Source organism: Jaculus jaculus, chromosome 9, assembly GCF_020740685.1.
Source record: "Jaculus jaculus isolate mJacJac1 chromosome 9, mJacJac1.mat.Y.cur, whole genome shotgun sequence".
Lineage (NCBI taxonomy): Eukaryota > Metazoa > Chordata > Mammalia > Rodentia > Dipodidae > Jaculus > Jaculus jaculus.
In genome coordinates this window covers 95,471,421-95,615,599 of record NC_059110.1, presented here as the reverse complement: position 1 = coordinate 95,615,599, position 144,179 = coordinate 95,471,421, and the positions used below count along the sequence as shown (strand labels likewise).

Sequence of the window (144,179 nt, the reverse complement as noted above, 5' to 3'; positions counted from 1 at the left end):
GACTGGAGAGATGGATCAGTGGTTCAGGCACTTGCCTGTGAAGCTTAAGGACCCAGGTTCAATTCCCCAGATACACATCTCCAGGTGGCACATGCATCTGGAATTTGTTTGCAGTGGCTTGAGGCTCTGGCGTGCCCATTCTCTATTTGCTACCCTGTCTCTCATGTATGTGTGTGTATATACATACAAACACATAAATAAACAAATACATTAAAAATATATATATATGAAACAAATGGGGATGATGGCACACGCTTTTAATCCCAGAACTCGGGAGGCAAGGGAGGAGGATGGCTGTGAGTTCAAGGCCACCCTATGACTCCATAGTGAATTCTAGGTCATCCCAGGCTAGAGGGAGACCCTACCTCAGGGAAAAAAAATAAGAAAGAGAGAAAGGAGGAAAGAAAGGAGAAAGAAAACATTGGAAAGAGAGAGAAAGAACAGGGCTGAGGCCAAGGTGAGGTGAACGAGGGTCCTACTGTGCACAACCTAAGGAGTCAGGTGCTCACTCTTAGAAGCCTGCAAGTGACGGTGTAGAGAAAACATAACTTGCTCCTGGATTGTCCACACCCGGAAATTTATGGCAAATTTAATCAAATGAAATTCTATTTTGCCAGGCATGGTGGTACACACCTTTAATCCCATCACTAGGGATTAAACTAGGAAGATCTCTGTGAGTTCCAGGACAGCCTGGGCTACATCAAGACCCTACCTTGAATAACAAAAACAAAACAAAATTTTATCTTACATCAGATTTAAAATGTATTGTGCTTAGGTTTGGTGCTTTTTCCCTTTGGAAAAGAAAGACAGGGAGAGAAAGGAGAAAGAGAGAGACTACCAGGTGGCTTACTTTCACACGTGACATTCACAGTGATTTTCCCACCTTCCATCCAGTTTCCCAAAGCAACGGAAATTCACAAGTCATTCTAGGTTGTGGGGAAACACCTGGGAGAAACAAATTGATCATGTGAAGGTGAGGGCATATGCATTAATATTAAGAAGTTTTAGGGCTGGAGAGATGGCTTAGAGGTTAAGCGCTTGCCTGTGAAGCCTAAGGACCCTGGTTCGAGGCTCGGTTCCCCAGGTCCCATGTTAGCCAGATGCACAAGGGGGCAAACACATCTGGAGTTCGTTTGCAGAGGCTGGAAGCCCTGGCGCTCCCATTATCTCTCTCTCCCTCTGTCTTTCTCTCTGTGTCTGTCGCTCTCAAATAAATAAATAAATAATTTTAAAAAAAGAAGTTTTATAGCTCCTCCCCCCATCAACACACACAAAGGACACGTTACATGCAGAACGCTCCAGAGGTTTATGGAATCTGGCAGCTGAGGGGAACCACAGGAAATAAAATCCACTTCATGGAAATAAGAACAGACATGACAGGGTCACAAAAGGTCACAGTGAGAGGCACCGGGCATGGTGGTGCACGCCTTTAATCCCAGCACTCGGGAGGCAGAGGTAGGAGGATCGCCATGAGTTCAAGGCCACCCTGAGACCACATAGTAAATTCCAGGTCAGCCTGCTCTAAAGCAAGGCTCTACCATGAAAAACCAAAGAAAATTAAAAAAGAATAGAAAAACAAAAACAACAAAAAACATATTTATTTAAGAGAGAGAGGCAGATATATATAGAGAGAATGGGCATGACAGGGCCTCTAGCCACTGAAAGTGAACTCCAGAGGCATGTACCACCTTGTACCCCTGGCTTTACTTGGGTATTAGGAAATCGAACATGGGTACTTTGGCTTTGTTGGCAAGTGTCTTAACTGCTAAGCCATCTCTCCAGCCCTCCTGATTTTAGTTCTGCAACTCCAGTCTGCCTCTGTTATTACATGGTGTTCTTGTGAGGTCACGTCTTGTGTTGGGATACCGCCTGTAATGACAACAGTCACCGAACTAGGACATACCATAGTCTAGGTTTTATTGTGTTTGTGTCTAACGTAAGCTGCATTCTGAAATGCTGATAGAAAGGACTTCAACATGTATGTAGGGGACTGTTGGGAGATTAGTCCTCTGAATTCTTGTCTAAGGTAGGCTGCATTCTGAGATTCTGAGAGAGAGGATTTCTGCATGTATGTAGGGGACTAGAGGTAATGATACTGTGACCTCCAAATTTTCTGATAAGAACACAGACAGAGTGTAGCAAAATGCTTAGTTCCTCTTAAGTCTAAGTTTTCTTCTGCCCTCTGCTGGGTGCCACAGACTTGCAGTGCTAGAAAATAGGAGCTTGGAGGCCAGGCATGGGGGCTCGTGCCTGTAATCACAGCTTTCAGGAGTCTGAGGCAGGAAAATCACCATGAGTTTGAATCTGGGCTATACAGTGAGTTCTAGGTCAGCCTGGGACACAGACTGAGACCTTGTCTCATGTAATAATAATATAATAATGATAATAGGGCTGGAGAGATGGCTTAGCAGTTAAAGCTTTTGCCTGTAAAGCCTACGGACCCACGTTCAATTCCCCAGGACACACATAAGCCAGATGCACAAGATGCTACATGCATTGAGAGTTCATTTGTAGTGGCTAGAGGCCCTGGCACACCCATTCCTCTCTCTCTCTCATTCTCACTCTCGCTCTCTCTCTTACTCTTGCTCTCCCTTCCTCTCTCTTCCTAATAAATAAATAAGGGCTGGAGAGATGGCTTAGCAGTTAGCAGTTAAGCGCTTGCCTGTGAAGCCTAAGAGCCCTGGTTTGAGGCTCGATTCCCCAGAACCCACATTAGCCAGATGCACAAGGGGGCGCACGTGTCTGGAGTTCGTTTGCAGTGGCTGGAGGCCCTGGCGCACCCATTCTCTCTCTCCCTCTCACTCTCTCTCTCTGCCTCTTTCTCTTTCTGTCACTATCAAATAAATAAATAAAAATACACAAAATAGTTAAAAAATGATGATAATAAAAGAGGAAGAAATAGAAACAAACTAAAGCTAGATGTCATAGTGTGCTGCTACAATCCCAGTACCTGGGAAGTGGAGATGTGGGTCAGGAATTCAAAGCCATCTTCAACTACATAACAAGCTTGAAGCCAGCCTTAGCTACATGAGCCCGTATCTCAAAACAGACAAAAATAAAATAAAATGGGAGCTGGAGGGGGGAAGTGGTTCAGCTGCTCCTATGCTGTCCTACACTGTCTAAGTCACACCTAATAAATTCACTTACTTGTCATAGTGGACTTGTTTGTTCTATTGGAATAGTTCCCAATTCGAAGTGGATTTTTTAAAAAATATTTTACTTATTTATTTGCACTCAGAGAAAGAGAGAGCTGCAAACAAACTCCAAATGTATGCGATACCTTGTGCATCTGGCTCTTCATGGGCACTGGGGAATCGAACCTGGGTTGTTAGGCTTGGCAGGTAAGCACTTTAACAGCTGTGCCATCTCATCAGCCCAACATTTTTTTGTTGTTGTTGTTTTTACTTTTCCCAAAGAAATTCATGCAACAGGGCATACAATTCAATCTTTATTTTTTTTAAGTTCTCAATAGTAACAATTTAATACTGAATATTTAGAAATGTACACATAAACACCATGATAATATAAAATGCATACAATTTTAAACTACTCTTTTATGAACCCTTAACATGGGTAGCTGACAGCTACTGACACATGAAATTTTTGACAAAACTAGCAAATATTTTTGGATTTTTCTGAAATACCATTTACCCATGCAATTAGAAGGCCTTAAAAAAATAAATATATGGATTTCTGAAGTCTAAGTTGACATACAAATCTATATATTCTTAATATTTATCACTAAAGCATCTTTAAAGAAGCATTTTACAACATGAAGTTGAAAACTCAGATAGAAAGGCATGAGGATTTTTTTATATTTTAATTTTTATTTATTTATTTGCAAGCAGAGAGTGAGAGAGATAGGGAGGAGACAGACAGAGAGAGAATGGGCACACTGGGGCCTGCAGCCACTGCAAACTAACTTCAGACACATGCGCCCCCTTGTGCATCTGGCTTACATAGGTACTGGGGAATTGAACCTGGGTCCTTTGGCTTTGCAGGCAAATGCCTTAACCACTAAGCCATCTCTCCAGTGCAGGCATGAGGATTTATTAGAATTGTTTAACTCACATACTCAATATTTACATAACAGTAAACACAAGATTGTTAAAATAACATATTTAATTATTTTATTCTTTGAAGTCATCAACTTCAGAAAGTAGCTGAGAACTGACCATGTAGGTACATGCCAATAGTTCAGTTACTCAGGAGGCTGACACAGGAGGATCGCTTGAGCCCATGAGTTCAAGACCAACCCAGGGAACCTAGAAAGAACCAGCCCCAGAGGGAAAGAGGGAACAAAACCAAAGTAAAACAACAACAACAACAACAAACCCTGCCCACTGGAACAATCAGAAAATCCCGAATTGTAAGTGCTAATAATGAACAACCACCTGGGAGCAAGTCAAGAACCTCATTTTACCTCCTGAGAAGTAGTGAAGTGCACTGTAACATTGCTCTGCAGGGATTGTCAAAGTAAGGATGTACTGGGGTTAATTTTTTTTGGCGGGGGGATGTTTCAAGGTAGAATTTTGCTGTAGCCCAGAATGACCTGAAATTCAGTATGTAATTTTAGGGTAGCCTCAAACGCACAGCAATCCTCCTACCTCTGCCTTCCAAGTGCTTGGATTAAAGGTATGCGCCACCATGCCTGGCTGCTGAAAAATATACATATATTTTTTAAAGATTTATTTATTTATTGTTTATTTATTTATTTGAGAGAGATAGAGTCAAAAGGAGACAGAAGGAGAGAGAGAGAGAATGGACATGTCAGGGCATCCAGCCACTGCAAATGAACTCCAGACACATGTACCATCTTGTGCATCTGGCTTACATGGATTCTGGGGAATCGGACATAGGTCCTTTGGCTTTGCAGGCAAATTCCTTAGCCACTAAGCCATCTCTCCAGCCCCCTTAAAGATCTATATTTTATCCCAGCACTCGGGAGGCAGGTAGGAGGATCGCCATAAAATTTTGAGGCCACCCTGAGACTACATAGTGAATTCCAAGTCAGTCTGAGCCTCAGTGAGGCCCTACCTCAAAAAACCAAAAAAAAAAAAAAAAAGATCTATTTTTATTTATGTCTTTATTAGAGACAGAGATGGCGGGGGGAGGGGTGACAATGGGCACACCAGGGCCTCCAGCCACTGCAGACGAACTCCAAACACATGCGCCACCATGTGCATCTGTCTTGTGTGGGACTTGGAGAATCGAACCTAGGTCCTTAGGCTTTTGCAGGCAAGCTCCTTAACCACTAAGCCATTTCTCCAGCCCTTAAAAAAAAAAAATTTATTTGTTATTTATTTACAAGCAGAAAGAGAGAGAGAAAGAGAGAGGCAGAGAGAGAATGGGCACACCAGAGCCTCTGCTGTTGCAAATGAGTTCCGGACTCATGTGCCACTTTGTGCAGCTAACTTTTCGTGGCTGATGGGAAATCAAACCCAGGCTGTCAGACTTTGTAAGCAAGTGTCTTTGACCTAGCCCTTGAGTACCGCTCTCTCTTTCTTCTTTTTACTTTTTTTTTTTTTGTAGTTGTTTGTTTGTTTTTGAGGTAGGGTCTCACTCTAGCCCAGGCTGACCTGGAACTGTTTCTGTAGTCCCAGGTTGGCCTCGAAGTCACAGCGATCCTTCCACCTCTGCCTCCCAAATTCTGAGGTTAAAAGCATTTGCTACCAGGGCTGGAGAGATGGCTTAGCGGTTAAGCGCTTGCCTGTGAAGCCTAAGGACCCCGGTTCGAGGCTCGGTTCCCCAGGTCCCACGTTAGCCAGATGCACAAGGGGGCGCACGCGTCTGGAGTTTGTTTGCAGAGGCTGGAAGCCCTGGCGCGCCCATTCTCTCTCTCTCCCTCTATCTGTCTTTCTCTCTGTGTCTGCCACTCTCAAATAAATAAAATTATTTAAAAAAAAAAAAAAAAAGCATTTGCTACCAGGTCCAGCTTCAGTGCCACTCTCAGTGGGACATTTGTTTTCATTTGTCTTGAGTAAGTATTAGTATGATGGTTGGATTCAGGTGTCCCCCATAAGCTTAGGGGTTCTGAATGCTGAGTTCCCAGCTGATGGAGATTTGGGAACAAATGCCTCCTGGAGGCAGTGTGTTGTTGGGGACGGGCTTATGGGAATTATAGCCAGCTTCCTCTTGCCAGTGTTTGGCACACTCTCCTGTTGCTATTGTCCACCTTATGTTGGCCAGGGGGTGATATCCAACCTCTGATCATGCCATTGTTTTCCCCTGCCATTATGGAGACTCCCCTCAAATCTGTAATCCAAAATAAACCTTCCCCCTCCCCCCCACAAGCTGTTCTTGGTGGGGTGATTTCTGCCAGCAATGCGAACCTGACTGCCACAATTAGCAATGGGATGGCTGGGTTAGATGGCAAATGGAAGTTTAACTTTGGAAGAAACAGCCATTAGTAGCAACTGTGAGTTCTAGTTGTTCCATTTCCTGGCCAACATTTGGTATTAACTTGCTTTTAAAAATTCTCAAAACAAGAAAAAAAATATTTATTTGAGAGAGAAAGAGGCAGAGAGAGAGAGAATGGGCATGCCAAACAAACTCCAGATGTATGTGCCACCTTGTGCATCTGGCCTTACATGGGTACTGGGACTGAACCTGGGTCCTTTGGCTTTGCTGACAACACCTTGACCACTAAACCATTTCTTCAGCCCTTAACGTGCTTTTCATTCGTTCTTTCTTTCTTTCTTTTCTTTGTTGTTGTTGTTTGTTTTTTTGTTCTTTTAAGGTGGGGTCTCACTCTGGTCCAGGCTGACCTGGAATTAACTATGTAGTCTCAGGGTGGCCTTGAACTCACCGCAATCCTCCTACCTCTGCCTCCTGAGTGCTGGAATTAAAGGTGTGCGCCACCACGCCTGGCTCTTAACATGCTTTTATATTAGAGCTCCTGAATGGCTAATGATGTGGATAGAATCTCTACTTATTGACCATTCACATACCTTTTTTTTTTTTTTTCGAGGTAGGGTCTCACTCTAGCCCAGGCTGACCTGGCATTCACTATGTAGTCTCAGGGTGACCTCAACCTCATGGTGATCCTCCTACTTTTGCCTCCCAAGTGCTAGGATTAAAGGTGTGTGCCACCACACTCAGTTTAAGAATTTAATTTTGAGGGCTGGAGAGATGGCTTAGCGGTTAAGTGCTTGCCTGTGAAGCCTAAGAACCCCGGTTCAAGGCTCGGTTCCCCAGGTCCCACGTTAGCCAGATGCACAAGGGGGCGCACGCGTCTGGAGTTCGTTTGCAGAGGCTGGAAGCCCTGGCGCGCCCATTCTCTCTCTCCCTCTACCTGTCTTTCTCCCTGTGTCTGTTGCTCTCAAATAAATAAATAAAAAATGAACAAAAAAAAAATAAAATAAAAGAAAGAATTTAATTTTGAAAAGTCCTAATTATCTGGAGCTAGGAAAATCCCTTGTGGTTAACGGCGCTTGCTTACAACAGCTGACCTGAGTCCAATTCCCTAGCCACCCACATAAAGCCAGAGACAAAATAGTGGTGCAAGTGTCTGGCATTCAGTTGCAGTGAGGAAGCCCTGGCACACCCATACACACACACACATACAATACATGCATAAATAAATAATATAAATATGTTTTCTTAAGTCCTAAGCAGAGGCTGGAGAGATTGCTGAGCCATTAAGGCATTTGCCTGTGTAGTCTCAAGGCTCATGTTAAACTCTTCAGGTCCCATGTAAGCCAGGTACACAAGGTGACACAAGAGTGCAGGGGTGCACATGCGCACAAGATGGCACATATGTCTAGAGTTCCATTACAGTCAGTGACTGGAGGCCATGACACACCTTTAATCGCAGCACTCGGGAGGCAGAGGTAAGAGAATCGCCCGAGTTCGAGGCCACCCTTAGACTACATAGTGAATTCCAGGTCAGCCTGGGCTAGAGCAAGACCCTACACCAAAAAACTAACTAACTAGCTAATAATAATAATAATAGTAATAAAAAATTCCTAAATGGGGTATGGTGGGGCACGCCCTTAATCCCGGTACTCAGGAGGCTGAGGAAGTAGGATCCCTGTGAGTTGGAGGTCAGTCTGTGAGGACAGCCAAGGCTAGAGTGAGACCCAAAATAAATAGATAAATATTTAAAAATGTTTGAGCAGGGTGTGGTGGGGCACACCTTTAATCCCATACTCCAGAAGTCAGAGGTAGGAGGATCACTAAGAGTTGGTAGCCAGCCGGAGACTACAGAGTGAATTCCAGGTCAGCCTGGGCTAGAACAAGATCCTACCTTGAAAAAACAAACAAAAAATTGTTTTTGAAAGTCCTTTTTATTTTTTTTTGTTTGTTCATTTTTTTTTATATTTTTTGTGTTTTTGAGGTAGGGTCTCACTCTAGCTCTGGCTGACCTGGAATTCACTCTGTAGTCTCAGGGTGGCCTTGAACTCATGGCCATCCTCCTATCTCTGCCTCCTGAGTGCTGGGATTAAAGGCGTGCTCTACCACACCCAGCTCTGTTCATTTATTTTATTTATTTATTTTTTGGTTTTTTGAAGTAGGGTCTCACTCTAGTCCAGGCTGACCTGGAATTCACTATGTATTCTCAGGGTGGCAATCCTCCTACCTTTGCCTCCCAAGTGCTGGGATTAAAGGCGTGCGCCACCACGCCTGGCCAAGATGTTCATTTGTTTTTTGAAGTAGGGCCTCATTCTAGCTCTGTAACTCACTCTAGTCTCAGGCTGGCCTCAAATTCACATTGATCCTCTTACCTCTGCCTCTCAAGTGCTGGGATTAAAGGCGTGTGCTACCACACCAAGTTTGTTTATCTATTTTATTTGTTTAGCTTTGCTTTCTTTCTTTCTCTCTCCCTCTTTCTTCTTTTTAAATTTTCTTGTGTGTGAGTATGTATGGCATGCCATGGTCTCTTGCCACTGTAAACCAATTCCAAAGGTAGGTATGCCCCACTTTGCATCTGACTTGATGTGGGTGGTAAGGAATTAAACCTAAGCAATCGGGCTTTGCAAACAAGCACCTTTAACCACTGAATCATCTCCCCAGCCTGGTTTGTTTTTAAAATATTATTTTTATTTTTCTATTTGGGAAGAGAGAGAGAAGACAGAGAGAGTGTATGGGTGCACGAAGACCTCTTGCCACTGGAAACAAACTCCAGATGCATGCCCACTTTGTACATCTGCCTTTACGTGGGTGCTAGGGAATGAACCCAGGTCAACAGGCTTTGCAAGCAAGCTCTTTTAACCACTGAGCCATCTCCTTAACCTTTAAAAAAAAAAAGAAATGTGAACTTTAACAGTTCTTTTTTTTTCTTTATGATTATTTATTTATTTATTTATTTGAGAGTGACAGAGAAAGAGAGGGAGAGAGAGAGACAGATAGAGAGAGAATGGGTGCGCCAGGGCCTCCAGCCTCTGCAAACGAACTCCAGACGTGTGCGCCTGCTTGTGCATCTGGCTAACGTGGGTCATGGGGAATCGAGCCTTGAAAAGGGGGCCTTAGGGTTCACAGGAAAGCGCTTAACCGTTGAGCCATCTCTCCAGCCCCATCTTTTTGATTTTTTGATGTAGGATCTCGCTCTAGCCCAGGCAGACCTGGAATTCACTATGTAGTCTCAGGGTAGCCTTGAATATGGCCATCCTCCTACCTCTGCGTCCTGAGTGCTGGAATTAAAGGCGTGCAACACCACGCCCAGATTTTTCTGTTTGTTTTTTAATGTGAGAATGAGACAGTAAGAGCAAAAGCAAGAGCAAGAGGAAGGCAGTGAAAGAGAGAATTGGCATGCCAGGGCCACTGGGCTCGTCCTCCAGCCACAGACACTCCCTTGTGCGCATGTGTGACTTTACGTACTTGTGTCACTGCGTATCTGGCTTATGTGGGACCCGGAGCGTCAAACATGAGTCCTCAGGCTTCACAGGCAAGCATTAACAGCTCAGTCATTCCTCCAGCCCGAGATTTGTTTTGAGACAGGGTCTCATTCTACCTCACGCTGACCTGGGGCTCTCTATGTAGTCCAAACTGTCCTGAAACTTGGGGTACTTCTGCTTGCACCTTTCAAGCGCTTAGGTTACAGGTGTGCACCGCCATGCCTGGCTCTTTTTGCCTTGTTCTGGTGCTTGGCATTGGACCCAGGATCCTGCACATGCTGAGCAGGTGCTCTACAATTAAGTGTCATTCTCCAGTCTTATGTTTTCTTTTCCTTATTTTATTTTATTTAGTATTGTTGTTGTTATTATTATTATTATTATTGGTTTTCTGAGGTACAGTCTCACTGTAGCTCAGGCTGACCTGGAATTCACTATGTAGTCTCAGGGTGGCCTCGAACTCATGGCCATCCTCCTATCTCTGCCTCCTGAGTGCTGGGATTAAAGGCGTGCGCCACCACACCTGTCTTTTGTGTGTGTGTGTGTGTGTGTGTGTGTGTGTGTGTGTGTGTGTTTTGAGATAGGGTCTAGCTCTAGCTCTGCCCCTGGGAGAGCTGAGATTAAAGACATGCACCACCACACCCGGTCCTGTATTTTCTTTTTAATAATTGTGGCAGCATATTGAGCAATGAGCAGGTGGGAGAGAAAAATTCCAGTCAGTGTGAGGATGCAAACAAAAGAAGCACCTCACCTGGAGAATACAGAGCACAGCTCTAAGGACTGTGGGACCAGATGTAGTGGCTACCACTGAGACATCTATAGCAGCAGCAAGTGGTGACAAAACTATGGGATATATAGCTTTGCTTGCAGAGATGCTAATTATATCAACAGTCTTCCGTCCTGGAGTGCCAATAATACACAAACTCAGCAAGGTGTGGTGGTGCACACCTTTAATCCCAACAGTCAGGATGCTGAGCTAGGAGGATCACTGTGTGTTTGAGGCCAGGCTGAGACTAATTCCAAGTCAGCTTGGGCTAGAGCAAGACCCTGCCTCAGAAAAACAAACAAGTGGGCTGGAGAGATGGCTTAGCGGTTAAGCGCTTGCCTGTGAAGCCTAAGGACCCCGGTTCGAGGCTCGGTTCCCCAGGTCCCACGTTAGCCAGATGCACAAGGGGGCGCACGCGTCTGGAGTTCGTTTGCAGAGGCTGGAAGCCCTGGCGCGCCCATTCTCTCTCTCTCCCTCTATCTGTCTTTCTGTGTCTGTCGCTCTCAAATAAATAAATAAATAATTAAAAAAAAAAACAACAAAAAACAAGTATACAAAGACTAAAGATGAAATACAAATTCAAGGGCCCGGGAGATAGATCAGCAGTTAAAGGTGCTTACTGTAGCTCAGGCTGAGCTGGAATTCACTGTGTAGTCTCAGGGTGGCCTTAAACTCATGACAATCCTCCTACCTCTGCCTCCCTAGTGTTGGGATTAATGGTGTGCCCCAAAACACCTGGCTAATTCAGGTGTGTGTGTGTGTGTGTGTGTGTGTGTGTGTGTGTTTTGAGATAGTGTCTTGCTCTATCCCAGGCTGACCTGGAATTTACTCTGTAGTCTCAGACTCACAACTATCCTCCTACCTCTGTCTCCTGAGTGCTGGGATTAAAGGCGTGCATCACCATGCTTGGCTCCCAATTCAACAGTTTGTTTTGACTTTTCGAGGTAGGGTTTCACTCTAGTCCAAGCTGACCTGGAATTCACTATGTAGTCTCAGGGTGGCCTGGAACCTCCCACCTCTGCTTCCCTAGTGCTGGGATTAAAGGCGTGTGCCACCATGCCTGGCCCAATTCAATAGTTTTAAATGTATGGGATGAATGCTAGAGGAAGGAAAAAAGATGCAGTGGACCATTTGTTACTGTTTTGGGCTGCCCAAAGGCCTCCTTTGGGGGATATCTCTCACTCTGTATCTTCTGAGTAGAAAGATGTTTGAGCTCATAAAGATGCAATACTGAAGGCTGGAGAGATGGCTTAGCAGTTAAGTGCTTGCCTGTGAAACTTAAGAACCCCTGTTTGAGGCTCGATCCCCCAGGACCCACGTAAACCAGATGCACAAGGGGGTGCACGCGTCTGGAGTTCTATCTGTCTTTCTCTCTGTGTCTGTCGCTCTCAAATAAATAAATAAAAAATTAAAAAAATAATAAATAATAAAACTTAAAAAGAAGTTTCAATACTGAGGCATCAGACCTGGAAGGTGAACAGAGGCCCCAGCAATGCTGGCCCAAGAAACAGGGATCACCAGAGCTACTTTTTTTTTCTTGAGAGAGAGGACGGGGGTGGGGGGGGGAGAGAAAGAGGCATATATAGAGAAAGAGAGAATAGGTGTACCAGAGCCTCCAGCCACTGCAAACAAACTCCAGACACATGTGCCCTCTTGTGCATCTGGCTTACGTAGGTCCTGGGGAATAGAACCAGGGTCCTTTGGCTTTGCAGACAAACGCCTTAACTGCTCAGCCTTTTTTTTTTTTTTTTTTTGAGGTAGGGTTTCACTCTAGCCCAGGCTGACCTCGAATTCATTATGTCATTTCAGGCTGGCCTTGAACTCAGTGATCCTCCTATGTCTGCTTCCCAAGTGTGAGTGCTGGGATCAAAGGCATGCGCCGCCATGCTCAGCTACAGCTGAGACATTCACGGTCGTCGCTGTGGCAGGAGGCTGTCGTGACGGGCCCCTTTGTGAGTGCATTCGGTCCATCACTTCATCTTCTCATCGTTTATGCAACCTCCAAATTCCAGAGTAGGAACATTCGCTCGTTCTTGTGCTCCGGCTGCCCGGGGAGGAGGTGGAGAGGGAGACCTTGCCCCTTTGCTTTCTGTGCTGTGCGGTGAATTCTCACTATGAAATAGACTGGAAAATGAGTAGCTCAAACCAAACAAAACAGCCCACTAGTGAGAGTTTTGGGAATAACTATTGCCCGCTTCCTTATGATTATTTTTTTCTTTCAGAGACACAAAAGTAGGGCCTGGGGATGCAGCCTAGTGACGGAATGCTTGTCTAACATGCACAAGACGCAGGTTCTCAGAGCTTCGTGGACTGAAGCACTCTGCGGAGAGCAGGAGGAGCCAACGTAGGCGTGGTAGGAGCCAGGTAGAGCTACTGTCTTCCAAGAAAGAAATCATGAGCTCTTTCCAGCTACATGCCTCACCTGAAAAAGAATTGGGAAGGGAGAATTGGGGGATTTAAATGCTGCTTTGAGAGAAGAGGAGGGAGATTTATTTGAGGAGTGTTAATTTCTCTTAAAACATCAGACGCAACAACTATACCATTGGCTGCAGAGATTGCTCAGTAGTTAAGGCGCTTGCTGGCAAAGTGTAACAACCCAGGTTTGATTGCCCAGTACCCATGGAAAGCCAGATTCACAAAGTGGTGTACTCATCTGGAGTTTGTTTTCAGTGGCTACAGCCCTGTGCTCACTCTCTCTCTCCCTGCAAATAAATGTATTTTTTTAAAAGCCATAGTATTAAATGTCCAGTATTAAGACTTTAAAACAAACAGTCCAGGAGTGAGATCCTGCCTCAAATGAACAAACAACAACAGTAACAAAAACAAACAAACAAACCTGGGGCTGGGGAGATGGCTTAGCAGTTAAAGGCATCCAGCCACGAAAAGCTAGATGGGCATTTGTTTGCAGTGACAAATTTCTTCTACCACACAGGAGCCATAAATTCAAGGTCAACCTGGACTACAGAGTGAATTCCAGATCAGCCTGGGCTAGAGTGAGGTCCTACCTCTGAAACAAAACAAGGGCTGCAGGGATGGCTTAGCAGTTAAGGCGTTTGCCTGCGAAGCCTAAGGACCTAGGTACGATTCCCCAGGACCCACATTAGCCAGTTGCACAAGGTGGTGCATGTGTCTGGAGTTCATTGCAGTGGCTGGAGACCCTGGTGCACCCATTCGCTCTCTCGCTCATGCACTCTCTCTTTCTCTCTGTCAAATAAATAAAAATATTTAAACAAACAAATAAACAACAACAACAAAAAAAAAACAAGTCAAACAAAAAGATCCAGGGCTGGAGAACTTGCTCAGTAGGTAAGGTGCTTGTCAGCAAAACCTAATGACATGGGTTCAATTATCCACATAAGGCCAGGTGCACAAAGTGGCACATGCATCTGAAGTTTGTTTGCACTTGCTGGAAATCCTGGGGTGTCCATTCTCTCTTTCTCCCTCTCTCTGTCTCTCTTATTGAAAACAAATAAATGATTGTTTCTCAGCCTTTTGGCTAAGATCAAGTGAAAATAAATAAATGAAATATATTTTTTTTAAAAAAAGGTACAGGGCTGGAGGGATGCCTTAATGGTTAAGGCGTTTGCCTGAAAAGCTAAAGGATCCAGGTTTGATTCCCCAGGACCCACATTAACCAGATGCACAAGGGGGCGCACACATCTGGAGTTTGTTTGCAGTGGCTGGAGGCCCTGGCATGCCCGTTCTCTCTGTCGGTCACTCTATATCTGACTCTTTCAATAAATAAAATAAGCTTAACAATTTGACTCAGTCTCCTGCTGCTGTTTTCCATCTGCTATGGCCAGAGGCGTTGCCTAACCTCTGCTCACGCCACACTTTCCCCTGGCATCATGAAGCTTCGCCTTGACACTGTGTCTTCTCAACCTGTGCCATGGGACTTTTACTCAAGTTAAAGGAACGTCTGAATGAAGAAGTTTTTCAGTTTTGCAGCTATTATCAGTTCCAAGACGGCTGTATTATTTTGTACCAGTATGTAAACTATTCCACCCTTGAGAATCTTCTCCAACACTGAATTCATTACTCATGACATAACAGTGTTGATTATTTACAGCCTTTTGACAATAGTAGAGAAGCTCCACAAAGCTGAAATAGTTCATGGAGACTTGAGTCCAAAGAGTCTGATCCTAAGAAACAGAATCCATGATCCCTGTGATTGTAAAGAGAACAGTCAGGCTTTGAAAATAGTGGACTCTTCCTAAGTTGAGCTTAGGGCACAGCCAGGCGTCTTTACCACCAGTGGCTTTCAGACTGTACAGATCATGGAAGGACAAAAGACCCCGGCGAACTGTTCTCCCTACCAGGTCGACCTGTTTGTACAGCAGATTTAGCACATTTACTATTGTTCAAGGAACACCTACAGGTCTTCTGGGATGGGTTCCTCTGGAAACTGAGCCAAAACACTGCTGAGCTAAAAGATGGTGAATTGTGGAGTAAGTTCTTTGTCCGGATTCTGAATGCCAGTGATGAGTCCACAGTGTCTGTTCTGAGGGGACTTGCAGCAGAAATGAATGGGGTTTTTGATACCCCATTCCAAGGCCACCTAAACAAAGCCTCATGGAAGGTAGGGAAGGTAATTAGTCCTGGGGCTTTGCTCTTTCAGATAGGCAGTCAAGTTCCTCACAGGTTCCTATCCAAAACTGATGGCCGTACTGCGCAACACTGCATCGAACAGAGTGTAATTTAGGACACTTATGACACACTACTAAGACTCCTCCTTGCCAGTTGAGGCCTAGTTTTCAGAGTACCGTGCCTATTGTCAGCCTCATTTGTTTTATTCTGAATGGGTTCTGTGGAAATGGATACTTTGTTATCATTTATCTTTTCCTTTCTACTCTCCCCTGTATTTTGCCCTTTTATATTCTGTAATATGTACTTTTATGTTCAGCATGCATTTTATAATAATAAAATAGTATTTGAAAAAAAAATTTTTAAAACTTAAAAAAATGGTGCAGAACTGAAGAGATGGCTTAGCGGTTAAGGCACTTGCCTGTGAAGCCTAAGGACCCAGGTTTGATTCTACAGTACCCACATAGGCCAAATGCATAAGGTGGCACATGTGTCTGGAGTTCATTTACAGTGGCTGAAGGCCCTAGAGCACCCATTCTCTCTCTCTCTCTCTATCTGCTTCTTCCTCTCTCCCTCACTCCCCCTCTATCTCTAGTAAATAAAAAGTTTTATTTATTTATTTATTTATTTTGGTTTTTCGAGGTAGGGTCTCACTCTAACTCAGGTTGACCTGGAATTCACTATGGAGTCTCAGGGTGGCCTTGAAATGGTGATCCTCCTATCTCTGCCTCCTGAGTGCTGGGATTAAAGTCATGTACCACCACGCCCAGCTAAAAAATTTTTTGCACCATTTAAAATAAATATTTTATTTTTTGTTGGGTGTGGTGGTGCACTCCTTTAATCTCAGCACTCAGGAGGTAGTGGTAGGAGGATCACCATGAGTTAGAGGCCACCCTGAGACTCCATAGTAAATTCCAGGTCAGCCTAGGCTAGAGTGAGACCCTACCTCAAAAACCATATGTATATATGTGTGTGTGTGCGTGTGTGTGTGTGTGTGTATATATATATATGTATATATGTGTGTGTGTGTGTGTAATTGAAAATATTTTTAATGGTGCAGCATTATGTAGGTTGTATCTGATAAAATAAAAGTGAAAAATGTGACAGAATAAATGAGCCATGACTTCCCATTTTGTGTACAATGTAGCTGATGAATAAAGTGAATGTTCTCCTTCACCTCCTGCAAAGCTTCAAGGCCAGTGTAGTGTCAAAGAGGCATTCATAAAGCCTGGGAAGCCAGACCACCCGTCCTATTTGCCCCAGGTCAGGGTCTGGGAGGCCAGCCCAGAGTGTGTGGGAGGTCTCTGCTGTGGCCTTCTTCCCCTCCCTGGAACACCATAGGAGTCACTGTGTTCCCAGAAGAACTGACACAACCTGGGCAGTGGAAGACAGAATCTGAAAAATATGCCCATTGACTTCAAGATACTAGAAAACATCGAAAACAGAAAGCAAGCCGGGCATGGTGGTTCATAAATCCTAGCACTCAGGAGGCAGAGGTAGGGGGGTCACCATGAGTTCAAGGTCACCCGGAGAATACATAGTGAATTCCAGCTCAGCCTGGGCTACAGCAAGAGCCTATCTTAAAAAACAAAACAAAAACAAACAAACAAACAAAAAAACCAGAAAGCAGTACACATAAAAATTAAATGTGTTTTTAAGGTCCCAAACTACCATAAATGAACACAAATTCCAGTGACAATCCAGGGAAAATATATTAGATCATTTAAAAAACATGATTTTTAATATATAGTGAAAGAAAACAACTATGAGGTAGGGGAGAAAAACATAAATAAGAAGCTCACAAAAACAATAGTTAATGTAAAAATTCTTTCAGCTCCATCAATAAGTTAAAATGTGAATGAATGCACTTGTGAGGCCAGCAATGTAGAAAACCAATCCTACCCAATCAATGTCTAGAGTATAGAAATTAGGCCCTAAGTGAGGTCAGAGGAAGAGATTGAGTAAAGGAAGAATTGGTGGAGGGTTAATCAAAATCAAAGAAGGTATGAATAAGTCATATGGAAACTTAGCGTCTTGGACAATGGTGCATCCAGAAGCCATAGATTGTTACTAGAAAATTTTCATGGCATACCTTCCCATGGGATTATAGGTTTGTACCACCACATCTGGCTCCCATTCATTTTGTAAACATGTTTTTTTTGAAGTAGGGTATCAATCGAGGCAGCTAATTCTGTAATTTTAAAACTAATTTTGGGCTGGAGGGATGGCTTAGCAGTTAAGGCACTTGCATGTGAAGCCTAAGGACCTAGGTTCAATTCCCCACCATAGCCAGATGCACATGGTGACACATGTGTTTGGAGTTCCTTTGCAGTGGCTAGAGGCCGTGGCACATGCATTCTCTTTCTCTCTAAAAAATAAATAAAAACAATTTTTTTAAATTTTTTATTTATTTGTTTGAGAGAGACAGACACAGAGAGAAGGACAGATAGAGGGAGAGAGAGAGAATGGGCGCGCCAGGGCTTCCAGCCTCTGCTAACGAACTCCAGATGTGTGTGCCCCCTTGTGCATCTGGCTAACGTGGGACCTGGGGAACCGAGCCTCGAACCGGGGTCCTTAGGCTTCACAGGCAAGTGCTTAACCGCTAAGCCATCTCTCCAGCCCTAAAAACAAATTTTTAAAGCTAATTTTTGGGGCCAGATAGATGGCTTAGCGGTTAAGGCATTTGCCTGCAAAGCCAAAGGATCCTGGCTTGACTCTCCAGGACCCACATACGCCAGATGCACAAGGGGGCACATGCACCTGGAGTTAATTTGCAATGGGTTGGAGGTCCTGGCACACCCCTTCTCTCCTCTCTCTCTCTCTCTCTCAAATAAATAAATAAATTTTTTTTTTAAAAAAAACTAATTTTTGGCTGGAGAAATGGCTTAGCAGTTAAGGCACTTGTCTATGAAGCCTAGGGATCCAGGTTTCATTCCCCAGAACCCACACAATGCCGGTGCACAAAGTAGCACATGCATCTAGAGTTTGTTTGCAGTGGCCAGAGGCTCTGGAATACCCATTCTCTCTCTCTCTTCTCTCTCTCTTTCTCCTTCTCTCTCAAATAAATAAATAAATACTGCGTGTTGCCAGGTGTAGTGGCACATTCCTTAATCCCAGCACTTGAGAGGCAGAAGTAGGAGGCCAGCTTGAACTCACTATGTAGCCAGGAATGACCTTGAACTCCTGATTTTTCCTATCACTGCCTCCTGAGGTAGAGGAACTACAGATGTATACCACCACACATGGCACAAACTTAACTCTTCTTGGTTGTTTGTTTTGTCTGCTTTTTCAAATATTTTATTTATTCATTAATTTTAGACACAAAGAGAGAATATAGGTGTGCCAGGGCCTCTAGGAGTCACTGAAAATGAACTCCAGACACATGCACCACCCTGTGCATGTGGCTTTACACAGGTACTAGGAAATCAAACCTGGGTCCTTTGGTTTTGCAGGCAAACGCCTTAACCACTAGGCCATCTCTCCAGTCCGTTGGTTGTTGTTTTGAGATAGGGTCTTCTTAATGTTAACCTGTCTGGCCTATATTTCTCAGTGTTTACTGGGTTGGCTTTGAATTTGCTTTAATTTTCCTGTCTCTGACCCTCAAGTACTGGGATTGAAGGCATACACCACCATGCCCATCTTAAATTCTTTTTTTTTTTTTTTAATTTTAGAGAGAGAGAGAATTGGTGCACCAGGGCCTCAGCCACTGAAATTGAACTCCAGACGCTTGTGCCACCTAGTGGGCATGTGTGACCTTGCACTTGCCTCACCTTTGTGCATCTGACTTACATAAGATCTGGAGAGCAAACAAGGGTCCTTACGCTTTGCAAGCAAGTGCCTTAACCACTAGGCCATCCCTCAAGCCCCAGCTTAAATTATTATTTTTTGTTTGGTTTTGTTTTTATTTTTTGAGGTAGGGTCTCACTGTAGCTCAGGCTGACCTAGAATTCAGTATGTGGTCTCAAGGTAGCCTTGAACTCACAGCGATTCTCCTACCTCCGCCTCTCAAGCTCTGGGATTAAAGGAGTGCACCACCATGCCTGACTCCAACTTAAGTTCTTAACTATAGAGAGAAATAGGGCTGGAGAGATGGTTTAGCAGTTAAGTGCTTGCCTGTGAAGCCTAAGGACCCCGGTTCGAGGCTTGATTCCCCAGGACCCACATTAGCTAGATGCACAGGGGGCACACGTGTTTGGAGTTCGTTTGCAGTGGTTGGAGGCCCTGGCACACCCATTCTCTCTCTCTCTCTCTCTCTCTCTCTCTGCCTCTTTCTCTGTCTGTCGCTCTCAAATAAATAAATAAATAATAACAAAAAAATATTTAAAAAAATAAAGAGAGAAATAGTCCAATGTTCCAATGGTACAAAGATAAGATATAATGACTAGGCTAGGAAAGATGCATTCAATGGATAGGCAACAAATTTAACCTTGAGCTGCTTGGCAGAATATATACCAAGTAATTCACAGTACAAAGGCGTTCTCAATACGGATGTGTCAAGAGCACGTGTTACATGATTAGGCAATGTTGTAGTTATTTTCCTGTTGCTGGGACAAAACACCCAAGCAAAAGCAGGTGAAGGGAGGAAAGGTTTTATTTTGGCTAATAGTCATGAGGGGAAGCCACCTCACACTCTTGGCACCATGCCTTTCCTGCCATGAGACTGTCCTTCAAACCTTAAGCCAAAGTAACCCCTTCCCTCCTGCAGCTGCCTTTGTCAGGGATTTGTGAAAGCAATGAGGAAAGTAACCACTGAACACACCAGCTCTGGAAAATGGAAACCAGTTCTCTTCCTCCACCAAAAGTACCCACAAGGACTGCTGTGGCTCCCTGTGCCTCTCAGAAGACACTCCCCCCCCCCCCCCCCGAGTGTCTCCTGCATTGACAACTGTGGAGGTACTTCAAAGGGGCTTTGTCACTTTGGGAAAGACTTCAAATTTAGCCACTGTTATCAAAAGCCAGAATTACCAGGTCCAACAGGGTTTGTAGAGTACAGGTGCCGGCCACTTTGCTTAGCTTAAATAACAAAACAAACAAACAAAAAAAAAAACAAAAAAAAAAACACCTGGGCTGGAGAGATGACTTAGTGGTTGAGGCACTTGCCTGCAAAACCTAAGAACGCATGTTGGAATCTCCAGGTCCCATGTGGCCAGATGCACAGTGACGCAAGCATGCAATGTCACATGCGCACACATCTGGAGTTCATTCACAGAGGCTGAAAGGCCCTGGCACACTCATTCTTTCTCTCTCTGCCTCTTTCTCTCTCTCTATCTCTCTTTCTCAAAAATAAAATACGGGGCTAGAAAGATGGCTTAGCGGTTAAGGCATTTGCCTGCAAAGCCAAAGGACCTCTGTTCGATTCCCCAGGACCCATGTTAGCCAGATGCACAGGGTGGTACATGTGATGTGTCTGGAGTTTATTTGCACTGGCTGGAGGCCCTGGCACTCCCATTCTCTCTCTTTCTTTCTCTCTCTTTGTTTCTGCCTCTTTCCCTCTTTCATTCTCTCAAATAAATAAATAAATACTCTATCGCTCTCTCTAATTAATTAATTAAAAAATAAAATAATCCCCCCCAAAAGCCCACCATGCCTGGTTGCTTATTTTATTTATTTATTTATTTATTTATTTACTTGAGAGAGAGAGAGAGAGTTCAAGGCTGTCCTGAGACTACATAGTGAACTCCAGGTCAGCCTGAGCTAGAATGAGACCCTACCTCAAAATATAAAAATAAAAATAATAATAAAAGCCTGGTGTGGTGGTACACATCTTTAATCCCAGCACTTGGGAGGCAGAGGTAGGAGGATCTCATGAGTTAGAGTCCACCCTGAAACTACATAGTGAATTCCAAGTCAGCCTGGACTAGACAGAAACCCTACCTTAATAAAACAAAAACAAAAACAACAAAATAAATGAATGAAGCTGAGCCTTGTGGTGCAGGCTTGTAATTGCAGCTACTTGAGGGACTGAGGTAGAAAGTTGCAGTTTAAGACCTGCCTAGACTACAGAGTAAGTTCCAGGCCAGCCTGACCAACTTAATAAACTCCTGTCTGGGAGCTGGAAAGATAGCTCAACAGTTAAGGTGTTTGCCTGCAAACTCTAATGACCTGGGTTTGATTCCCAAGTACCCACATAAAACAGGATATACAAAGTGGCACTTGAACTGGGAGTTTATTTTCAGTGGCTGGAGGCCTTGGTGCACCCATTCTCGCTCTCTCTCTTCTTGCAAATAAATATATCTTAAAAAATAAAAATAGGGCTGGAGAGATGGCTTAGCGGTTAAGCACTTGCCTGTGAAGCCTAAGGACCTCGGTTCGAGGCTCAATTCCCCAGGTCCCACATTAGCCAGATGCACAAGGGGGCGCACGCGTCTGGAGTTCGTTTGTAGTGGCTGGAAGCCCTGGCACGCCCATTCTCCCTCTTTCTCTGTCTGTAGCTCTCAAATAAATAAATTAAATAAACAAAAATAAAAATAGAGGGGCTGGAGAGATGGCTTAGAGGTTAAAGTGTTTGCCTGCAAAGCCAAACGACCCTGGTTTAATTCCCCAGGACCCACATAAGTCAGATGCACAAGGGGGGGGTGCATGCATCTGGAGTTCGTTTGCAGCAGCTGGAGGCCCTGGTGCACCCATCCTCTCCCTCTTTCTCCCTCTTTTTTGTTTCTTTTTTCTCTCTATCTCCCTTTCTCTCTCTCAAATAAATAAATAAAATATATTTTAAAAAATAAAAATAAAAATATAGCTAGGCATGGTGACGCACACCTTTAATCCCAGCACTCAGGAGGCAGAGGTAGGAGGATCACCATGAGTTCAAGGCCACCCTGAGAGTACATAGTGAATTCCAGGTCAGCCTGAACTAGAGTGAGACCCTACTTTGAAAAATCAAAAATGAGTAAATAAATAAAATCCTGTCTCAATATCAAAAAAGGGCTTGGAATGTACCTTGGGGGTAGACCATTTGCCCATTTTATACTGTTAAGATCCTTCTAAGGAGAAGCAAAAACAAAAACAAAACACCAGCCCCTGGGTAATTTGAGAAAAACTAAAATAAACTGTTCTTCTAACAAAGGAAGAAAACTGAAGAGTTAATACTGAGGAATGAATGGAATGAGGGCAGTTTCAGAGAAGAATGAAGGGGTTGTCCTACTCACTTCATTGTACTCTGTGTGTGTTTCCCAGAACACATCAAGCATTAAATTAAAACTAATTTCACCTGCTGCTTTTTACTTCTTGGCTACTAGAAAATGTCAAACTCCATAGCTCATATTGGAATTGATTGAATTCCTATGCCAGCAAATATTTGCATAACCTTTTTACTTAATCCTATGCTAGCTATTTTACCAAGTAGAAAAAAAAATGACTTAAAAAAAAATGATTGCCGGGTATGGTGGCACACGCCTTTGATCTCAGTACTTGGGAGGCTGAGGTAGGAGGATTGCCAAGAGTTCAAGGGCTGCCTGGAGGTGCAGTGTGAGATCCAGGTCAGCCTCGGCTGGAGTGAGACCCTGCCTCAAAAACAAAAATAAAAACAAAATTATTTTGGAGGCTGGAGAAATGGCTCAGCAGTTAAAAGTGTTTGTTTACAAAGCCTGATGGCCCAGGTTTCATTTCCCGGTACCCACACAGAGCCGGGGGCACCAGGCGGTGAGCCCATCTGGAGTTCCATTGGCAGTGAGTGGCAGGATGCCCCAGTGTACACCCATTCTCTCTCTTTCCCTGCAAATAAATAACAGATGAAATCAAAACATTTTATTGATTTGTACATGTGTATGGGTGTGCCAGGACCTCTTGCTGTTGCAAATAAATGCCTGGCCAGTTTTATGTGAGTGGCTGGGGAATTGAATTTGGCCTGGCCGGCTTTACAAGCATTGCCTTTAACTACTGAGCCATCTCTCCAGCCTGCTTTCTGTGTAGACGGAGACTCACTGCGTAGCTCAGGCTAGACAGGAACTTGCTGTTCTCCTGCTTCAGCCTCCTGTGTGTTGAGATTACAGCCATGTACAGTGGCAAGCAGAAAAATTAGCTTTTTAAAAATATTTTATTTTTATCTATTTATTTATTTGACAGAGAAAGAAGTAGAGAGAGAGAGAGAGAGAGAGAGAGAATGGGCATGCCAAGGCCTCTAGCCACTGCAAATGAACTCCAGATACGTGTGCCCCTTTTGCATCTGGCCAACGTGGGTCCTGGGGAATTGAACCTAGGTCCTTTGGCCTTGCAGGCAACCACCTTAACTGCTAAGCCATTCCTCCAGCCCAAAAATTAGCTTTTAATATATATGCAAGGCTAATAATTAGCCATCTTATTTAGTCATTTTGGTTTAATTTTGTGTGTGTATACATGTGTGCCTACATGGAGACTAGAGGTCAATGTTTCTTTTTTTTCTTTTCTTTGGTTTTTCTTTTTTTTTTTTTTTTGTTCATTTTTTATTTATTTATTTGAGAGTGACAGACACAGGGAGAAAGACAGATAGAGGGAGAGAGAGAGAATGGGCGCGCCAGGGCTTCCAGACTCTGCAAATGAACTCCAGACGCGTGCGTCCCCCTGTGCATCTGGATAACGTGGGACCTGGGGAACCGAGCCTTGAACCGGGGTCCTTAGGCTTCACAGGCAAGCGCTTAACCGCTAAGCCATCTCTCCAGCCCTTCTTTGGTTTTTCGAGGAAGGGTCTCACTCTAGTTCAGGCTGACCTGGAATTCACTATGTACTCTCAGGGTGGCCTTGAACTCATGGCGATCCTCCTACTTCTGCCTCCTGAGTGCTGAGATTAAAGGCATGTGCCACCACACTCGGCTCTTTCATTTCTACCTTCCTTTCCTTCTTTGTTAAATATTTTATTTATTTGAGAGAGTTAGAGAGAGAAAGAGGCAGAGGGAGAGAGAGAGAGAGAGAATGGGCATGCCAGGGTCTCTAGCAACTACAAATGAACTCTAGGTGCATGCTCCACCTTGTGCATCTGGCTTTATGTAGGTAGTAGGAAATCAAACCCAGGTCCTTAGGCTTTGCAGGAAAGCTCCTTAATTGCTGAGCCATTTCTCCAGCCCGTTACCTTGTTTTTCAAAAGAGGATCTCAAAACCCAGAATTCATTCATGTGGCTGGACTAGTTAGTCAGTAAGTCCCAAGGGTCCGCTTTTCTCCACCCCAACAACAGGATTCACACACACTACGATGCCTGGCATTTTATGTAGGTGCTGGGGAGCCAAGCACAGATCCTTATACTTTCATCACAAGCAGTTACCCATTAGGTCATCTCCCCATGCTGGGTTATTTAAATTTTTTTTTCGAGGTACTATCTTACTCTAGCCCAGGCTGACCTGGAATTCACTACATAGTCTCAGGCTGGCCTCAAACTTACAATGGTCCTCCTACCTTCCAAGTGCTGGGACTAAAGTGAAACTCCTGTTTCATATTGGTGTGATTGGCCTGGAAACTCAGAGGGTATCTTCTCTACCACTTTATTTCTCATGTGAACTGGGCACTTTCCTGTTTTCCTGTTCTGCCTGCTTTCTTTCATTTATTTATTGACAGAGAAAGAAAGAGAGAGAGAGAGAGAGAGAGAGAGGGCTCACCAAGGCCTCCAGACACTGTAAATGAACTCCAGACATGCGTATCCCCTTGTGCATCTGGCTAACGTGGGTCCTGGGGAATCGAGCCTGGGTCCTTTGGCTTTGCAGTCAAACACCTTAACTGCTAAGCCATCCTTCCAGCCCTCTGCCTGCTTTCTAAATGCTAACTCCCAATGCTAGTAGAAAAAAATGATCATGGGCTGGAGAGATGGTTTAGTGGTTAAGATACTTGCTGGCAAAGCCAAAGGGCCCAAGTTTGATTCCCCAGTAACCACATAAAGCCAGATATAGAGGGTGGTGCATGCATCTGGAGTTCATTTGCATGGTTGGAGGCCCTGGCACGCCCATACTCTCTCTTTTTCTCTCTCTGTCTCTCTTTTGTATTTTTAAATATATTTATTTATTTATTTGACAGAGAGAGAGAGAGAGAGAGAGAGAGAATGGGCATGCCAGGGACTCCAGCCACTGCAAATGAACTCGACACATGTGCCATCTTGTGCGTATTAGGAGCTCGAGTCTCCCTGTGCATTTGATTTACAGGGGATATGGAGAGTCGGACATGAGTCTTTAGGCTTTGCAGGCAAACACCTTAACCACTAAGCCATCTCTCCAGCCCTCCCTTGCACCCCCCCCCCCAATAAAAAATAAGCAAATAGTTCTTTGAGGCAGAGGTAGGAGGATCACTGTGAGTTTGAGGCCAGCCTGAGACTACATAGTGAATTCAAGGTCAGTCCTACCTCAAAACAAACAAACATGGGCTGGAGAGATGGCTTAGCCGTTAAGTGCTTGCCTGTGAAGCCTAAGGACCCCAATTCAAAGCCCAATTCTCCAGGACCCACATAAGCCAGATGCACAAGGGCATGCACATGTCTTGAGTTCGTTTTCAGTGTCTGGAGGGCCTAGCATGCCCATTCTCTATGTATCTGTCTTTCTCTCTCTCTCTCTCTCTCCGCTTTTCTCAGATAAATAAACTAAACAAAAATTTAAAAAAAAAAAGTGCTGGGTGTGGTGGCACACACCTTTAATTCCAGCACTTGGGAGGCAAAGGTAGGAGGATTGCTGTGAGTTCGAGCCCAGCCTGAGACTATACAGTTAATTCCAGGTCAGCCTGGATTAGAGTGAGACCCTACCTCGAAAAACCAAAAAACAAACAAAATGATAAGAGTCTCTACATTTACCAGGTGTGATGGTGCATGCCTTTAATGTTCTGGGGAGGTAGAGATAGGAGAATCACTGCTAGCTTTAGGTCAGTCTGCAAATACAGAGTGAATTCCACATCTGTCTGGGGTAGAGTAAGACTCTATCTTGGGGAAAATTAAGAAAACAAACAAACAACAACAACAAACCTCTACATTTTAGGGTACCTAAACAGAAAAAGACATTATTTTTGGTTGTTTTTTTTGTTTTTTGGTTTTTCTGAGGTAAGGTTTCACTTTAGCCCAGTCTGACCTGGAATTCACTATGGAGTCTCAGGGTGGCCTCGAACTCACAGCGATCCTCCTACTGCTCCTCCCAAGTGCTGGGATTAAAGGCATGCACCACCACACCTGGCATCTTTTTCTTTTCTTTCTTTTCTTTTTTCGAGATAGGGTCTTGCTCTATCCCAGGCTGATCTAGAATTCAATATGTAGTCTCAGGCTGGCCTTGAACTCATAGCGATCCTCATACCTCTGCCTCACAAGTGCTGGGATTTAAAGGCATACACCACCACACCTGGCAACAACAATATTTTAGCATATGTGTGTGTAGTACATGGTCCTTTGGCATTGGCATATGCATGTGTGTGTGTGCATGTTGAGAGGGCAGAGGAGACCAGATGCCCTCCTCTATTACTTATATGCATATTTCCTCGGCACAGAGTTTCTCTGAGCTCAGACCTGCAGTCTGGTTATTTTAAATTTTTTTGTGGGAATTTCAAAGGGGAAAGTGTGGGGGTGGGGAGGGAGGGAATTACCATGGGATCTTTTTTAATAATAATGGAAAATGTTAATAAAAATTTAAAAATTAAAAAAAAATTTTGTGGGCTAAATTTTAAAAATATTTTGTGTATTTTTATTTATTTATTTGAGAGTGAGAGAAAGAGGCAGTTAGAGAGAGAATGAAGTGCCAGGGTCTCCAGCCACTGCAAATGAACTCCAGACACGTGTGCCCCCTTATGCACCTGGCTAACGTGGGTCCTGGGGAACTGAGCCTCGAACGGGGGTCCTTAGGCTTCACAGGCAAGTGCTTAACCACTAAGCCATCTCTCCAGCCCGATGACCTGCAGTTTTTCAGAGCCTCAGAGTCTGCTTTCCGCACAGGGCTGGGTTGTAGCACATGCAGCTACACCCAGCTAAATGAACCCTTAATTGAGCACCTGTTCTGGGCTGGGTACTGCTCTACTCACTGGAGACAACAGTAAGGAAAAGATTAAAACTCCCTGCTATTGTGGAACTTAACAGTTGAGCAGGAGGTCAGGAAATAACAGAAAACACAGCAGGGCTGGGGAGGTAGCTCACTCGGTAGAGTACTTGCCTACATTTCCCAAGCCCTGAGTTCAATCGCTAGCGCAGCATCAAACTGTGCAAGGTCTCTCCCCCACACCTGTAATCGAGCGCTCAGGAGGTGGAGGCATGAGAACTGGAAGATCAGTGCCACCCTCGACTATGTATTGAGTTGGAGGCCAGCCTGGGCTACATGAAACCCTGTCCAAAAAAATATATCTAGTAGTTGGGGATATAGCTTAGTGATTAAAACAAAAAAAGTTGCCTAACAAAAAAAATTTTTTTTGGCTTGGTGTGGTGGCACCCACCTTTAACCCCAGGACTTGGTAGGCAGATATAGGAGGATCACCTTGCGTGGGTTTGAGGCCACCATGAGACTACATAGTGAATACCAGGTCAGCCTGGGCTAGAGCAAGACCCTACCTCAAAAAACAAAAAAGGACTTGCCTAATATACATGAGACTCCAGGTTCAATCACCACTACCATAAAATTAATAGCAACAATAATTACTAGTTTATGTGAAATGTTAGATGGTGTGACATGCTATGGGGAAAAGTCACACAGAGAAGATTCAGAGGACTGAGAAGGGAAGAGAAGTGTTTACTGTCTTAAGGGATAAGGATCATAATTCTACAGTATTAAACCTGGTTTTCTCTACAGGGCCAATTTACTGAGGCTGAGGGTCAATTAATTTTAGGCAACCACAACAAACAAGAAGACAGAGCAGGGAAGAATTAAGATAAATAAATAAAAACTAAAGGGCTGGAAAAATAGCTCAGCAGGAAAGACTGCTTAAGCCTGAGAGCCTGAGACCATCTGAGATGAAACCTCAGCACCCACGTGACAAAACCCAAACTGTCTAAACTGGGTGCGGTGGTGCACGCCTTTAGTCCCAGCCCTGGAGAGGCAGAGGTGGGAGGATCCCTGTGAGTTTGAGGCCACCCTGAGACCACATAAGGAATTCCAGGTCAGCCTGGGCTAGAGTAAAACCCTACCTCAAGGAAAAAAAAAAAATCAGGGCTGGAGGGATTGCTTAGCAGTTAGGCCTGTGAAGCCTAAGGACCCAGGTTTGATTCACCAAGACCCATGTCTGGAGTTTATTTGCAGTGGCTAAATGCCCTGGTGCTCATTCTCTCTCTCTCTGCTTATCTCTTTCTCTCTCATATATATGTGTTTAAATATTTATCATATCATATCATATCATATCAAAAATATCATATCATATTTAAATACATTTTAAAACAAAGCAAAAAAGTTTGAGGGTGGCTACACATGACTGTAACCTCAGTCCTGAGGGGAGCTGAGACAGGAGGATTACTGGGGTCAGCCAGTCTGACTGGAAACAGCAGCTCCAGGTTCAGGAAGAGACTCTGTCTCAAAGAAACAAAAACATACAAGTGCACACACTACGCACAACACACATACCACACCACACATACTACACGCACACCAAAGAAAGTCACTAACTTGTATACTTCAAATGGCCTGGCATGGTGTTGTGGTCCTTAGCAGTCAGGAGGCTGAGGTAGGAGGAATGCTGTGAGTTCAAGGCCAGCCTGGGGCTATGAGATAGAGTAAGACTTTTTTTTTTTTTTTTTTTTTTTTTTTGGTGGCAGGGTCTGACTCTAACTCAGGCTGACCTACCTAGAACTCACAGTGATCCTCCTACCTCAGCCTCCCAAATGCTGAGATTAAAGATGTGAGCCACCATGCCCAGATAAAAATATATTTTGGGGGCCAGATATAGTGTCTGTGAGTTCAAGGCCACCCTGAGACTACATAGTGAATTCCAGGTCAGCCTGGACTAGAGTGAAACCCTACCTCAAAAAAAAAAAAAAAAAAAAAATATATATATATATATATATATATATATATATATATATATATATATATATATATATGTCATTTGGTTAATCAAGCTGGCAGACATTGTACTTTCTTTTGTTTTCTTTTTTTTTTTTTTTAGTTTTTTGGGAAGGTTCTCATTCTAGCCCAGCACAGGCTGATCTGGACTTCACTGTGTAGTTTCAGGTTGGCCTCGAACTCACAGATCCTTCTACCTCTGCCTCCCTAGTGCTGGGATTTAAGGTGTGTGCCACCACACTTGGCTGACATTTGTAGTTTTTGTTTGCCAGGCATCTTGGACCCCATCTACTATTATTTCTTTTCTACTGGATGTTATCTTAGTAAATAATTATACTGTCTTTTGACAATATGACATATGACCAAAAATAACCAATCAGACTCTTGAACTGAAATCTTTAGTGATGGGATTCAAGGGCCAAGAATTACCTGGAAGACTGCAGAGATGGTTCAGCAGTTAAGGTGCTTGCTTGCAAAGTATAACAGACTGGGTTCAATTCCCCAGTACTCACGTAAATCCAGATACACTAAGTGGCACATGCTTCTGGAGTTCATTTACAGTGGCAAGAGGCCCTGGCATGTCTCTCTCTCTCTCTCTCTCTCTCTCTCTCCTCCTCCTCCTCCTCCGCTTGCAAATAAGTAAATAGAAATCATTTTTTTAATTAGGTATAAAATCCAGGCATGGTGCTGCATGCCTTTAATTCCAGCATTCGGAAGGCACAGGTAGGAGGATCGCTATGAATTTGGGACCAGCCTTAGACTACATAGTGAATTCTGGGTTAGCCTGGGCCAGAGTGAGACCCTACCTAGAAGCCTTAGCTGGAGCAGCATCATTTTGTTAGAGATTAACATGTGCAAGATGGTCAATGTCTTGTTTATGTTTAGCCCTTGGCCATTGCCCATGACCATCAGTGTGGCTTGTAGCCACTGCAAGGGAACTCCAGACACATGTGCCCCCTTGTGCATCTGGCTTGTGTGGGTCCTGGGGAATTGAACCAGGATCCTTTGGTTTGGCAGGCAAGTGCCTTAACGGCTGAGCCATCTCTCCAGCCTAGTTTGTCTTTTTATTTGTTTTCAAGGTAGGGTTTCATTCTAGTCCAGACTGATCTGGAATTCACTCTGCAGTCTCAAGGTGGCAATCCTCCTCCCTCTGCCTCCAGAGTGTTGGAATTAGAGGCATGCGCCACCAGCCCCACAAAGCATCCTCCTCTTGTTTTTACTTTATGTTGGGATCAAAGCAATGCTCTCTCACACACTAGGCATGTGTCCTACTACTGGGCAGCAGCAGTAGCAGCAATCCAGTTACAGAACAACTGTCTTCCTCCAAGTAAAGCAAAGGGAATGGATTGAGAAACCAGAAAGAAAGCCCAGGGTGCCAGGGCAAGCCTGCTTAAGGTTCTGGCTGGTATCCCAAGAAGAGACAGAAAGAGGGAAAAGGAAGGTTATGCCTTTGGAGTTAGAACTCACAAAAAATCCTGGTTACCTACCTCTGCCTCCCAAGTGCTGGGGTTAAAGGCATGTGCCACCACGGCTAGCTTATTTGTTTTTTAAATATTTTATTTATTAGCAAGATCAAGAGAGAGGCAAATAGAAAGAGAATGGGCGCACCAGGGCCTTCAGCTGCTGCAAATGAACTCCAGACACATGTACCACCTTGTGTAACTGGCTTAGGTGGGTCCTGGGAAATCAAACCTGGGTCCTTTGTTTTATAGGCAAGTGCCTTAATCTCTAAGCCATTTCTCCAGCCCCATTGTTCTACTTCAGAACCATGGGGGCGGGGCTCTGTGCTGTTATCTAAAGGCATACTAAGGCGCTATCTGGCAGCTGTTCTAACCATGTTTCTGGACTCTTCCTATGAATGAGGACCCTGTATGTGTAGATTCCTTTCAAGACTTAATTTTTTTTTTTTATTTATTTACTGAAGAGAGAAAGGGAGGAGGCAGACGGAGAGTGAGTATGGCAGCTGTGGGGCCTCCTGCCACTGCAAATGAACTAATGCAGGCACCACTTTGTGCGCCTGGCTTTCCATGGCAGGCTTTTCAGGCAAGCACCCTTAGTTGCTGAGCCATCTCCCATTCTGTGTTTTCTGCTCTGGGTTTTCTCTGCTTTTCCTTTCTCCTTTTCAGAAAAACTGGATGGTTTAAGAAACGGGAAAGCAGGCTGGAGAGATGGCCTAGTGGTTAAGCGCTTGCCTGTGAAGCCTAAGGACCCTGGTTCGAGGCTCAGTTCCCCAGTACTTACATAAGCCAGATGCACAAGGTGGTGCATACACCTGGAGTTTGTTTCTTACAGTGGCTACAGGCCCTGGCATGTGCATTCTCTCTCTTTATCTGCTTCTTCCTCCCTCTATCATAAATAAATTTTTAAAAAATTACAAAAAAACTAGCTGCTGCCTCTATGGGAGGGAACAAGGACCACCTGCAGATAACATCAGTTTATGTATATATATATATATATATATATATGTGTGTGTGTGTATATATATATATATATATATATATATATATATATATATATATATACACACACATATATATATGTATATATAATGTTTGAGAGAGAGAGAAAGAGAGAGAGCATGGGCAAGCCAGGGCCTCCAGCCACTGCAAAGGAACTCCAGATGCATGCGCCTCCTTGTGCATTTGGCCCACCTGGGTTATGGAGATTCAAACCAGGATCTTTGGCTTTGCAGGCAAATGCCTTTACTGCTAAGCTATCTCTCCAGCCCTAATATTTCTTTCTTTAAAAAAAAAATATTTATTTATTTGAGAGAGAAAGAATGGGCATGCCAGGGCCTCCAGCCACTGCAAACGAATTCCAGTTGCATGCATTCCCTTGTGCATCTGGCTTTTGTGGGTTCTGGAGAGCTGAACCGGGATCTTTTGGCTTTGCAGGCAAATACCTTAACCACTAAGCCATATCTCCAGTCCCAGTTTATATATCTAAAAGAAAATTTTTTTTTGAGGTAGAGTCTCACTCTGGCCCGGCTGACCTGGAATTCACTATGTAGTCTCAGAGTGGTCTTGAAGTCACAACAATCCTCCTACCTCTGCCTCCCAAGTGCTGAGATTAAAGGTGTGCGCTGCCATTTCCAGCCCTATTTTTAAAATTGTTACTTATTTATTTACAAGCAGAGATAGAGAGAAGAGGGACAGAGAAGGAGAATGGGGAGAAAGAGAGAGAGAGAGAATGGGCATGCCAGGGCCTCTAGCCACTGCCAATGAACTCCAGATGGATGCTCCACTTTGTACATCTGGCTTTACATGGGCACTGGGGAATTGAACCTGGGTCCTTAGGCCATCTAAGCTGTTGAGAAACTGGAACCCTTCTACACTGCTTATGAGAATGTAAAATGGTGCTGATGCTGTAGAAAGTAATTTGACAGTTCCTCAAAAAGTTAAACATAGATTACCATACCATTCTACATCTGGGTATATTCCCCAAAACATTGAAAGGGATACAAACAGATAATTGTACATTTATGCTCATAACAGTGGTATTTACATTTGGCAAATGGTAGAAGCAGGGCTGGGTTGATGGCTGAGCAGTTAAAGGTGTTTGCTTGCAACAGCCTGCCAGCCCAGGTTTGGCCCAGGTTCAAATCACCTATACCCACATAAAGCCAGATGTACAAAGTGGTGCATGCATCTGGAGTGCTTTTGCAGTGGCAAGAGGCCATGGTGCACACATTGTCTTCTCTCCTTTCAGGTAAACAAATAAAATATGTAAAAAAAAAGAAAACTATTGAAAAATAAAAATAAGTCACGCGTGGTGGTGCATGTCTTTGATTCTAGCATTCAGAATGCTGAGGTGGGAGAATCACTGTGAGTTTGAGACCAGCCTAGAACTACATAGTGAATTCCAGGTCAGCTTGCGTCAGAGTGAGACTCTATTTCAAAAAATAAACAATATAAGCCGGGCGTGGTGGCGCACGCCTTTAATCCCAGCACTCGGGAGGCAGAGGTGGGAGGATTGCCGTAAGTTCAAGGCCACCCTGAGACTCCATAGTGAATTCCAGGCCAGCCTGGGCTACAGTGAGACCCTGCCTCGAAAAACCAAAAAAAAAAAAAAATAATAATAATAAAAATAATAATAAAAAATAAACAATATAAATAAATAACTAAAAGAAGCCGGCATGGTGATGTAAGCATTTAGTCCCAGCACTGTGAGTTCGAGGCCAGCCTGAGATTACATAGTGAATCCCAGGTCAGCCTGAGCTAAAGCAAGATCCTGCCTTGAAAAGCCAAAAAAAAAAAAAAAAAAAAAAAATAGGGCTGGAGAGATGAGATGCCTAATGGTTAAGGTGCTTGTCTACAAAGCCTAAGGGCTCATTTTTGACTCTCTGGGTCCCATGTAAGCAAACACACAAGGTCGCACATGCACACAAAATGGTGCTTGCATCTGGAGTTCAGTTACAGCAGCTGGAGGTCCTGATACACCAATTCTCTCTCTCTCTTTCTCTCTCTATAATAAAAAATAAATAAATACAGCCAGGCATGGTGACACGCACCTTTAATCCCCGCACTTGGGAGGCAGAGGTAGGAGGATTGCTGTGAGTTCAAGACCAATTTGAGATTATATAGTGAAATCCATGTCAGCCTGGGCTAGAGTGAGACCCTACCTTGAAAAAAACAATAAATAGGGCTAGAGAGATGGCTTAGCTGTTAAGCACTTGCCTGTGAGGCCTAAGGACCCTGGTTCGAGGCTTGATTCCCCAGGACCCACGTTAGCCAGATGCACAAGGGGGTGCATGCGTCTGGAGTTCATTTGCAGTGGCTGGAGGCCCTGGTGCACCCATTCCCTCTCTCTATCTACCTCTTTCTCTCTGTCTGTCACTCTCAAATAAATAAATAAAAATGAACAAAAAAAATTTTTTAAGAAAAAACAATAAATAAATACAAAGAAAACCTACACACACACACACACACACACACACACACACACACACACACACACGGGTAGCACACACCTTTAATCTCAGCACTTGGGAGCTCGAGGTAGGAGGATCGCATTGAGTTTGAAACCAGCCTGGGCTACAGTGAGACCCTACATCAAAAAAAAAAAAATGCTGGAGATGGCTTAGCAGTTAAGGCATATGCCTGCAAAGCCAAAGATCCCAATTAAATTCTCCAGGACCCACGTAAGCCAGATGCACAAGGGGGCGCATGCAGCTAGAGTTCATTTGCAGTGGCTGGAGGTCCTGGTACACCCATTCTCTCCCTCTCTCTCTCTCTCTCTCTCTCTCTCTCTCTCTCTCTCTCACACACACACACACACACACACACAACCTCTTTCTCAAATAAACAAATAAAATATTTTTTAAAACTATTAAAAAGAGAGAGAGAGACTGAAGCAGTCTCACATCACACAAATCAAGGAAAGCCAGCCTGACTACATAGCAAGACACTGAGAAAGAAGAGGGCGAGGAAAACAATGAGGAACAAGAAGAGGAGGAGGAGGAAGAAGAGGAAGGGCTGGGAAGGTCATTCAGTTGCCATGCAAACAGTGAGGAGCTGAGTTAGGACCTCTGGCACACAAGTACATGCCAGGTGGTTGTGGCTGCCTGCCTGTAATCCCAGTGCTGAAGAGGCAGAAAGTAGGGAGTTTCTAAGGCAAGCTGGCTAGCTAGGCTAGCTTAATCAGTGAGCCCTGGGATCAAGTAAGAGATCATGCTTCAGTACACAAAGTGTAGAATAATCAAGACGTCTGGGGTTAACCTCTGGCCTCTACATGGATGCATAGACACATGTGTACCCACATGCATGTGATCTTGCACACATACATGAATGCCCACCACACACATGAACAATAAAGGAAGGAAGAAGGAAGAAAGGAAAATTGGTTCAAGAGCTGAGCCTGGGGCTGGGGAGATGGCTCAGTGGTTAAGCTACTTGCCTGCAAAGCCTAACGACCAGTGTTCAATTCCCCAGTATCCATGTAAAGCCAGATACACAAAGTGGCACATGCATTTGGAGTTTGTGGCATCTAGAGGCCCTGGCACACCCATTCTCTCTCTCTTTCTCTGTCTGTCTCTGCTTGCATGCATATATAAACTGCACCTCTAATCCCAATCACTGAGGAGGCTGAGACAAGTGGATTGCAAGTTGAAGACCTGCCTGGGTAATTTAGCATGGCATACGCACAAGAACAAAGGAAAGGAAAGGAAGAGAAAGAAAATGCAAGTAAACCGGGCATGGTGGCGCACGCCTTTAAGCCCAGCATCCAGAAGGCAGAGGTAGCAGGATCAGCATGAGTTTGAGGCCACCCTGAGACTACATAGTGAATTCCAGGTCAGCCTGGGCTACAGTGAAACCCTATCTTAAAAAACTAAAACAAAAGGAAAAAGAAAAAGAAAATGCAAGTAGACAAGCAAAAAAGAAAGTAAGGAAAGAATGTGGGAAAGAGGGCTGGAGAGAAGAATAAGGATCCAGGTTCAACTCCCCAGGACCCACATAAGCCAGATGCACAAACGGCACATGCATCTGGAGTTCATTTGCAGCAGCTAGAGACCCTGGCGTGCCCATTGTCTCTCTCTCTCTCTCATCTCTCTCTAATAAATAAGTAAATAAACCTTACTGTCTTAAAAAAATGACAGAAAGAAAAATCAAGCAAGGAAGGAAGAAAGGAATAGCAATAAAGGGAGGAAAGAAAGAATGAAAAAGCTAGTAAGCAAGCAAAAATAGAGTAAGGAAAGCCCAGGTATGGTGACACATGCCTTTAATTCCAGCACTTGGGAGGCAGAGGTAGGAGGATTGCTATGAGTTCAAGGCCTCCCTGAGATTACAGAGTGAATTCCAGGTCAGCCCAGGGTAGGTGAGACCCTACCTCAAAAAAAAAAAAAAAAAAAAAAGAAAGAAAGAAAAAAGAAAAAGAAAAAGGAAGGAAAGAATGAAAGAAAAAGCAAGCAAGGAAACAATAAATGAAGGAGGAAGAGAGTATTTTCTGCAGCTATAGGTAGTGAGGGATGAGAATGAGTCTTGATTTCCGAATATGTGCAATTTCCCCAAGTTGCCAGGATTTATTGACAAAAACTTGCTCTGATATGATCTTTAGTGATTTTGAATCCGATGAGCAACTTTATGATTTGGTTTTTATGACATGATGATGTGTGGTGCCATAGCTATGCCTTGAAAACCTTACTTTTGGGATCCATGTAACTATCCATCTGTGGATGACGGGTATTGAGTGTATGGATTTAGCTTGGAGGGTTCTGGAAAAAAAAAAAAAACTTCAGATTTAGGACAAAAAAGTCACTGTGTACATTATTATTATTATTATTTGGTTTTTCAAGGTAGGGTCTCACTCTAGCCCAAGCTGACTTGGAATTCACTCTGTATTTTCAGGGTAGCCTTGAACTCAGTGATCCCCCTACCTCTGCCTCCCAAGTGCTGAGATTGTGTACATTTTTTTTGGTTGTTGTTTTTGAGGTAGGGTCTCACTCTAGTCCAGACTGACCTAGAATTCACTGTGTAGTCTCAGGGTGGCCTCGAATTTACGGTGATCCTCCTGCCTCTGCCTCTGCCTCTGCCTCTGCCTCTGCCTCTGCCTCCTGAGTGCTGGGATTACTGTACCACCATGCCCAGTTTATGTACATTTTAGTACTTTGTGTCTAGGAAGTTCTTTCTTATAAATAGTATAGCAGGCAGAGAATGGTGAACCAACCTGTAATCTCAGTAATTGGGAGGCTATGGCAGGAGGATTGCAATTTCAAGGCCAGCCTTGGTTACAAAGCAAGACCCTATCTCAAAAAAAAAAAAAAAAAAAAAGTATAACAAAGCAATTGTGAGAACATTGTCCAGCAGAGATTATGAATTCTATCCTTTTCTTCTCTTTCTCCTTTGCTGTTCTGGGGATTGAATCCAGGGCCTCTTACATTCTAGGCAAGCATCACTCCACTCCTGAGCTCAGCCCCCTTTTAGGTTTATTATTTTTGGAGTGTTTGTGATATGCATGTATACATATTTGTATGTGTGTGGGTACATGTGTGTGTATGGGCACTCATGTGTGTGTTTGTGTGTGTTGACATCCAGTGTCCACCTTACATTTTTTTGTTGCTGTTGCTGGTTCTCCGGCCTCCACCTCCGAGGTCTAGTATTACAGGTTTATCCAGTGCTGGCGATAGAACTCAGGGCTTTGTGGGACTGGAGAGATGACACAGCACTTACGGCGCTTGCCTGCAAAGCCTAAGGACCTGAGCTTGATACCCCAGTAGTCACGTTACACAAGATGTACAAGGTGGCACATGCATCGGGAGTTCATTTGTAGTGGGGAAGAGACCACCACATTCAGCAACAATCTTTTTTTTAATATATTTTATTTATTTATTTGAGAGAGGGAAAGAGGAAGAGAGAGAGAATGGGTGCACCAGGGCCTCCAGCCACTGCACATGATCTCCAGATGCATGCATCCCCTTGTGCATCTGGCTTACGTGGGACCTGGCGAACCCAACTGAGATCCTTTGGCTTTGCAGGCAAACACCTTACCCACTAAGCCATCTCTCCAGCCTCAAGCAACAATCTTTTTATACTGTAGTCTATAGCATTTATTTATTTATGAGAGAGAAAGAGGCAGATAGGGAGAATGTGTGTGCCAAAGCCTCTAGCCACTGCAAAGGAACTCCAGGCAAGTGCCTTAACCATCAAGCCTTCTCTTCAGCCCTGCAAATGAACTGCAGATGCATGTGCCACCTTGTGCACCCAGCTTTATATGAGTACTGGGGGATAGAACCTGGGTCCTTAGGCTTTGCAGGCAAGTGTCTTAACCACTTAGCTGTCTCTCCAGCCCCAATTTGTTTTCTTTTTTTTTTTTTTTTTATTTTATTTGTCCATTTTGAGTGAGAAAGTGAGAGAGAGATATTGGCACACCAGGCCATCCAGCTACTACAAATGAACTCTAAACATATGCACCCCTTTGTGCATCATCTGGCTTATGTGGATACTGGAGAACCAAACCTAGGTTCTTAGGCTTCACAGGCAAGCACCTTAACCACTGAGCAATATTTCCAGCCCCCCAATTTTTGGTTTTTTTTTTTTTTGTTTGTTTGTTTTCAAAATTTTTATTTATTTATTTGAGAGCGACAGACACAGAGAGAAAGACAGATAGAGGGAGAGAGAGAGAGAATGGGCGCGCCAGGGCTTCCAGCCTCTGCAAACAAACTCCAGACTCGTGAGCCCCCTTGTGCATCTGGCTAACGTGGGACCTGGGGAACCGAGCCTCAAACCAGGGTCCTTAGGCTTCACAGGCAAGCGCTTAACCGCTAAGCCATCTCTCCAGCCCCTTGTTTTGTTTTTTTGATGTAGGATCATGCTCTAGGCCAGGCTGACCTGGAATTTACTATGTAGTCTCAGGATGGCTTTGAATTCATGGCGATCCTCCTACCTCTGCCTCCCAAGGGCTGGGATTAAAGGCGTGCACCACCAGCCCAACTTTCACATTTTTTCCCAATTTTTTTTTTGTTTGTTGGTTTTTTGTTTTTGTTTTTTGAGGTAGGGTCTCATTCTAGCCCAGGCTGACCTGGAATTCACTATGTAGTCTCAGGGTAGCCTCGAACTCATGGTGATCCTCCTACGGCTGTCTCCGAGTGCTGGGATTAAAGGTGTGTGCCACCATGCCTGGCCAATTTTTTTTTACTTTTTTTTTTTTTTTAAATTATTTATTTATTTATTTATTTGAGAGCAACAGACACAGAGAGAAAGACAGAGGGAGGGAGAGAGAGAGAGAATGGGTGCGCCAGGGCTTCCAGCCTCTGCAAACGAACTCCAGACGCGTGCACCCCCTTGTGCATCTGGCTAACGTGGGACCTGGGGAAGCGAGCCTCGAACCGGGGTCCTTAGGCTTCACAGGCAAGCACTTAACCGCTAAGCCATCTCTCCAGCCCCCAATTTTTTTTAATCCAGGCTGAGAGATGGCTCATAAGGCACTTGCTTGCAAAGCCTAGTGGCCTGTGTACTATTCCTTAGTATTGACGCTAAGCCAGATGCCCAAAGTGGTGCACATGTCTCGTTTGTTTGCAGAATCAACCGGCCCTGTATGCCCATTCTCTTTCTCTCTCTTGTAAATAAAATAAAATAATTTATTTAATTATTTATTATTATTAATGTTTTTCAAGGTAGGGTCTCACTCTAGCCCAAGCTGACCTGGAATTCACTATGTTGTCCCAGGGTGGCCTTGAACTCACAGCGATCCTCACAGCCTCCCGGGTGCTGGGACTAAAGGCGTGCACCATCACACCTGGCAAGACAATGTATTTATTAGTGTGGTGGAGGGTGCACACGTGCCACAATGTGTGTATGGAGCTCAGAGGACCTTGAGGTTCTCATGCTCCATAGTCTTTGAGACGGGGTCTCTTGCTGCTGCAAACAAATCCCCATCTAGCTGGCCCCTGGGCTTCGGATTCTCCCAGATTCACTTCCTTAGTCATAGGCATGTTAGGATCACCCATGCCTGTGCCAACTTGTGCCCTGCTTCACATGGGTGCTGGGGAATTGAACCAAGGCCATCAGGCTTTGCAAGCAAGTTCCTTCAACTGCTGAGCCATCTTTCCAATCCCAGAAATTATCATTTACAATCTGTCACAGGCTAGAGAGATGGCTTAGTGGTTAAGCGCTTGCCTATGAAGCCTAAGGACCCTGGTTCGAGGCTCAATTCCCCAGGACCCATGTTAGCCAGATGCACAAGGGGCGCACACATCTGGAGTTCATTTGTATGGGCTGGAGGCCCTGGTGAGCCCATTCTCTCTCTACCTTTTTTTTCTATCTGTCGCTCTCAAATAAATAAACAAAAATAAACAAAAAATTAAAAAAAAAACTGTCACGGTCTGTATAGAGATGGCTTAGTGGGTAAGGCACATGCCTGCAAAGCCTAAGGAACCAGGTTCGATTCTCCCCAAGTAAGCCAGATGCACATGGTGATGCATGGGTGTAGAGTTAGTTTGCAGTGGCTAGAAGTCCTGGTGTGCCCATTCTCTCTCTCTCTCTTTAATAAAACTGTCACAATATGTACATGACTGCCTGGAGTGCTGGTGCATGCCTTTAGTCCCAGCACTCAGGAAGCAGAGGTAGGAGGATCACCATAAATTCAAAGCCATAGTGAATTCCAGGTCAGCCAGGTCTAGAGCAAGACACTACCTGGAAAAAAACAAAACAAGGGCTGGAGAGATGGCTTAGCAGTTAAGCACTTGCCTGTGGAGCCTAAGGACCCCAGTTCAAGGCTCAATTCCCCAGGACGCATGTTAGCCAGATGCACAAGGGGGCGCACGCGTCTGGAGTTTGTTTGCAATGGCTGGAAGCCCTGGTGCGCCCATTCTCTCTTCTATCTGCCTCTTTCTCTCTCTCTCTCTGTCACTCTCAAATAAATCAATAAAAATGAACAAAAAAAATATTTAAAAAACAAAACAAAACAATATATACATATATACATGACAGCCTGTAAGGATTATCAGCAATCATTCTGTGGCCAGATCCAAGCCTTTCAAGTCTTAGCATAGTGCAAAGCCTTCTAATATGAAGCTGCTAGATGTCAAGGCTTAAAGGGAATTTGGTGAGCTATAAAGGTCAACTTCATAACACAAAGGTCCTCTGCCCACCAAAATATAAAGGCCCACTAAAAACCAAAGTAATAGCTTAGCAGACGTCTGCTGTATTCTAGCTTCTGCAGCTGGGAGCACATGATTCTAGATTATCTTCTGGCTGTCTTTGAAGGTTACAGCTGTTGCCATCTTTTTTCTTCCCTCTAACCTTTAAAATAAAGGTCAAGAATATTACTATCACAACTAAGCCCCTTTGTGATCTAGTGTCAACTGCTAAGAAGCTCAGATTCTACGATGCAGTAATATGAAAAGCAGCATAGTATAATTGTTTTTATTAATTTTTTATTGATAATTTTTTTCAAGGTAGAGTCTTGCTCTAGCTCAGGCTGGCCTGGAACTCACTATGGGGTCTCAGGGAGGTCTCAAACTCACGGCGATCCTCCTACCTCTGCCTCTCGAGTGCTGGGATTGAAGGTGTGTGCCACCATGCCCAGCTTAGTTCCTCTTGTACATTGATGTCTTTTTTTTCCCCCTCCTCTACTACCCATGATGGAATGTTGACGGGCTAACATTGTGCAAGTCCTGTGCAGGTAACGACAGTCACTGTAAGATCATGAATGCTATGGCCACCTCATGTCTGGAAGTCAGCATTCCAAAGCGCTCTTCCCCATCCTAAGGCTCATACATGCTTTCCTCTCCCTCTTGGGCATTGTTCCCTGAGCCTTGAAGGGAGTGACAGAGATGGCTTGCTTAGCACTCACACAGTCACTTATTTTCAGCACTTTGACAAACTTTGAGTCTCCCCAGTAGTGACTGCCAATGTAAGAAGAAGCTTTTCTGACTAAAAGTGAGAGCAGCACTTTATCTATAGGCATAAATAATTTTTTTTTGTTTGTTTTTCAAGGTAGGATCTCACTGTATAGCCCAGGCTGACCTGGAATTCACTATGTAGTCTCAGGGTGGCCTCGAACTCACAGCGATCTTCCTACCTCAGCCTCCTGAGTACTGGGATTAAAGGTGTGCGCCACCACACCTGGCTCCTTTGGGTTTTCTATTGGCCAGTTCTTTTTTTTTTTTTTTTTTTTCTAAATATATATATTTGGTTTTTAGAGGTAGGGTCTCACTCGAGCCCAGGCTGACCTGGAATTCACTAAGGAGTCTCAGGGTGGCCTCGAACTCACAGCGATCCTCCTACCTCTGCTTCCCAGTGCTGGGTTTAAAGGCGTGCACCACCATGCCCAGCTACTTCTAAATATTTTTATTTTTATTTTATTTATTTGACAGAAGGAGGGAAAGAGAGAGAGAGAGAGGATGGGTGCACCAGGGCCTCCAGCCACTGTAAACAAACTCCACATGTATATGTTACCTTGTGCATCTGGCTTACGTGGGCCCTAGGGAATTGAGCCTGGGTCCTTTGGCTTTGCAGGCAAACACCTTAACTACTAAGCCATCCCTCCATTGGTCAGTTCTTTTTCTTCTTCCTTCCTTCTTTCTGTCCTTCCAGTGTGTGTTCATGTGTGTGTTCAGTGTGGGTATTCACATGTGTATCAGCACACATGCACATGTGTTAATGCATATGGAGGCCAGATACCCTCAAGTGTTATTTTCAGGAAAGTCATCCACTTTCTTCTTCTTATTATTATTTATTCAAAATATCTTTAATACTGGGCATGGTGGTGCAGGCCTTTCAACCCAGCACTCAGGAAGCAGAGGTAGGAGGATCACTGTGAGTTCAAGGCCAGCCTGAGACTACATAGTGAATTCCAGGTCAGCCTGGGCTAGAGTGAGACCCTACCTCAAAATACAAAAAAAAAAAAGAAGAAGAAGAAAGAAAATATCTTTAATTTTTTTGAACTTTGAATACACAACTATACAACTTTCTATGACAAGCGAATTGCAAATGGGGGCCTGGGGTGCTGAGAATGCTGAGCTCCAAGTCACGCAGCATCCTGGGAACCTGCAGCAGGTTGCTGTCTGCTGCCAGCCTCCTCAGCCAGAGCTTATGTGTCCTACAAAAGAGGAAAGGCAGGGCTGGAGAGATGGCTTAGCGGTTAAGCACTTACCTGTGAAGCCTAAGGACCCCAGTTCGAGGCTCGGTTCCCCAGGTCCCACGTTAGCCAGATGCACAAGGGGGCGCACGCGTCTGGAGTTCATTTGCAGAGGCTGGAAGCCCTGGCGCGCCCATTCTCTCTCTCCCTCTATCTGTCTTTCTCTCTGTGTCTGTCGCTCTTAAAAAAAATATTTAAAAAAAAAAAAGAGGAAAGGCAGATGGAGATGGTCTTCCTGGGTAGCATGAGGAGTAGTAGAGGGGACACCCCAGGGCCAGTGTCCAGAGTGGGATGGGAAGACAGCTATGTGAACTAGGCCATGGGTGGTCACCTGGTCACGTCTCTGTTCTCTGGTCAGTGATGCTAACCTCAGCATCTCTGACCCAAACCTCTTGGAAGCCCCTGGGGCAAGCCTGACATGTTTGTGGATGAAGAACCAGTTTGGCCGCCATCCTCCCAGCCTGGTGCCCACGCTTTAAACACATGTGCCACTTTATGCATCTTTCTTTGCGTGGGTACTGGGAAATTGAATCCAGGTGGGCAGGCTTTGCAAGCACGTGCCTGTAACTGCGCAGCTATCTCTCCAGCTTTGTTGTTTGCCTTTTGAGACATGATCTCATTCATCATAGAGCCCATGGTAGCCTTGAACTTCTGGTAATCCCCCTGCCTCGGTCTGGTCCCCCGAGTGCTGAGATTATAGTGTTTGACATTATTGGCCAAATGACCATGAAGGGTTCTAATTTTTTTTGTTTTGTTTTGTTTTTGTTTTTCGAGGTAGGGTCTCACTCTGGTCCAGGCTGACCTGGAATTTACTATGTAGTCTCAGGGTGGCCTTGAACTCATGGCGATCCTCCTACCTGTGCCTCCCGAGTGCTGGGATTAAAGGCATGCGCCACCACACCCGGCAGGTTCTAGTTTTGAGAACAGAAGGTTGGCAGAAGCATGCGTGGGACCCTCTTTGGGTGCTATGCTGGTCAGGACTGGTCTGGGCATGCGGTGGAGATGTAGGCACTCACTGGTGGCATCACACCTGGCCCGGCTATTGCACCAGCCAATAAGTGATGTAGCAGCCGGCTGTCTTGCTGGTTCTGATGATCTTCACCACCTGCCCTTGCTTGATTCCAAAGTAGCATGCCACAGAGTCCCCAGCCTGGATCCTGGGCAGTCATCCACTCTTTTGGTGACAGAGTCTAGTCTAGACTGGTTACTAGCCCATGAGCTCTAGACAGCCTCTTGTTTTTTTTGCCTACCAACCTCAGGGATTATCGGGCATGTACCACCACATCTATCATTTTATATGGGTACTAGGGATTGAATTTAGGTCCTCAAGCAAACATGGCAAACCCTTTACTGATTGAGATATCCTCCCAGTCCTGTCATGTTTCTTTTTGTTTAGAGATTTCAAGGACATCTCAATATTTTAATAACTTTTGTCTCAAAGCAGTAAAGAGATCAAGAAGCCTTTTTTTTTTTTTTTTTTTTGGTTGTTCCCAAGTGCTGGGAGGAGGCTCTTTTTTGTACTGAGGGGATCTGGGGATCAAACCCAGGGCCTCTTGTATACTATGCACATGCTTTCCCACTGAGCCACATGCTGACCCCATTTTAAAATCTCTAACCTTGCCCATCAGCATCTAAGATCTGACAGAATTAAATGTTCATCTGATACACATCCTTTATTTACAGGATCTGTGTGCTGTCCCTGACTCAGCCAAAATATCTCAGAACTTCTGCACTGTTTCGTGAATCCCTGGTGATATAGGTGCTAGACAAAATTATAGGTGCCCTAGCCAGATGTGGTGGCACACGCCTTTAATCACAGCACTGGGGAGGCGGAAGTAGGTGGATTCAAGGCCACCCTGAGACTACATAGTGAATTTTTGGCAGCCTGGGCGAGACCCTACCTCAAAAAAACAAAAAGAAAAAACAAAATTATAGGTGCCCAATTAAATGTGAATTGCAGATAAACATCAAACACCATTTTAGTATAAGTATATCCCATGCAGTATTTGCAGATAATGGGTAGTTATGCACTTTTGTAAAGAAGGGTTCTAAACGTTTATTTGAACTTAAAAAAAAAAAAAAGTCAGTGGGGCTGAGGAAATGGCTCAGCAGTTAAAGGCACTTGCTTACAAAGTCTGACATCCCGATTCCACAGTACCTGTGAAGAGCCAGATGAACAAAGTGGCCCATGCGTCTGGAATTTGTTTGCAGTGGCAAGAGGCCCTGGCGTGCCTATGCTTTCTCCCTTTCTACACCCCCTTCCTCCACTTGTAAAGAAATAATACATTTTTTTCAGTTATGTTAATTTTCTCTTTTTTTAATTTTTATTAACAACTTCCATGATTATAAAGAATACTCCATGGTAATACCCTCCCTCCCCCCCACTTTCCCCTTTGAAACTCCATTTGCCATCATAACCCCTCCCCATCTCAATCAGTCTCTCTTTTAATTTTGATGTCATGATCTTTACCTCCTCTTATGATGGTCTTGTGTAGGTAGTGTCAGGCACTGTGAGGTCATGGATATCCAGGCCATTTTGTGTCTGGAGGGAGCACGTTGTATGTGTATGGAGTCCTATCCTTCCTTTGACTCTTACATTCTTTCTGCCACCTCTTCCGCATTAGACCCTGAGCCTTGGAAGGTGTGATAGAGATATTGCAGTACTGAGCACTGTGGTCATTTCTTTCGATCACCATGATACCTTCTGAGTCATTTCAAGGTCACTGTCATCTGAAAAGAGAAGATTCTCTACCAAAAGTGAGAGTAGCATTAATATAAGAGTATGAATATTAACAGAAGTGCTTACTGGGCAGTTTGATAAGCATAGTATATACATTGAGCCAGACAACAGAAGACATTACACTCCTAGGGTTCATGACTATACCTGTTTTAAGTTTCCAGTATCAGGGATGTATTTCCCTCCCATGGAGCTGGCCTCTAGACCAATTAGAGGGCAGTTGGTTTCCACCATGACAGATGTGCCACTATTGCACCTGTTGGCTCATTTGGCCTGGCTGGCCAAATCTAAGGCTTGCAGTGTCCACTGTTGAGTATCTTCACTGGTGATTTCTCTTTCTCCCATTGAACTGCATGCAGAATGGCTTCTTCCAGCTTTCTGTCAGCTGATCTATACGGCAGAGGTTATCAGCTCAGTTCCAGCAGGATTTCTCAGTGGCCTTGCAGCCCAAGTATGTGGAGTCTTCAGCAATAGGGTTTTTTGTTAAATTTTTTGTTGTTGTTCTTTTTTTATTTATTTAGTTGAGCAAGACAGAGAGAGAGAGAGAGAGAGAGAGAGAGAGAGAGAGAGAAGGGTGTGCCAGGGCCTCCAGCCACTGCAAACAAACTTCAGATGCATGCGCACTCTTGTGCATCTGGCTAATGTGGGTCCTGGGGAATCGAGCCTTGAACTGGGGTCCTTAGGCTTCACAGGCAAGCGCTTAACTGCTAAGCCATCTCTCCAGCCCAGCAACAGGGTTTTACCATCTATTCCTGGTGGGAAACCAAGGGCCTCGGCAATGGCCTATAATGTTTTTGGGGCATCAGGGACCTCCCTGGCCAACAACTCACTGGAAGATATCCCATCCCTGGCACTGAAAATTTTCTAGCAACTATCTACGGCTCCTGAGTATTCCATTGTCCAAAAATGTAGCATTCCATATGGTTTATTTATATCCTCTTATATTTTGATTAGCCCTCCCTCCACCTTTCCTTTACTCAAATCTCTTCCCCTGACCTCATTTTGGGCCTTTTCACCCCCATTAATCTATTCTTCTACTTACATATATACAATATCATCCTATTAAGTACCCCCCTCCCTTCCTTTCTCTTCCCTTTATATCTCTTTTCTAGCTTACTGGCCTCTGCTACTTTTTTCCTTCTCACACAGAAGCCCAATCACCTGTAGCTAGGATCCACATATGAAAGAGAACATGTGGCACTTGGCTTTCTGGGCCTGGATTACCTCACTTAGTATAATCCTTTCTAGGTCCATCCATTTTCCTGCAAATTTCATAACTCCATTTTTCTTTACTGCTGAGTAGAACTCCATTGTATAAATGTGCCATATCTTCATTATCCACTCATCAGTTGAGGGACATCGAGGCTGGTTCCATTTCCCAGCTATTGTGAATTGAGCAGAAATAAACATGGATGAGCACATATTTCTAAGGAAATGAGATGATTCCTTAGGATATATATCTAGGAGTGCTATAGCTAGGTCATATGTTAGATCTATTTTTAGCTGTCTTAGGAATCTCCACACTGATTTCCAATGGCTAGACCAGATTGCATTCCCACTAACAATGTATGTAGAAGGGTTCCTCTTTTTTCACATCCTCACCAGCATTTATAGTCATTGGTTTTCATGATGGTAGCCAATGTGACATGAGTGAGATGGAATCTTATTGTAGTTTTAATCTGCTGATGACTAGGGATGTAGAAATATTTTTAGATGCTTATATGCCATCTGTATTTCTTCTTTTGAATAATACATTTTTTAAAAAGTCAGTGTCTAAACCGGGCGTGGCGGCACACACCTTTAATCCCAGCATTTGGGAGGCAGAGGTAGGAGAATCCCTGTCAGTTCGAGGCCACCCTGAGACTACATAGTGAGTTCCAGGTCAGCCTGGGCTACAGTGAGACCCTACCTCAGAAAAACAAAAAGGAAAAAAAAAGTCAGTGTCTAAAAACTAATACAGGATTTGATAGCAAGCACCTTTAACCACTGAACCATCTTCCCAGCCCTAGGATTGGCTGAAGGAATTATATTCTTCTCTGACTCTAATGGAATGGGTAAAACTATAGCCTGGGACTTGCTTAGGTTTGAAAACAATTTGGCAGAGCCAGGTGGCACACAACTTTAATTCCAGTTCTCATGAGGTTGAAGCAAGAATTGTTAGTTCCAGGTTAAGCAAGAGCACATGCTGCATTCTACAAAAAACAAAAACAAAAACCACATTCATTACTTATCTGAAATTAATACATAATTAGAGGCTATGCTTGGGGGTAAGTGCTGATAACTTCAGCACTGGAGAGGCAGAGGCAAGATCAGTATAAGTTCAAGTTTTAGGCTAGGATGGTCTATTATAGGTACTTCTAGGTGATGGTTTAGGCATTTGCATTTATTTTTTAAAGATTTTATTTTTACTTATTTATTTATTAGAGACAGGGTACAGGAAGAGAGAGAATGGGTGTGCCAGGGCTTCCAGCCACTGTAAACAAACTCTAGATGCATGCGCCATCTTGTGCATCTGGCTTACATGGAAACTTGAAGAAGCAAACCTGGGTCTTTAGCTTCGCAGGCAAGTGCCTTAACAACTAAGCCATTTCTCCAGCCATGCATTTATTTTGTTTTTATTTTTGTTTATATCGTCAAGATACGGTCTCAGTCTAGCTTAGGCTGATGAGGATAGCCCAGACTGACCTGGATTCACCAGTTTCAGGGTGACCTCAAACTCAGAGAAATCCTGTCACCTTTGCCTCCAGACTGCTGGGATTAAAGGCATGTGCCACCTAGCCCAGACTGATCTGGAACTCACCTGTGCTTCCAGGTTAGCCTCAAACTCACAATGATCACCCTGCCTCTGCCTTGTATTTTTAAAAAAAATCTTAATTTATTTGTGAGCAGGGAGAGAGATAAAGAAAGAAAGAAAGGACACACCAGGAACACTAGCCACTGCAAATGAACCCCAGAAGCATGTGCCACTTTGTGCATCTGGCTCATGTGGATACTGGGGAGTTGAACCTGGGTTTTATGCTTCGCAGGAAAGTTCCTTAACCACTAAGCCATCTCTCCAGGTCCCTGTCATATATATATTCATTTTTTAAAACTTCTATTTTATTTATTTATTTGAGAGAGACAGAGAGACAAGAGCAGCAGATAAAGAGAGAATGGACACACCAGAGCCTTCAGCCACTGCAAATGAACTCTAGAAGCATGCGCCACCTTGTGCATCTAGCCTATGTGGGTCCTGGGGAATTAAATCTGGGTGCTTTGGCTTTCCAGGCAAGCGCCTTAACCACTAAGCCTTCTCTCCAGTCCCTGCCTTATATTTTTTACTTGCTATATCTGTTAACTGTATCTTGAGGCCAACCACACCTTTTCTAAATTCATGGACTATATAATAAGAAATCACATATATTGCCAGGTGTGTTGGCACACACCTTTAATCTCAGCACTCAGGAGGCAGAGGTAGGAGAATTGCAGTGAGTGTGAGGCCATCCTGAGACTACATAGTGAATTCCAGGTCAGCCTGAGCTAGAGTGAAACCCTACCTTAAAAAACCAAAAACCAAACCAAACCAAACAAACAAAAAAACAAAAAAAAATCACATTTACTGAAGAATGAGTTATGTGGTGGTTAATTATAATAGTTAACCAGACTAGATTTAATCTTTAAGAATTAGAAAAAATATATTTAATTGTGCAAGCAAGTATACATGTGTGTGTGTCTGGGTACACCAGGATCTCTTGCTGATCCAGCTCTATGGAGAGTAGCTAGGGAATTGAATAAATGCCACAGGCTTTCCAAGCAAGCACCTTTAACCACTGAGCCATCTCCCCAGCTCCTAAATTTAATATTATTTTTTTCCTCTAGTCTAATATTTTTTTTCTTGCTGTAGTCCAGCCTGACTTGGAATTCACTATGTAGTCTCAGGGTGGCCTCAAACTCACGGAGATCCTCCTACCTCCCCAGTGCTGGGATTAAAGGCATCTGCCACCTTACCTGGCAAATGTGTCTTTTTTTTTTTTTTTGAGGTAGGGTCTCACTCTAGCCTAGGCTAACCTGAAATTCACTATGTAGTCTCAGGGTGGCCTCAAACTCACAGTGATTTTCCTACCTCTGTCTCCCAAGTCCTGGGATTGGCATGCCCAGCCATACCTGGCAATGTGTCTTCAAAAAAAAAAAAATTATTGAGAGAGAAAAAGGGAGGGGGGGGAGAGAGAGAGAGAATGGGCACACTAGGGCCTCTAGGCACTGCAAACAAACTCCAGACACATGTGCCACTTTGTGCATCTGGGTGTACATAGATACTGGGAATCGAACCTGGGTCCTTTGGCTTTACTGGCAAGCACCTTAACCACTAAGCCAGCTCTCCAGCCCTGAATGTGTCTTTGAGCGCATTTTCAGAAAGATTTAACTGAGGAGGGAAGACCCATCCTGAATGTGGGCAACACCATCCCATGGCCTGAAGCCTGGGGCGAAATAAAGGAGAATGCAAGCTGAGCACCAGTGTTCATATTTCTCTTCTTCCTGACTAGAGTCAATGTGACCCGACGCTCCCATTAGAGGTGACAGAATTCTAGAAGAATTTGGGGAAAAAGTCTGAAGATAAACAAAAATACTGTGAGTGGTTACGTAAAGAAGGCTAAAAGGTGACTGTGATAAGACAGAAATGAAGAGTTCAGTTTTCTCCCTGGGTTATAATCTTGGCTGCAAGGAGAGATAGCTGAATAATTGGGAAATTTTGTTTGGTTCTTTTTCTTCCTCAGACTGAACATGTGCTATTTATGTAATTTAGTTTTCCAAGTCTCATTTCAAGAACTTAATGCAGCATCCTTCTGTTCTAGGAATTTAACAAGGAAGTAACTATCTCAATAATCAGTGACACTGCCGATTTCTTAGTCACTCTTAACAATGCATATCCTCAAAACAACAATAATGCCGTTATTTAGAACTAAAGGAATTGGAAGAAATTCTTCCGACACACCCTTCATCTTGGTATTTCAGCATAAAATGCTTAAATAATTCAGTGAAAAAGAAATGTAAGAGCCGGGTGTGGTGGCTTACGCCTTTAATCCAAGCACTGGGGAGGCAGAGGTAGAAGGATCACCGTGAGTTCAAGTCCAACCTGAGCCTTGAGTCTAAAGTGAATTCCAGGTCAGCCTGGCCAAAGTGTGACCCTACCTTGGAAAAAAAAAAAAGTGCTGGATTGTTTTTATCTCATTGCTGTGACAAAAAGCAATTTAAGCCGGGCGTGGTGGTGCACGCCTTTAATCCCAGCCCTCGGAAGGCAGAGGTAGGAGGATTGCCATGAGTTCAAGGCCAGGTCAGCCTATGGAGTCTCAGGGTGGCCTAGAACTCATGGTGATCCTCCTACTTCTGCCTCCCGAGGGCTAGGATTAAAGCCATTTAAGAAAGAAAGGGGTTATTTTGGCTCACAGTTAAGTCCATCATGGTAAAAAGGGCACAGCAGCGGGAGTGTGAGGCAGCAGGCCAGTCACATTGCAACTGCAGTTGGGAAGATGAGAAAAATGAAGGCTGGCACTGAGCTTGCTTTCTCTTAGGGTGGCCTCAAACTCACTGATCCTCCTACCTCTGCCTTCATAGTGCTGGGATTAAAGGTGTGCTCCATGATGCCTGGTCTTACTTTCTCCTTTTATTTAGTCCCGGACTGAGTTTATGGGATGGCACTACTCACATTCAGGGTAGGCCTTTCCTTCTCATATGTGTGTCAGATTAAAAAAAAATTACTTCCTGGGGGAAGGGTATTACCATGGGATATTTTTCATAATCATGGAAGTTGTTAATAAAAATTTGGAAAAAATTTAAGAGGGTATGAATAAGCCCTATGGAAAGCTTTATTTATTTATTTATTTATTTAAAAAAGCTACTTATTTGCAAGGAGAGAGAATGGGCAACACAGGGCCTCTAGCCGCTACAACAAACTTCAGCTGCATGGGCCATCTTTTGCCTCTGGCTTTATGTGGGCACTGGGGAATCAAACCTGCGTCCTTAGGCTTTGCAGGCAAGTGCCTTAACTGTTAAGCCATCTTTCCAGCCCCAGATAAAAATATTCATCACTGTAGCAGAGCTCTTTCAATTTATTTTATATATTTTTTGGTTTTTCGAGGGTCTCGCTGTAGTTCAGGCTGACCTGAAATTCACTAGGTAGTCTCAGGGTGGCCTTGAACTCTCGGCACTAACCTTTTTTTTTTTTTTGCAAATCTATTTTTATTTATTCACTTTCGTTTTTCAAAGTAGGGTCTCGCTCTAGCCCGCGCTGCCCTGGAATTCACTATGGAGTCTCAGGGTGGCCTCGAACTCAACGGTGATCCTCCTATCTCTACCTCCGGAGGGCTGGGATTAAAGGCGTGCACCACCACGCCCGGCTCGTTTTCTAAACTTTTAACCTGAAAGCTCAAGAGGGTCCGTGTTCTCCCCCACAAAAAAAAAAAAAACAAAAAAAACTCCGGACGCAGGACTCAAACGAAGGGAAGGACGCGCCGAGTGACCGACTCGACGTCAGCGTCCGAGCCGGCCCCGCACCCAGCGCCGGCTCCGGGAGGGACGGTCCGCCAGCCGCCCGCTGCCGCATTCCTGTCCCTCCCGCGCGCCGGCGCGCGCTGACGTCATGACGCCGCCCGCGTAGTCCCGCCCCTGCAGAGCTCGGCGCTGGGCCGGAACCCGGGGTTCTTCTCAGACCCGGAATGTGAGGCTGGGCTTCGGCCCTGTGCGCTGATCGTCGGTCCCGCCGCGTAGCCCCGGGCCTGCGTCCGTTGTCTCCGCCCCTCGCCCGACGCCCCGGGGCAGGCAGGCAGGCCGGGCGGCCGGGGCCTTTTCTGCCGTGTGTCCGCGTGGCCGCCGCCGCCGCCGCCGCCGCCCCTCCGAATCCTCCGGGGCCCGCTGAGGGGTTCGCTACGGAGGGAGGCGGGGGCCTTCGGGAGGAGGAGGAGGAGGAGGAGGAGGAGGAGGAGGCGGGAAGGAAGATGGCGGCGGTGGAGCTCGAGTGGATCCCGGAGACTCTCTACAACACCGCCATCTCCGCCGTCGTGGACAACTACATCCGCTCCCGCCGAGACATCCGTTCCTTGCCGGAGAATATCCAGTTCGATGTTTACTACAAGGTACGGTGGCCGGTGGGCCCGCTCGATGCGCTGCCGCCCCAGACCCCCGGGGCCGCACCCCCTTCCTTCCACATCCGCGGACCCCCGCACACCGCCGCGGGCTCGCCTCCGAGCTGCCCCCACCTCCCCGTGCCCGGTCCGCTTTCCCGCACTTAGTCTCCCCGGATCCTCCGCTTCTGCCTCCGGAGCCCTGCGGGCCTGCCGTCTCTTCCTCCTGAGTGCTGTCCCCCTGTGCTGTCCCCTGAGCCCACCCACTAGGCCTTTTGCCTGCTGACACCCCATTCTTCCTCTATCTTTGGGATATTTCTCCACCTTCCCTTCTTCTGAGCGTCAGCATCAGCTGGACTTTTCTCATGTGCTCCTCCCCGCGCCCCTCCCTACTTGGTCATCTCGCTGCCTGCCTTCCCTCGAGTGCTTCCCCCCCCCCCTTTTTGTCCTGTTTGGAGAATTTCGTTTCTCCTTTCTCTTCTCATTCCGAATTAGGGATCATTGGGAATATTCTGTGTGCTTCATTTTGCATAGGATTTAAGGTGTTTTTTGTTTTTTGGGGGGTTTTTTGGTGGTGGTAGTGTTATACACTTTATGTTGCATTAAGGATTTTGTCAATGTGAGTATGTTGGTGGACTTTTATTTTTTCAAGAAGCGGTAAAATTTCCTGAAAGAAATAGAAATTTTAATTTTGTCCCTGTATGTGAAAATTGCGATCTCGCAGCATTCCTAAATCTCTCCCCATCAAAAAATCTGAACAAAAAGTCTCCAAGTCACTCTCCAAGGAGTTTCAAGGGTAAGTGTCCTTGGACGTGGACAATTTTTGCAGTGTTCTGAGAGGGAGGAGAACTTTATGGACTTGGAGCCTCCCTTTTCCTCTCCCCCACATTTGAATGTGAACACTGGATTTATTATTCAGTCCTCCGTGCCTTGCGCCTTGAGTCAGCGTGGGCAACTCCAGTCTCCAGTAGTCACCCTTGCAAAATGTGACCACAGTAGTGGAGGATTTTTTTTTTTAAACTTAGATCATAAATACTTCTTTATTAGTAAGTTGACTGGAATAGCGTAATTTGATATTGAACAGATGCATATGGTCTTACATATGTATAGTGCTGTGTGACACTTGTTTTATTGGGAAGATTGCCTGCTTTCTCTAGCCTGAGAATATTTTTTCAGAATTAGCAACTGATATGCTGCATTCTATCTATTTATACATTCTGTGGCTTTGTACCAATTCTAAGAAATACACTAATTGTCCTCCTAAATATATGGAGAAGATCCATTTCGACTGTGCGTATTACTGCTTTTGGATTTAGAGAAAAAACTGCCTCCATTCCAAATTCCTTTGATTTACTTTTGAATATAACTAAGGAAATTTTGTGCACTTAAGATAGATACATCCTCTCCAAGGACAAATTATATTTGCCTTTCTCAACATGGAAAACTGCAGCAGAATCTATTTCTGGTCCATTTCATTAAGTCATGTGTGAACTTTTACACCATTTAGAGCAGATCACTGGGAATTTGACCAATAAAAGTACCTTTACTATTTTAATTTCTTCACAATACTGGAGCATCTTCTAGTAACCTCTACTCTAATTGAAGCTTTCTTTCAAGGGTATTAATAGTGAGTATGGACAGATGGTGCTTTTGACACATTTTTGGTCATTTACTATTTAATAGTCATATTCTTTTTTTAAAGATCTTATTTTAATTTATTTATTTATTAGAGATGGGGGAGGGGGAGAATGGGAATGGGCATGCCATGGCCTGTAGCCACTGCAAATGAATTCCAGATGCATGTACCACCGTGTGCATCTGGCTTACACAGGACCTAAAGAATCAAACCTGGGTCCTTAGGTTTCATAGGCATGCGCCTTCACTGCTCAGCCATCTCTCCAGCCCAGTAGGCATATTCTTACTGTGAACCTGGCCCTATGCTAAGGTAAAGGAAGGTACTAGGTTTGTGCCTGGAACTGTGTGAAGTGCTGTCACGTTTGTTGTTTAAGTCTCATAATTAAACTGGAGTACAGTATAACCTTGTTTCTTTTTTCTTTTTGTGCTGATCCTGGGAGTTGAACACAGGGCCTTGCACATGCACAAGTGCTTAATCACTGAACCACATCCCTTGACTTCTCTATTCTATTGTAAACTTTTTTATTGACAACTTCCATAATTATAACCAATATGCCAGGATCACCACCTTTCCTTTTAAAACCTCCTCCCAAATCTCCCCTCCATTCAATCCCTTCTTCTCAACTAGTCTCTCTTCTTTTCTTTTGGTTTTCCAAGGTAGGGTCTCACTTTAGCTCAGGCTAACCTGGAATTCACTATATAATCTCAGGGTGGCCTTGAACTCACACCGGCCTTCCTACCTCTGCCTCCCTAGTGCTGGGATTAAAGGCATGTACCACCACGCCTGGCCATCTCTCTTCTATTTTTTTTTTTTTTAATTTTTTATTTATTTGAGAGCGACAGACACAGAGAGAAAGACAGATAGAGGGAGAGAGAGAGAATGGGCGCGTCAGGGCTTCCAGCCTCTGCAAACGAACTCCAGACGCGTGCGCCCCCTTGTGCATCTGGCTAACGTGGGACCTGAGGAACCGAGCCTCGAACCGGGGTCCTTAGGCTTCACAGGCAAGCGCTTAACCGCTAAGCCATCTCTCCAGCCCTCTCTTCTATTTTTATGTCATCATTTGTTTACCCTCCTATTATGCAGGTCTTGGGTAGGTGACATTGGCCATATCAGCCATATTGAGGTCATCACTATCTAGGCCACTTTGTGTCTGGAATACAGTATTTTAAGCATTCCTCTCCTTCCTTTGGTTTTTACATTCTTAATTTTTTTTTTTTTAGGATTTTATTTTATTTTATTTATTTATTTTTGAGGTAGGTTCTCACTCTAGCTCAGGCTGACCTGGAATTCATGATATAGTCTCAGGTGGCCTCGAACTCAAGGCCATCCTACTTCCTACCTCTTCCTCCCAAGTGCTGGGATTAAAGACGTAAAGGTGTCACCAAGCCTGGCTCTTTTTTTTTTTTAATATATTTATTTATTTGAAAGACATAGGAAGGAAGAAGCAGATAGAGAGAGAGTGGGTGTGCCAGAGCCTCCAGCCACTGCAAACAAACTCCAGATGCATGCACCACCTTGTGCATTTGGCTTATAATTGGGTACTGGGGAATTGAACTTGTGTCCTTAGGCTTTGCAGGCAAGTGCCTTAATCATTAAGCCATCTCTCTAGCATGGCTCTTAACATTCTTCCCACCACTTCTTTTGCAGTGGTCCCTGAGCCTTGAAGGATCTGATAGATGTGATAGTGGCCCTGGGGAATCAAACCTGGGTACTTTGGCTTTGCAGGCAAGCACCTTCAGCATTAAGCCATCTCTCCAACCCAGCTTAATGCTTTTAAATATAGCATATATCCATTGTATAAAATAATAGGCTTCATTATGACATTTCCATCTGTTTTGTTTTGAGATAGAATTTCACTAAAGTTGCCTAGGCTGCCCTTGAACTCACTCTGTAGCCCAAGCAGGTCTTAAACTTTTGATCCTCCTGCCTCAGCCTCACCAGTAGTTAGGATTAGGTGTGTGCCATTGTGCCCAGTTTAATACCCTTTCTTTCTTTATTACTTTGTTTTGTTTTTTGGGGGAAGGGTTGCACTCTAGTCCAGGCTGACCTGGAATTCACTATGTAGTTTCAGGGTGACCTCAAACTCACAGTGATCCTCAAGTGCTGGGATTAAAGACATAAACCACCAAGCACAGCAATGCTTTTCTTTCTTTCTTTCTTTTTTAATTTTTATTTTTTTATTAACATTTTCCATGATTATAAAAAAAATCCCATGGTAATTCCCTCCCTCCCCCCTGACACTTTTCCCTTTGAAATTCCATTCTCCATCATATTACCTCCCCATCTCAATCATTCTTTTTTGTTTTTTTTTAAAGCTGGCCATGGTAGTGTACACCTTTAATCCCAGCACTCAGGGGGCAGCAGTAGGAAGATCGCCGTGAGTTCGAGGCCATCCTGAGACTACATAGTGAATTCCAGGTCAGCCTGGGCTAGAGGAAGACCCTACCTCAAAAAAAAAAAAAAAAAAGTTTAATTTAAATCTATTTGCAAGCAGACAGAGAATGTGAATGGGTGTGTCAGGGCCTCCTGCTGCTGCAAAGGAACACCAGACACTGGTGCCATTTTGTGTATCTTGCTTTATTTAGGTACTGGAGAGTTGAGCCCTGGGCTGCCAGGCGTTACAGACAATTACCTTTAACCACTGAGCCATGTATTCAGCCTCCAGCTTAATACTTTAAAAAAATATATTTTAATTTTATTTATTTGACAGAAAGAGGAGGGTAGAGAGTGGGCATGCCAGGGCTTCCAGCCCCTGCAAATGAGCTCCAGACGCTTGCGCCCCCTTGTGCATCTAGCTAATGTGAGTCCTGGAGAATAGAACCTGGGTAGGCTTTGCAGGCAAGCACCTTAACTGCTAAGCCATCCTTCCTGCCCTTAATACTTTAAAAAATTATTTATTTATTTAAGAGAGAGAGAGAATAGGTGCTCCAGGGCCTCCGGCCACTGTAAACAAACTTGAGATGCATGTGCCACTTTATGCATCTGGCTTATGTGGGCCCTGGGGAATCAAACCTGGGTACTTTGGCTTTGCAGGCAAGCGCCTTCAGCATTAAGCCATCTCTCCAACCCAGCTTAATGCTTTTAAATATAGTATATATCCATTGTATAAAATAATAGGCTTCATTATGACATTTCCATACAGATCTATCATATGCTTTTCCAGGTATGTGTGATCCTCCTACCTCGCCCTCCCGAGTGCTGGGATTAAAGGCATGTGCCACCATGCCTGGCACATTGTGTATTTATATCTAGATTCTGCATGAGAAAACACATAGGGTATTTGTCAAATAAGATACTACTTTTTTTACATGTATGTTTGTGTGTGCATGTGCCAGGGCTCCCTTTTTTTTTGGTTTTTCGAGGTAGGGTCTCACTCTAGCCCAGGCTGACCTGGAATTCACTATGGAGTCTCAGGATGGCCTTGAACTCTCAGTGATTCTCCTTCCTCTGCCTCCCAGTGCTGGGATTAAAGGTGTGCGCCACCATGCCCGGCTTCCAGAAGATACTTCTAAATTGTTCTTTAATATTTGATTTATTCATTTATTTTGAGAGAGAGAGAAGCAGATAGATATAGAAAGGGAATGGTCATACCAGGGTCTGTAGCCACTGCAAATCAACTCCAGACACATGGGTCACCTTGTACATCTGTCCTACATGGGTACTGGGGAAGTGAACCTGGGTCCATCTCTCCAGCCCATGAAGTACTTTTTAATCATTTTTAAGTCCACATACAAATAATGTTACTCATCCCTTGCCTAATTTGAAATTTTAGGGAGTGTGCTGATTCCAGTTTTTTTCACTTTAGAGCCAAGGATAAACTCATAATCAGATCTCTGCACAGTCCTAATTCTATCCATAGGCACAATTGTAAACAAAGTTTATGTGGTATCAAAATGGTCCTGTGTTTCATAATTGGTGGTACTCCAGTGTCATGTTAATATCCTGTTTCATGATTTAGATAAGTTAATAAGTAGGAAGGGTGAAAGAAAGTATGAAGTAATCTTTTTTCTCTCTCATTTTTAAATAATTGATTTTTATCTTACTTGAGAGAGAGACACAGAGAGAGAAAATGGGTGCAATAATGCCTTCAGCCACTGTAAATAAACATCAGACACATGAGCCACCTTGTGCATCTGGCTTATGTTGGTTCTGGGGAATTGGATCTGGGTCCCTTGGCTTTGTAGGCAAATGCCTTAACCACTAAGCCATCTCTCCAGCCCCCCCTTTTAATATTTTTATTTTTCTGCAAGCAGACAAAGAGACAGAATGGGCACATCAGAGCCTCTAGTCACTGCAACAGAATTCCAGATGTATGCGCCACTTTGTGCTTCTGGTTCTATGTATGTACTGGGAAATCGAATGTGGGTCGTTAGGTCTTGCAGGCAAGCACCTTAACCACTGAGCCATCTCTCCACCCCCATCCCCTTTTTTATTTGGTTTTTTGAAGTAGAGTCTTTCTGTAGTGCAGGCTGACCTGGAATTCACTATGTAGTCTCAGGGTGGCCTCGAACTCATGGCGATCCTCCTACCTCTGCCTCCCGAGTGCTGGGATTAAAGGCGTGCGCCACCACGCCCAGCGCAATTCATATTTTTTATTATCCAATTTAACTTGTGCTAAATGTACAAAGAAAAAATGAGAAAGGAATAATAAATCATAAAAGGGTAAAGCTGATATTAAGTACCCAATTTATAGACTTGTACATTTTTAGTTTCTGCCTTTTTGCTGATTAAAATTCTTTAGTTGTCCACATGAACAAATACTTCAACTCTAATTTTTTGTTCCAAAATACATTAACAATCTTTTTACATATACTTTTTTCTCTTTAAAGAATGAAAGTCATTAGAATACATGAGGACGAATGGAAGAAATCAAAAAGTGAGAGGTTGAGGGTTGAGGATGTGGTTCAGTTGGTAGAGTGCATGCCTAGTATGCATGAAGCCTTTGGTTGGATCCCCAGCACCACATAAACCAGGTTTAGTGCATGTCTGTAATTCAGCAGTGAGGTGGTGGAGGCAAGAGGATCAGAAGTTCAAGGTCATCTCTGTCTGGTTCGAGTTGGAGGCTAGCTTAGACTATGAAACTCTCAAGAAAAAAAGAGAGGTTTACTATGTACCACTTAGGCTGGAAGTAACTTAGGGAGCAAAGGCCCTCAGCATTCATTTTGTCTTGCCTCTTTTTGATCTTGTCTCCTTGCTATGCATAAATTATTAAGGTGTTTGTCTTCATGTGCAGGTGGGAAAAGAATACTCCTTTCTATAAGGCCTTAAGGAAAGAGTTAAAAATCTGAGGTGTCAGTTTTGGGCAGGTTTGTAAGGAGTAATTAGGAGGTGAGAAGACCTGCTGAAGTAAGAGGTAATAGTTGCAAATTTTTGTTGGAAATAAGCCGGGGTATGTGGTGGATTGTGTCTTTAACCCAGCAGAGGTAGAGGTAGTAGGATTGCTGTGAGTTCCAGCCCACCTGAGACTGCATAGTGAATTCCAGGTCAGTCTGGGCTAGAGCGAGACCCTGCCTAGAAAAACAACAAAAATAAAGTTGGGAATAGCTACTACAGCATATGGCAGGAAAGGCTGATCCTGTCTCAGAAACAAACAAAACCTCCCAGAAACTTAAGAAACAAATTGGGAGCTAGAGAGATGGCTCAGTGAATAACTTGTATGCTACACAAGAATTCAGATGCCCAGCACCCACATAAGTGCTAGATGAGCATGGAGGCCTGCAAGGTACGATCCCAGGAATAAGCTGGCTAGCTAAATTAGTGAGCCCTGGACTTAGGTGAGAGCCCCTGCCTCACTAAGTAAGGTGGAGAGTGATAGAGAAAGATACTTGGTCCTTCCGCACATGCATGTGCTTTGTGCTGCGATCCTAGCACTAGGGAAGCTGAGGCAAAAGGATCTGTAGAGTTCACAGCCAGCCTGGCTACATAATTTTAGACCAGCCTAAACTACAGTGTGAGATGTCTCAGAAAAAAAGGGGGGGTGGGTGCTGGAGAGTTAAGGTGCTGGCCTTCAGAGCCTAACATCCTCAGTTTGATTCCCCAGTACCCATGTAAAGCCAGTGCATGTATCTGGAGTCTGTTTGCAGTGGCTGGAGGCCCTGCAAACCCATTTCTCTCTCTCTCTCCCCCTCTCTCTCAAGTAAGTAAAAATAAAATACTAAAAGTTTTTTTCTTTAGATGGGCATCATGGTAGTATATACCATGTCTAGCAAGCAGTGTTAAACCTAATGATTTTGCTCTTATATATCTTACGCTGTGAAATGCATTAATAAATGCCTGATTTAAGGTTATTTTTCTGTGCATATTTGTGTTGTGTGTCTGGCCATCTGTAGTTTCAGCCAATATTCTGAAAATCTTGATTTGCTGGTAACATACTGGGGAAATGAAGTATTTGGGCTGGGTGTAGTGGCCCATGCCTGGCAGGCAGAGGTAGAAGGGTCACCATGAGTTCAAGGCCACCCACGACTACAGTGAACTCCAGGTCAACTTAGGCTAGAGTGAGACCCTACATTAAAAAAAAAATACAACAGTTGACAAAGAGCTGATATTCTGCTGGGCGTGGTGGCACATGCCTTTAATCACGATAGAGTGCCTGCCTAATATGCACAAAGCCCTTCCAGGGTTTGATCTCTAGTGCTGTATAACCAGTGCCATGGTGGCCTGGGCTACATGAGGCCCTATGTCAATAACAAGCAAAAGATAAGTGGAAACCTATAGGGGGAAGTGTCTAAAAAGAATGGAAATAGGACTGGAGAGATGACAGTTCAAGGCCCTTGCAAAGTTAGATGATCCAGGTTTGATTCTCCAGTACCCACACAGGTACACACAATGGCACATGGATCTGGAGTTTGTATGCAGTGACAGAAGACCCTGCCACACCCATATTCACATACACTCTCCATCTCTCTCAAATAAATAAATAAAAATATTTTATAAAAAGAATGGAAATAGCTGGTTATCCTTGATATCTGTTTTGTTTTTGTTTTTCCAGATAGGGTCTCACTCTAGCCCAGGCTGACCTGGAATTCACTATGTACTCTCAGGCTGGCCTTAAACTCATAGCGGTCTTCCTTCCTCTGCCTCCCAAGTGCTGGGATTAAAGGCACATGCCACCATGTCCGGCTCTCGCTGTTTTTCTTTTTTAAAAAAATTATTTATTTGCAAACAGAGTGGGAAAAGAGCAAGAGAGAAAGAAATGGGCATTCCAGGGCCTCCAGCTGCTGCAAATGAACTCCAGATGCATGCACCACTTTGTGCATCTGGCTTTACATGGGTACTGGGAAATTGAACTCAGGTTGTTAGGTTTTGTAGGCAAGTGCCTTAACTGCTGAGCCATTTCTCTAGCTCTGTCCTTGGTATCTAGATTGGAAGTTAATATGATATATGTAAATTTATCAGTTTGACCTAAAAGGTCAGCATATATTGGTATGGGAAACATTAAATATGGCACTCACATGGAACAATTATCTAAGAAAAATGAACCAAGGAAAAATTTTTTCTGGTTTTTCAAGGTAGGGTCTTGCTCTCTAGCCCAAGCTGACCTGGAATTCACTGTGTAGTCTCAGGGTGGCCTGAAACTCACATCTATACACCTACTTCTGCCTCCCAAGTGCTGTGATTAAGGCATGCACCACCATGCTATAAAGGTGTGCATTGTAAAATAGTCAAGTGACTTAGTACACATTTAAAAATATTGTAGCATTGGCACAGGAGCAAGAGAATAAGAAATTAACTTATTGAGCATAGTAAACACTAGAAAGAATCTAAAGCATTAAAAATTTTTATAGTGAAGTTAGACAGATATATATATGTTGACAACTTCCGTAAATATAGACAACAACCCATGGTAATTATCTCCCTCCCCCTACTTTCCCCTTTGGAACTCTACTCTCCATCATACCTCTTCCCCCTCTCAATCCGTCTGTCTTTTATTTATTTATTTTTTAATTTTTTTTATCTTTTTGGTTTTTCGAGGTAGAGACTGCAGTCCAGGCTGACCTGAAATTCGCTATGTAGTCTCAAGGTGGCTTTGAACTCATGGCAATTCTCCTACCCCTGCCTTCTGAGTGCTGGGATTAAAGGTGTGCGCCACTAATCCTAGTTTCTCTATTATTATGATGTCATCATCTTTTCCTCCTATTGATGGTCTTGTGTAGGTAGTGTCAGGTGCTGCGAGGTCGTGAATATCCAGCCCGTTTTGTGCCTGGAGGAGCACGTTATAAGGAGTCCTACACTTCCTTTGGCTCTTAGATTCTTTCTGCCACCTGTTCCACAGTAGACCCTGAGCTTTGGAAGATGTGATAGAGATATTTCAGTGATGAGCACTCCTCTGTCACTTCTCAGCACCATAGTGCCTTCTGAGTCATCCCAAGGTCACTGCCATCTGAAAATAGAAGATTCTCTAACCAAAAGTGAGAGTAGCATTAATATATGGGTATGAACATTAAGAGAAGTGCTTACTGGACAGTTTGGTAAACACAGTATATACATTTAGCCAGACACCAGCACGTTATACTCCTAGGGCTCGTGAATGCCCCTGTTGTAGGTTTTCAGTATCAGGCCTGTTTTCCCTCCCGTGGAGCAGGCCTCCAGTCCAATTAAAGAGTGGTTGGTTTCCCTCATTACAGACATGCCACTATTGCTCCCATTTGCCCAACTTTTAGGCTTGCAGTGTCCTCTGTTGTTTATCTCCACTGGTGGTTTTTTTTTCTTCCATGGAGCTGCATGCAGTGTAGCTTTTTCCAGCTTTCTGTCAGCTGGTCTATAAGGAGGAGGTTTTCAGCTCAGCTCCAGCAGGATTTCTCAGTGACCTTGCAGCCCCAAGCATGTGGAGTCTTCAGCAGTAGGGTCTTACCATCTATTCCTGGTGGGAAACAAAGGGCCTTGACAATGGCCTCTAATGTTTTTGCTGTATCAGGGACCTCCATGGCCAAAAACTCATTGGAAGATATCCCATCCCTGGAACTGAAAATTTTCTAGTACCAATCTATGGCTTTTGAGTGTTACATTGTCCAAAAAAAGTAGGTTTCCATATTACTTATTTATATCCTCTTAGATTTTGATTTAGCCCTCCCTCCACCTTTCCTTTACTCAGTCTCTTCCTTTGACTTCATTTAGGCCTTTTCACCACCATTAATCTGTACTTCTATTTACATATATACAGTACCATCCTATTAAGCCCCCCTCCTTCCCTTTTCTATTCCCTTTATATCCCCTTTGTAGCTTATTGGCCTCTGCTACTGAGTTTTTTTTTTTTTTTAATATGTTTTATTTGTTTGAGTGAGAGAGAGAGAGAATGGGCATGCCAGGGCCTCCAGCCACTGCAAACAAACTCCAGATGCATGCGCCCCCTTGTGCATCTGGCTTACATGGGTCCTGGAGAATTGAACCAAGATCCTTTGCCTTTGCAGGCAAATGCCTTAACCACTAAGCCGTCTCTCCAACCCCTGCTACCTAGTTTTATTCCTACTCACATAGAAGTCCAATCATTTGTAGCTAGGCTCCACATACCAGAGAGAACATGTGACGTTTGGCTTTTTGGGCCTGGGTTACCACTAAATATAATCCTTTCCAGATCCATCCATTTTCCTGCAAATTTAATAATTTCATTTTTCTTTACCGCTGAGTAGAACTCCATTGTGTAAATATGCCACATCTTTGTTATCCACTCATCAGTTGAAGGAGATCTAAGCTGGTTCCATTTCCTAGCTATTGTGAATAGAGCGGCAGTAAACATGGTTGATCTGTAAGGTGAGTCCTTAGGGTATATGCTTAGGAGTGGTATAGCTGGGTCATATGGTAGATCTATTTTTAGCTGTTTCAGGAACCTCCACATCGATTTCCACAATGGCTGGACCAGATTGCATTCCCACCAACAGGGATTCCTCTTTTCCCACATCCTCACCAGCATTTATGATCATTTGTTTTCATGATGGTAGCCATTCTGACATGAGTGAGATGGAATCTCAACGTAGTTTTAATCTGCATTTCTCTGGTGGCTAGGGATGTAGAATATTTCTTTAGATGTTTATATGCCATCTGTATTTCTTCTTTTGAGAACTCTCTAGTTCACAGTCCTTTTTGGTTTTTCAAAGTAGGGTCTTGCTCTATCCCAGGCTGACCTGGAATTCACTGTGGAGTCTCAGGGTGGCCTTGAACTCACAGCAATCCTACCTCTGCCTCTCAAATGCTGGGACTAAAGGCATGTACCACCACACCTGTCTTTTTTTTTTTTTTTTTTTGAGGTAAGGTCTCTGTTTGATCCAGGCTGACCTGGAATTAATTATGTAGTCTCAGGGTGGCTCGAACTCTCGGTCATCCTCCTACCTCTGCCTCCCAAGTGCCAGCATTAAAGGTGTGCACCACCACACCTAGCCTGTAGTCCATTTTTTAATTGGGTTGTTTGATTCCTTACTATTTAGTTTTTTTGAGTTCTGTATATTTTGTATATCTCTGGCAGATGTATAGCTGGCAGAGATTTTCTCCTGTTGCCTCTTTGCTCTATTCACAGTGTCCATTACTGTACAAAACCTTTGTAATTTCCTGAGGTCCCAGTGGTTGATCCGTGGTTTTATTTTCTGAGCAGTTGGTGTTATATTCAGAAAGTCTTGACCAAGACCAATATGTTGAAGGGTTTCCCCTACTTTTTAAAAAATATGTTTTCCTTTATTTTTGTTTATTAGCAATAGACAAAGAGGCAGATATATGTAGAGAGAATGGGCGTGCCAGGGCCTCTAGCCACTGCAAACGAACTCCAGATGTGCATCTGGCTTACATGGGTCCTGGGGAATCAAGCCTCAAACTTGCATCCTTAGGCTTGACAGGCAAGTGCTTAAACACTAAACCATCTCTCCAGCCCATTCCCTACTTTTTCCTCTAGCAGTTTCAGAATTTCAGGTCTGATATTAAGGTCTTTGATCCTTTTTTAAAAAAGATTTTATTTATTTATTAGAGATAGACAAAGGGGGAGAGAGAGTGTGTGTGAGAGAATGGGCACACCAGGGCCTCCAGCCACTGCACATGAACTCTAGATGCATACACCGCCATGTGCATCTGGCTTATGTGGGACCTGGAGAATCGAACCTCAGTCCTTAGGCTTCGCAGGGAGGCACCTTAACCACTGTGCCATCTCTTCAGTCCTCTTTGATCCTTTTGGACTTAATTCTTGTGTATGGAGAGAGATTAGGATCTATTTTCATCCTTCAACAGATACATATCCAGTTTTCCCAGCACCATTTGCTGAAGAGGCTGTCTTTTCTCCAAAGAGTATTTTTGGCTGTTTATTCTTTTTTTTCCAAAGTAGGGTTTCAAACTAGCTCAAGCGGTTCTGGAATTCACTATGTTGTCTCAGGTTGGCCTCAAACTCATGGCAATCCTCCTACATCTGTCTCCTGAGTACTGGGATTAAAGGCATGTGCCACCATACCCAGCTTTTCCCATTTTTGTCAAAGATCAGGTTGCTGTAGCTACCCAGACTTATATCTGGGTCCTCTGTTCTGTTCCATTGATCTACATGTCTGTTTTTGTGCCAGTACCGTGCTGTTTTTGTTACTGTGGCTCTGTAATGTAGGTTAAAATCAGGTATAGTGATACCACCAGCCTTATTTTTGCTGCTCAAAATTATTTTTAGATAGAGGTTTTTTGTGCTTCCAAATGAATTTTTGGATTGTTTTTCTATTTCCATGAAGAATGCCATTTGAATTTTGATGGGAATTGCATTAAATACGTAGATTGCTTTTGGTAAGATTACTATTGCTACAATATTGATTCTTCTGATCCAAGAACAAGGGATGTCTCTGTTTCCTAGTGTCTTCTGCAATTTCTCACTTGAGTGTTTTAAAGTTTTCATCGTAGAGATCCTTCACTTCTTTGGTTAGGTTTATTGCAAGATACTTTGTTATATTTTTTTGATGCAGTTGTGTATGGGAGTGATTCTCTGATTTCATCCTCTGTATGTTTGTTGTTAGTATATAGGTAGGTTATTGATCTCTGTGTGTTTATTTTGTATCCTGCTACATGGCTATAGGTGTTTATCAGCTCTCACAGTTTGCTGGTAGAGTCTTTAGGGTCCTTTATGTAGAAAATCATGTCATCTGCAAATAATAATAATAACCAGATCTCTTCCTTTTCAGTTTGTATCCCTTTTCTGTGTGTCTCCTGCCTTATTGCTAAGGCTAAGACTTCCACTGCTGTATTAAATAAAAGTGGGGACAGTGTTAAAAGTGGGGACAGTGTTCACCCTTGTCTTGTTATTGATTTTAGTGGAAAACCTTCCAGTTTTTTTTTCCATTTAGTATTATATTGGCTGTAGGTTTGTCATAAATAGCCTTTATTATGTTGAGATATGTTCCTTCTAATCCCAGTCTCTAGGACTTTTATCATGAATGGATGTTGGATTTTGTCAAATGCTTTTTTCTGCATCTAATGAGATGATCATGTGGTTTTTGTCCTTCAGTCCATTTATATAATGTATTACATTTATCAATTTGCACATGTTGAACCATCCCTGCATCTCTGGGATAGAACCTACTTTGTTGGGGGTGAATGATCTTTGTGATATATTCTGGTATTCTGTTTGCCAACATTTTGTTTAGAATTTTTGCATCTATGTTCATGAGGGAGATTGGTCTCTTATTTTCTTTTTTTGTTCTATTTTGGTCTGGTTTTGGTATCAGGGTGATGCTGGCTTCGAAGAAGGAGTTTGGTAGGATTCCTTCATTTTCTATTTTATGGAAAAGTTTGGGAAGCATTGGTGTGTGAGATATATATATATATCTGCGTGGATCTCCCTACTTGTTACAGGTCTATTTAAGTGGTTAATCTCATCTTAATTTAATTTTAGTAGGTCATATACATCAAAAAAATCATCCATTTCTTTCAGATTTTCAAATTTAGTGGAGTATATGTTCTTATGTTCCTATGGTTTTTTAAATTTCTCTGGTATCTGTTGTGATGGTGCCTTTTTCATCTCTAATTTTATTAATTTGTGTCTCTTCTCTCTTTCTTTTGGTAAGATTTGCTAAAGGTTTATAAATCTTGTTTATACTTTCAAAGAACCAGCTCTTTGTTTCTTTGTTACACGTTGTGTAGAGGCCAGAGGACGGTGGCCTTGAGCTCACAGCAATCCTACCTCTGCCTCCTGAGTGCTGGGATTAAAGGTGTGTGTCACCACTCCCGGCTCTGTCCACCTCTTATTTGAGGCAGCATCTCATTAGCCTGAAGCTCACTAATCGGCTGTTCTGGCTGGCCAGTGAGCACCTGATTGACTTCCACCTGTTCCCAGCACTTGAGTTACAGGCATGCATCAGCATACCAGGCATATGCTGTGTACCTGGGATCACACTCAGGTTCTCATACTTGCTAATCAAGCTATCCTCTCAATGCTATACTGGCCTCTCTCTTTTTAATTTTTTTTTTGTTTATTTTATTTATTGATTGATTTGAGAGCAACAGAAAGAAAGAGGCAGAGGGAGAGAGAGAATGGGCGCACCAGGGCCTCTAGACACTGCAAACGAACTCCAGATGCATGTGCCCCCCCTTGTGCATCTGGCTAACGTGGGTCCTGAGGAATCGAGCCTCGAACTGGGGTCCTTAGGCTTCACAGGCAAGTGCTTAATCGCTAAGCCATCTCTCCAGCCCATGGTCTCTCTTTTATTGTAATTCTTTTTTTTTTTTTTTTTTTTGGTTTTTTGAGGTAGGGTCTCACTCTGGTCCAGGCTGGCCTGGAATCCACTATGTAGTCTCAGGGTGGCCTCGAACTCTCAGCAATCCTCCTACCTCTGCCTCCTGAGTGCTGGGATTAAAGGCATGCACCACCACGCCCAGCTGTAATTTTTTTTTATGAGAGAGAAAATTGGTGCACCAAAGCCTCTAGCCACTGCAGTTGAACTCAAGATGCATTTGTGCGAGTTTGCATGCTTCCATCAAATTATGTGTCTGCATTATGTGGAACCTGGAGAGTCAAAGCATGTGTCCTTAGGCTTCTCAGGCAAGCACCTTAACCGCTAAGCCATCTCTCCAGCCCTGCACTGGTCTCTCTCTCTCCTTCTCTTTTTAAAATTCATTTTTATTTATTTATTTGAGAGAGAGAGAGAGAATGGACATGCCAGGGCATCCAGCCACTGCAGACAGACTCCAGATGCATGTGCCCCTTGTGTATCTGGCTTATATGGGTGGATCCTGGGGAATTGTACCTGGGTCCTTTGGCTTTGCAGGCAAGTGCCTTAACCGCTAAGTGATCTCTCCAGCACTTTTTTAATACACGCACATTATTTTCATTTTAGTACATTTAAAATGTCCTTTTAAGTGACAGTTCTAATTGGTGAGAATGAATAAATGATTATGCTATATCTATAAATCCTATTATTCTTGTGAAGTACCATGTCCAGAACTGAGTTTAGGATTTTAAGGTGGTCTGAAGGGCCTCTACTGAAACAGACTTTGTTTTCTGGACACTATCATTAGACCTGGAACTCACTATGTGTCTCAGTCTGGCCTTGAATTTACAGTGTTCCTCCTACCTTAGCCTCCAGAATACTGGTATTAAAGGTGTGCAGTACCACACTCTTTTTTTAAAAATTGACCTCTTCCATACTTACAGTAAACCGTGATAATTCTCTTCCCTCCCCCACTTTCCTCTTCACCAATTTACTCTCCATTATATCCCCTCCCTCTTTCATTAGTCTCTTTTTTTTGATGTCATCGTCTTTTTCTATTATAAGGGTCTTGTGAAGGTAGTGCAGGCACTGTGAGGTGTGGATATCGAGGCCAGTTTCTGTCTGGATGATTGCATTATAAGCAGTCCTACCCTTCCTTTGGCTCTTACATTCTTTCTGTCACCTCTTCTGCAATAGACCCTGAGCCTTGGAAAATGTGATAAAGATGTTTCAGTGCTGAGCACACTTCTGTCACTTCTTCATAGCACTATGGTGCCTTTTGAGTTTTCTCAGTGGTCACTGCCATCTGGGAAACAAAAAAAAGCTTCTCTAACCAAAAGTGAGAGTAGCATTAACATATGGTTCTGGCTGGGTGTGGTGGTGCACGCCTTTAATCCCAGCATTCAGGAGGCAGAGGTAGGAGGATCACCATGAGTTCGAGGCAAACCTGAGACTACATAGTAAGTTCCAGGTCAGCCTGGTCCAGAGTGAGACCCTACCTCAAAAAAAAAGGGGGGGTTCCTAGAGAGATGCCTTAGTGGTTAAGGCATTTGCCTACAAAGCCAAAGGACCTCGGTTCTATTACCCAGGATCCACATAAGCCAGTTGGCACATGTGTCTAGAGTTTGTGTGCAGTGGCTGAAGGACCTGGCATGCCCATTCTCTCTCTCTCTCTTTCCCTCTCCCTCTTTCTCTTTCAAATAAAAACAAATGTGTGTGTGTGTGTGTGTGTGTGTGTATGTGTACGTATGTATGGCTGAACATTAAAGTGCTTACAGGGCAGTTTGGTGAGCATAATATATGCATTTAGCCAGACAGGAGTAGGCATTACACTCATGAGGCTCAGGGCCTCCCCCCTCATGGGCTGTTGATTAGGTTTTCAGTACCAGACATATATTCCTATAGGGCGGGCCTCAGGTCCAATTAGAGAACAGTTGGTTCCCCCCACAAAAGACATGCCACTGTTGCACCCATTCGGTCATTTGACCTGGCTGGCTGAACTAAGGGATGCAGTGCCCTCTGTTTTCACTGTTGATGACTTCTGTCCCCATAGGGCTTCATGCTGCATAGCTTTTTCCAACTTTCTGTCAGCTAGTCTATAGGGAGGTTTTCTTCAGCTCAGCCCCAGCTTGATTTCTCAGAACCTTGCAGCCTAGGCATGTAGTGTCTTCAGCAATAGGGTCTTACCTTCTATTTCTGGTGGGAAAACAGGGACCTCAACAGTGGCCTGTAATTTTGGGGGGACATCAGGGACCTCCCTGGCCAGCAATTCACTGGAAGGTATCCATCCCTGGCACTGAAAATTTCTAGTAATAATCTATGGCTCCTGTGTGCACCATTGTCTAAAATAGTAGGTTTCCATACATCTTATTCATACCATCTTAAATTTTGATTAACCTTCCCCCATCCTTCCTTTACTCAGCTTCTTCCCCTGACCTTGCTAACTATTACTTTGTAAGGAAAACACTAAATAGTTTCAACAATGGGCTTTGCATTTAATAAATACATAAGTATGTAGTGTTTCATAGTACTTACTACTGTGTCCCAGATAGTATTCTAAGTATTTTCCAAATACTAATTCTTTCTTGTTGTGTTTTTAAAATTTATTTATTTATTTATATTTTATTTTTAAATTTTTATTAACATTTTTCATGATTATAAAAAAAATATATATATCCCATGGTAATTCCCTCCCTCCCCCCTGACACTTTCTCCTAAAATTTATTTATTTTTTTTGAGGTAAGGTCTCACTATAGCCCAGGTTGACCTGGAATTCACTATGTAGTCTCAGGGTGGCCTTGAACTCATGGCGATCTTCCTACCTCTGCCTCCTGAGTGCTGGGATTAAAGCATGTACCACTATACCTGGCTTACAAATACCAATTCTTTTTATAAAAATTATTTTTTTATTTATTTGCAAGGAGAGAAATAGATAGACAGAGACAGGGGAGGGGAGAATGGATGTGCCAGGGCCTCCAGCCACTGCAAACAAACTCTAGATGCACCACCTTGTACATATGGCTTATATGGGCCTGGAAGAATCAAACCTTGGTCCTTAGTCTTTGCAGGCAAGTGCCTTAATCACTAAGCTATCTCTCCAGCCCCACAAATACCAGTTCTTAGCAATTATATACAACTGTTAGGATTTATATATGAATTATAGAAATTTGTTAGTGTTACAGTTTTCTTTGTGTAAGCATCCTTCCTGATAATACTATATAATTATACTGACTTTGAATAATATTTATTAACGTAATCAAATACTAAATCAGTTCTTTATCAGATATAAAGCAGAACATTGAAAGTTAAAAATAATTTAATTTTTAGTAATTAAATTCAAGTTTTTTTATTTCAGCTTTATCAACAGGGACGCTTATGTCAACTGGGAAGTGAATTCTGTGAATTGGAAGTTTTTGCTAAAGTTTTGAGAGCTTTGGATAAAAGGTAAATTCTTTTGTGTATATGTATTCTATAACTCCCTTCTTGTCCTTCCCACTCCCTTTAGGTGTTTCTTTTTTTGTCTCTTTATTCCAGTGTATTAATTAAAATGGCAATTAATGGTGGCGCACACCTTTAATCCCAGCATTCAGGAGGCAGAGGAAGGAGAATTGCCGTGACTTTGAGGCTGCCCTGAGATTACATAGTGAATTTCAGGTTAGCCTGAGCTAGAGTGAAACTTGGAAAAACAAAAAGAAAAAAAAATGTAATAATAGAGGAATACATTTTTTATAAAGCTCTTTAATTTTACAGCAAGAAAGAATTTGTGGAATCTAAATATCTTGTAAAATATTAATTGTAATTTTCTTCCAGACATTTCTCAGAATATGCCTCACCTTTTCCTTTTTAGAATCACTACCATTTTTTTTAAGCTTTTCTTTATTGGTAACTTCCATAATTATAGACAATAAACCATGACAATTCCTTCCCCTCCCCTACTTTCCCCTTCACATGTTCACCTCCCATCATATCCTTCCCTCTCTCATTTAGTTTCTCTTTTTTAATTTAATTAATTAATTATTATTTATTTATTAGAGAGAGAGAGAGAATGGGCACCCCAAGGGCCTTGACCCACTGCAAACGAGCTCCAGACGCATGTGCCACCATGTGCATCTGGCTTATGTGGGACTTGGAGAATTGAACTGGGGTCCTTAGGCTTCACAGGCATGCACCTTAACTGCTAAGCCATCTCTCCAGCCCTGGTTTCTCTCTTATTTTGATGTATTTTGATGTCATCTTTTCCTCCTATTAGGAGGGTCTTGTTAGGTAGTACTTCTTAGCTCTATGGTGCCTTCTGAGTCATCCCAAGGTCCCTGCCATCAGAAAAGAAAAGCTTCTGTAGCCAAAAGTGAGAGTAGCATTAATAGATGGGTATGAACATTAAGAGAAATGCTTACCGGGCAGTTTGGTGAGCGTAGTACATACATTTAGCCAGATGACAGTGGGTCTTAAACCCCTAGGGCTCATGACCCCCCCCCCCCCCAATAGGCTTTTGACTAGGTTTTCAGTACCAGGTATGTATTCCTTCCCATGGAACAGGCCTCCAGTCCAATTAGGGAGTGGTTGGTTTCCCCCATAACAGACACGTTACCCATTTGGTCATTTGGCCTGGCTGGCCAAACTTAAGGCTTGTAATGTCTGCTGTTGTTTATCACCGCTGATGACTTCTGTCTCCCATAGAGCTGCATGCTGTCCAGCTTTTTCCAGCTTTGTGTCAGCTGCTCTACACAGAGGAGGTTTTCAGCTCAGCTCCAGCTTGATTTCTCAGTGACCTTGCAGCACAGGCATGTGGAGTCGTCAGCAATAGGGTCTTACCATCTATTTCTGGTGGGAAACAAGAAAGAGAGTTGGCAATGACCTGTAATTTTGGGGGCATCAGGCCAACAACTCACTGGAAGGTATCCCATCCCTGGCACTGAAATTTTCTAGTAACAATCTATGGCTTTGGGGTGTGCCATTATCCAAAAAAAAAAAAAAAAAAAAAAAAAGGTTTCTGTAAGGCTTATTCATAACATCTTAAATTTTTTTTTTGTTTTTCAAGGTTGGGTTCACTCTAGTCCTGGCTGACCTGGAATTAACTATGTAGTCTCAGGGTGGCCTCAGACTCTGATCCTTCTACCTCTGCCTCCCAAGTGCTGGGATTAAAGGTATGTGCCACCACATCCAGCTCAGCATCTTAAATTTTTTTTACTGACAACTTCCATAAGTGTAAACAATATCCCATGGTAATTTCCTCCCTCCCCCCACTTTCCCCTTTGAAACTCCACTATCACATCCCCTCCCCTTCTCAATCAGTCTCTCTTATTTTAATCAACATCTTCCCACCCTTCCTTTACTCAGTCTCTTCCCTTGACCTCACTTAGGCCATTGCACCCCCAGTAATCTGTTCATCTACCTACATATATACCATACCATCCCCTTAAGCCCTCTCCTCTCCTCCTTCCCTTCTTTCTAGCTTACTCTACTACCAAGTTTACTCCAACTCACAAGTCTAGACATTTGTAGTTAGGATCTGCATTTGAAGTAGGGCCTCAAATGAGTTCAAGCTGACCTAGAACTCACTTGTTTAGCTCATACTGGGCTTGAACTCAAAGAGATCCTCCTATATGGCATCATCATTGCTGAGATTAAAGACATGCACCACTATGTGAAACTCTCCCTCAGTTTTTTGAGACAGAATCTTGCTGTGTAGCCCAGGCAGGCCTAGAACTCACAGTGTTTCTTCTGCCTAAACTTCCCTAGTGCTGGGATTACAGGATTGCATCACCACATCTGGCCTTTCTGAGGCAGGGTCTTGCTCCATGCCCCAAGCTTGCTTTGAAATACTAGATTCAAGCAATCATCCTGCCTCATTTTTTTTTTTAATTTTTTTTTTGTTCATTTTTTATTTATTTATTTGAGAGCGACAGACATAGAGAGAAAGACAGATAGAGGTAGAGAGAGAGAATGGGCACGCCAGGGCTTCCAGCCACTGCAAACGAACTCCAGACGCGTGCGCCCCTTGTGCATCTGGCTAACGTGGGACCTGGGGAACCGAGCCTTGAACCGGGGTCCTTAGGCTTCATAGGCAAGCGCTTAACCGCTAAGCCATCTCTCCAGCCCTTGCCTCATTTCTTTTTTATTTATTTATTTATTTATTTATTTATTTATTTATTTGAGAGCGACAGACACAGAGAGAAAGACAGATAGAGGGAGAGAGAGAGAATGGGCGCGCCAGGGCTTCCAGCCACTGCAAACGAACTCCAGACGCGTGCGCCCCCTTGTGCATCTGGCTAACGTGGGACCTGGGGAACCGAGCCTCGAACCGGGGTCCTTAGGCTTCACAGGCAAGCGCTTAACCGCTAAGCCATCTCTCCAGCCCCCCTGCCTCATTTCTTGATTACCACCATAGTCAGCAGCAAAATCTTTTTTTCCCCAAAGATTGTGCTGTACAGCACATAAATGTCATAAAATTTACCATTTAAATTATAGTTTTTAAAATCCTTTGTTTTTTGTTTTGTTTTGTTTTTGAGGTAGGGTCTTTGTCTAATCCAGGCTGAACTGGAATTCACTATTATTCTCAGGCTGCCCTCGAATTCATAGTGATCCTCCTACCCCTGTCTCCCGAATGCTGGGATTAAAGGCATGTGCCACCACACCACGCTTAGTGTTTGTTTTTAAATATATTTTATTTATTTGACAAAGAAAGTGGTAGAGAGAGAGAGAGAATGGGTGCTCCAGAGCCTCTAGCTATTTCAAATGAACTCCAGATGCATGCGCCCCCTTGTGCATCTGGCTTACATGGGTCCTGGAGAATCGAACCAGGATCTCTTGGCTTTGCAGGCAAGCACCTTAACTGCTAAGCCATCTCTCCAGCCCCAAACCCTTTCTTAAAATAAAATTTTTATTTATTTATTTATTTGCAAGCAGAGAGAGAATGGGCATGCCAGGGCCTGTAGCCACTGCAAACGAATTCCAGACACATGTGCATCTGGCCTACATGGGTTCTGGGAAATCAAACCTGGTTCCTTTGGTTTCACAGGCAAGTGCCTTAACCACTAAACCATCTCTCCAGCCCTTAAAAATCTTTTCGTATGTGTATATATGGGCAAACCAGGGTCTCTTGCTACTACAAACATGCCATTTGTACCACTTTTTGTGTCTGGTTTTACACATATGTTTGGGAATAAGACTTTGCAAGCAAACCAAACACCTTTAACACTGAGTAATTTCCCCAGATGCACAAAGTGGCACATGTGTCTGGAGTTTGTTTGCAGCAGCTAAAGGCCCTGGTGTGTCCATTTATATTCTCTTTCTCTCTCTCCCCCCTCTTTCTCTCTTTTTTTTTTTTCCTCTCTCTCTCTCTCAAAACATAAATAAAACTTAAAAATATATTTTTTAAAATGCAACCGAAAATAAAGCCGGGCATGATGAGACACACATTTAATCCCAGCATTTGGGAGGCAGAGGTAGGAGGATCACTGTGAGTTAGAGGCCACCCTGAGACTACATAGTGAATTCCAGGTCAGCCTGAGCTAGAATGAGACCCTACCTCAGAAAACCTTGAACTTGGGGCTGGAGGGATGGCTTAGTGTGGTTAAGGAGTTTGCCTGAAAAACCACCAGGTTCTAATCCCCAGGACCCATGTTAGCCAGATGCATAAGGGGGCACATGTGTTTGGAGTTTGTTTGCAGTGGCTGGAGGCCCTGGCACGCCCATGTTCTTTCTCTCTCTCCCCCTCTTTCTCTGTAAAATAAATACATAAAAATTCAACTCATGGTGATCCTCCTACCTTTGTCTTCCAAGTGTTGGGATTAAAGGTATGTGCCATCATGCCCCATATTCTGATGAGCTTTTTTTTTTCCCCCCACAGAAGCTGCACTGTTTTATTTTCCCATCAGAAATGTGTAAGGCTTCCAATTTTTTCACATCTTACCAATACCTTTGATTTTTTTTTCGAGGTAGGGTCTCACTGTAGCCCAGGCTGACCTGGAATTCACTATGTAGTCTTGGGGTGGCTTCAAACTCACAGCGATCCTCCTACCTTTGTCTCCTGAGTGCTTGGATTCAAGGCATACACCATAAATTTTTATTTAATATTAATATTAATAAATTTATTTTATTTATTTCAGAGAGAGATAATTGGCTCTCCAGTACCTTAGCTACTATAAGCAAATTCCAGACACAAGCACCACCTTGTGCATCTGGCTTACATGGGTCCTTTGCAGGCAAGCACCTTAACTGCTAAGCAATCTCTCCAGCAGCCCCCCTCTTTAGCTTTTTCTTTTTTTTAATTTTTTTTTTAATTTATTTATTTGAGAGCGACAGACATAGAGAGAAAGACAGATAGAGGGAGAGAGAGAATGGGCGCGCCAGGGCTTCCAGCCTCTGCAAACAAACTCCAGACGTGTGCGCCCCTTGTGCATCTGGCTAACGTGGGACCTGGAGAACCGAGCCTTGAACCGGGGTCCTTAGGCTTCACAGGCAAGCGCTTAACCGCTAAGCCATCTCTCCAGCCCGCTTTTTCTTTTTTTAAAAAATATTATTTATTTATTTGTTTGACAGATAACGAGGAGTGGAGAGAGAGAATTAGTGCACCAGGGCCTCCAGCCACTGCAAACAAACTCCAGATATATGTGCCCCCTTGTGCATCTGGGTCCTGGGAAATCGAACCTGGGTCCTTTGGCTTTGCAGGCAAACACCTTAACCACTAAGCCATTCCTCCAGGCCTTTTTCTTCTTTTTTAAAGTGGCAGATGGGTGTGGGAGTAGAGAATGGGCGTGCCAGGTCTTTCACTGCTGCAAACAAACTCCAGGCGCATGCACCATCTTGTGCATTTGGCTTACATGGGTGCTGGGGAATCAAATCTGGGTCCTTTGGCTTCTCTGGAAAACAACTGCTAAGCTGTCTCTCCAGTCCTAGCTTTTTTTTTTGTTTGTTTGTTTTTGTTTTTGTTTTTGTTTTGGTTTTGGTTTTGGTTTTGGTTTTTGGTTTTTGGTTTTGAAAGGTTGGGTCTCACTCTAGCCCAGGCTGACCTAAAAATTCACTGTCTAGTCTCAGGGTGGCCTCAAACTCATGATGATCCCCCTACCTCTGTCTTCCAAGTGCTGTGATGAAAGGTGTGTGACACTATGCCCCATATTCTGTAGAGTTGGGGTTTTTTTGTTTGTTTATTTTGTTTTTGCGCTAGGCTCTTACTCTAACTCAGGATGGTCTGGAATCACTGTATAGTCTCAGGGTAGCCTCAAACTCATGGTGATCCTTGTACTTGTGCCTCTGGAGTGCTAGGATTAAAGGCATGTGCCACTACATCCAGTTTTGTTTAGCTTTTTCATGAAACTTTTTTCATAGAAGTTGCACTGTTTTATTTTCCCGTTACAAATGTGTAAGGATTTCAGTTTTTCCACATCTAGTCAATACCTTTTAATTTTTTTTGTTTTTTTGAGGTAGGGTCTCACTGTGGTCCAGGCTGACCTGGAATTAACTATGCAGTCTCAGGGAGGCCTTAAACTCTCAGTGATCCTCCTACCTCTGCCTCCCCTACCACGCCTGGCTAATTTTTTTTTTTTTTAAATTTTAGAGAGAGAGAGAGAATTAGCTCTCCAGGGCTTCAGCCACTGCAGTTGAACTCCAAGCACTTGAACCACCTAGTGGGCATATGCAACATTGTACTTGCCTCACCTTTGTGTGCCTGGCTTATTTATGTGTATGTCTCCCAGGGCCTCCTACCACTGCTAACAAATTTTAGATAATATGGGCCACTTTTTTATTGGTTTTTTAAAATAAAATGGTCGTACCCTTCGATCCCTTCCCCAGTTCTGCTAAAAGTCTCTGGTAGGATTACTGATACTCACTGTGGCAACCAAGAGGTCATATAGTCAGTTTCTGCAGGGGTGAGGGAAACATGTTGTCTCAGGCTATTCCTACTTACCCTGAGGCTCTTAAAATCCAGCCCCCTCTTCTGCAATGTTCTCTGGGCCATGGCTGGCAAGATACAGAACTGATCTGGTAGTGTAGACTCTGTCTTTTTAAAAAAATTTTTATTTTTTATGAGAGACAGTAAGAGCAAGAGAGAAATTGGCACACCAAGGCCTCCAGCCATGGTAATTAAACTCCAGGCATGTGTGTGCCAGCTTGTGCACATGTGTGACCTTGGCATGTGTCATCTTGTGTGTCTGGCTTACATAGGATCTAGGGAGTTGTATATGGGTTCTTAGGCTTCATAGGCAAGCGACTTAACTGCTAAGCCATCTCTCTAGCCCTCATTGTGTTTTTTTTGTATTGTTTTGTTTTATCAAGGCAGGGTCTCTAGCCCAGGCTGACCTGGAATTCACTGTGTAGTCTCAGGTGGTCCTGAACTCAATGATCTTCCTACCTCTGCCTCCTGAGCACCACCACACTCAGCCTCATTGTGGTTTTGATATGCTTTGCATTAATCACTAATGACAATAAGCATCTTATCTTGTGTTTATTGGCTATTGGTATATCTTTTTGAAGAAATATTTTCCAAACTGCTGTCCATTTTTAATTGGGTTATCTTTTTGTTTTGTCTTGTTTCGAGGTAGGGTCTCACTTTAGCACAGGCTGACCTCCTACCTCTGCCTTCACATGTGCCACCACGCTGGGCGAGTTATCTTTTTTTGTTGTTTATTTTGCTTTCGTTTTTCAGTTGTGTGTGTCAGTCTCATGTAGCCCTGATCCTCCTGCCTCCACCTCTTGGGTGCTAGGATGGCATATGCCACCCCAGCAAGCTTTAGGTTGTCTTTCTAAGTGTTGAGGTGTAATTGATTGTTTTTCTTTCTTTTTTTTTTTTGGTTTTTCGAGGTAGGGTCTCTCTCTGCTCCAGGCTGACCTGGAATTAACTATGTAGGCTCAGGGTGGCCTCGAACTCATGACAGTCCTCCTACCTCTGCCTCCTGAGTGTTGGGATTAAAGGCGTGCACCACTATGTCCGGCTCTTGTAACTGATTTTTAATGCTGGCTTTAAAAGTTAACTTTAACTTATTGTTACATGCGACATGGTTTTCCTGAGTAGTACAGGATGATCCCTGAGTAAAGATACCAAACTACATTTAAAAAAAAAATGTTTGTTTATTTATTTATTTATTTGAGATTGAGAGGCAAATGGTGAGAGAGAGAATGAGCATGCTAGGGCCTCTAGCCACTGCAAATGAATTCCAGACCCATGCACCACCTTGTGTATCTGGCTTACGTTGGTACTGAGCAATTGAACCTGGGCCCTTAAACTTTGTAGGCAAATGCCTTAACCATTAATCCATCTCTACAGCCCCAAGCTACAGTTTTTTAAAAATAGTTTTATTTTTATTCATTTATTTGAGAGAGAGAGAGAAAGAAGCAGAGGGAGAATGAGCATACCAGGGCATCCAGTTGCAGCAAATGAACTCCAGACGCATATACCACCTTGTACATCTGGCTTTATGTGGGTGTTAGGGAATCAAACCTGGGTCCTTTGGGTTTGCAGGCAAGTGCTTTAACTGCTAAGCCATCTCTCCAGCCCTTTTATTTTCATTTATTTATTTGAGGGAGGTGAGAGAAAGAAGCCGGCGGGGGGTGGGGGAGGAGGAATGGACGTGCCAGGGCCTCTAGCCACTGCAAGTAAATGATGATGTGTGTGCCACCTTGTGCATCTGACTCTGCATGGATCCTGGGGAATTGAACTTGGGTCCAAAAGCTTTGCAGGCAAGTGCCTACATGCTACATTTTTTTTTCCCATTTATTTATTTGAGAGCAACAGACAGAGAAAGAGGCAGGGAGGGCCTCCAGCAAACAAACTGCAGACACATGTGCATCTGGCTTCATGTGCATCTGGCTTATGTGGGTACTGGGATATCGAGCCTCAAACCAGGGTGCATGGGCTTCACAGGCAAGCGCTTAACCAATAAGCCATCTCTCCAGCCCCAAGATTCCGGGTTTTTTTTTTGTTGTTTTTTTCTTTTTGAGGTAGGGTCTCACTCTGGTCCAGGCTGACCTGGAATTCACTATGTAGTCTCAGGGTGGCCTCGAACTCAGGGTGCTCCTCCTACCTTTGCCTCTCGAGTGCTGAGATTAAAGGTGTGCACCACCACGCCCGGCTGTGGGAACATTTTTTAATAGGGAACATCTAGTTTCTAAAAGGACAAACAAAAGCTGCCTGTATAAAATAACCTTTCCTTTCTCTTTCAGACATTTGCTTCATCATTGTTTTCAGGCTTTGATGGATCATGGTGTTAAAGTTGCTTCAGTCTTGGCCTATTCATTCAGCAGACGGTGCTCTTACATAGCAGAATCAGATGCTGCAGTAAAGGAGAAAGCCATTCAGGTTGGCTTTGTTTTAGGTAAGTAATGGTAAAATAAAGGAGGCTTATTCTGTAATGGATTCTGCTAACAATAAAGGATTCCTCCAGCAGTTTCCCAAAGGCTACACAGCAGATTTTGAGGAAGCTATCAGAAGACCCAAGTGTGATTTATTAAGCACTAAGTCCATGCCAATCACTGTAGTAGGTATTTCAGGGGTAGCTTCCTAAATCCCCCTGGCATTCCAGCAAAGTGATAGCATTAATAGCATTTTACATATGAGGAAATACTCAGAAAAGTTGACAAACTGGATCAAGTCACATAGCTTTTAGTGAGCTAAATTTAGCATCCTGTCTCTGTATCCAAACACACATCTTTTTATCATGTCATGCTGTCACTAAATTCTTTCACCTCCTTACTGTTTGCTATGGCACAAGACTTAATCTTGTGGCCTCAGTTTTTCCTATCTGTAAGATGAATTGTTATTTTGAATTATCATAGAGATGTAAGGATAGTGAAAACATAAATATATAAACTTTTGGAAGCCTGGCATGGTGTGCATGCTTTTAATCCTAGCACTTAGGAAGCAAAGATAAGAGGATCATTGAGAGTTCAAGGCCAGCCTAGGACTACAGAGTGAGTTCCAGGATTGGCTTGGATCAGACTGAGACCCTATCTGGAAAATAGAAAAGTCAAGGAAAAAATAAAAGCTTTCTGGAAAAGTTTTATGCTATACATACAGGGTGAAAAAATACTGGTTAATATTTCATGACATTTGTAATGTTTTATCTATTTATTAGAAAATATGAATGAGCGTACCAGGACATCCTGCCACTGCAAATGAACTACAGACATATGTGCCACTTTGTGCATTTGGCTTTATATAGGTACTGGGGAATTAGGTCTGAGTCCTGCAGACTTATCATTGAACCATCTTTCCAGTCAGTGGTTTTATGGTATTTTAAATTTATTTGAGAGACATGGAGGCAGATAGAAAGAATGGGAGTGTCAGGGCCTCTAGCCACTGCAAATGAACTCCAGATGTATACATCACTTTGAGCATCTGGCTCCATGTGGGCACTGGGGAATCAAACTTGGGTCCTTGGGCTTTGCTGGCAAATGCCTTAACCACTCAACCATCTCTCCAGCCCCTCTGTGGATTTTCATACATTCACAGAACTTTGTAAACATCACTGCAAATTTTAAAACATCACCTCCAAAAGAAACCAGCAGCCATTAGCATTTGTTCCTCATTCCCTTTCCATATCAGGCAATAATCCATCTACTTTGTGTTTCTTCTTTTTATTCCCTGTTTTTTGTTTTTGTTTTTGAGGTAGGGTTTCACTCTAGCACAGGCTGGAATTCATTCTGTAGTCAATCTCAGGCTAGTCTCAGACTCACATGCCTGGCTAACAGTATGTGTTTGTGTGTCTGTTTTTGTTTTCAAGGTAGGGTTTCAGTCTAGTCCAGGCTGACCTGGAATTCACTCTGTATTCTTAGGATGGCCTCAAACTCATGGCAGTCCTTCTACCTCTGCCTCCTGAGTGCTGGGAGTAAAGGTGTGTACCACCACACCTGGCCAATATATTTTTTAAACAAGAATTTTTAACCATGATTAGCAAACTGAAAAGCCAGAACAGGGAACCCTAGAGTGTTCACAAACAGTACTGGCTCCATGTAGTTGGGATTACAGGGAGCTAAGAGAAGGGATTGGAATGATAGTAAATTGGGAACTTGAGTGTTCTTATGGAGCTGAGATATCCTTAGCTTTTTATGGCCTCAGCCATGAAAAGGGGGTCCTATGGAAAATGGGTCTAAGGTAGCAGCAGCTTGTTAGCTGTTGCTGACAAGGTACTGTGAAATTGGTTTTACAAGTGTTGGAAGTGACTATTGTGTCCTGGAATGAACTGCCACTGCCAGAGGAAAGACTCATACCCTGGAGTGTCCTGTCAATAGCAGGAAGGAGTGCTTCTTGCCCTTCCAGTCTTGCAGCATCCCTTTCTTGCACTTCCTGTTAGCAGAACCTGGCAGGGAGCCAGCTGGCAAAGGAGAAAAGTGTTTGAAGGACCCTTGCCTCAGCACCATCAAACGGTCTAGAATGTTTGAAACAGAAAGATAACTCAGTAGCTAGCATATCCTGTTTGGTGATAAGTAGAAGATTGCTAGTTTTTTTTTGGCGAGGGTTCTAGAATGTTGTAAATAAATCACAGTTCTAATTAATAAAACAAGTGTTTGACTATATTAGGTTTAATTAAATATAAGTATGTAAGCTGGGGATGTGGCTCAGTGAGTAAGAGCACTTGCTGTGCAAACATGAAGGGCTGAAAGGGCCTGATTCACCAAGTTCAATTCCCTAGGACCCAGCTAGGCATGGCCATACACACTTGTAATTCTCCAGTCCTGTAGAAAGCGGAGACCTGAGAACTTCTGAAGCTTGTTAGCCATTGTACCAAAAAATAAAATAAAATAAATAAAGGTATCACTGGGCTTATCTGTTTAGTTGATGCTTTAGTAGCATTTAAGTTGAGGGTATGCTATGAAAATTAAATAAGAGGATTCATGTAGACTGGTTACCATAATATACAATTATTTGCATAGTGTAGTAAAAATGGATTGAGTGCTAGCCACTATAGAGGTCAAAGGTACTCCAATAAAAGGTGGGCATGGTGGTAGGTGCCTGTAATCTTATCTACATAGAAGACTGGGGCAGGAGAAATGTGAATTTGAGACCAGCCTAAGCAAGTTGACAAGGCACTGAACAAAATAGAGCTTCAAAGGAGATGGATAATACTGAGGAAGTAATGTCCAAGACATTAGGATCTTTGGCTAGGAATGTAGCATATGCCTGTAATCCCACCATTTACAAGGCGGAGCCAAGAGGGTTATGTGTTCAAGGCTAGCCTAGGCTACACAGAGCATTTGAGGATAGCTTGGGCTACATGGTGAGAGCTTATCTCAACAAACAACAAATTTAGGGCTCCTGGAAGACGGTAATTCATTTGGTTGCTAAATGAGATGAGTAAGCTTTCCTATTGTAGTGATGTTTGTGATCTGCTATTACACCAAGAAGTCCACATTTCTTACCTCTTTTGCAGTATGACATAGGGTAATTGAAAAGTTTGGTGTATGGTGCAAGATGGAAGTATTAAAATAATTAGAATTTATTAGCTCATGCTGGAGAGATGGCTTAGCAGTTAGGGCACTTGCCTGTGAAGCCTGAGGACTCAGGAGAAATGAAGAGTTACACTCATGGTTATCCCAAGATTAAGAAAATTACACAGGGCTGGAGAGATGGCTTAGTGGTTAAGCGCTTGCCTGTGAAGCCTAAGGACCCCGGTTCGAGGCTCGGTTCCCCAGGTCCCACGTTAGCCAGATGCACAAGGGGGCCCACGCGTCTGGAGTTCGTTTGCAGAGGCTGGAAGCCCTGGCGCGCCCATTCTCTCTCTCTCCCTCTACCTGTCTTTCTCTCTGTGTCTGTCACTCTCAGATAAATAAATAAAAAAATGAACAAAAATATTTAAAAAAAAAAAAGAAAGAAAATTACACAGGTGGCAGGCCTGGAGAAATTGAGAGCACCCACATGGAAGATTTAGAATGTAAGGGAAATACACACATGGAAGATTCAGAAACCAGAGAAAAACCATGCATATGTAATCAAAGTGAGAAGACACTGAACTATAAAGCAGATGCCAGCAGAAAAGTTATCCCAGATCAAGATACAGTATTGTGCTCTCCCCTCCAGCCCAGCAAGGCTGAGTGAAGGGGAAGCTAGACACATGCATATGCAAGCAGAGATAAGAGGGAATTGAGAGAGCTCCACAAAGAGGAAAGAGGCCCAGGCAGGGAAAAAGATGAGAGCCTTTATATGCAAGGGGAAGACCCAGTTGGTTTGTACATTTGGAGGACGGACCCCAGGGCCAGCCCACCTGAGCCAGCCCATTTGGGCCGTCTGTCTAGGTAGCACACTAGACTGTGGACAGCAGGAGGCACTGTAGATCAGTCTTGATGAGACATAAGTTCCATTACTGTGGAAAGTTCTGTTCTTGTGTCAGGGCGAGGTGTCTCCCTGTGCCTCAGTCTCTAACTGAAACTGCCTAAAAGGTTCTAGCTTTCTTCTGTCTTCCTTCAGTATGTGTGAGGTCCTCCAGCTCCAGTGAAACACACGTAAACACGTGAGACCTTATTAGCTCATTAGCTAGAAAATGTTAGCCCTTGTGCTATGGAGTAGTCTTAGAGGGTTCAAACCTGTTTGGGGGATTTTTGAGGAAGGCTCTTGCTCTAGCCCAGGATGGCCTGGAATTCACTGGGTAGTCTCAGGTTGGACTTGGACTCACAGTGATCCTCAGCTTGGTTTTTTTTTTTTTTTTTCCTTAAATTTTTTTTTATTGACAACTTTCATAATTATAGTCAATAAACCATGATAATTCCCTCCTCCCCCACTTTCCCCTTCCAACTCCACTTTCCATCATATTCCCTGCCTCTCTCAACCAGTCTCTTTTGTTTTGATGTCATCATCTTTTCCTCCTATTATGATGGTCTTTGTATAGGTAGTGCCAGGCACTATGAGGTCATGGATATCCAGGCCTTTTGTGTCTGCAAGAGTGTTGGTTTGGAGGGCGGCTGGAGAGATGGCTTAGTGGTTAAGGCACTTGCCTGCAAAGCCAGAAGACCCAGGTTCGACTCCCTAGAACCCACATAAGTCAGATACACAAGAGTGTTGGTTTGGGATTTTTTTTTTTTTTAGGGATAAGAGGGGGTTCCGCGGTAGAATCTCTCTAGCCTAGACTAACTGTAATAGTCTCAGGGTGGTCTTGAACTCAGCAGTTCTCTTAACTCTGCCTCCAAGTGCTGGAATTAAAGGCATATGCCACCATGTTGGGCAGGTTTTTTGTTTTTGTTTTTTTGTTAGCCCAGGCTGACCTGGAATTCACTAAGTGGTCTCTCAGGCTGGCCTTGAACTCATGGCAATCCTCCTACCTCTGCCTCCCAAGTGCTGGGACTGAAGGCATGCACCACCATGCTGGGCACATTTTGGTTTAAACTTTTTTTTTTTTTCTCAATTATTTATTTGTGAGAGAGAAGGAGAGAGAATGGGCTCACCAGGGCCTCCAGCCCGTGCCAAAGAACTCCAGATGTATGTGCCACCTTGTTCATCTGGCTTACATGGGTCCTGAGGAATTGAACCTGAGTCGTATGGCTTTGCAGTCAGCACCTTAACCACTAAACCATCCCTCCAGCCCTATCTTTAAACACATAATAATAATAATTATGGAGTTTTATTAGTTTAGGTAAGTGATAATAGGCATGTCACTTTAGTTTTCAAACACTTTGAATTACGTAAAGTTACTTATTTTTCTTGTTCTTCAGGTGGCTTTCTTTCAGATGCAGGCTGGTACAGTGATGCTGAAAAGGTTTTTCTGTCTTGCCTTCAGTTGTGTACTCTACATGATGAGATGCTTCACTGGTTTCGTGCAGTGGAGTGTTGTGTACGGTAAGTTGGGACAGAGCCTGCAATTAGGTTTTGTAATGGTACTTAATGCATTTGTAATTTTGGCTCAGAATTCTGTATATTCTTCCTTTTAAATATTTTATTATTTATTTATAAGAGAAAGAGAGAGAGGCAAAGAGAAAGAGAGTGGATGCTCTAGGCCCTGCAGCCACTGCAGATGAACTCCAGACGCGTGTGCCACTTTGTGTACCTGCCTTACGTGGGTCCTGGGGAATTGAGCCTGGGTCCTTTGGCTTTGCAGTAAAGCGTTTTAACTGCTAAGCCACCACTCAGGTACTGTATTGGGGATTTTGATTGAACCTGAACCAGCAGGCTTTGCAAGCAAGTGATTTTAACTACTGAGCCATCCCCTATGTTTATTTTTATTTATTTGTTTGTTTGTTGTTTCTTTGAGGTAGGGTCTTGCTCTAGTCCAGGCTAACCTGGAATTAGTCTCAAGGAGGCCTCAAACACACAACGATCCTCCTACCTTTGTCTCCTGAGTGCTGGGATTAAAAGCATGCTTCACCATAAGATTTTTTTTCTTTCTTTTTTAAAATTTTAAACCCGTTTAAGATTCTACATAAGGTAGAGAATATAGGCCATATACTATAATATTATATACACAAAAGAAAGACACAATGATAGTAAAATGTTCCCTATTATGAAGGATGAACCATTATGCAAACTTTAAAAGGATGTTGTCCATCTCTGTGTTAACGATGTAAGCTAGATTCTCTACCAGTTTAATTTATAGTGTCTATGGCATTATAGTGAGACTCCACCAGTCTCAAAAAAACAAAACAAAATCCCAACAAGAAAAAGCATTTTATCCGTCTTCGTCACGCCCCCACATGGGAAGTAGTAGGAGAGCATCTGTAGGAGGACAGCTTACTGTCCGCTCCTCCCTCAGAAGTAGCCCCGGGTCTGTCCCGTCCACACTTAGGACTTTATCTTCATGAGCAGCCAAATCATAGAGAGGAGCCTTGCAACTTCTTGTATCCCACAGCTTGACAGTATTATCTAAAGAGCTTGAAATCAGCTGCTGTTCATGGGTAGGAGACCACTTCACTGATGTGAGCCAGCCTGTACGTGAGGTTATAGACAGTGACACCAAAGAACCATCTTTAGTGTGAGGGTCCCACAGTCTGATATGCCTATCTGCGCTTCCAGATGCCAAGTGTTTACAAAGTGGGGAATAGGAAATACAGTTAAAACACTTTGTTTCCTGACAAAGTTGAGTTAAGACCTCCAGACTCAACATCCCACACTCTTAACTTTGTGGTCCCGAGACACACTGTTGATTTCTTCAGCGTCTGACCGCAGTACTGAGGAAATTGAGCTACCAACAGCTGTGGAGTCCACGCTTCCGGCATGACCTCTGCAGCAGGGTAGACCTTCACCCTGTTCCTCTTCACATTCCACTCCCACAGGAGGATCATCTGACCCACAGAGGCACTCAGAGCCAGCGAGACAAGCTATCTTTTTTATCCAAGCCTCATCTTTCACACCATCTGTATGTCCCGCAATAGTCATTACTGACTTTCATTCTAACGGCCAGGTTGGAGAAGTCTTATCTTAAGACTCCAGTTAAGATCCATTCCTCTGCCCCTTCCATTGAACTGATCCAGTCATCATGGAACATGCACTGCTCTGGCTGGGGTGCGGTGTATTCCTGCACATACTCTAGCTCCACAACCTCTTCCAATGGCATGTTCTCCAGTTCCATGTGCTTGGCCAAGGGCATTCACAGACCCTGGCCCTTGATAAGGAAATCAAGCTCCACATGCTTGTGCAACTCGTTTTTGGCCTGCAGTAGTTTATTAATGATGCTACTGAGGTCGGCATTTTTGGAAGTGGCAGAAATTGAGAAGGGAACATCATCTACTGTGTATTTCTTGTTTTCAGTGTAAAGGTGTGCCTGGAGCTGAGCCATGGTGGGGAAGACACACAAGATTTAACTGCAAAAATGCACCAGTTGGGTAGCTCACAAATTATACAGTGGCCTGGGATGTGCGAGACCACGCTTGCCGGCAGCTTTTGTCCTCAGGGTTTGCTCAGCTGGAGCTCTTTTTTTAAGAGAGAGAGAATGAGTTGCACCAGGTCCTATAGCTATTACAATCATACTCCAGACGTGTGCACATAAGACCTTGTATGCATGTGTCACCTTGTGTGTCTGGCTTACGTCCCACGTCTAAGGAGTTGAACCTGTGTCCTTAGGCTTTGCAGGCAAGCATCTTAACCAGTAACTTATTCCAACCTATTTGCTTACTTATTTTTATTTTATTTATTTTATTTTATGAGGCAAGCCCAACAGACTGGCCTTTTATTTTAATGTGAGAGAGAAAGAGAGAGAGAATTGGCGTGCAGCCACTGCAGTCAAACTTTAGACACATGCACCACCTTATACACATGTGTGATCTTGTGCAGTTGCATCATCTTGTGCGTCTGGCTTACATGGGACCTGGAGAGTCAAACTTGGGCCCTTAGCCATCTCTGCAGCCCTTTATCTTTAAGCAGAGGGATACATACGTAGTGTGTGTGTGTGTGTGTGTGTGTGTGTGTGTGTGTGTGTGTGTGTATGGGCATGCCAGGGCTTCTAGCCACTGCAAACAAACTCAAGGTGCATATGCTACTTTGTGTATCCAGCTTTATGTTGGTACTGGGGAATTGAACCAGGGTTGTTAGGCTTTACAGACAAGCACCTTAACTGCTGAGCCATCTCTCCAGAAGATTTTCTTTGGTTTTTCAAGGTAGGGTCTCACTCAAGCCCAGGCTGAGCTAGAATTCACTAGGTAGTCTCAGGCTGGCCTCAAACTCACAGCAATCCTCCTACCATTGCCTCCTGAGTGATGGGATTAAAGGCGTATACCACCATGCCAGGCTCAGATGATTTTCTTTAGTGTTCATGCACCAGGGTTTCTTGCAATTACAAACAAATGTGCCACTTTGTATCCAGCTTTATGTGGGTGCTGGGGAATTGAACTCAGGCTTGCCCTCCCGTTCTTGAGACGGGGTTTCATTGTGTAGCCTAAGATACAGAGGTTACAGTATAACCCATCACACTGTCTGGACTTTTTTTTTTTTTAATATTTATTTATTTGAGAGAGAGAGAGGCAGAGAGTGAGGAAAATTGGGTGCTCCAAGGCCTCCAGCCACTGCCTACAATTTCCAGATACATTTGCCACCTTGTGCATCTGGCTTATGTAGGTACTGGGGAATCAAACCTGGGTCCTTAGGCTTTGCATGCAAGCGCCTTAATCGCTAAACCATCTCTGTAGCCCCTGATTGTTTGTTTGTTGTTATTTTAATTTTTTTATGAGAGAATGTGAGAGAATTGGTATGCCAGGACCTCCAGCCTCTGAAGTCGAACTCCAGATGTGTGTGCCACCTTGTGCACATGTGTGTCCTTGAACATGTGTCACCTTATGCCTTTGGCTTACCTGAGATCTGGAGAGTTGAACATGGGTCCTTAGGCTTTGCAAGCTAGTGCATTAACCTCTAAGCCATCTCTCTAGCCCTCGGTTGGTTTTTTGAGGTAGTGTGTTGCTATAGCCCAGGCTGACCTGGAATTCACTATGCAGTCTCAGGCTGACCTCGAACTTACCAGCATCCTCCTATGCCTCCAAAGTGCTGGGATTAAAGGTGTACACCACCACACCTGGCTGGCATTTTGTTTTATTTGTTTTCAAGGTAGGGTTTCACTCTAGCACAGGCTAACCTGGAACTCTGTAGTCCCCAGGCTGGATTCTCCTACCTCTGCTCCCAAATGCTGGGATTAAAGGCATGCACCACCATGTGCAGCTGACTTTTTAAAAAATTATTATTTATTTATATTTGAAAGAGAGGCACAAAGAAGTGGGTGGATGCTCCAGGGCCTGTAGCCACTGCAAAAGGAATTCCAGATGCATGTACCACCTTGTGCATCTGGCTTACATGTGTACTGGGGAATTGAACCTGGATCCTTAGGCTTTACAGACAGGCACCATAACCACTAACCCAGCTCTGGCTTTTGTTTTTAAATGAAGAAAGGAACTTTGGAACTGCCTTTAGGGGCAAGGCAGGGACTTGAATCTGGATGAAAGAGAGCCTCAGTTTTGTGTAATTTAATTTCCTGAAATCCAAAGTTAAATCTGAATTAGAACAAAATGGTGTCTCATTTACTGAGAGAAGATACTGCACCTTACCAATTTTTAGGACAAACGAACTTTCAAATACCAAGGTGTTGCCATGTGCTTATTGGAGGAAAATATTCAAAGTTTGTCTCATACGTAAATTGAGTAGTTTGAAAATGAAGAATTAAGTAAAAGTTTGTAAAAAGGTTTAATTAAGGATTTTCCCCCAAACTGGAGATAAAAGGAAGTTTTAGGCTGGGCATTGTGGCACACGCCTTTAATCCCAACACTCAAGTGGCAGAGGTAGGAAGATCGCTGTGAGTTTGAGGCCACCCTGAGACTACATAGTGAATTCCAGGTCAGCCTGGGCTAGAGTGAGACCCTACCAAATTTAAAAAAAAAGGGGGGGGGGGGCTGGAGAGATGGCTTAGCAGTTAAGCTCTTGCCTGTGAAGCCTAGGACCCCGATTCGAGGCTCGATTCTCCAGGACCCACGTTAGCCACGTGCATAAGGGGCCGCATGCGTCTGGAGTTCTCTTTGTCATTCCCAAATAAATAAATAAAAATGAACCAAAAAATAGTTTTAGAAATAATATAGAACTGAAATTGAAATTCTCAGTACCAAATATTCTTAAATCTAAGATAAGTTTTTTGGTTTTTTTTTTTCCCTCTGTCTCCCATCCCTATCCCCCTGGAAACATTGTCCTGTAAAGTTGTCTTACAAAGTCTTCTGTTAGATCATGTTTTTAAAGCCTTATCATTTTGAAAAATTTAAGTCTTTGGAAAAGCAAGGTTTACTTGAAACACAGGTCAGGAAACTCATAGAAGCCAACATTCTTGAGGACATGACCTTACAGATATGTAGTGGCTAAAAAATATAGCTATATTTTTCTAAGAGGAAACACCACCTAAAATTGTTAAGAGTAAATAATTCAAAATGGAGACTGTGAGTTGATATGAAAGTTATATTTGTAATAGAATATATAATTTATAAAATGGTCTGAAGGCTATGTATAGCAAATAAGACAGACACTTCCCTAATCTGTGTATCCTGAAATTACAAACTTTTTTATTTATGTACATGTGTATATGTGGTTATGCCAGAGTATTTTGCCAAACTCTTCAGGCTTTACATGGCCCTGGGGAAATGAACGCAGGCCAGCAGGCTTTTCAAACAAGTACCTTTAACTGCTGAGACATTTGCCCAGCCCAATACAAAAAACTTTTTTTGTTTGTTTGTTTTGTTTTCTGAGGTAGGGTCTTACTCTAGCTCAGGGTGGCCTTGAATCATGGCAATCCTCCTACCTCTGCCTCACAAGTGCTGGTATTAAAGGTGTGCGCCACCACACCCGGCTTCAATACAAGGAATTTGATATGAAGACTAATATAATATCAGTTACCTCTAGAGTATGTTAATTCAGAATTTGTGGAGATTATCCAGAAACTCAGTTCTTTCAGTCTATCTGCTGGCTAATCCTCTGTTTACTGGTTTTGTCTTTGGCTAGCTCTTCAATCTTCCAAGTTGTAAATATCATTCAGTGGTTTGAGATACCATTGTCTAGCAGAAGACTCCTTTCTCAAGTATTTTTTTGTTTGTTTGGTTTTTCCAGGTAGGGTCTTACTGTAGCCCAGGCTGGCCTGGAATTCACTATGTATTCTCAGGGTGGCCTCAAACTCAAGGCAATCCTCCTATCTCTGCCTCCCAACTGCTGGGATTAAAGGTGTAAACCACCATGACCACCTCTCAAGCACTTTTTTTTTTTTTTTTAAAGACAGGAAAACCTTTCTCAGAAACCACCTAGCATAAAGTGTCATAAGCCAGAGTGACAGGTCATTGGTAACTTCTGAGTCATTCACTGGCAAGGAGATTTATATGCCTACACTCTGATTAGTTTAAGCTAATCAAGAATCATTCCTGATTCCTATGAGAAAGAAGTTAATGCCTGAATAAATTCAGACTCTGTCTCCAAGCAAGAGGAGCAAGAATGGCTCTCAGGGAGCCAACAATGTCTGCTACATTTTACAGTGATTTTCTGTAACCATACCAAACTAACAAAGAAAAACAAAAAGAGGAAGATGACTATGATTACGATAAAAAATGAGACTTGGGGGCTGGAGAGATGGCTCAGTAGTTAAAGGCACTTGCTTGTAAAGCTTCATGGCCTGGGTTTGATTCCCTAGTACCCATGTAAGGGCAGACACACGAAAGTGGCCCATGTGTCTGGAGTTTGTTTGCAGTTCATATGCAGTCGCAGGAGTCCCTGGAGCACCAATACATTTAAGTTCATGTCCTTCCTCCCTCCCTCCCTCCTCTCTAGAGCTATGTGTGTGCGTTTGCAAATAAATAAAAATATTTTAAAAAAATAAAAGGAAAGCCTGAGCCAGAGTGAGAACCTACCTTGAAAAACCAAAAAAATATAATAAAAGGAAGAGCCAGTGTAGTGGCACACACCTTTAATTCCAGCACTTGGGAGGCAGAGGTAGGAGGATCGCCGTGAGTTCGAGGCCACCCTAAGACTACATAGTTAATTCCGGGCCAAATGGACCAGAGTGAGGCCCAACCTCAAAAATAAATAAATAAATAAATAAATAAATGGAATTACAGCTAAACAACAAATGACCCAATTTTTCAAATGTGCAAGGGACTTCCAAAGAAGATATATAAGTTTTCAGGGAGCATATGAAAAGATAAATAGAATCAGCCATTAGAAAACTCCAAGGCAAGCACAGATAACAGTTTATATGTACCAAGAATGTATCCAGTTTTAAAGGGACAAGGGGGCTAAAGACATTAGCTCAGTGGTAAGAGTTCTTGCCTCAAGCATGTGTCACATTCTGGGAGCAATTACCAGCACTGTAAAAACAAAACCAAGCAAAACAAAAACCAGAAAATAAATGCTCGTGAGGATGAAGAGCATGGGGAAAGCCCATGTTCGTGTGAGTGTAAAGTGGTGCAGCTGTTGTGGAGTACAGTCTGGCATTGCCTCGAAAGCTAAATTTAGAATTACCATGCGACCCAGTAATTTCATTCCAAAGTGTATGCCCATATGAATAGAAAGTGAAGACTCGAGATTCTGCGGCCATGTACACGAGAGCCAGCAGGTGAAAATGATCCAGATGTCTATTCATAGATAGGTAGATGAGCAGTTGTTTGTATGTACATTGAATTACTTAACTGGTTCTGGTGTGTGCTGCAACATAGGCGAACCTGCTTTATTCTGTGAGGTGAGGAAAAAATACATGTTCATAAAATATCTACAAGAAGCAATTTATAGAGATACAAACTAGATTAAAAGGGCTAGCCATGGTGGTATATGTCTTTAATTCCAGTACTGGGGCTACAGAATGAGTTCCAGATCAGCCTGAGCTAGAGTGAGAAACAGGGCCCTATCTGGCCAAAAATAAAAAGAAAAATAAATGAAAGAAACAAAAAGTAGATTAAAAGTAACAAAGGGCTAGAGGATAAGGAAGAATGGGGAATTGTTGCTTAATGATGGCAGTTTCTGTTTGGGATATGAAAAAGTTTTGGGATTGAATGGTGGTGGTGGCTGCATAACATGCTAAGTAGAATCAGTGATACTGAACTGTACACTTAGGAATGGTTCCAGCTAGGTGTGGAAGCACATACTTGTAATCCCAGCCCTTGAAAGGCATAGGAAGAAGGATCAGAAGTTAGAGATTAGCCTCGACTACATAGTGAGATCCTGTCTCAAAAGAAAAAAGCAGAGAAAAGTTCATTGGCAATTGTCTTACACATTTTGTCACAATAAAAATTGAAAATACAGCTGGTCGTGGATGCAGAGCTAAGAGGATCGCCATGAGTTTGAGGCCACCCTGAGACTACATAGTGAATTCCAGGGGAACCTGAGCTAGATAGAATAACACTGTACCTAGAAAAACAAAAAAATGAAGATAGCGACTAGAGAGATGGTCCAGTGGTTAAAGGCACTTGCTTGCAAAGCCTGACTGCCCTGGTTCAGTTCTCCAGTACTCATGGAGAATCAGATGCACAAAATGGCACATGCATCTAAAGTTTGTTTGCAGTGGCAAGAGGCACTGCTGTGCCCATTTCCTCCCCCCTTCACAAATAAATAAAATATTTTAAACAATTGAAAATAAGCCCATATTAAGTCTCTATTTTCATTAGCCTTTCCCATACAATCCATTTATTTTCATTTTTTGTTTCTTCTTTCTTGTTTTGTTTTGTTTTTTCAAGGTAGGGTCTCACTCTAGCCCAGGCTGACCTGGAATTCACTATGTAGTCTCAGGGTGGCCTCAAACTCATGGCGATCCTCCTACCTCTGCCTCCCGAGTGCTGGGACTAAAAGTATGTGCCACCATATACTTCTTATTCTTTTATGCTGAGAATTGAACCCCCAGACGTACAGATCTTATTCACTTGCATACCAGCCACTGAGCTGCACCCAGAATTTATTCCTAAGATGGTAGCTAGTCTTAGAAAAAGATACGTAGGTGAGAGATTCATTTCCTTAAGTTTTCCTTCAATGTATGATAGTTGTTTTTTCATTGTCTTAACTAAATGTGTAAATCATTTAAAGGAGAAAAGATTTATTTTGGCTCACTGTTCCAGGGGTTTAGTCAATGTTCCTTGGTCCCATGCACTTCAGCGAAACATCATGGTGGCAGAAGCATGTTGGAGTAGCTTACACCATGTCTGAACAAAGGCTACATGAGAAGGCCAGGGCAAGATACAGCCCCCAAAAATATGTTACAGTGATCTACTTCCTCCAAGTGGGCCCTACCTCCTACTTTAAAAAAAGTAGCACATGTGTGTATGTGTATGTGCATGCCAGGAAACAACATCAGCCATCATTCTTATCCTTTGAGACAGGGTTTCTAGCCTGAAGTTCATCAATTAGTCTAGACTGGCTGGCCACCAAGCTCCAGGGTATTCATCTGTCTCCTCCCCAGAGCTAGGATTACAGGTATGTTCTGCCATGCCTGGCATTTGACATGGGTATTCCACTCAAATCCACATGCTTTACCTTCTTATCACATATCAGTAATGCTATCACATTAGGAACAAATCAAGGGGTTAACCCATTAATTGAGTCACACTTGTTACAGTCTGTCTCTAGAAACCCAGGTTCATTACTAATGCAGGTACTTCTTTTGCTTTTGAGGTTGGTGAGGGGGTTCAAGGTAGGGTCTTGTTCTAGCCCACAAAGATCTGGAATTCACTATGTAGTCTCAGGGTGGCCTTGAATTCATGGCAATACTCTGCCTCCCCAGGGCTGGGGTTAAAGGAGTGTGCCCCCACACCCACCTATTTTGTTTTTTCTAAGTAGGTACTTGTAGCCTAGGCTGCCTGGAATTCACTGTGTAGTCTCAGGCTGGCCTCAAACTCACAGAGATCCTCCTACTTCTGCCTCCTCAGTGCTGGGACTAAAGGTGTGCGCTGCCATACCCAGTCACGTTTTACTGTTAATCTTACCCAGTCTTAGAGTAAATATATTTATAAACATAATAACAATGTATTTATTTCTAAATTATGAATAGTTTAGCTGTTAAACAGTAGTTCTATACAGTAACTTTATCTTTTTATGTTCTTGTGAAACATGAAAATAAAATGCTGTTGCTTCTGGGTTGAGGAACAGCCCTGGGGATAAAAGTGGTTGTTGTGCAAATGGGAGGACCTTACTTTGAGTTCTCAGAAACCACATACAACTGAACGTGGTAGCACAAGTCCGAAATTTCATACAAGAAGGAGACAGGAGACTCCTCAGAAGCTTGAAAGCCAGGTAGTCTGATTTGCATAGTGGCAAACAAGGAACTCTGTCTCAAACAAGGTAGGAGATGGTTACCAACACCTGAGCTTTTCCTCTGACCTCCACATATGCCCACACTCACAAATACACAATCTCTCTCTCTACACACAAAGAATGGCTTGAGAGATTGTTTCGTGGTTAAGTTGCTTGTTTACAAAGCCTAATGATTTGATTCCCTAGTAACTCCCGGAAAGCCAGATGCACAAAGTGGCACATGCATCTAGAGTTCGTTTGCAGCAGTTAGAAGCCCTGGTGTGCCCATTCTGCCTCCCTTTCTCCCCTTCCCCTCCCTCCCTTCCTCTCTCTCCTTGCAAATGAGAAAGTTATATTTTTTAAAAATAGGCCCAACCATAGGACCAGAAGTCTCTTGGATCTTGCATCCTGCTTAGTGTCAGGCCAGATGGACATGCAGTCCGCAGAAAGTCTCCATGTGTTTGATTTGCCCTTTTGTTTCACTTGACCTTCAGTAGGGACTAGAAAAAATACCAAGCTGTGCCTTTCTTGCATAAATAATTTGTTACCCCATCAGTGTGCTGGTTACTAAATAATTTCCAGAATTTTTTTTTTGTTTTTTATTGACAACTTCCATAATTATAGACAATAAACCATGGTAGTTCCCCCTCCCCCAACTCACCCCTTCCCAACTAGCCTTGAACTCAGCAGTTCTCCTACTTCTTCCTCCCCAGTCCTAGGATTAAAGGCATGCGCCACCATGCCTGACCTCAACTCCTTTTTTGTTTTTTCTTTTCTTTTTTAAGGTAGAGTCTTGCTAGGCCAAGTTGACCTGAAATTCACTATGTAGTCTCAGGGTGGCTTTGAACTCAAGCCATCCTCCTATCTTTGCCTCCCAAGTGCTGAGATTAAAGGCATGCACCATCACGCCTGGCTCAACTTTATATTTCTAATAGTGATATTTTTCGTTCTTTTCAAGATAGGGTCTCACTCTAGCCCAGGCTGACCTGGAATTTCCTCTGTAGCTCCAGGCTGACCTCAAACTCCTGGCAGTCCTTATAACCCAGCCTCCCGAGTACCAGGATTAAAGGCGTATGCTACCATACCCAGCTATTTATTTCAGAGAGAGAGAATGAACACAGTAGGGACTCTAGCCACCACAAAGTAACTCCAGATGCATGGGCCACTTTGTGCATCTGGCTTTACAGGGTTCTTGGGGACTTGATCCCTGGCCGTCAGGCTTTTTAAGCAAGCACCTCAACAACTGAGCCATTGTCCCAGCCCTGTGCTTGGTTTTGTATACAGGTGTGCAGAGTACAAATACGGGTTCTTAGGCTTGGATGCAAGCCCTTCACCCACTGAGCCATCTCCCCAGCCTCTTCAGCCCTTCTTAACTTTTTTTGTTTATAGACTGGAGAGATTTAGCAATAAAGGCATTTGCCTGTAAAACCAAAGGACCCAGGTTCATTTCTCCAGGGCCCACGTAAGGCAGATGCCCAAGGTAGCGCATGTGTCTGGAGTTTGTTTGCAGTGGTCGGATGCCCTGGCACACCCATTCTCTATCTGCCACCCCCGTGCTTTTTTGTCTCTCTCAAATAAATAAAGATAAAATATTTCAATAAATAAAGTGAAGGGCTGGAAGGATGGCTTAGCGGTTAAGTCACTTGTCTGCAAAGCCTAAGGACCCACGTTCGATTCCCGAGTACTCACGTAAGCCACATGCACAAGGTGGCGCATACATCTGGAGCTCATTTGCAGTGGCTAGAGGCCCTGGTGTGTGCATTCTCCCCACCCCCATAAATATAAAATATTTTAAAATATGGTAAAGAATAGTTGAGGAAAATACCTGTCAGTTTCTTGCCTGTACATGACACATGTACCTAAAGAAGACACATGCCCATACACATAAAAGCATTCATGTACATTACACACAAAACTTGTGGGATGAATGTATGCAGTGTAAATGTAGGTGTGCAAATGCTTGTGCCCTTTGCACATGTGTGCAGAGGCCAGAGGAAGAAGACACTCAGTCAAAAACATCTGTTGTACTGGAGAACTGACTCTGAGGCCTGGCATGGCATGCTGTAACCCCAGTCCCACAAGGGAGCAGAGATTTGAGAGTTATCACAGCCCCGTAAGCTCCAGAGTCCATAGAGAGACTCTGGCTCAAAACAAGACCAGGTTGAAGAATGACGAAGTGGAATATCCAACACCTTGCTCTGGCTGGCTACCATAGGCAAGTGCCTCTTACCACAAAAGGATATAAGACACCACATACACACCTCCCACGTTACACATGCACACAAGCCAGAACAATAAGACATCTATTAAGATCCAGTTAATAGAACATGTCTATTCAAACAAGTTAGACAGAGAAACGTTTAAAAAATTAAGGTCATGCCGGGCGTGGTGGCGCACGCCTTTAATCCCAGCACTCGTGAGGCAGAGGTAGGAGGATCGCCATGAGTTCAAGGCCACCCTGAGACTATAGAGTTAATTCCAGGTCAGCCTGGACCAGAGTGAGACCCTACCTCGAAAAACAAAAACAAAAACAACAGCAACAACAAAAAAATTAAGGACATCATGCTAGCTCGTAACCACTGACTTATCAGTCCAGATCCTAAATAACAATGGAAGGTAGCGGGGCATGGGGCCTCACATCTTTAAACCCAGAACTTCAGGACAACATTTTGAGTTAGACATATGTAACTTTCCCAGATATGATACTTATACGATAATAAATGAAATGTAGTCCACATTAGTATATGAACAAGAATGGATAAAAGAAAATCTTTATGATTGCATAACTTTAAACTCATTTTAAAGTGGTTCTCATTTCAGATTGTTGTTCTTCACTAAGCTGACTATATTGATTGCTGGCGTATTCCTAAAATTTCAATGTGAACTTCTTTATAAATATTTTTATTTGATGGAGAGAGATAGAGGCAGATAGAGAATGGGCATGCATCTGGCTTATGTAGGTACTGGGAAACAAACCTGGGTCCTTAGGCTTTGCAGGCAACCTCCTTAACCGCTAAGCCATCTCTCCAGCCCTAGTGTGAACTTTTAAGTAATACTGTTGTATTCAAGTTCTCTTTCAAAATCATACTATGTGCCACAATGTACAAAATGTATTCCACACAGTGTTTAGCTTTTTCTAGTTGAATTGAGTCAGAAAATAAACACTTAGAGCTTCTTTGTGTGTAACTTCCGGAAATGTATTTCTTCACATGTACCTTCTTTGTCTTTTTAATTTGTTTACATACTTTTTTCTCTATTTTTAAAAATATTTTATTTATTTATTTGATAGAGAGAATGGGCACGCCAGGGCCTCTAGCCACTGCAAACGAACTCCAGATGCCTGCGCCCCCTTGTGCATGCATCTGACTTATGTGGCTCCTGGGGAGTTGAACTGGGATCCTTTGGCTTTGTAGGCAAACAAAACCACTAAGCCACCTCTCCAGCCCTTAATTTTTAATTTTTATTCATTTACTCACTTGAGAAAGAGAAAGAGGCAGAGAGAAAGGGGGAGAGAGGGAATGGGCAGGCCAGAGCCTCTAGCCTCTGCAAACAACTCCAGGAATATGCGCTCCCTTGTGCATCTGGCTTACGTGGGTCCTGGGGAATCGCACCGGGATCCTTTGGCTTGCAGGCAAACTCCTTAACTGCTAAGCCATCTTTCCAGCCCTTCATGTGTACTTTCTATCATAAATTCATAGTCATTAAAGTGTTTTGAACTAGAATGGATGTGAGCAGTAAGAAAAGAAAGCCTTATGAGCACAAAATTATACAGTAGTTTTAAATTGATACAGAGGCAGGACACCCTGAGACTACATAGTGAATTCCAGGTCAGCCTGAGCTAGCGTGAGACCTTACCTCAGAAAACAAAACAAAAAAGGTGGTAATGGTAAGTGGTAATGTATCAGGCTGATTTTTTTTTTTCTTTTTTTTGGTTTTTTGAGGTAGGGTCTCACTCTAGCCCAGGCTGACCTGGAATTCACTATGTAGTCTCAGGATGGCCTCAAACTCACAGCAATCCTCCTACCTCTGCCTCCCAAGTGCTGGGATTAAAGGCGTGAGCCACCACGCCCGGCTTCAGGCTGATTTTTTTTAATGTCAGGTAAAAGTAATTTTGTTTTAGAGTTTAGCACATGTGAATATGCCAAATAAATGTTTAGAGAAGGCAAGGGATTAAAATCGAATGAGATTAGTCCTGGAGAGCTTTCTGGGAAGATCATGTATTGTGCTTCCCTGGGCATTATCAGCTTCATTTCTAGCTAGTCCTTTCAGGGCTACTTCACTTTCTGCATCCACCTGTCATTTAGGTTCTGTGTTGTATTTTAAAGGATATTAGGCCCAGGTGCTGGATGTACAAGGAATAAAGAACAGTTGTTTTTGCAGGTTGCTTCATGTACGAAATGGAAATTGCAAATACCATTTAGGTGAAGAAACGTTTAAATTAGCTCAGACATATATGGATAAACTGTCAGAACATGGCCAGCAAGCAAACAAAGCCGCTCTCTATGGAGAACTGTGTGCGCTGCTTTTTGCCAAAAGTCACTATGATGAGGTATGTGAATTTTCTGCTGCTGTTTTATGACATTTTCTTTGTAACCCAAGCTGACCTTGAACTTGTGGTTCTCCTACTTTAATATGCCAAGGGTTTTGAAGTACTTATCGTTGTTAGTAGCTGCCTGCAAAATAGAATTAAATCAGTTGTTTCTGGTATGTTTTACGTATCTTACATATGGGGTTTTAGGGTGTTTTTGTTGTTGTTTGTTTTGTTGATGTAGGGTCTCACTCTAGACCAGGCTGACCTGGAATTCACTGTGTCGTCTCAGAGTGGCCTCCAACTCTTGGTGATCCTCCTACCTCTGCCTCCCGAGTGCTGGGATTAGAAGTGTGCGCCACTATGCTCGGCTGTTTTGTTTTTTGACACACAGTCTCAGTTATTGCAGGCTGCCTTTGACTTGTTACGTAGCCAAGGATGACCCTAAACTTCTAATCCTCCTATCTTTACATCCAAGGTGCTAGCATTTGAGTCATGCACTATCACACCCAATTTATGTGGTGCTGAGAATCGAGTTCAGGTCTTGGTACATACTCAGCAAGCACTCTACCAACTGAGCTAGATTCCCAGCACCTAAGGTTTAAGTTTGAGATAAGCTCTTTCTAGTTAGCCCATGGTCCTCCTGACTTAGTGTCCCAAGTCTGTAATTGGGATTATGGCGTATACCACCATGCCCAGCTTGCTCATATTAGGTTTATTTAATAAAGTATATTAAGAAAGGGAATGCCGGGCATGGTGGCGCATGCCCAGCACTCGGGAGGCTGAGGTAGGAGGATTGCCATGAGTTCGAGGCCACCCTGGGACTCCATAGTGAATTCCAAGTCAGCCTGGGCTAGAGTGAGACCCTACCTCGAAAAACCAAAAAAAAAAAAAAAGAAGAAGAAAAAATATTTTTTTCCTAATGAAATATGTAAGGCAAAAGGAGAATTTGTGAAGTAGATTTTTAAATATACACAGGTAGTTTGGGGCCTTTTTTGCTTAATTTGTTTGACTGTTTCTCTGCCTAACTTGTTTGAATGGATATATTCTGTAGCTAAATTTTACCAATTTTTTAATTTAAATTATGTTTTGTTTTGTTTTGTTTTAGCAGGGATTAAAGGTATGCACCACCAGATGTGGGCTTCCTTAGATGTTTTCTGATTGAATGTATCATTCTGAGTAAACTTGCCAAACATAGAAGGCATTCACATACCTTTAATTTTCAAGCACTCTGCCACTGAGCTAGCCCTGCCTTTAATATTGTTTTTTTTTCAATACAGGGTCTCACTGTAGCCCAGTTTGACTTGTCACTTACTCTCTAGCTCCAGGCTGGCCTTGAACTCACAGCTGCCTTCCTACCTCAGCCTCCTAAGTGCTGAGATTAAAATTGTGCTCCACCCTGTTTTAGGACAGTATTTTAAACAGTACTATAATTAGCATAGTTTCTTTTGTTTGTTTGTTTTGGTTTTTCAAGGTGGGTCTCACTTCTAGCCCAGGCTGACCTAGAACTTACTCTCTAGTTCCAGGCTGGTCTTGAGCTCATAGCAATCCTCCTGTTTTTAAGTACTTGAAAGCTTATAGGAAATATTCACACTAATTTTATTAGATAATGTCAATTAAATTTCATCACAGTTCTGTTTCTTCTTAAATTTTTTTAAGGCATACAAATGGTGCATCGAGGCAATGAAAGAAATTACGGCAGGCTTACCAGTCAAAGTTGTGGTGGATGTTTTAAGACAAGCTTCTAAGGTGAATATAATGTTAAAACTATTAAATGAATAATAGGATTTATCAGGTTTAAAAATTTTAATGTAGCATTTTTAAAAAACTTAACATTAGTTGCTATACATTGTATAAACTAATAAGATGTATGTTCCATTGTAGAAATGTGATTTTTTTTTTTTTTTTTCCAAGGTAGCTCTAGCCCAAGCTGACCTGGAATTCACTATTTCACTGTGTAATCTCAGGGTAGCCTCTAACTCATGGCACTCCTCCTATCTCTGCCTCCTGAGTGCTGGGATTTAAAGCGTTCACAATACCCAGCCTACAAACCTGGTTTCTAAGCAAAACTGTTTAAAATATTTTTTTTCATTTTTCTTTACCAAGAAAACCTGTGATATAATTCATTTGATAATTGTTTCAGCTCAGTGAAGTATGCATCACATATTTTGGTGTGTTTTGGCTTGAATACTTGTTTTTCTTAATCCTGAATTTCTTGTACTGAAAGTGGCTGAGCTCTGATCATATTTCTTATAAAGGATAGCTTAGTAGTTGTTAAATATCTCCCTTATATGCAATTTCACTTTCTTTCCTTTTTGTGTGTGTGGGTTTTTTTTGTTTTGTTTTGTTTTGTTTTTTTGAGGTTGGGTCTCATCTGGTCCAGGTTGATCTGGAATTAACTATGTAGTCTCGGGGTGGCCTCGAACTCATGGAGATCCTCCTACCTCTGCCTCCCAAATGCTGGGATTAAAGGTGTGAGCCACCACGCCTGGCTCAATTTTTTTTTGTTGTTGTTGTTACTGTTTTTTGGTGGTGGTGGTTGTTTTTTTCTTGTTTGTTTTGTTTTTTGAGGTAGGGTCTCATTCTAGCCCAGGCTAACCTGGAATTCACTCTGTAGTCTCAGGGTGGCCTCTAACTCTTGGCAGTTCTCCTACCTCTGCCTCCCAAGTGCTGGGATTAAAGGCATGCGCCACCACGCCGGACTCAAACTTTTAAACTTCAATGATTTCTCAAAATTGTGTATAGATCTCTGTATAGTAAAAAAAATTTAGAGACTTAGAAGGAAATAAATTACAAATAGAACATTTTCATTATATTATCTTTGAAAGTTTTTTAAAATATTTAATTTAATTAATTTATTTATTTGACAGAGAGAGAAAGGCGCAAGCAGATAGAGAATGGGCACTCAAGGGCCTCTAGCCACTGCAAATGAACTCCTGATGCATGCTCCACCTTGTGCTTCTGGCTTACGTGGGCCCTGGGGAATTGAACTTGGGTCCTTTGGCTTTGTAGGCAAGCACCTTAACCACTAAGCCAATTTCTCCAGCCCTGAAATTTTTTTTTCTTCTTACTAACTTATAACATTCCTACATTAAGGTATACTTACTGTAGCACACTAGTGAATTGTTTGAGGGTTACTTAATATAATTTCTCATTTTGTCTTTAGGCTTGTGTAGTAAAACGTGAATTTAAGAAGGCAGAACAGTTAATTAAACATGCAGTGTATTTGGCACGGTAGGTGATTGTTCTTAAAAATGCTATTTTAAATTGTCTCTTGACCTGACTTATTAATAGTTTCATATCTTTTTGTAGGGATCATTTTGGATCCAAACACCCAAAATATTCAGACACACTGCTAGATTATGGATTCTACTTACTCAATGTAGATAATATTTGTCAGTCTGTTGCAATTTATCAGGTATGTTTATGGTTTCACATTTGTTTTGTTATTCAAACTAAATTGACTTGCATTCTGTACTTGTATGACCATAGATAAGCCATATCTAGAAATAAAATTTGAGTGTTGTCCCTGTCCTACAGTGCTCACCATTACTTTACTAAGTATCACCTAGACTTAAAAGTGAGTGTTTTGGGAATTGAGAATCATTCAGGAATAGAATCATTAGGCTATAGGCCCATGTACCAGAGTACTTTTTTGTCTTCAGTTGCCCAGGTGGTGGCTCATGTTTGTGGTTGATTTATCAGGTGTTTTTGCCAGTGAGGTCTGATAACAATGATTTTAGGCCTTAAAGTTATTTCAGGTAAATTTCAGCTCTAGATTTCATAGTTCATGTTCAAAGAAGGACATAGAGAAAAGTATCACGGGGATTCCCGAAACAGGAATGACTAGTAATCCATCTACCTACTTAAAAAATTATTTTTTCAAACTTATTTATTTATTTGACAGAGAAGAGGCATATACACAGAGAGAGTAGATGTACTAGGCCTCTAGTAAATGAACTCCAGGTGCATGCGCCACCCTGCATGTCTGTCTTACATAGGTCCTGGTGAACTGCACCTGGGTCCTTTGACCTCACAAGCAAATGCCTTAACCACTAAGCCATCTCTCCAGCCCATTTTTAAAAATATTTTTCAAATTTATTTATTCATTTTATTAGCAGAGAGAGAGAATGGGCTATCTGCCTCTTAAGTCAGGCTTCCTCCTCTTCACAAAATAAGACCTTTTTTTTGTTTTTGTTTTTGTTTTTGTTTTTTTGAGGTAGGATCTCACTCTAGCCCAGGCTGACCTAGAATTCACTATAGAATCTCAGGGTGTCCTCGAACTCAGGGCAATCCTCCTACCTCTGCCTCCTGAGTGCTGGGATTAAAGGTGTGCGCCACCACGCCTGGCAAAATAAGACCTTTTGTGTGACTTTCAGGTTCTGTTGTCGTTTAAATCCAGTAGAACTTTATTGAGTACATAAACAATAAAGATGCTTAATTTTACTTAGGTGGTGTTTTCTAGAGTTGTACAATATTATGGAATATTTTTATGATACAGGCAGCCCTTGATATTCGACAGTCAGTGTTTGGTGGCAAAAATATCCATGTAGCAACTGCTCATGAAGACTTGGCGTATTCTTCCTATGTTCACCAGTACAGTTCTGGGAAGTTCGACAATGCATTGTAAGTTACACATTCCTTTTCAGTGAAGGGTGGAATACTGATTTTCCCCTGATACTTTGTACTTTATAGATTGAATTTGTCTTCCTGGTACTTTTAAGAGGATGCCTAAATGTTTTCAAAGTCCATGAGAATTGTGCTGGATTATAAGCCATTCATTTAGGCTTTATATAGTTTCATATTAAGATTTGTATATTTCCACTTAGAATATCAATTTTCATTGCAGTATTCCCTTTAGTAACTTTTGTTTGAGTACTAAGTAGCCTCTGCCTAAGTGGCAAATTAAATAACCTAAAAAAACTCCCTGATGAGAACACAGAATTACTGAATAAAATACAACTTTTTTTTGTTGTTTTTTTCAAGGTAGGGTCTTAGTCTAGGTCTAGCCCAGGTTGGTCTGGAATTAACTGTGTATTCTCAGAGTGGCCTCGAACTCAGGGTAGTCCTCTTACCTCTGCCTCCCAGGTACTGGGATTAAAGATGTGTGCCACCACACCCAGTCCCTGGATATCCTTTTACATTATATATTTTTAATTTGTTATATGTTATTATGTATATTATATATTTATATTTATATATTGTATTCATAGAGAAATTCTCAGTAACTGATAATACATGCTAAGATCCTCAGCCATGGACTAGGGTATGAACTCTGGGTAGAAGCAAATGTTAGAGGTCTCTGTAAGTTGGTCGTGTAGTAATCCTGGATTTATAGGATACTTGGCCTATAGTCTGTGAGTTAGATGTGAAACCCTTACATGAAGATGGGAAGGCAAGATCAAGGGTACACCTTCAGACCAACAGAAGCCAAGCTAAGGAAAAAGAGAGTTCAGTGGTAGAGAAATGTCTATGTCAGCTAGTGCCTGTTGTCTGTCAACCCAGATCGTGCAGATGTCGCTTAGATCTACTGCATAACATGAATCCAACATCAAAAATTTGAAAATTCCAAAGAAAAGAAAAGTCTCAGAAAGCTGGGCATGGTGGTACACGCCTTTAATCCCAGCACTTGGGAGGCAGAGGTAGGAAATCGCTGTGAGTTCTACTACATGGTGAATTCCAGGTCAGCCTGGGCTAGAGTGAAACCCTACCTTGAACAAAATCAGTAAATAAATAAAATAAATAAATAAAATGCAGGACTGGGGAGATGGCTCAGTGGTTAAGAATGCTTGCTGCACAACTCTTACAAGCTTAGGCCAGGTGCAAGAGCTCAGGCATCTGTAATCCCAGCAGAGGCAGGGAAATCCCGGAAACTCCCGGACTAGCCTGCCATGTGCAGCAGAGAGCAGCACAGGATACCCAGCGTAGACAAAGTGGGAGGCAAGGTCCTCCGCTGCAGTGTTGTGTCTGGCTCCACATGCATGCAGTGGCGTGCATATACACACCCAAAAACTTCTTAAAAGTTACTTACAGACACAAATTTAAGAATACATATTTCTTCTATGTGTGTCAGCAGACCTAAAGAATAGGATCAGAATCCTAAAAACTTTACTTAACAGAATTCTTTCTTTTTTATTTACTTGCATGTTTTTGCTTTTGGGGACACGTGGGGGGGAGACAGAGTCTCATTCTAGCCCAGGCTAACTTATCTTTTTTTTTTTTTTAAATAATTTTTATTCATTTGTTTGAGAGAGTGAGACTGCACGCTAGGGCCTCCAGCCACTCACTGCATACATACATGTGCCAGCTCACATGGGTCCTGGGGAATCAGACCTGGGTCCTTTGACTTTGTAGGCAAGGTTTAACTGCTAAGCCTCCCCTCTAGTCCCACGGCTGACCTGGAACTCATCCTGTAGACCCAAGCTGGCCTCAAAATCACAGTGATCCTTTTGCCTCCCAAGTGCTGGGATTAAAGGTACCTGGCTAGAATTCTTTTAATACTATAAAGTATATACATATGTTATTTTCTGTTTGTTTATTTGTTTCTTTTGTTTGTTTGTTTTTCCAGGTAGGGTCTCACACTGGCCCAGGCTGACCTGGAATTTACTCTGTAGTCTCAGGGTGGCCTCGAAGTCAGGGTAATCCTCCTTCCTCTGCCTCCTGAGTGCCGGGATTAGTGTACGCCACCACGCCCTGCTAAAGTATATATTCTTTAATGATTGAAATTAGTAAACTGGCCGGGCATGGTGGCACACACCCTTAATCCCAGAACTTGGGAGGCAAAGGTAGGAAGATTACTGTGAGTCCAAGGCCACCCTGAGACTACGTAGTAAAGTCCAGGTTAGCCTGGACTAGAGTGAAACCCTATCTTGAAAAAAAAAAATTAGTAAACTGTGGCCTACAGGTAAAAATGGTATTTTCCTGGAATGTTGTCATGCTCATTAGTTCATCTCTTTTTCTATGGCTGTGTTCATGCTATGATAGCAGAATTAAATAGCTATGAGAGAATGTGTAGCAAATATAACCAAAAGTACTGTCTGGCCCCTTACAGAAAAGAAAAGTGATCAGTAATATTTTGGAGGAAAAATAAAAAAAAAGGCAGGCTGGATGTGGCAGCACTTAACCTTTCTCTAATCTCAGCACTAAAGAGGCTAAGGCAAGAAAATAAAATGCAAGGCCAGCTTGAGCTACATAGTAAGACCCTGTCTCTAATAATAATAATATGATGATGGGGTGGGCAAGATAGGTATTACTGTTTTGGAGGTAGGGTCTAGCTGTGTTGCATATCTTGGCCCTGGTCTCAAGCTATTCTGTTCATCTTCTGGAGGGCTGGTAGTACAGATGGCCTAGATTTTGAAATGAAACAATTGAGCTTGAAAACGTAGTGATTACAGAAGAATACATCAGAAGAATACATCTAGACTGGAGAGATGACTTCGTAGTTAAGGTGCTTGCTGGCAAAGCTAAAGGATCCAGGCTCAGTTCCCCAGGACCCACTTAAAGTCAGATGCAACAGGGGAGGTGGGGGAGGGGGGCTGCTAGAGAGATGACTTAGAGGTTAAGGCGTGTTGCAGTCAGGTTCTCATTGCTGGTAGAAATCTCCCAACCAAGAGCAGCTTGTGGGAAAAAAGAAGTTTACTGTGGAGAACAAAGTAGAGCTAAGAGTTTTGAAAGTGATTGTAGATTGTTTTCTTAAAAAATATTTCTTTATTTGAAGGAGGGAGGGAAAGAGAGGATGGGCACTACAGGGTCTCCAGCCACTGCAAACAAACTCATGTGCCACCTTGTGCATATATGGCTTATGTGGGTACTGGGGAATTGAACTTGGGTCCTTAGGCTTCATAGACAAGTGCCTTAACTGCTAAGCCATCTTTCTAGCCTTTGTAGATTATTTTTAAGAACATTTATGTAGTCTGTTCTGGAAAAGCCTGTTCAGTGAGAATATGCCATGTGGGTATTGAAGGGGAGAGCATTGCAGATAGAGGGAGGTAGGTGCATAGGTGAGACCGCCAGGAAACTGCTTAGGCGTATGTGACTGGAGGGTAAAAAGCATTGGATGAGAAGAGCAGGAAAATGTCAGAGAGTTGGCAGAGTGAGAGATGATGTTGAACCTTGTGGGCTAGTGAAGACCTCTGTGGATGTTAAAAGTTAAGTTCAATTTTAGTCCCAGCATTTGGGATACAAGAAGTCAGAGGATTGCTGTGAGTTTGAGGCCAGCCTGGGACTACAGAGTAAGTTCCAGGTCAGCCTGGGCAAGTTCACAAAATATTAGTGATTTGGAATAAATTAATTATTGGGACTGAAGATGAAGCTTGGTAATAGAGTATTTGCCTAGTGTGGGCTGGGTTCAGGTCCCAGGCTACAACAACAAACAAAATATTCTTGACCATAATTTTACAAATAATTTCTGTCAGTATAATATTATGACTGCTTTTTTTAAAAAAACAAACAAACAGTGCTTTATCATTTGTAACTAAAAGGAAATGCCAGAATCTTGTCTATCTGTGTTGCAGATTTCATGCAGAAAGAGCTATTGGTATCATTACGCACATCCTACCTGAAGATCATCTTCTTTTGGCTTCTTCGAAGAGGGTGAAAGGTATCCTTTGTAATCTAGTCTCAGATAATTTTAAATTGATTATAGTAACAGCAAAAAATAAAGGGCATTTGTTTATTTCCTTAAAGGTAGGATTAGACTGTATATATCTATCTAATAGGCGATTGTCTCAACTCCATCTAAGGATTTTCTTTTTGTTGTTTTTGTTGTTGTTGCTGGGGTTTTTGTTGTTGTTGTTGGTTTTTCAAGGAAGGGTCTCACTCTAGCCCAGGCTGACCTGGAATTCACTATGGAGTCTCAGGATGGCCTCAAACTCATGGTGATCCTCCTACCTCTGCCTCCCACGTGCTGGGATTAAAGGTGTGCACTGCCACACCGGCTTTCTTGCTTGCTTGCTTGCTTTCTTGCTTTTTTTTTTTTTTTAATATTTATTTGTTTGAGAGAAAGAAGCAGAGAGGGAGTATGGACACATCAGGGTCTCCAGCCACTGCAGTCAAAATCCAGACATATGTGCCACCTTGTACATCTGCCTCTACATGGGTACTGGGGAATTGAACCTGGGGCCTTTGGCTTTGCTGGCAAGCACCCTAACTGCTAAGCCATCTGTCCAGCCCTTCTTCCTTTTATTTAACTTTAATCCTCTTTTACTTAATGAATTTACTTTGTTAGCGTGATTGAACCATGCTTATAATAATCCCATGCAAACTGGATAAATGTTACCTTAATTTCAGATTGCCTTAATTCTAATTTATTTAAAAAATTAAGTTAGGAGCCAGGCATGGCAGCACATGCCTTTAGTCCCAGCACTCAGGAGGCCAAGGTAGGAGGATTGCCATGAGTTCAAGGCCACCCTGAGGTTACATAGTGAATTCCAGGTCAACCTGGGCTAGAGTGAGACTCTACCTTGAAAAACCAAAAAAAAAAAGTAGCAAAAATAAATAAATTGATAAAAGCTATCCAAAGCCCCACCAGTCCTAAATCATCATTTTAATTATTTTAGACCCCCCTCCCCATTTTGAGGTAGAGTCCTATGCTGACCTCAAACTCACAGTGATCCTATCTCTGCCTCCCAAGTTTATTACCTGATTTTTTTCATTTAATAAATGATGAACATTTAGGTATGTACTCATTCTTCTAGTATATTTTATTTTTATAACTGAATTTTACTGGTTTTAAACATTTTCTTTAAAAATGGTAAAGTAAAGTTAACTTATTAGGCCTACCTCTGTTCACATGGGCAGTCTGCAAAAAAATAAAATTACCTGTAAAGGGATATATTTATTCTTAAGGTTTTATATGGAATTTGAATGCATTGAATGGATTTTGAAATTGAAATGCCTTCTGGTCTGATTTGGTTGGAAATTCTTTTAGTTGTATTTGGTTAAAGGTTCTATGAAGGCTGGTTTCAAAATTTTCAAAAGTGCTTAGGTATTCCTTGACACAGTTTTGTAACTTAAAATTTAAAAGTATATATATTTAATTATTTTAGGAGGAGGGAGAGGGAGAGAGAAAGGGGATGCCAAGGCCTCTTGCTACTGCAAACCAACTCCAGATCTATATACCACTTTGTGCATCTGAGAAAGTGAACCCAGGCTGTCAGGCTATGCAAGCAAGTGCCTTTCACCCCTTCAGCCCATACTTTTTATTTTTTGCCCCTTCTGCCACTTACTCCCCCTCCCTTTTTTTATCAAGGTAGTGTCTCTCTCTAGCCAGGGCTGGCCTATTACTCATAGCAATCTTCCTACCTCTGACTCCCAAGCACTGGGATTAAATGTGAGCTCTACCTTGCCTGGCCCATTACCCTTTTAAAAAAATTACTTTTGTAGGCGTGTACTTGTGGGCATGGTGGTGCATGTCTTTAATCCCAGCACTGGGGAGGCAAAGGTAGAAGGATCACCATGAGTTCCAGGCCACCCTGAGACAACATAATGAATTCCAGCTCAGCTTGTACTAGAGTGAAACCCTACCTCAAGAAACAAAACAAATTATACATATATATGTATATATATATAAAATCTTTATATTATTTATAATACATGTTATTTATAATATAATACATACATATATATATTTTTTAGTGAGTGAGAGAGCATTGGTGCAACAGGGCCTCTGGCACCACAGTTGAACTTTAGACACATGCGCCACCTTGTGCACATGTGTTACTTTGTTTATCTGGCTTATGTGAGAGAGTCGAGACTTGGTCCTTAGGTTTTACAAGCCTACTCCTAAGCTATCTTTCCAGCCCTTAAAAATATTTTTTTCCAGGGCCAGGTGTTGTGGATCACGCCTTTAATACCAGCATTTGGGAGGCAAAAGTAGGATCATCATCATGAGTTCGAGGCCACCCTGAAATTACATAGTGAATTCCAGGTCAGCCTGGGCTGTAGTGAGACCCTACCTCAAAAAAAGAAAGAAAAGAGAAGAAAAAAATTTTCCCTTTTCTCTCCTTCCTTCCCTCCCCCCCCCCCTTTTTTTTGAGATAGATTCTCATGTAGCCCAGGCTAGCTTTGAACTCCTGATCTTCCTGCCTTGGATCACCCAAGTATTGGGATTAGAGGCATGTGCCATTATGCTATTTACTTTTAAAAACAAATTCTCAGGACTGAAGAGATGGCTCAGTGGGTAAAGGAGCTTGTGTGCAAAGCCTGACAGCCTGGTGCACAAAGTGTCATATGCATCTAGACTTTGTTGTGGCAAGAGGTCCTGTTGAACCCATTCTCCTAGCTCCTCCCTTCCTCTCCCCCCTCCCTTTGCAAATAAATAAATTAAAATGTTTTTCTAAAAATAAAAACAGGGTTGAAGAGATGGCCTAGCAGCTAAGGCACTTGCCTGCAAAGTCTAAGGACCCATGTTCAATCTCTCTCCAGATCCCACATAATGCAAACACATGGGCACACATGTGCACTAGGTGGTGCAAGCATCTGGAGATGATCCAGTGGCTGAGGCCCTGGCGTAACAATATTCTCTCTCTCTCTCTCTCTCTCTCTAAAAAACTAAAACTCAAATTCTCATCAGCAAAATGTATAATGGCCTATTGAAATAGAAGCTAGTTTTGCAAAATAATTTTAATATACCATTACTTTTTAAATGTATTTATTTTTGGTTTTTCAAGGTAGGGTCTCAATTTAGGTCAGATTGACCTGGAATTCACTACGTACTCTCAGGCTGGCCTCGAACTCACAGTGATCAGCCTCCCAAATGCTGGGATTAAAGACATGGACCAGCCGGGCATGGTGGCACATACCTGTAATCCCAGCACTTGGGAGGCAGAGGTAGGAGGATTGCCATGAGTTCGAGGCCACCCTGAGACTACATAATTAATTCTTTTCTTTTTGTTGCTGTTTGTTTTGGTTTGGTTTGGTTTTTTGAGGTAGGGTCTCTAGCCCAGGCTGACCTGGAATTCATTATACAGTCTCAGGGTAGCCTTGAACTCACAACAATCCTTCTACCTCTGCCTCCCATGGGACTAAGGTGTGTGTACCATCATGCCTGGTTTATTTTATTTTAAATGTTCATTTGCAAGCAGAGAGAGTGTTGGCATGCCAGGACCTCTTGTTGCCCCAGATACTTATACTACTTTGTGCATCTGGCTTTCAGTGGGTACTAGGGAGTTAAACTCAGGCCAGAACACATTGCATGCAAACACCATGAGCCCTCTCCCTAGCCTAAACTTGAAGTTATTATAGTATGCAAAATAGAATGATTTCCCCTTTCCCAAGAATTATACAGTTAATTGAATTGTTTTGGTTCAGTGTGGTGGCACAGGAAAGAGAATTGCCACAAATTCACAGTGAGTCTAGAGTACATATTACAACCCTGCCTTAACCTTCTTCCACCATGAAAAAAGTAAATATTTGATTTTGACCAATACTAAGCCATAATATATTCAATATTTAAGAAATAGTTGTAAATGAATGGAATGCAAAAGAAAGAAATAGTTGTAATCTTTAATTTTCAATCAGATTTGAAGAATGGATTTAAAGTATCTGTTGCTTTCTTTATTCAGCACTTATTTTGGAGGAGATTGCAATTGACTGTCATAATAAGGAAACAGAACAGAGGCTGCTTCAGGAAGCGCATGATTTACACTTGTCTTCACTCCAGCTAGCTAAAAAGGCTTTTGGAGAATTTAATGTACAGACTGCGAAACACTATGGTAACCTTGGAAGACTTTATCAGTCAATGAGAAAATTTAAGGTAAATATGGTTTATATTCTATGCCTAAATTAATAAAATTTAAATAATGAAGTATACATTAATTGATGAGAAAAATAGCATCAAACACTGAAGTCAAGTTATAATTAAAAAATATGTAAAGATGGGCTCCAGAAAGCCAAGCGCCACATGTTCTCCCTCATATGTGGATCCTAGCTACAGATGATTTGGCTTCTGCGTGAGAAGGAAAAAACTCAGTAGAAGATGCCAGTAAGTTAAAAAAGATATAAAGGGAAGAGAAAGGAAGGGAGGAGGGTACTTAATAGGTTGGTATTGTATATATGTAGGTAGAATGATTGAGATGGGAAGGGGATATGATGGAGAATGGCATTTCAAAGGGGAAAGTGGGGGGGAGGGTATTACCATGGAATATTTTTTATAATCATGGAAAATGTGAATAAAAATTGAGAAAAAAATTATATAAAGATGGGCTAGAGAGATGGTTTAGTGAGAGAGTGCTTGCCTGTAAAGCCTAAGGATCCAGGTTTGATTCTCCAGATTCCACATAAGCCAGAGGCCCTGGTGCACCCATTCTCTCCCTCTCCCTGTCTGTCTCCCTATCCCCCCCTCTCTGTCTCAAATAAATAAATAAATATTTTTAAAAATCATAATGATAAATAAAATTATATAGAGATGTGGGGCTAGGGAGGTGACTCCATGGTGAAGGTGCTGGCTTACAAAACCTGCTGGCTTGAGTTCATTTCCCCACTACCCATGTAAAGCCAGATGCACAAAGGGCACATGCATTCAGAATTCTTTTTGCAGTGGTGAGGGGCCCTAATGTGCCCATGTTCTGTCTGTCTCCCCCCACCAATTCTCTCTCCCTGCTTGCAAATAAATAATCTGGGATGGAGAAATGGCTCAGCAGTTAAAGGTACTTGCTTGCAAAGTCTGACAGCCTGGGTTTGCTTCCCCAGGACCCACATAAACATAAACCCATGCACAAAATGTGTGCTTGTATGCATGAATCTGAAGTTTGTTTACAGTGGCAAGAGGCCCTGGCGCACCTATACACACACACACACACACTCTCATTCTCTGCTTGCAAATAAAGAAAATATTAATTTAAAAAGTATAATGTAACCATCAGTCTGGTATAATTCTTTTTCAGGAAGCTGAAGAAATGCACATCAAAGCCATTCAGATTAAAGAACAACTTCTTGGTCAAGAAGATTATGAAGTAGCCCTTTCTGTGGGACATTTGGCATCTTTATATAATTATGACATGAATCAATATGAAAATGCTGAGAAACTTTATTTGCGATCAATAGCAATTGGTATGTTACTTTCAGATTTTCTTTAATCTGTTGACTAGAGATCACATGTCAGCATTTTTATACACTGTATAAAGAATGTTACTACTTAAAAAAAAAAAACTCCAGCATGGTAGCACACACCTTTAATTCCAGTACTCAGTAGACAGGAAGAGGATCACTGTAAGTTACAGGCCAGCCTGGGACTGCAGTGTAAGTTCCAGGTCAGTCTGGATTAGAGTGAGATCACACCTCAAAACAAACTGGGGAATTAAACCTGGCTCCTTAAGGCTTGGCAGGCAAGCACCTTAACTGCTAAGCCAGTTCTCCATCCCCTTTTCATGATTTTTTTTTTTCAAAAAAAATATTTATTGTGTTTTGTTTTTGGTTGTTTTTTTTTTGAAGTAGGCTCTCACTCTAGCTCGAACTGGAATACACTCTGTAGTCCCAAACTGGCCTCAAACTCCCAGCAGTCTTTCTACCTCTGCCTGAACTCATAGTGATCCTCCTACCTTTGCCTTTTTTTTTTTTTTGAGGTAGGGTCTTGCTCTAGCCCAGGCTGACCTGGAATTCACTGTGTGTTCTCTGGGTGGCCTCGAACTCTCAGCGATCCTCCTACCTCTGCCTGCTGAGTGCTGGGATTAAAGGTGTGCGCCAACATGCCCCAACAAGCCATCTCTCCAGCTGCCTTCTCGTGGTTTTTGTTCTATTTTTTTAGTGTCATTTAAATTATTTTATTTATTTGTGTGTGTGTCTTTGTGTATGGACTAGCTAGGGTTTCTTGCTGCTGCAAATAAAATGCTCATCTGGCTTTACGTGAGTGGCTGAGGAATTGAATCCATGCCAGCAGGCACCTTTAAATGCTGAGCTATCTCCTCAGACCTAGCTTTCCATATTTTTAACATAATAGATGAGATTTACCTGACTTTTTACAATATTTTTTTTATTTACTTTATTTGAGAGAGAGAAGTTGACAGAGGGAGAGAATGGTAATGTGCTGAGCCATCTCTTCAGCCCAAATGTTCAAGTCAGGGTTTTTTGTTTTTTGTTTATTTATTTATTTATTTATTCATTCATTTTCAAGATAGGGTCTTGCTCTAGCCCAGGCTGACCTGGAATTCACTATGTAATCTCAGGGTGGCCTCTAGCTCTTGAACTCACTGTGATCTTCCTACCTCTGCCTCCCAAGTGCTAGGATTAAAGGCATGCACCACCATGCCCGGCTGTTTTTTGGTTTTTTTTTAATACTTAGAATGGGTACCCCTAGTCATTGCAGATAAACTCCATACCCATGTACATCTGGCTTATGTAGGTTCTGGGGAATTGAACCTGGGTCCTTAGGCTTCACAAGCAAGTGTCTTAACTGCTAAGCCATCTCTCTAGCACTCCCCCTTTTTTTCAGGAAGTGGGGAGAGAAAGAATGAACAGGCATACTGAGACCTCTTGCCAGTTACAAATGAATTCCAGATGCATGTACCACCTTGTGCATCTGGCTTTACATGAGTATGGGGTAATTGAACCTGGACGATCAGGGTTTGCAAGCAAGTACCTTTAAGTGCTAAGCCATCTTCCCAGTCCCAAATTTGCCTAACTTTGAACTTATATTCAATGGAGTGTATTTTTGCATCTGACATAGTGGACATGAATTGTAAAATACATCTCTATTATTACATATCAGCCACTTGTTAATTTAAGTCCATGACTGTATAAGACTTGATTTGGTTAGTGCGCCATTTATCCACCTTACTATTAATGGACATGTGGAGCTTTTGAGTTGTCTCCATTTCAGAGTATTGCAGAATACAATACCGTGGCCATCACCATACGAAGTACCTGTTAAGTCTCTTGCCCATTTTCCTATTGAAGTAGTTTGTCAATATTGACCTTATATAATAGAAATATAAATAGGACATGCCTTTGTTGGTTACCTGTACCTCATATACTCATTTTTTTTAATCTTCTCATTTTATTATTTGTTTGCCTAAGGGTCCCTTTAAAAGAACAGAACTCCTTAATTCTATTTTTTTTTGGTGGGGGGTTGAGGTAGTGTCTTACTTTTGCCGAAGCTGACCTTCTATTTTTACTTTTTATATGGGCGGGGAGAGAGAGAGAGAGAGAGGAGAAGAAAAGGAGAATGAAAATGGTGTGCCAGGACCTCTTTCTGAGGCAAAGACTAGATATAATGCACCATTTTGTGCATCTGGCTTTACATGAGTACTGGAGACTTGAACTCCAGGCCTGCAGGGCTGTGTAAGACGAGCACCTTTAACCACGGAGACATATCCCAAGCCCTGTTTAAATTTTTTCAAACAGTGTTTCATGTAGCCCAAGCTGACCTCAGACTTGCTACATAGCTGAAGCCACCTCCCATGTTTTGGGTTACAGGCATTGCCACCACATGTAGGCTCACAGTTCTGTGATTTTAACATGATTAAATTTTTAAGTTTGTTGTCGTTGTTGCTCTTAGTAGTACTTTTTGCATTCAGCTTAAATGCTTTTGGGGGGCTGGAGAGATTGCTTAGTTGTTAACAGTATTGCCAGCAAAGCCAAAGGACCCAGGTTCGATTCCCCAGTACCCACATATAGCCAGGTGCACAAGGTGGTACATGCATCTGGAATTCATTTGCAGTAGCTGGAGGTCCTGATGTGCCCATTCTCTGTTTAATACAAAAACAAAATATATGCTCTTTTCCTACAAGTCATGAAAATACTCTCCTAAAATACTTCTTTTGGAAACTTAACTCCTCACACTTAGATCTAGAGTTCTAAGCTTGGGCTGTGTGGAGAATGCGCACGAGCATGTGGCAGCTAAGTGAGGACCTGGCTGGACGGGCACTCACGCTGTTTGGGGTTAGACTAGTTGAGTAGGAAGCCCCAGCAGTCTTCCTGTCTCCGACCACATCAGCCCTGGAGTTACCGGCTTGTGCAGCCATGCCTCCACTTTTCACAGTGCCGGGGAGCGAATTCAGGTCCTCATGCTTGTGCAAGCCTCGTACTGCTGTGCCATCTCCCCAGGCTGAAAATTCATGCATGCTGCAAGTGTGAGGTAGAAATCACATTTCCCTTTTTATGCTTATGCTGTTGGCCTGGGATTGTTGCTTCCGCAGACTGTCCTTTTCCCTTTGCTGTGCTGCACTTACCAACCAGCTGGGGCTCCATATACACACAGGGCTCCCGTAGCCATTCTGGGTTCACTTCCTTGGTCCTGAACTAGTAATTTTTTAAAAGTTTGTTTTTTTGAGGGCTAGGGAGATGGCTCAGCAGTTAAAGGTACTTGTTGCAAAGCCTGCCAGCCAGAGTTCCAGTTGCCCAGTACCCATGTAAAACCAGATGCATAAAATAGCACAGACATCTGGAGGACATTTTCAGTAGCAAGAGGCCCTAGTGCACCCATTCTGTGTCTCTCTTGCTGACACTCTTGCTCAAAAAAAATTTTTTTTAAATTTTTTTAGCTAGGCATGGTGGCACATGACTTTAATCCCAGCACGTTGGAGACAGCAGTAGGAGGATCACCATGAGTTTGAGGTCAGCCTGGGCTACAGTGAAACCCTACCTTGAAAAAAAAAAAAAAAAAAAAACGCCTGGCTTAAAAATTTTGTGGATTTTGTGTGGCCTGATCTCACAACACCCCAAACTGACCCATGTGAAAACAGATGCACAAGGTGGCACATGCATCTGGTATTGGTTTGTAGTGGCTGGAGGCTCTGCTACGCCCATTCTCTCTTTTTCTCTCAATAAATAAATCAAAATAAAATTTAAAAATATTAAGAAAAAAGAGACTGTGGAATGTTGTAATTCTATTTTACTGAAGCCACCTTCTTTGGGTAATTGCTTTTTAATCTGAGGGAACACTTTTGAATTGGAGTAGCTTAATAGGCACTGGTGGAAGAATTGCATCTGCCAGGTGTGGGGACACACACCTTTAATCCCAATACTCAGGAGGCAGAGGTAGGATCACTGTGAGTTCAAGGTCACCCTGAGACTACATAGTGAAGTCCAGGTCAGCCTGGGCTAGAGTGAGACCCTACCTTGAAAAACCAAACCAAACCAAAGAAAAACAGTTGCATCATCTATTCTTTCCAAAAAATAATACCAAGCCAGTCTATTTAAAGACTTAAGTCCCTGTTTACATTGAAAAAACAAACTTCTTGTTTATAATTTGAACTAACTTTATTTTTGTGCATATGTGTTACTTTCAGGGAAGAAACTATTTGGTGAAGGCTACAGTGGACTAGAATATGATTATCGAGGTCTCATTAAACTTTACAACTCCATTGGGAATTATGAGAAAGTGTTTGAATATCACAATGTTCTATCTAACTGGAACCGGTTGCGAGATCGACAGTATTCCGTGACCGATGCCCTTGAAGATGTCAACACCAGCCCCCAGTCCACTGAAGAAGTGGTGCAGTCCTTCCTGATGTCTCAGAATGTTGAGGGACCAAGCTGCTGAGGGACAACCTCAGTTAACCAATTACCTTTCCCAGATTCCAGGGAATTCATTCATACTGTGAAATCAAAACCATGTTTGGGGCTGGAATTTGCATTGAAACACTGGTCCAGTCCATTGAAGACCCTATTTTGGGTAATCCCTATCTTGCAGAGTTTCTGTAGAATAAGCGTATATTCAGTTATATTCAGCATGTACCGCATGTATAAGTAGTCTGGCCCACATTTTCAACCTAGTAGAAAAACAGGAAATCTTTCTTTTTGATTTTTTTTCTTTTTAAAAAAGAAGTTCATTTTTTTTTTCAAAAAGCCTGAAAGGAAAAAAAAAAAAAAAAGAATCCCTAAATAAAACTATTTAAGAGTTTAAGAGTTGCATTCTTATTATGTAAGGATGGTTTTAACAACTTTTTAACATGTAATTCTTCCATGTGGAGGTATTCAATACTGTATTGTAAAGAAATTTTATGGAGAAAAGTCTTTATATGCAGTATGGAAAAACAAATACAAGTGCTAATGAAAGAGGGACATCCTGGCTTAGGGTTGGCCACCTTACCTACAGAAGTGGATGCAACCACTCCAGAGCTAAATTGTCAGGGAAGACTGTCAGCATCTGAACTGGACCAGTGTGGACCTGTAAGTAACATCTGATGGGCCAGCAGTTTCAGCTCTCTTTGTTTCTGGTACAACAATGCAAGATACTCTAATAGTGTTTGCTAGTAGGACCAGGAGGGTGTAGAAAGGACCAGCCAAATGGAGAAGGTGGTTATTTGGACCATTATTGTAGTCTCTGCACTTGCCTTTACCAGTAGAATGATTTCATTTAGCTATATCATGAAAAGTTATATTCCTGTAATAGATACCAAGCTGGGGAAATCTGGCAACTTCTGTGGCAAATCTTTAGTCAAGGTACATAGATGGCAATGCCATATGCAAGTCTGTAACGATCTGCTGCAGCTGCCACCCTCATTTTAATTCATTTTAATTGTTACCTAATAATCAGCACAGTTAACAAGTATACTGGCTAAGTAAGAGTCATGGCACAGCTCGTCTCCAGGTGGAGTTTTTTGGTACTATTTGGTTTGTGGGGACTAAGGAAAATGAATGCACAAAAATCAGTCCTTTTAGAAAATCCTTCCTTTTTATATTAATAAATAATAGTACAACTAGTCATTTTATTCGGAACCCAGAAGTCAGGTGGAAAGATCCTCTAATGATATGTTTATTTCACCAATTTGTTACTGGGTTTTAATTTTCTCCTAATTCTTTTTCTTAAGCCAGTCAAGGTATTTAATTTTGGGGTGAGATACATATTTGAGAAGTTGTGACATGTAGCAAACCAAGAAACAAAAGGTCTTTTGCTGTTACCTCAATTCTTAGTACAGTGGCCCATCTGGTGCCTCTCTAGTTAAGAATCTGAGTTTCCCCCATTTTCGGGGGTCTGTGACTTGGCTGTTGGAGATACTGCTCCTGCGAATGCTTGGAGTGCTATGTGGGCGAGTGGGTGTGTGTTGGATTTTAGTGTTCTTTTAACATGCATGTTGAATGGGGGAAAACATGTCCACCGTATAGCATACAGAAAAGTTAGACATTTCAGGATTTATCTCCAGCACTTTTTTTGAAGTGCCCAACTTTACCTTTGCTTGAAACTGCTATTTGCAGTCCTGTCATTTATAAGCCAGTGCACTTCGGTCCTTGGAGGGACTTGCTGGGGTGTACCCAGAGATGAGGCATGCTCACACACTGAGTTGCCTTTGGTTTGCAGCCTGGATTTATTCCTCTAGTTGAATTACTCTCTTTAAATTCTGGAAAAAGCAAATTGGCACACCTGCAGTTACTGAAGCTGGTCCCTCTCCCAATTATTGCAGTCTACTGCCAAGAGGCACCTTGTTAGCAAGTAGTCTTGTGTGACCAAGGACTGACATTGTTGTTACTCAGCTCTATTCTTATGGGCCTGTGTATTTCATACCTCCAAAGACATTTTCAGGATAGGCTTTGTGTACTTCTGTTGGCTCCTGAGAGCCCTGTGGTGTGTTTGTGGTGTAGGAATGTCATGGTAAATTGTTTTTCAATAAATATTTTGAAACATGTTTCCACATGAAGTTTTTTTTATCTGATTTTTGTGGGGGGGGGATGATGTGCACATAACAGCATTCTGTAGGGTAAAATCAAATAACCTAAGGCCTCGTCTTCTGTTACTCAGTTTGAACTGTTTACATAGTGATAAAGTAACATAATCTTTAGTTATAGAATCACATGGTGATGATGTCATATGGCAACTGTTAGGTGTGGTTTTTTTCCAGATATCATTATCAGTTTTTTTTTCCTTATCACCACTATAATTATGACGTTTTTCTTTAAGTCCATACAAGTTGGTATATGTCTGTAATGTAGCTTAAGAAAACAGACTACTGTTAGTGATTTGACTTGATATGTCTTCTTTATTGTAGTGAAAAATAATGCCCTGATAATTTTAAATGTAGGATTTATCCCTTTAGTAAAGATGTTTAGGATAAGGTAGAGAAAAATAACCATCACAAGTTGACATTTAAAAAAGAAAAATTTTAAGCCAGGCGTGTGGCATATGCCTTTAATCCCAGCACTTGGAAGGCAGAGATAGGAGGATGGCTGTGAGTTCGAGGCCACCCTGAGAATACATAGTGAATTCCAGGTCAGCCTGTACTAGAGTGAGACTTTTTACCTCGAAAAAATGTAAAAAAAAAAAAAAATCTTGGCATGGTAGCACACGACTGAATCTCAGCCCTCTGGAGGCAAGATGAACTTGAGTTCCATGCCAGCCTGGGCTACAAAGGGAGACCCTGGCTCAAACAAACTCAAAGGAAAAAATAAATTAATAAAATTCATCTCACAATAATCAACACTTTGCACGTAATGTTAAGTAAGGGCCTTTCCTCTCATCTTTCCCTGATTTCTCTTCTGCCTCGTCTCAAGTTTGGTGCTACTCCAGTTGGGGGCATCAGGGAGCTCTCAGCATGTGCCACACTAGCGGTTACTCGCTTGTATAATAGAGCCCATTGGGGTTTAGTGGATAATATTTATGGGTCCTCAAAAGTAGCTTTTGACCCAAGGATTAGGACCCTTCTAGCCATCAAATGCCTGTTTAAAAATGACCTCACTGTTGCTTTGTTGTAACCCTTGCACAGTTGTTCTTGCATTGTGAAAACAGGATTTGCAAAGACTTCTGCTCCCCTACCATGAAGAGAGTTCATTGTCTTGTGAAAACTAAATGCAAAAATCTGCATGTGGAGGTTGAGACAGGATCACTTGATCAGCTTGGGCAACCTAGTAAAACCTTGTCTCAAAAAAGAAAAGAAAAAGACAGAAAGAAAGAAAGAAAGAAAGAAAGAAAGAAAAGTAAATTTTAAGTACAGCAGCTCAGTCTTGGAAATGAGTATACCACTTGGCTTATTTGTGTAGTGAGCAAAGAAAACTGGACAGTAAACCCATGTCTAAACATGAAGGAAGCTTTTGGCCAGAACTTACAAACTCAATGATTTGTTAAGTAGCAGGTATTGTTAACTGCCCCCCCCCCTTTTTTTACATTTTCCCCAGGACTTATAGCCTTGCTGCTTCCATACTTTATTAATTTTATTTTTGCTTGAAAAATAAATGCCTGTTTCACCTCTTGGCTTTAGAGGACCTCAAGTTACCAGGGAAAAAATTCAATACGGTATTTGGATTAATCTCCAACTTTAAACACTAGTAGTTCTTTTGTCCCCAAATCTCAGGAATGTTATGCAGAGAACTGGTTTTACCCTGGTGGTGATCTAAAGGGAGTGTGCTTTAGGATTTCTTAAATAACTATTCATAATTGCAGCCCTAGGTATCTATAGCATGAGTGGCCTTAGTGAGTTTGTTGAAGTGCACATGTTTTTCAAGAGTAAAATTTTAAGATTATATATGCTATATATAGATATCTAGAAAACTCAGTTTGTGGTGCACAGTGTTGGATCACTAAATAAACATCGCAGGTACCATTTGTGTAACATAACTCATTTCTGTATAGTCCTTTTATGGGAAGATACGTTGCCATGGTAACTAAAACTTTTCAGTTTAGTTCTACTTTTATGATGTGAATGAATGCTACATTTTATTATTACCAGGTCAGTACTATTTTTATACTTTATTAAGCAACAGGGGATTTTAGTTTAATAGGCTCAAAATACAAAGCTCTTAATGGAACAATTAAAAACAAATCACTAACATTCTTTACAGGAAAATCCCCACTACTAGTGCCACAGTAATTTCTATAGAAATATCTAAGGTCATTATTAGATTTTTGAAGACACCTCATTGGGTCAGAATGACCTTTCATATCATTCTCACCTACTTGTAGTACCCACCATTATTTGTAACTATTAAACCATACTAAATATGTTTGTAACCAGCATTGTGATATATTCTGTACTTGTATTGCTAAAAATGAATTATTGACCTAATAAATATAGTGCTCTTGCATTCATACAGCATCTGTTTCCAGTTGAGTTGTGATTGCTTTTGGGTGGGACTCAGAATTAATTAGATTTTTCAGACTGTTCTTATTAGAGAGTAGTGTGAGAGAAACTGTTGGAAGCAGAACAAAAGGACTCTTGTTCAAGAAAATGAAGATGTGTGGCAGAAGGGCCATGGTGACGGCAGCTGGGGACGGTGCTCACAGCAGCACTTTGGGAGTGACACATGGATGCCAGCACTGTTTGTTCCACGCGCGGTATGTGTGTGTCCGTGATTGCTTGGACAGTGTGTGTGTGTGTGTGTGTGTGTGTGTGTGTGTGTGTGTGCAGGTGCATTTGTGTGCACATAGAGGCCAGAAATTGACATCTAGCTGTTCTTTTTCATCATTCTCTACCTTATTAACAGACAGCATTTCTCATTTCAACCCAGATCTCCAATTTGGCCAGCATGCCCTGGAGATCCCCTCTGTCTCCCAAGCACTGGGATTCCAGGCAGGCCACCACCCACCCAACACTTACATGGGTGCTGGGGAGCTGAACAACCCTCACTCCTGCATAGTCATAACCCCAGCCCTGTGGGGGCATTTTTAAGTCTTCATGAAAGTGACTGTCATTCTTCCCTAGACTTACAACTTTAAAAGACTGAAAGTAGTTAAGAGACCTGATGAAGTTCTGGGAAGAACAGAATCCTGTTGTCAGGTTTGGGTTTGGGGTTGAGCTCTGCCTCTGAACCATAAGAGTATGAGTTATGCCATTACAAGACTATGGAGTGAATTCCAGGTCAGCCTGGACTAGAGTGAAATACTACTTCGAAAAACAAGAAAAGAAAAGAAAAGAAAAGGAAAGGAAAAAAAAAAAGAAAACCAAAAAAAAAAAAAAATAGGGCCAAACTGGGCGTGGTGGTGCATGCCTTTAAACCCAGCACTCGGGAGGCAGAGGTAGGATCTCTGTCCTCTGTTCGAGGACAACCTGAGACTACAAAGTGAATTCCAGATCAGTCTAGGCTAGAACAAGACCCTACCTAGAAACCAATCACCCCCCCCCCAGAAAAATGGGTAAATCTAGACCTTGTTGAGGAAGTGATATTTGAATAAAGTTTTGAAGTTATAAAAGTAAAGCAAGGGCTGGAGAGATGGCTTAGTAGTTAAACGCTTGCCTGTGAAGCCTAAGGACCCCAGTTCAGGGCTCGATTCCCCAGGACCTCTGTTAGCCAGATGCACAAGGGGGCACACATGTCTGCAGTTCGTTTGCAGTGGCTGGAAGCCCTAGCATGCCCATTCCCGCCCCCTCTCCCTCTTTCTCTCTGTTTTTCGCTCTCAAATAAATAAATAAAAATAAACAAAAGAAATTTAAAAAGTGAGCCGGGCATGGTGGTGCATGCCTTTAATCCCAGAACTTCGGAGGATCGCCATGAGTTCGAGGCCACCCTGAGACTACATAATGAATTCCAGGTCAGCCTGGGCTAGAGTGACACCCTACCTTGAAAAACAAAAAAGTGAGGCTAGTAGTTGTATTGGGAAAGAAGCCCATAAACAGGCACTGAGGCAATGGTATTATGGTTTGGGTCACCCAAGGCCCATGTACATATTCAAGGTTTAGCCCTAATCTTGATACTGATGACAGCAGAAAAAAGAAACTATGCAGTTAGGGAAAAGAGTCCCCTAGAGTAAGTAGTTCTTGGCTCCATTTAGCATCATTTAGTGCCTTTCTCTCTCTTTCCTCTTTTTTTTTTTTTTTTTTCCAGGTAGGTTCACACTCTAGCCCAGGCTGACCTGGAATTCATTATGGAGTCTCTGGGTGGCCTTGAACTCACAGCGATCCTCTACCTTTGCCTCCCAAGTGCTGGGATTAAAGGCATCTGCCACCAGGCCCAGCATCTTCTATTTTATTTTTAATATTTATTTGAGAGAGAGAAAGAGGCAGATAGGAAGAGAGGGTAAGCATGACAGAGCCTCCAGCCACTGCAACAAACTTCAGATACATGCACCACCTTGTTCAGCTGGCTTCACATGGGTACTGGGGAATCAAACCAGCGTCCTTAGGCTTTGCAGGCATGTGTCTTAATCGCTGAGCCATCTCTCTTGTTTTTTTGTTTGTTTGTTTGTTTTTGTTTTTTTGTTTTTTTTCTGAGACACGATCTCTCATTGGCTTGGAACTAGCCAAGTAGGCCAGACTGGCCAGCCAGTGAGCTGCAGGGAGCTCACTGTCTCTGCCTCCTGAGCACTGGAATTACAAGCATGCCACCGTGCCTGGCTGATTCGGACCTCTTTTGTTTGATAGTCAAACTTTGTTGTCCAGCCTGGAACTCTCCGTCCTTCTGCCTCACCCAACCCCAAACTGGAATTTTAGGTGTGCACAATAAGCATTCCTGGCTGACTGACTTTGGATGAAACGAAGAACTGTTGGAGAGTTTTGAGCAGAGCAACAACGTATGGTCTGCTACTTTAGAATTCAAAGGTTGTCCTGAATTTGAGAAAACAGTAAAGAGGGCCTCCCCTTTTGCACATTTTGCCTTTCGGCCTTGCAGACTGAAGGAAACTCATACCCTCCTCCTGGTCGCCATCTTCCCATAGATTTTGGAAGCCAGCTGCAGTGTCCCATAGCTCCTCCAGGTGGCAGTGCGCTACCTCACATACAATGGATGTGAGCCCTTGCCCTAGGGCTTAGTGCAGTCTCAGGTTCAGAACTGGGGAGCTTCTAACCATCACCACACGCTCCGGCCTTCCCCAGGCCTGCCCTCATCCCTGTATTTAGCCTGCTGTGATGGCTGCCACATGGCCGCCTCCCTCATCAGCCTCTGGTACTCCGCCACACAACTACCGCCCAGTGTGTGCACAGGCACCTGCCAGTGGGCACTGGTACGAGAGACTGAGAGCAAACAGAGCAGAACTGTCTTAAGGATGTTTATTTCCCACCCCTTTTATTCATAACTAAGAACTGAGCATCCTTTCTGTAAGGTTAGTTTTCTCTCTCCACTCTTGGACCTCCTCCCGCTCCCCAGCCAGGACTAGACGCGAGGAAGCGGCACAGATGCCCAGGGGTTCAGGGTGAGCTGGCTTCGGTCCCCTGAGTCTCCCTATGAATAGCTCTCAGGTGTTTCTGGGGCTTCCTTGATCCTCTTCCTCTTGAATTTTGGTTTTTGAGGAGGTTTCCTTAAAGAATCTGAAAACACAGAAAGAATTCTGGTCAGAGGCTTTTGAGGCTCTATCACAAGCAGTAAAAAAAATCGTAGTAACCAATGCAGAGTGTGAAGGGGATAGAGAAATGAAAACCTATGTATACCCAGGCATGGTGGTGCACACCTTTAATCCCAGCACTAGGGAGACAGAGGTAGGAGGATCACTGAGTCTGAGGTCACCCTGGGACTACATAGTGAATTCCAGATCTGCCTGAGCTAAAGCGAAACTACCTCAAAAAAATAAATAAATAAATAAAAGTAGAAAAATGTATGGGGCTACAGAGATTGCTTAATGGTTAAGGTACTTGCCTATGAAACCTAAGGATCCAGGACCTCAGGACCCACATAAGCCAGATGCACAAGGGGGCACAAGCATCTGGAGTTCATTTGCAGTGGCTGGAGGCCCTGGCGTGCCCATTCTCTCTCTCTTTCTATCTGCCTCTTTCTCTCTCTCAAATAAATACATACAATATTTTATTTTAAAAAAAGAAAAACTATGACCTCCAGGTAGGCCACTGAGTCTCAAGCCTGTGAAGTAGGAGATGACGTCATCCCCAGTTTATAGATGAGAGCTGTTACTCAGGCGTGGACCAAGGAAGTGACATGACCAAAGCCTTTACGGCAAGCTAAGGACACGGTCCAGACAGACACAAGTTTTCTTAGCTTCTCGCTTCATGTTATGATTCCTCCCTGCCTCCCTCTCAGATCTCACCAACCAGTTCCAAGTACTTTGAAAACACCAGTGTTTGCAAACTCCACTGCCAAGTTTTAATTACAGCTCACTTGTGAGCACCACACGCATGACAGACATCTCACCGCAGGAGACCAGGGCCTTCATACGGTGGGTGCGCCAGCTTACCTGCTTCCTCATGTGACAATGGGAGAACCTGCATCATCGCTAATGTGTCTTAGTGAAAAAGACTGAGAGGAGGAGGTGGGGTTGGAGACAAGGCTCAGGTGGGATGTTTGACTAGCCTATGTGAGGCCAATTTCCAGTGTTAAACAAACAAACAAACAAAAGCTTCATTCATTTAGACTTTTGACCTAAAGGTAGAGACAAGTTAATAGATCCCAAAAGCGGAGCCCCATGGGGAGATGGCTCAGCGAATCAAGCGTCTACCTCTTAGGCTTGAGCACCTGAGTATGAGCTTCAGACCCCATGTAAGTCAGCTGGAAGCTGTGGTGGGCTTCCGTAATCCCAGCACTCTGGCGGGGTGGTGGCGGCAGAGACAAGACTTCCCAGCAGACTGAGTGAGGCAAAGAACAGCTGCAGAGCCAGATGGACGGCAACGCCGCCTCAAGTGAGGTGGAATGGTGAAGGCTGCCCTGGACGTTGTCCTCTGACCTCCACATGACTTTGCTAGGTGAAAAGATTTAACTGATATGACAGGTAAAATGCATGGTTTGAGAGGCCAGAGTGAGCAATAGTGATGTCTGGAATTTGAATATGGAGTACTTGTTTCAGTTATTCCATGAAATGAAGATGTTGGGCTGAAGAGATGGCTTAGGAGATATGTAAGGTGCTTGCCTGCAAAGCTTAAGGAGCCAGGTTCAATTTCCCAGTGCCCACGTAAGCCAGCTGCACGAGGTGGCACATATGTCTGGAGTTCATTTGCGTGGCTGGAGGCCCTGGCGTACCCATTCTCTCTATATTATCTGGCCCTCTCTGCAATAAGTAAATAAATAAAATATTTTTAATGTTGACCTGAAAACATTATTATCATTTTTGTTTTGTTTTGTTTTGTTTCTTGAGGTAGGGTCTCCTTCTAGTCCAGCTGACCAGGAATTCACTATGTAGTCTCAGGGTAGCCTTGAACTCACATCAGTCATCCTAACTCATCCTCCCGAATGCTGGGATTAAAGTGGCAGTGCCACCACACCTGGAATGACAGGTTCTCTCTTGACACTTTTGTCACTGTGTGGGCCAGTCTAACTGGCCCATGAACATCCAGATTCTCCTGGCTCTACCTCCCATGGCTTGAGGCACATGTGACACTTTGCATCCAGCTTTACGTGTGTGGCTATTGAACACTGGCCAAGAGGCTTACAAGCAAGTGCCTTTAACTGCTAAGTCATCTCCTCAGGCTTGATGCCATCAATTTTTTTTTTCATTTTTATTTATTTATTTGAGAGTGACAGAGAGAGAAAGAGGCAAATAGAGAGGGATAGAATGGGCTCACCAGGGCCTCCAGCCACTGCAAACAAACTCCAGATGCATGCACCACTTTGTGCATCTGGTTTACATGGGTCCTGGGGAATTGAGCATCGAACCGAGATCCTTAGGTTTCACAAGCAAGTGCTTAACTGCTAAGCCATCTCTCCAGCCTAGCCATTAATTTTTAAAAGCAAGTTCAAATCAAATTTGCATATACAGCTGGGTGTGGTGGTATACACCTTTAATCCCAGCACTCAGGATGCAGAGTTAGGATTGCTGTGAGTTCAAAGCCAGCCTGAGACTACATAGGGAATTTCAAGGCAGCCTGAGCTAGAGTGAAATCCTGCCTCAAAAAAAAAAAAAAAAAAGCATATACAGCATAGTCTTTTTTTGGTTAAAAAATATATTTATATGTATTTTTTTTAATCTGGGAAATAAGGCAGGTATAATGGCACATATCTTTAATCCAGCACTCAGAAAACTGAGATAGGAGGATCACCATGAGTTCGAGGCCACCCTGAGACTACCTAGTGAATTCCAGGTCAGCCTGGCCTAGAGTGAAACCCTACCTCAAAAAAATAAAATAAAACATAGCTCTGGGAAGTAGGGACTGGGAAGACATGTCAGTGGGTAAGAGCGCCTGCTGTGCAAGCATGAGGACCTGAGTTTGATCCCCAGCACACACTTTTTTTAAAAAGCCATATATGGAGTTGGAGCGATGGCTCAGCAGTTAAGGCACTTGCCTGCAAAGCCTAATAACCCAGGTTTGATTTCCCAGGACCCACGTAAAGCCAGATGCACAAGGTGCACATGCATCTGGAGTTTGTTTGCAGCAGCTAGAGCACCCGGCACAGCCATTCTCTCTCTCTCTCCCTCTTTCTCTCTCTCCTTTCTCTCTCAAATAAATAAATAAAATAAAGAAATTTTAAAGTACTTAAAGTTCAATCTGATAATAAAAAACAGTAATCATGGATTAAAAAAAAAAAGAATGCAGACTCTTTTGAAGGGGCCTTACTGCTCAAGGAGTGTCCTATTCTGCAAAGTCTGCTTTATTCCCCCCTGGATGAACAAATTGGCACCCTGCCTGATATTGTGGAGCATGAGAAATACAGGAAAGAGAGGGTCATTGAATTTGCAGCACAGTCTTGTGCTTTGGAAATGGCTCTGGGCAGTGTGAAGCAGGTTTGCTGGATGCCCTGCATGGAGACCTGCTGGATCCATGAGGATGAACTGTGGGTTGCAGTGGAGACCCAGTGGACATGCCAGGACCTCGAGATGGCTGCCAAGGATTGCTGCCAGCCCTGGATGAAGTTTCCCAGGACTGTGAGTAGCCTAGCTGGATGGGTAGAATTGGAACTCCAGAGACTTGTTGGTTAGAATTACTAGATTTTGAGACTGGTCACTGGCTAGAGTTGTTGGACTTGGAGCTTCAGAGTTTGATGTTTGCCCTGTTAAAATCTTGTGTTGGTTGAATATTTCTTTGCTATGCCTAATGTCATCTTTTGCAGCATGAGTGTTGAATTCTGTGCCATTATGGGCTTTTTGATTTTTAGGTTTTTTTAAATTTTAAGTGTTATTTACTTATTTTTGATATTGTGGCTCAGTTAAAAGACCTTGGATTATGAGGACATTTGAATATTATTGATAAAAAAAAAACTATGGGGACTTTTATTTTATTGTTTTGTTTTTTTTTTGAGGTACAGTCTCACTTTAGCCCAGACTGACCTGAAATTCACTATGTAGTCTCAGGGTGGCCTCAAACTCACGGCGATCTCTTACCTCTGCCTCCCCAGTGCTGGGATTAAAGGCATGTGTCACTATGCCTGGCCCTTATGGGGACTTTTAAAGTTGGATGAATACATTGCATTTTACAACATGTATGGTTATCAGTTTATGGGGGCCAGAGGCAGAATGCGGTGGTTTGATTCAGGTGTCTCCCATAAACTTAGGTGTTCTGAATGCTAGGTCCCCAGCTGATGGCAATTTAGAATTGAAGCCTCCTGGAGACAGTGTATTCTTGGGGAGGGCTTCCCCTTGCCAGTGTTTGGCACACTCTCCTGTTGTAGTTGCCCACTTGATGTTGGCCAGGAGGTGATGTCCACCCTCTGCTCATGCCATCATTTCTCCTGCCATGATGGAGTTTCCCCTTGAGTCTACAAGCCATAATAAACTTTTTCTCCCACAAGCTGCTCTTGGTCTGGTGTTTCCTGCCAGCATTGCAAACCTGACTAAAACAAACCCACCCAGCCAGGCCTTCAGAGAAGTGGCCGACTCAAAATTATGGCCACTCTCTCTGGCGCTCAGGAGGATGTGCAACAGAAGAGAGCATCATCCTATGCCTTCCCCTGGCCTCCAATACAGTAGCATGCGCCTTCCCCAGCAGTAGTTGAGCCCAGGCAGCTATGGCACAGGAGAGAGTCCCAGCAGTGTGAGGTGGATCTGGGCACTTCGGTGCACAGCAGGGGCCCTTACTGGTTCCCACCTTAGCCTCGCCCCCTCCCCTCGCTTACTAAGGACTGCTGCAGCCCCTACAGGGAGCCAAGCACTGCAGAGAGCACACAAGCCATCTGGCTCAGTTAAGGGCGAGTCCCTTTCTTTTTTCCTTGCATCCCACTCCATGCAACAGTGGGCATCCTGCCACTGCTGCACTGCCCGAGAGTCCATACTCCCTCTCCACCCTGCCTCTTATCCTATGGGAATGTGCCTGGATTTAAATGGGAACTGGGAATGCAGCTTTCCAAACTGTATGTGTTGCCTGGCAAGATGGTCTAGCGGTTGAAGCACTTGCCTGCAAGGCCAAAGGACCCAGGTTCGATTCCCCAGGACCCACGTAAAGTAAGCCAGATGCACAACGGGGCACATGTGTCTGGAATTGGTTTGCAGTGGCTGAAGGCCCTTGTGTGCCCATTCTCTATCTGCCTCTCTCTCTCTTAAACTGTGTGCATTATGAAACCTCTGTTGGGGAACTTGTACAGAACAGTGAAAGAACCACACTCAATGGCAGAAGTGCTGGCCTCTGGGCGTTGGGCGCCTTCTCTCTTTTCACACCTATCTACATTTTAGAAATATTTTATTATTTTTCATTTATTTATTTGAGAGAAAGAGAAAGAAGCAGAGTGCATCTGGCTTACGTGGGTCCTGGGAATTGAACCTGGGTCCTTTGGCTTTGCAGGCAAGCATCTTAACCACTAAGCCATCTCTCCAGCCCCTTATCTACATTTTAAACATTCTATAATGACCAGGGGCTGGAGAGATGGCTTAGTGGTTAAGTGCTTGTCGGTGAAGCCTAATGACCCCGGTTCGAAGCTCGATTCCCCAGGACCCACGTTAGCCAAATGCACAAGGGGGTGCATGTGTCTGGAGTTCATTTGCAGTGGCTGGAGGTCCTGGTGTGCTTATTCTCTCTCTCTGCCTCTTTCTGTCCCTGTCTGCTGCTCTCAAATAAATAAATCAAAAAAAGACAAAAAATTTAAAAAAATTCTAGGGCTGGAGAGATGACTTAGCAGTTAAGCGCTTGTCTGTGAAGCCTAAGGACCTCGGTTCGAGGCCTGATTCCCCAGGACCCACATTAACCAGATGCACAGGGTGTTGCATGGATCTGGAGTTCGTTTGCAGTAGTCGGAAGCCCTGGAGTGCCCATTCTCTCTCTATCTGCCTCTTTTTCTGTCTGTTGCTCTCAAGTAAATAAAAATGAACAAAAAATATTTCAAAATATAAACATTCTATAATGAACATACCTGGAGGAGGAACTAAAAATAGAAAAGAGACTGTAGAGAAGGGAAGGAAAGAAGAACAGAGCAAAACACAGGAGGCAGAGAAGATGGACAGGGACCTGGCAGGCTCAGTGCAGAGGCTCCAGTCTGCTCCAAGAAAACCCCCAGACTGGTCTGCATCTCCCAGCCCAGGCACTCGGCAGTATCCCGTGGGCATCACCTCTGCTGACGTGGCGCAGGGACCTTGGCTCCTTCAGCATGGCAGCCTCTTGACCGGGCGCTTGCATCTTGGACAGCCTCTCCTTCATGCCGCTGATGTTGCCGTGCAGCCCCCAAGCACTGCAGAGTCTGGGAAGGCTGTCCTCCTGGTTGGTCAGCAAAGATCTCTCTGGTGCATCCAAGGGGCAGAATGCTACCTGCAGTGGGGTCCAGTGTGGAAGAGAGATTGGGGGAAAGATGAGCCTGGCTTCCACATGGCCAACCCTGCACGTGTTGAAATCGCTGCCTCTCACATTTGCCTGGCTAAGTGGGTAGGGTCAAAAGGTGTTAAGAATCTAAGGATGTAGTCTGGTGTGGTGGCGCACGCTTTTAATCTCAACACTTAGGAGGCAGAGGTAGGGGATCGCAGTGAGCTGGAGGCCATCTTGAGACTACATAGTGAATTCCAGGTCAGCCTGGGCTAGAGTGAGACACTACCACGAAAAACAAACAAACAAACAAACAAAATCAATCTAAGGATGTGAGTGGGACCAGGCTACCAACTGTCTTCTAGGTCGGGCTGTCCCTGGGTGTAGTTCCAAGTATAGTCCTCCAGTCTCAGCAGTGTGCTATGATTACAGGCACGCACCACTATGCCTAGATATTTATTTGCTGATATTAAAAAAAAAAAAACAACTTTTTATTGAGCTTGGAAAGATGGCTTAGCGGTTAAGGCACATGCCTAAAAAGCCTAAGGACCCAGATTCGATTATCCAAGTTCCACATAAGCCAGATAGATGCACAAAATGGCGCATGCGCCCCTAGTTTGTTTGCAGTGGCTAGAGGCCCTGGCACGCCCATTTTCACTTTTTCTCTCTCTCCCCCACCCCTCTCTCTGTCTCTAATAAATAAATTAAAATAAATCTTTTTTTTTTAAAAAGGTAGCTTCTGTTTAAAAAATTAACAACTTTTTATTGATAGCTCTCATAAGAGAGAGCAAGAGTGAGTATTGTTTTACTAGGTCCTCCTGCTTCTGCAAATGAACTCCACATGCACTTTTTGCATTTGGCATTATGTGGGTACTGGGAATTAAAGCTAGGTTATCAGGCTTTGCATACAAGTGCCTTTCACTGCTGAGCCATCTTTCTAGCCCAAATAATTTTTTTTTCTAAAGTCTCACTCTAGCTTAGGCTGTCCTGGAATTTATTCTGTAGTCTCAGGCTGGCCTCGAACTCACAGCAATCCTCCTTCCTGTGCCTCCTGAGTGGTGGGATTAAAAGTGTGCACCACCACGCCCAACCAAATAAAATATTTTTAAATTTTATTTTATTTATTTGAGAGAGAGAGAGAATGAGCATGCCAGGGCCTTCAGCCACTGCAAATGAACTCCAGATGCATGTGCCACCTTGTGCATCTGTCTTATGTGAATCCTGAGGAATGGAACCTGGGTCCTTTGGCTTTGCAAGCAAATGCCTTAACCACTAAGTCACCTCTCCAGCTCCAAATAATATATTTTTGTTATATAAAAATAACAAATTTTTATATAAATTTATTTTGTATAAATTTATTGTTATATAAGGGCTGGGGAGATGGCTTAGCAGTCAAGGTGCTTGCTTACGAAGTTTAAGGACCCAGGCTCAGCTCCCCAATACCCACATAAGCCAGATGCACAAGGGGGCACATGCATCTGGAGTTCATTTGCAGTGGCTGGAGGCCCTGGCATGCCCATTCTCTCTCTCTCTCAGATAAATAAATAAAAATAAACAAAAATATTAAAAAAAACAAAAAATGAATTTTCTATCTGCCTCTCTCTCAAACAAATAAGTAAATATTTTTTTAAAAATAACAGCTAAGGGCTGGAGAGATGGCTTAGCGGTTAAGTGCTTGCCTGTGAAGCCTAAGGACCCTGGTTTGAGGCTCGGTTCCCCAGGTCCCACGTTAGCCAGATGCACAAGGGGGCGCACGCGTCTGGAGTTCGTTTGCAGAGGCTAGAAGCCCTGGCGCGCCCATTCTCTCTCTCTCCCTCTATCTGTCTTTCTCTCTGTGTCTGTTAATAAATAAAAAATAATAATAATAACAGCTAAGTAACCAAAAAACAAAAAAAAGCTGGGTGTGGTGGCGCACGCCTTTAATCCCAGCACTTGGGAGGCAGAGGTAGGAAGATTGCCATGAGTTCAAGGCCACCCTGAGATGACAGAGTTAATTCCAGGTCAGCCTGGACCAGAGTGAGACCCTACCTCGAAAAACCAAAAACAAAAAAATAACGATAATAACAGCTAGGGCTGGAGGGATGGCTTAGTGGCTAAAATGCTTGTCTGAGAAGCCTAAGGACCCAGGTTTGATTCCCCAGGACCCACATAAACCAGATACACAAGGTAGCACATGCATCTGGAGTTCATTTACAGTAGCTAGAGGCCCTGGTGTGCCATTCTCTCTATTTATCTCTCTGTCTCAAATAAATAAATAAAAATATTTGATAAAAATAACAGCTAGACATGGTGGCACACACCTTTAATCCCAGCACTCAGGAGGCCAAGGTAGGAGGATTGCTGTGAGTCCGAGGCCAGCCTGAGACTACATAGTGAATTTTAGGTCAACTTGGGCTACAGTGAAACTCAACCTTGAAAAACAAAAACAAATAAGCCCAACAAAAATGGAACAAAAAGGAAATTTTAAAAGGGACTGTAGAGATGGCTCAGAAGTTAAAGGTGCTTGTTTGCAAAGCCTCTGCTGGCCCAGGTTTGAGTCCTCAATAAGCTCAGAAAACCAGATGTAGAGTTTATTTGCAGAGGCAAAAAATCCTGTCACACCCATTCTATCTCATTCCCTCGCTCTCTGCTTACAGATAAATTTAAAACTATTTTTTTAAGCTGGGTGTGGTGGCACATGCCTTTAATCCCCGCACTTAGGAGGCAGAGGTAAGGGGATCACTGTGCATCCTGCCTGGGACTACAGAGTGAGTTCCAGGTCAGCCTGGGTAAGAGTAAAACCCTACCTCAAAAAAAAAAAATTCTTTTTAAAAAAGAACTTGGGGGCTGGAGAGATGGCTTAGCGGTTAAACGCTTGCCTGTGAAGCCTAAGGACCCCGGTTCGAGGCTCGGTTCCCCAGGTCCCACGTTAGCCAGATGCACAAGGGGGTGCACACGTCTGGAGTTCGTTAGTAGAGGCTGGAAGCCCTGGCATGCCCATTCTCTCTCTCTCCATCTGTCTTTCTCTCTGTGTCTGTCGCTCTCAAACAAATAAATTAAAAAAAAAAAAAAGAACTTGAGTTGGAGAGATGACTTAGTGGTTAAGACACTTACCTGCAAAGCCAAAGGACACAGGTTCAATTCCCCAGGACCTATGTAAGCCAGATGCACAAAGTAGCACATGCATCTGGAAATGGTTTGCAGTGGTTGAAGGCCCTGGTGCACCAATTCTCTCTCTATCTCAATAAATAAGTAAATAAATAATAAAAAGAACTTGGTGTTAAGTGTGTGACCCCATGAGCCTGCTTGCCCAGTACAGGGAAAGGTAGAAACAGAACAGGAGTCTTCCTCAGGCAGTGAACTGTGGAAAGAGCCAGAGGGGCCAGATTGCATCAGAGGGCCCAGAGCTCCTCTCATGATCCAAGAACATACTGACCAACTCCCCACTAGCAGAAACTTGGCTGTCTGGTTGGTAGTGCTATACTTGTAGAGGTTTCTAGAGAGCCTCACCAGAAACTTGGCTGTCTGGTTGGTAGTGCTATACTTGTAGAGCCGGCGAAGCTGCTTTGCATCCAGTTCGGAGAAGAGGGAGACAAATCGCCAGAGCATCCTGTGGGGGGAGGGGGAAAAGAGAACCGAGAGCTGAGGCTCAGAGAGGTGGAATACGGCCCTTCCTGCTTCTGCATGGGTGTTGTGGCTGGGACCTACCCAGGCATGAAGAGCCACCTATTACTTTCTCACCTTCAGGTTGAGGGATTGGAGGTAGAGATATGCTAAGGCAGGAATATCATGTGCTGGTAGCAAGTACCTGCAACACAGTAGCTGTCCACTTAGATGGTGCTCTGGAAAGACTTGTTTGTTTGTTTGTTTGTTTTCTGAAGTAGGGTCTCACTCTAGCCCAGGATGACCTGGAATTCACTATGGAGTCTCAGGGTGGCCTCGAACTCCCGGCGATCCTCCTACCTCTGGCTCCCAAGGGCTGGGATTAAAGGTGTGCACCACTGTGCCCAGCCCTTAAGATGTGATCTTAGGGCTGGAGGGATTGGCTGAGCGGTTAAGGCACTTGCCTGCAAAGCCAAAGGACCTCGGTTTGATTCCCCAGGACCTACATAAGCCAGAAGCACAAGGGGGTGCATGCATCTGTTCACTTGCAGTGGCTGGATGTCCTGACGGACCCATTCTCTCTCTCCTTGCCTATTTCTGTATCTCTCTCTCTCTCTCTCTCTCAAATTAATAAGTAAAAATAAAATATATATTTTTTAAAAAAGATGTGATCTCAGGGATGGAGAGATGGTTAAGTGGTTAAGGTATTTGCCTGCAAAGCCAGAGGATACCGGTTCGAATCTCTAGGACCCACATAAATCAGATGCACAAGGGAGCGCATGCGTCTAGAGTTCATTTACAGTGGCTGAAGGCCACTTTTTATTGATAACTTCCATACATATAGAATAATTTATTATTATAAAAGATCTTAAGGATGAAGGGAATTTTCTCTTCTGTTACTGAGGGTAAATTAATGCTAGGCACCCAGAATCTTAAATCTTTTTATGTGCTGTAGGGAGAAGCTGAGTGGTTCTGTATAAGCTGTAATTGAAAATTTTTACTTAATAGGTGCATGCCATTGTTTTTGAGATAGCTGTGTGGCATGCCTGGAGCTCTGTTCTGGTATCCATTCTATGAGGTGAGCATATTTTACCACATCCATGGTGTGGATTCTTGCTTAGAAAGTATGTGAGATCTCCCAGGGTAGAGGGGAGGGCATTCTTATGTTTTGTTTTCAGGGCAAAAGATTGGAGGTGACTCCTTGGAAAGAAAGGAACTAATACTTGTTGAGTATCTCTTGTGTTCCTACAAATATGTCCCAAGTGCTTTACTTATGTTAAATCATAGTTGGGCCTGGTGGTGTAGGCCTGCTTGCTCAGCTGTACAGAAGGCTGAGGCAGGAAGGTTGCAACTTCAAGGTCTGCCTGGGCTGCAGTCAGTCCAAGGCCAGCCAGGGTAACTTAGGGCGACCCTGTCTCTAAAAATAAAGAGATCTGAGCATATAGTTCAGCGGTAGCATGCTTGCTAAGCATGTGTTTCATTTCGAGTAGTGGAAAAAAAATTATGCAGGCCTCTCAATAGACCAGATAAGGTAGGTATGGTTATCTCCACTATACATACACACGAGGGAACAGATTTATAGAAGAGAGACTTTTTTTTTTTTTTTTTTTTTGAGGGATGGTCTTTGCTTTAGTCCAGGCTGACCTAGAATTCACTATGTAGTCTCAGGCTGACCTCAAACTCACAGTGATTCTCCTACCTCTGCCTCTCTAGTGCTGGGATTAAAGGTGTATGCTACCATGCCCAGTTAAGAAATACTTTTATTTATTTATTTATTTATTTATTTGAGAGCTACAGACACAGAGAGAAAGACAGATAGAGGAAGAGAGAGAGAATGGGCGCGCCAGGGCTTCCAGCCTCTGCAAACGAACTCCAGACACATGCGCCCCCTTGTGCATCTGGCTAACGTGGGACCTGGGGAACCGAGCCTCGAACCGGGGTCCTTAGGCTTCACAGGCAAGCGCTTAACTGCTAAGCCATCTCCCCAGCCTAATTCTTCTTTTTTAAATAAAATTTCTACCTCAATATTGATAATTTTTAAACCATAAAAAGAAAGGTGTGATCTCGGGGCTGGAGAGATGGTTAAGTGGTTAAGGTATTTGCCTGCAAAGCCAGAGGATACCAGTTCGAATCTACAGGACCCACATAAATCAGATGCACAAGGGGGCGCATGCATCTAGAGTTCATTTACAGTGGCTGAAGGCCCTGGCGTGCCCATCCTCTCCCTCTCTCTTCCTCTCTATCTGCCTTTTTCTCTGTATCAAATAAAATAAAAAAAAAAAAAGTCAGGCATGGTGGCGCACGCCTTTAATCCCAGCACTCAAGAGGCAGAGGTAGGAGGATTGCTGTGAGTTCAAGGCCATCCTGAGAATTCAGAGTGAATTTCAGGTCAGCTTGGGCTAGAGGGAGACCCTACCTCAAAAACCCAAAAAATAAATAAATAAATAAGATATATTAAAAAAAAAAAAGATGTGATCTTAATGGACGTAGGGGACCCAGGAGTGGGCATGGGAGGAAAGGCAGAGAGGCGTTCCTACTTTTTCCAGTGCTTGATCTCCCAGGCCCGGCAGTAATGCCGCAGGAAGGTGTTGATGTGGCCGCCCAGCGCTTCGAGGCTCTGCTTCGTGTGCTTGATCCTTTTCTTCTGGGGAAGGTCCTTGGGCAGGTTCAGCTTCCGCAAGAACTTCTTCAGAGGCCTTAGGTATTCTTTACACTGGGGAAGGGACAGGCAAGGTGAGGGGCTGATGGGGCGTGGGGAGAAGAGACAGGTGGACAGCCCCAGTTGACCAGCAGGTTGGCCTGGCTGTCGTCCTTAACGGCCCACGAAAGGCTGTGTGTGTTTAATGAGAGGCCTCCAGTGGACCTCTCAGCCCACTTCCACTCCAAAAGTGTGACAGGTGGGGTGGTGGGCTGCATGTCAGAGGCCTCCCAATTCCTCCAGGGGAGCCTCTTACAATTTTGAAGGTGTCCTGGCTCAGGCCCTTGGCATGATGAATCAGGGAGTCTCCAGCTGGGATGGCGCTGGAAGTCCTCTCTAAGCAAGGAACAGTTGTCACCTAAAAGGAGGCAGGGTAGCCAGTGAGGGGTCCACAGCTCCTAAGAGGCTGTGCTAGGTAGGCATTAGCCTAAATTACAGCCCCCAAACCCTTGTCCATTCTCCCTGTGATCTGTCTCTTGAGCCAGCATTAGTATAAGTGAGCCTAGGTTAAAAAAAAAAATCTCTGAAAATCTCTGCTTAGAAAACCTAGAACAGCATGGTGGTGCACTTTCTCCTTCCAGCATTCAGAAGGCAGAAAGGTAGGAGCATTCCATGAGTTCAAGGCCAGCTTGGGCTACAAAGTGAGTTCCAGGTTAACCTGGGCTAGAATGAGAGCCTACCTAAAAAAAAAAATATTTTAGAACATTCCACCTATTTATTTTATACTTATCCTTTCATACCTACTAGGTACATTTACAGAGCTTTCGATAAGCATTAACTCATTTTCTTTTCCCACAGATGTGAGGTTGGATATTATTATCCTTGGTTACAGGTGAGAGTACTGAGACATCAGAAAATGTGGGTGACTTTGGGGGAATAAATAGGACCTCATTTATTTATTCTGCTTGTTTCTATGTTTATTTTTTACAGCCTATCTTTTCAAAGCCGCTCGGGGGGGACAAAATGAGCATTAACTTCTGTCTGTGTCAGGGGAGAAAGTAAGATCCTTGATGAATGAGGGCAAAGGTATGAAGATGGTTGGAAAGTGGATGGGACAGGCTCCCCTCAACCTAGAGAGAGCGAACTCCGGCTAATTAACTCCATAAATATGCCAAACATACCACATAACCATATATATGTGTTGGCAGTTGCCATGGTTTTACTCACCTGCCACTACCTGAGCCTTCAAAACTGACCACGAGACTGGACTCCTTACCATGTTCCTGAATGCATGTAATTAATAAACATGTTTATCACTGTGTGTGTGTGTGTGTGTGTGTGTGTGTGTGGTGCTGGGATCAAGCCCAACGCTAGCACAAGTGCTTTACACCTCTAGTATATGTGAATGAATTCCAGTCTCCTGCTCTTTGAGTGTCTTGCTAACTCACCCCCCCCCACACACACACACTAGTTTTCCTTCTTCCTTGAATTTCATGTTCTTAGCTTTCCAAAAACTTAAGACTCTTGGGCACTTCCTTCCCCGGTGCCCTCACATGCCAGCCTCGCCCCACCTTCTCGAATGGCTTGTCTCCTTCGCCCCCTTGGTCCCCGGAGGCCTCCATCTGCACAGCCGTGCGGGCAGGCTCCGGGATGGCCCTCCTCACGTCCCCACGGGCTGCTGGCAGGGGGGTCCCGAGTGTCCCCAGGCAGCGGGGCGGGTTGGCTCCAGAACTCCGAGTAAAACCATGGCAACTGCCAACACAGACAGCCGGGGCCCCTCCCGGTGGCATCCGCTCATTCCTGGGAGGGGGGGGTACCCCCTCACCTCTGCCCGAGCCATCCCTCCTCCAGACTGGGGGCCGTCCTGGGGAGCCGGCGCCTCCCGAGCTGGCGACAGTGAGAGCCGGGTGGGCTCACGGCGGGCCACCCGTGGTAGGGGCTTCTGCACCGTCCTCCTGCGTGGGGACAGTGGAGGCCGGGCCTCGGCGACATTCCTTTGCAGGACAAAGGACCAGAGGGTAGGGCATGCTGAGGGAGAGAATGGCAGGCAGCGCATCTCTAGGGACACTACCGACTGCACTGCGTGGTGGTCGGGTGGCGGTGGCGGCGGCGGCGGGCTTGCTTCCAGGGTGAGTTGTTTCATGACCACCTCGCTCATCACAGCCCTCCCTGGCCTGGGCTCACAGGACAGGAGCCTGGCCACGCAGAGGTCCTACCACTTGCCCCAGGTCAGCCGCCCAGGAGCCCATCTTTGGGTCACCTTTCGACTTCTGCTCTGGCTGTGGCCACCTTCGTGCCCTGGGTCGAGGGACGGGGATGGAGGGCTTGAGTCTCAGGGGCCTGGTCCTCCGGGGAGGCGCTCAGGGCATGCCAAGGTCCAGCTTGCAGCCATTTGGCCTCCTCGAGTCCTTCAGCAGACTGTTGCCCTCCAAGTCACTGACTTGCTTGAAGTCACTTGACTTGCTGGGACACTGGATGCCATTGCAGGGGCCCTCCTTCGTGTCTTCCGGGCTTGGGGACAGATTTCCTCTCACAAGTGTGATGGAGGGAGATGGCCATTAGAGCCCAGACTCGGATCTTGGGACTGAGGTCCCAAGGACCTCCTTTCTGGACAGATGTGTGCCTGCACAGGACAGGGACAGGGTGGCTCTTGATACTTGGCTGGGAGACCTAGGAGTTTGGTTGAGTGTCCGTTCTGTCCTGAAACCATTAGCCTATTCTTTGTGCCATCACATTCAGAAAATGTCTTCGATGGGGTGGGGGGGGGATCACACAATCAAAGTCCCTTCTCAGTGTTCAAATTGGAAGGTTTGTTCTCTGAGCATTCATTATTATTTCTGAAGATAAGAGCAAGGAGAAAGGAGGCCTCCAGTACACGTTTATAGGAAGTGATCATTGGTAAGCAGTGTGCTAAGAAATATTACTTGTGCATTCTCTGCTAGGAATTAGTCCCAAGGAGAAAAGATGGCATTTTAAATAGTGACATTTTGGAAACAAGACATCAACAACAGTATGAATAAAATGATTATTTAAAAAAGTGTTAAAATGGGGGTTGGAGAGATGGCTTATCAGTTAAGGCGCTTCTCTGCAAAGCCAAAGGACCTTGGTTCAATTCCCCAGGACCCACATAAGTCAGATGCACAAGGGGGCGCATGCATCTGGAGTTCATTTGCAGTGGCTGGAGGCCCTGGCTCGCCCATTATCTCTCTCTCTTTCTCTTTCTCTCACTATGCCTCTCTCTCTCTCTTTCTCAAATAAATTAATAAAATAAAAAACTTAAAAAAAAAAGTGTTAAGGGCCAGGTGTGGTGGCACATGTCTTTAATCCCAGCAGTTGGGAGGCAGAAGTAGAAGGATCACCATGAGTTCGAGGCCACCCTGAGACTACATAGTGAATTCCAGGTCAGTCTCGACTAGAGTGAAACCTTACCTCGGAAAAAACAAAAACAAAAACAAAGTGTTAAAATGGTACCCCAATACACTTTTGAAAAGGGGGGGCTGTAGAGATGGTTCAGAGGTCAAGGTGCTTGCCTGTAGAGCTTAACAACCCAAGTTTGAATCCCCAGTACCCACATAAAGCCAGATGCACAAAGTGGCACATGCATCTGGAGTTCATTTATAGTGGTTGGAGACCTGGGTGTGCCCATTCTCTCTGTCTGTCTCTCTTCTATGTCTCTCTGCTTGCAAACAAATAAATAAATATAACTTTTAAAAATGCTACCCCATATCTGTAATTATTGGACTGGGAAACAGGAACTGAACTAACAATGTGGTATAATCCCATTGTTCAGATATGTATTGAAAAGATGCTTGAAGTATACCCTTCAAAATAGCAAGGTTTTTTTTTTTTTATTTTGCTTATTGATTGCATGTTAAGAAAATGATATGCCTTGGGGGCTAGGAAGATGGCTCAGAGGCTAATGGTGTTTGCTTGCAAAGTCTGTTCACCTGGGACTCATTTTCAGACTCCAAAAGTGGCAAAAATGTCTGGTGCTTGTTTGCAGTGGCAGAAGGCCCTGGCATGCCCCCCTCCACACAAGTGCAAATAAATAAATATATTTAAGAAAAAAAAGTTTTTGGTTATTCGAGGTAGGGTCTTGCTCTAGCCTAGGCTGACCTGGAATTCACTCTGCAATCTCAGGGTGGCCTCGAACTCACAGCAATCCTCTCAAGTGCTGAGATTAAAGGTGTATGCCACTACTTGGCTTAAATTTTATTTTATTTTTTTTTTCATTTTTAAAATTTTTATTAACATTTTCCATGATTATAAAATATATCCTGTGGTAATTCCCTCCCTTTGGCTTAAATTTTAGACAGAGCTTCCAAAATTCTTGTTTTTTGTTCTGAATTAAGTAAGCATTGAGACTGCCTCTTAGCACCTCATGCTTACATTTTGCCGCATAGATCTGAAGATCTTTGCTTTCTCTCTCTCCTTCCACTCTCTCTGTTAAAGAGCGTGGTGGCACATGTCTTTAATCTCAGCATTTGGGAGGCTGAGGTAGGAGGATTGCCATGAGTTTGAGGTCATTCTGAAAGTACATGGTGAATTCTAGGTCAGCCTGGGCTAGAATAAAGCTCTACCTTGAAAAAAAAAATATTATTATCCTAAAGCAAAGAGCTTTCTTTTCCTCTGTTCCATTCCTTGCAGGAAACTAAAGGGCATCTTAGAATTACTAAAGAAGCCCTCATGACAGCTGGGAGATGGCTCAGTAGTTAAAGGTGCTTGCTTACAAAGCCTGATAGCCTGGGTTTTGTTCACCAGCACCCATGAAAAGCCAGATGCCCGAAATGGCACATGTGTTAGGAGTTCCTTTGCAGAAGCAGGAGGCCCTGGTGTTCATTTTCTCTCTCTTTCTCTCTCCTGGCAAATAAAAATATATTAAAAGAAAAAAAAAAAAGACCTTACTATAAACTATTCAATTATCTATAATGATATCAAGATCCTAAGAAATGTGAGGCCATGCAAATTCATGTCACAAGCCAGGCATGGTGGCACATGCCTTTAATCCCAGCACTTGGGAGGCAGAGGTAGGAGGATCAGGAGTTTGAGGCCAGCCTGAGACTACACAGTGAGTTCCAGGTCAGCCTGGGCCAGAGTGAGACCTTGCCTCAAAAACAAAACAAAACAAGACAACAGCAACAATAACTGCATGTCCCAGATGTAGTGTTGGGCCTGAAAAAAATACCTGCGGCTCCCAGATGAGGGCCTCCCTACTGCAAAGCCACTGCAAAGTCTGAGTCATTATTTAAGACAGAGCTTCAGTGTGACCTACTGATGGGCCTGAGGGAAGTTAGATGGGTCTTTAAATCTGAGTCACGGGGCTAGAGAGATGGCTTCAGTGGTTAAGGTGCTTGCTTGTGAAGCCTAAGAACTCAGGTTTGAATCCCCAGGTCCCATGTAAGCCGGTTGCAAGCACACAATGACGCACATGTGCACAAGGTGGCGCACACACCTGGAGTTTGTTTGCAGCGGCTGAAGGCCCTGGCATGCCCATTCTCTCTCTGTGTCTCTCTCTATATATCCCTCTTTCTCTCTGTGTCTCTCAAACTAAAAAAGAATCTGAGTCATGAAATCCCTCAGTGAGAAACATCAGCAGAGGACAAGCCTAGAGAGGGT

General features: G+C 43.3%; 2 protein-coding genes and 1 pseudogene across 2 annotated transcripts; 1 reads left to right on the top strand and 2 right to left on the bottom strand.

Annotated features, from left to right (window-relative positions):
- Positions 1-52,333: 52,333 nt before the first annotated feature.
- On the top strand, positions 52,334-120,510 carry Appbp2 (amyloid beta precursor protein binding protein 2). The gene is made up of 13 exons (XM_004664533.2): positions 52,334-52,509; positions 71,141-71,229; positions 79,945-80,096; positions 85,423-85,546; positions 99,800-99,968; positions 101,607-101,696; positions 103,114-103,181; positions 103,260-103,365; positions 104,449-104,573; positions 108,461-108,546; positions 112,511-112,701; positions 113,831-113,996; positions 118,172-120,510. The coding sequence occupies exons 1-13, from the start codon at positions 52,372-52,374 to the stop codon at positions 118,423-118,425; spliced, it is 1,758 nt and encodes a 585-aa protein (XP_004664590.1). The 5' UTR covers positions 52,334-52,371; the 3' UTR covers positions 118,426-120,510.
- Positions 86,386-87,479, bottom strand: LOC123463420 (annotated as a pseudogene).
- Positions 120,511-125,966: 5,456 nt separating the features above from the next.
- C9H17orf64 (chromosome 9 C17orf64 homolog) lies at positions 125,967-140,185 on the bottom strand. Its single transcript, XM_045158038.1, has 6 exons — positions 140,135-140,185; positions 138,880-138,981; positions 138,463-138,638; positions 135,833-135,932; positions 132,133-132,352; positions 125,967-126,052 (listed from the first exon to the last, which is right to left on the bottom strand). Exons 1-6 carry the CDS (start codon positions 140,183-140,185, stop codon positions 125,967-125,969), a joined length of 735 nt encoding a protein of 244 aa, XP_045013973.1.
- Between the last annotated feature and the right edge of the window lie 3,994 nt (positions 140,186-144,179).

Coding starts and splice junctions, on each gene's coding strand:
- Appbp2 (XM_004664533.2), top strand. CDS start 52,372: ATGGCGGCGGTGGAGCTCGAGTGGATCCCGGAGACTCTCTACAACACC. Junction 52,510..71,140: donor AGTTCGATGTTTACTACAAG/GTACGGTGGCCG, acceptor TTTTTATTTCAG/CTTTATCAACAGGGACGCTT. Junction 103,182..103,259: donor CATGCAGTGTATTTGGCACG/GTAGGTGATTGT, acceptor ATCTTTTTGTAG/GGATCATTTTGGATCCAAAC.
- C9H17orf64 (XM_045158038.1), bottom strand. CDS start 140,185: ATGGAGGCCTCCGGGGACCAAGGGGGCGAAGGAGACAAGCCATTCGAG. Junction 132,353..135,832: donor ACCAGACAGCCAAGTTTCTG/GTGAGGCTCTCT, acceptor ACCCCACTGCAG/GTAGCATTCTGCCCCTTGGA. Junction 126,053..132,132: donor TGCCCACGGGATACTGCCGA/GTGCCTGGGCTG, acceptor CTGTGTTTTCAG/ATTCTTTAAGGAAACCTCCT.